Source organism: Micropterus salmoides, unplaced genomic scaffold (assembly GCF_014851395.1).
Source record: "Micropterus salmoides isolate LMB-PRFRI ecotype aquatic unplaced genomic scaffold, ASM1485139v1 Ms_hic_scaffold_12, whole genome shotgun sequence".
NCBI classification, from domain to species: domain Eukaryota; kingdom Metazoa; phylum Chordata; class Actinopteri; order Centrarchiformes; family Centrarchidae; genus Micropterus; species Micropterus salmoides.
Genome location: NW_024040263.1, coordinates 34,692,780 through 34,811,886, shown reverse-complemented (window position 1 = coordinate 34,811,886; position 119,107 = coordinate 34,692,780). Strand labels below are relative to the sequence as shown.

The 119,107-nt window shown below is 42.5% G+C and overlaps 4 protein-coding genes across 6 annotated transcripts; 3 read left to right on the top strand and 1 right to left on the bottom strand.

The window, feature by feature from the left end:
* The first annotated feature begins 18,736 nt into the window (after positions 1 to 18,736).
* LOC119899974 lies at positions 18,737 to 28,161 on the top strand. Its single transcript, XM_038714806.1, has 6 exons — positions 18,737 to 18,922; positions 24,479 to 24,761; positions 25,542 to 25,602; positions 25,696 to 25,857; positions 27,024 to 27,064; positions 27,218 to 28,161. Exons 2-6 carry the CDS (start codon positions 24,488 to 24,490, stop codon positions 27,361 to 27,363), a joined length of 684 nt encoding a protein of 227 aa, XP_038570734.1. The 5' UTR covers positions 18,737 to 18,922; positions 24,479 to 24,487; the 3' UTR covers positions 27,364 to 28,161.
* A 13,558-nt stretch (positions 28,162 to 41,719) lies between these two features.
* On the top strand, positions 41,720 to 43,784 carry LOC119899971 (transmembrane protein 121-like). The gene has a single exon (XM_038714803.1). The coding sequence runs from the start codon at positions 41,939 to 41,941 to the stop codon at positions 42,956 to 42,958; it is 1,020 nt and encodes a 339-aa protein (XP_038570731.1). The 5' UTR covers positions 41,720 to 41,938; the 3' UTR covers positions 42,959 to 43,784.
* A 1,447-nt stretch (positions 43,785 to 45,231) lies between these two features.
* On the top strand, positions 45,232 to 79,602 carry LOC119899950 (phosphofurin acidic cluster sorting protein 1-like). The gene is made up of 24 exons (XM_038714776.1): positions 45,232 to 45,646; positions 53,217 to 53,304; positions 55,420 to 55,509; positions 56,073 to 56,198; positions 58,034 to 58,196; positions 58,717 to 58,808; positions 60,348 to 60,434; positions 60,701 to 60,760; positions 62,853 to 63,004; positions 65,485 to 65,578; positions 66,247 to 66,333; positions 66,416 to 66,501; positions 66,590 to 66,722; positions 68,357 to 68,461; positions 68,551 to 68,651; positions 68,779 to 68,933; positions 69,034 to 69,144; positions 70,297 to 70,399; positions 72,985 to 73,027; positions 74,031 to 74,076; positions 74,326 to 74,419; positions 74,525 to 74,712; positions 76,090 to 76,200; positions 76,398 to 79,602. Exons 1-24 carry the CDS (start codon positions 45,477 to 45,479, stop codon positions 76,508 to 76,510), a joined length of 2,598 nt encoding a protein of 865 aa, XP_038570704.1. The 5' UTR covers positions 45,232 to 45,476; the 3' UTR covers positions 76,511 to 79,602.
* An 859-nt stretch (positions 79,603 to 80,461) lies between these two features.
* Positions 80,462 to 105,939, bottom strand: slc8a1a (solute carrier family 8 member 1a). Of its 3 annotated transcripts, XM_038714772.1 has the most exons (10): positions 101,848 to 102,045; positions 98,099 to 99,903; positions 90,248 to 90,354; positions 88,527 to 88,547; positions 88,386 to 88,403; positions 86,769 to 86,837; positions 83,489 to 83,616; positions 83,212 to 83,311; positions 82,602 to 82,874; positions 80,462 to 82,316 (listed from the first exon to the last, which is right to left on the bottom strand). In XM_038714772.1, the coding sequence occupies exons 2-10, from the start codon at positions 99,880 to 99,882 to the stop codon at positions 81,940 to 81,942; spliced, it is 2,877 nt and encodes a 958-aa protein (XP_038570700.1). In that variant the 5' UTR covers positions 99,883 to 99,903; positions 101,848 to 102,045; the 3' UTR covers positions 80,462 to 81,939. The 3 variants fall into 3 exon arrangements, with proteins under 3 accessions (XP_038570700.1, XP_038570699.1, XP_038570697.1); XM_038714771.1 differs by lacking the exons at positions 88,527 to 88,547; positions 90,248 to 90,354; positions 101,848 to 102,045 and adding exons at positions 89,733 to 89,836; positions 105,777 to 105,939; XM_038714769.1 differs by lacking the exons at positions 88,527 to 88,547; positions 90,248 to 90,354 and adding an exon at positions 89,733 to 89,836 and having other exon boundaries at positions 101,848 to 102,044.
* Positions 105,940 to 119,107: the final 13,168 nt, after the last annotated feature.

Sequence of the window (119,107 nt, the reverse complement as noted above, 5' to 3'; positions counted from 1 at the left end):
TCTCAACTAAGGTGATAAAAGAGGTTGGATACAGGGAACATAAACATTTGCTGAACAATGAGCCTGGAGGTTCGATTGTGGGAAGCATTTGACTCATACGGCATAGAAGAGCTAATGAAAGTAAACTAATGCTATAGTTTAGGAGTTAAAATGGACATCTGATCACAGACGTGTGTTAAGTCTTACTGCTTGTCGACAGCTGTTTGGCTGTTGCACGGGTCCACGCTAGCTGCCGATCCTGGCTTTTTGCTAGGGATTCTTCGGGGTTCTCCGTGTCTGATTGAAAACGCCTCCTCCGTCTGGCAATTCGGCTGTTTGCAGGTTTCCTTGGTTGTAGCTGGCGAGACCACGTGGCTTGGTCTGACCTCGGTGAAGTTGGCTCGACGAAAAAGGCTTAAAATGGAACTTGGTCGTTCCTGAATTAGTCCAGTGTAACTTAACGGACTCATAACTTTAACAAACAAAAGAAATAAAGAAAATAAAACAAACTGAAGGCAGATCGATGTCTCGGCACTTCAGGTGTGTAGCTTCAGGCGAACAAAGGCCTGTTTGTTTCGCTGGCCGAGTCTGGGCGTGTTGCCTGGCGAGGCACGCGCCGTGCCGAAGCATCCAGAGGGCAGAAGGGAAGAGCGAGAGAGGAAGAGTAAGAGCGAGCAGGTCGCGTGTCGCTCTTTTGTTGCCTGGGGCGTGGTTCCCCAGGGGGCGTCTCAGGTTTCCCAGGACTGCCTTTCTAAACTTAATGCCTAAAGAAAAGAAATCTATTTGCATGTATTATAATCAAACATTTTCCGCAATCGAACCTCAATGGTTGAACGGTTGTACCATTCTAGGCATTTGGTAACAGAAAACAATTGTCACATTATTGGTCAGGATATACATTTAACGGCATTTCCGACGAGGGCATGTAATACTTATTTCGTCCACTTGGGGGAGCTCAGGTTACATGAGGAAAGCTTGGATTAAATCAAAGATCGTCTCTCCTTAGGAACCGGGGAATATTGTTGATTCATCCTTAAATTCAAGCTGGCGATTAAGAGTATAGTAAAACATTTCTTTGTCATCATTTCTAAAGGGATTTTGTAAGAAAGTATTATGAACAAGCATTGATTACATAGATGAAGGAGTGTCTTGCTGAAAATAAAAACATTGCACAAGTAACTTCTTTTCAGCACTAATACAACAGATAGCAACAACAGTTAACATAACTACTCAAATAGAGGCAAACATATTCAGGTAACTAAAGATTTAATTAAATTTAATTAGATGCTTTGAGTCTTTTGGAGAATGCAGTCCTTTGTCATCCAAAGTTCAGTGTCTGGAACATGTCACACTTAGGTGAGACAAGGAGTATCCTTTTGATGTGGTAATAAACAAAGAATAAGGTCAGTTTCCACGGAAACGTGTGTGGTGGGGTAAGTTTTGATAGGCTGTTCAGGGAGATGCCAATGGCTGGCTCGTGTCCCTTTGTCAGTTTAACAGTCAGGCCCCGCGTTATCAGCTTCGGAATCAAAATGGTGCCAGTTTTATGGTCGGGCTAGCACTTAGAGAAAGCAACTTTGACCCCTCCCCATCTTCTCTGGGGAGGAGAAAGGAATTTAGGGTAGCTCCACATTATTCATATAAAATGCACAAATCCACACGTTGTTCACTACAGTCCCCCCTTCGGCCAAAATGTTCCCTCCGATAGGTAACGTTTTGGACGCAATGAGAAACAACATGTGTGGTTTGTCAGGTGCAGGTCGACTTTGTGATGTGTGGGAGCTGCTGGTCAGGTATGATGATGTGGTCAGCTGCTGGTCAGGTACTGATGATGCTGGTGAGGTGGAAGGAGTCAAGCAGAGCAGAGCAGGTGGCAAAACACAACATCTGTGATCAGGTTGATGTCCTTCTAAGGCTACTAATTCTGCTAGTCACTTAGGGTAACCCCAATTAGCTAGTCTGAAAGTAGCAGGTGCCTGCTGTGTTACTTAATCACCTGAAACAAAGTAAAGCGGAAAATTAATTTGGGAAGCAAAACAAATATCTTAACAAATGACAAGTCGTGTGTGAGCATGACCAACATTATTTTTCTCAGAAATTCTTGATATTCAGAACCATAACCTGCAGTGAGCTTGAGGGTTGTTTAGCTGGTTTAGGCTAACAGTCTAGTCTGAGGGTCTTAGCCCTTTCAAAACAAATTTTATAAAAGAAGCGGCTTTTAGTCCTGAGAGGAACTGTCTGAGTGGTTTCTATTTCTGCAGTTGCTGCAAGATGTCTGCTCTGGAGCAGGTATTCTTAATTGGTTAAGGAGCAATAAATTTAGACAGTAACCCCACTTGTGACTAAGTGGTCAGGTTGAGAGCGGCTCCACCTGGTGGGTGGAAATTTTTGGAAATTCTAATTTAATTGGTTAAAGACCTCCACTGGTAATTTAGTGGTAGGTTTAAATTGCAACAGGGAGACACAGAATAGTGGCTAGAGCTGTGGGTGGCGGACCGAAGTAAAAGATACCTGGCTTCCAAGTTCTGTTTTACAAGGCACGCACGCGAACTCTAATGACCTTTTAACCACTAGCAGCTATCGTCCCTAATTGAGGATTTCTGTTAATTATTAATTTATTAGGACGTTATCGTTCCCGACAAGTCCCATGGGATTTTTGTGAAGCTTAGTTCGGTCCAGACAGGTGAATGTTTGTCTGTGACCACAGAAGGATCGGTCCAGTGGGGAGAGAACTTGTGTGCAAGTCTTCCTGTTCTCTGGCCGTCCTGTTTCCTTAGTGGAGCAGAGATGTGATGACAAACTCTGTCCCCCTTCGGAGCTTGTTGTGAGACGCATTTTGGTCGTTATAGACTTTGCATCTTTGTGTGCTGTCTAAATTATTTTGGCCTGCGAGGAAATGTTTATTTCCTCTGGCTGGTTCAGTTAGGGGTTCCCTCCTGTCAAATTGTGTCTTTGACAAGGGAAAAGAAATGCCTCTCCGTTGTAAGGAGGCTCTGTGTGATGGTTTTGCTGGTTGAGACTGGCAGCAAACCTTACAGGTTTTGATGTAGTCTGCTACATCTTTTTGCATGTTGGCCAATATGCTACTTGTTTTAGTGCATTGTGTGTTGCACTGAACCCTTTGTGGCTTTTGTAAGGTGAGTCATGGGCGTGCATGAGCATCACCCCCCTGTGGCTCTGAGGCACCACGAACGCAGGTGAAGTGCGGGCGTCTGAGACATACGAGAGAATGCCCGTGACGACACGCAAAGAAGAGCGCACCAGGTAAAGGTGTTTCAAGCCAGGGATGGAATCAAGCTCAGTGTTGGAGACAGGCTCTGCGTCAGAAAGGCAGAGGAGCATTTTGCTAATGGCGGGATCAAGAGTTTGAAGCCGAATTAGGTCAGAGTCACCAAGAGAGTCAGGGACTGAGATTTGTGGCGCAGGGGCGGCTGTCACAGACAAGCCTGCTGCCTGGGCTCTGGTGGCGTCGCAAGTCATAAGGGCGGGATGGGTGGGGAGCAAATCCGCTTGGGAGTGCTGGGGTGTGTCTTTAACAGCACCCTGTTTGCCTAGTGCTGTAAACTTGGTGTCAAGTTCAGCTGTAGGATGAATATATGTGGTGTCTGACCCCCCTCTCATGCCTTTATGTAAAGTCATGGAGGATGGCTCTGGTGAAGTGTTGACAGGGAAGGCGGTGACAGTTTGTGCACCCATCTGTCTGTCATTGGTCATGTTGCCTGTGGGAACCGAGTCGCTGGTAAGCGGCAAAGAAGAAAGGCTGACAGTAGCCTTTGAAGGCTCAGTGTGAATCACTTCTTAGAGAGGTCAGGAGGCAAGGAAGAAGGCATGTGCCCCATCTCTGGAGTCTGAGCTCACAGTCATGAGTGTCGGTGCTGATCGGCCAATCCAGTGGAGTGGTTTTGGGGATCAGTGCGTCATTTGAGTGGTAACTAAAGCACAGAGGCGGGTTTCTCGTTCTGTGATGTATTCAGACAGTGAGATAGGCAGGTCGTTTCACCTGTGCCCAGATCGTCAAGTTCTGAAAGTCAAGCAGTGGCTCAAAGCGGTTAAGGAAGTCTTTGCCAATGAGTAGAGGAATGGCGTCAAATGGTGAGACATACACCGGGTGGATGAGGTCCATGGGACCGATAGACATGTGGACTAATGTCATGGCTGTCAGATTGAGGTTTTCAGGGCCGAGTGGCTGGACCTCAAGGTCACAAGTCTGTAGTTCAGGTCTGTGTGGGAGCGGGTCATAGCCTGTAGCTGCCTGAAGAGGGCTGATGACATTACAGTGATGTCTGCAGCTGAATCAAGAAGTGCTTCCTGCACCAGAGTGTTTTCAAGTGTTACAGGCAGGTAGAATTTCCGTGAAACTCCCCTTTCAGTAAGGTGACACAAGAAGTGTTGGGAGGGCGGACTGCCCTGAGTGGCTTTGGACTCTGTGAGAGGATTCTCTCTTGAGTCGGACTGTACCACCAGGAGTGTCCTGGAGGGAGCGGTTCTCTCAGTCCATCTGTGTGAGCGTGTCAGTCGTTTTGACAAAGTGTCAGGAGAAGGGGACTTTGGCTTTGCAGCAGCTGCGGCCAAGTGCTCTGCCTTCTTGTCTTCCTGTTTGGACAGGGTTTGGAGCAGGCGCTTAAGCGCTGTAATTTCCTCCTTACTAAAAGTGGGTGTGTCAGACTCACTTTCAGTGTTATCGTATTTGTGTCTCTATAGTGGGATCTCTGGAGTGTAGCTCTCTGAGATCGCCTGTCCCAATTGTTTTGGGATTTGTGCTGCTTGTGTCCCCCTTCCGTGAAAAGAGGTGGGTTTCACAGCGGTTGGGCGTGTACCTGGGCCGATGGGTTTCAGGCCTCAGATTTTGGCTCTTCTCAGACCAAGATGGCTCTGAGTGACGTCGACCATGCTCATTTTGCTGAGGCAGGCTGCACCTCTGCTTCTGGCTTGGTCTATAATTCTGGGAGGTGATGCAGGTTGACGCAGGTGTTTCAAGACCAGGAGCTCGTTTTGGCTCCACCTGTAGGGAATTGATGCTGAGAGTGAGGACACCATGGGGCTCAGGATGCTCGTCATGGTGAGTCTCTGCTTTTCAAACCTTTTGTAGCTAACTCGCGTAGCTGTCGACTGGTTTGGGTGCGTGGGCAGGCTGCCACACCCAGATGATGACTGGTAGTGGGGTGGAGGTTTTGGATAAAAAGATATTTGAAGTTTAACTCTTCCTCCATATCGGGCTCATTTTTGGTACCAAAGTACGCTTGTCTGAGTCGGTTGTAGTACTGCTGAGGAGGTTCTGGCCTCCCTTGCTTAACAGCAAGTGCAGCTGTTAGACCTGATTGTGCTGTCAAGTCAGAATATTCCTCCACCAGTGCCTGGCAGAGCGAGTCATAATCTTGTCTGACATACCTGGGCTGGCGTTCAATAAAGCTGCTGACCTCTCGACTAGATGTCACCTTGATCAGGTAAATCTTGTCGTCAGTGGTGGCAGCAGGGAATTTCCGCAAGTAGTATTCAATATCTTTTAGATAGATACTGGTCTCATTTGAGCCTGTAGACTCAGGCTCGAAGCGTGTTATGTGGCGAGCGATTTTGTCTAAGTCCCTGTCAGAGGGGCTTAAGTCATGGTCAGCAGTTGGCGGCGGATGCAGCCGAGGGGAGTAAGCCGTCTTCACCTGAGTAGGTGGAGGGCTATTTCTCTGGCGCTCTGTCATATGATCCTGTGGGATCAGTTGTGGGAGTGGTCGTGGAGACCATCCTCCTGAGGCTGGCAAAGGGGAGCAAGCCTTGTCTCTCTCTGGTGGGAGTGTTTTGTAGGAGGGAGTATGTTTGGCTGTCTCACATGAGAGCTGGAACTCTCTTCTGGTATCAGCCAACTCCTCCTTGTTTTCCTGCTGTAGCGGGGATTGGGTTACTCTGTCCCTGTCCTCTAGCTGTCTTCGCATTTCTTGCATGCGTTTTTGGTCAGCTTCTCTAAGTTTGCTATAAACCTTGACTCGTAATTTTAGCTCTTTAATTTCCCCCACTGCTTGTCTAAGGAGGGTTTCTGATTGGTCAAGAGATTCAGTTGTGTCTTTAAGTTTACTTTTGGTCCACTCTAACTCCTGTTCTTGCTGAAAGAGTGAGTGTTCAAGCTGATTGGTCTTTTCCTGCAGCTCAATTTTCTCCTCATCGACTCCACCCTCCTGTGGGAGGTGGCAAGGAGCCTGTAGGTCAGTGATGCGTTCTTCCGCTTCACTTAGTGACTGCCTGGTGTTCCAGCTGCTGTTCAAGCTGGTGCGTGTGCTTAGACTGGGCAGACATTACAATAGCTAGTTTTCCTAGCATCTGGGACAAGGCTTTGTCCTTTGAGGAAGTGGCTAGAGCAGTTGTTACCAGCTCTGCAAAAATTGTTTCAAGGTTCACCGCATCGGTGCCTTGTAGTTGGCTTGAGTAGCCAGGTACCATGGTCTCGGTCATGTGGGCCAAGATGGGGTCAAAGTGTTCCAGTGGGTCGCCCCCACTGGCTGCCACTAAGCGTGGGTCTGCCATGTTCACAGGCAGGTGCTCAAGTGGTTTGGTTATGGACTTTGGTGTGAGTCCAAATCAGACAACAAACAAGTGTGTCAACTCAGAGGATATGCATAAAAATACAAAAATGGGTGTTGCTTCTATAGCTTCCTGGAGCTGTTGACGTTCCTTTAAGTTAATTTGGAAGGCTGGAATCTGAAGAAAAGAAGGATCAAAATCAAATCTATGGACTCAGTTATACATTTTGCTTTAACAAAATCAGAAGTGGACTACAGATGTTAGCTGGTACAGCAGACCTGAGCCAGTAAGTTAAACAGTTTCAGCTAGTGTGTTTACTAGTTGAGAAAAAAAAGGAATGTCAGGTTGGAGAAAGCTGACTTTCAAGTCAGACTTAAATGACCAAACTGAAAATTCAAATTTAGGGTGAAGGCAAAAATAGGAAAATGAAATTAAATCACACTTGGGATTAAAGTTAAATGCTATAGATCAAATCAAAGTTCGTGTTACAACTAGCTTGACAATCAAAGCTCAAAGTCCTTAATGATCAAAGTCAAAGTTGAAAAATTGTTTGAGAAAAATTAAATTTTAGAATCAAGTTCAAAATTGGAAAAATTAAAATTTGAGATTAAAATAATTAAATTTCAAAATCAAAGTTCAAAGGCAATGAGAATAAACTCAAAGTTCAAAGTTACATTAACAAAAATCCCAGGCTGATTAAAGTGGATTAAATAAAAAAAAAATCAAAGCTGATTAAACTGAAGGTTTTAATTACCCTTTGGTAATTATCAAGTTATCAAAATTCCAATTGCTATAAAAGTCAGAGTCCAAATTACATTTATAATGAACAAGGATTAAAGAAAGCCTAGTTGGAAAGCTATCAATTCAACTTATCAAGCTCAATGTAGGTTTCAGAATTCCAATCAGTCCAAATAACAAAAGGTTAACAAAATTCAAATCAAGATGTTATTCTGTATTTATCTTATTTCCTGCAAGGATCAAAAAAGCACTACAGAAAAGGCTTCAAAATGACAAAGTCAAAATCAGGGATATTGCAGCAGTAATGAGAATAAAGCTTTTATTCAAATACAGCTGGATCAAAATTAGAAAAGCGAATCTTTGAATAAAAGATTGCATCAAAATTAACAGAACTACTCAGTGTAATCCTAGGTTAGGGTACGAAATTGGCTCAGTACCTTGTTACAAGCAAACACCCAATAGATCTTTAAAAGCAGTTATTCAAGGAAAAAGGAGAGCCTGTGCTCTATCCTACACTTAAGGAGTAACACTCCTTATTAATTTAATCTGAGAGTCACACAATGGTTTATGTGTCTCAAGTTAACAAGATCTATCACCAAAGTCTGGTTTAATTCACTCGATTCAAACGCTCATCTCTGTCACTGATGACGCTGAAGTCGATTTAATGCAGAGCATGCAATTTATTCCGCCAGCCAGTAGGGGAGCTGTGGCTCCGCCTCGGGCGCGGCCTATTTCTCAATGTAGAAGAAGAAGCGGCTTCCTCTCTGGTCCTCGGACCCAACAGCTGTTAGCTTCAGGCTAACGCAGTTAGCAAACCGTCGTTGCAGCAACGGCAGTAAATCAGAACACTGACGGACACCAGTCCCGCTCAAAATGGGGGAAGGACTCGCTCCTTTGTTTCAATGACTCAGCTTGCTTTCAAGCTTCGATTTAGCGTTAACTTAGCTCGGTAGGTACAACGCTACAGGCTGAACTCGGCGTCTTCACGCCTGTGACTCCACTGCCGGGCAGCTGTATTTGTTGAAGTAGCTAATTTCAACAGGATACCGGAGTTTTGCATATAACATAACAATCCACGGCTCAGCGCGTCAGACTGTTATTTATAGCCGCAAACAAATCACATTGGCACAGCGCAACTGTAATCTGTCTGCCTCTTATTAGGCCTTAAAATGATCAATATCGGTTAAGTTTCTCTCAACCAAAAGGGCATTTCATCCACTCGTCAGCGGAGATTGTGTGTAGCTTTAGCTCAGATTTCTCAATGGTAACGTTACAGGAATGCATTCAGTTTAACATTAGCTCGGTCCTCATAGCTCAGCTCACTACAGCTCTGTACTGAACAACAAAGAATGATGGCGCGGCGGCCAAACAAGTTGCACAAAGCATTTCATTTCACAACAAAGAACATGGTCAAAACTCACACACTTTCATCACTAACGTTAAGTTAAGAGGGAAGACAGGAGAGTTTCTAGGGAGCAATTTACTGGGCGATAATTATTTCAGTGGCAAAATTTTGGAGGGAAAAATTTTCCTCAACTTTTCTCAATAACTTCTCTGCATCAGGACTGTGTGTATAGTCTATTATAGTATGTCACAAGGCCTCACACGGAAGGCTCCATTATGTAGTGGACCTAAATTTATTAGTTATGCATTTTAATAAATTTATGAGAATTGATACCCAATTATGAATTATTATTCATAAAATCATTTCCTCGTAAGGGCACCACCGGAGTTGTTACAATCCTAGAGTCTCCGGACCTCTAGGTAGTTTTGAATAATTATACAATTATTACTAGTGATCAGTTAGTTAATAATCGCTCAATTATCTTAAATCAGTCAGTCAGTCTCATATCTAAAGGGTCAATTCTCTTGGCAGGAACTATAAATAGGCAACACACACAGCTCTTGATTATATTACAGTGAATTTATTCTCTAACTAAGGTGATAAAAAGATGGTTGGATACAGGGAACATAAACATTTGCTGAACAATGAGCCTGGAGGTTCGATTGTGGGAAGCATTCGACTCATACGGCATAGAAGAGCTACTGAAAGTAAACTAATGCTATAATTTAGGAGTTAAAATGGACATCTGATCACAGGACGTGTGTTAAGTCTTACTGCTTGTCGACAGCCTGCTTTTGGCCTGTTGCTGGTCCCACGCTAGCTGCCGATCCTGGCTTTTTGCTAGGGATTGTCCGGGGTTCTCCGTGTCTGATTGAAAATGCCTCCTCCGTCTGGCAATTCGGCTGTTTGCAGGTTTCCTTGGTTGTAGCTGGCGAGACCACGTGGCTTGGTCTGACCTCGGTGAAGTTGGCTCGACGAAAAAGGCTTAAAATGGAACTTGGTCGTTCCTGAATTAGTCCAGTGTAACTTAACGGACTCATAACTTTAACAAACAAAAGAAATAAAGAAAATAAAACAAACTGAAGGCAGATCGATGTCGCGGCACTTCAGGTGTGTAGCTTCAGGCGAACAAAGGCCTGTTTGTTTCGCTGGCCGAGTCTGGGCGTGTTGCCTGGCGAGGCACGCTGCTCGTGCCGAAGCATCCAGAGGGCAGAAGGGAAGAGCGAGAAGAGGGAAGAGTGAAGAGCGAGCAGGTCGCGTGTCGCTCTTTTGTTGCCTGGGGCGTGGTTCCCCAGGGGGCGTCTCAGGTTTCCCCAGGAACTGCCTTTCTAAACTTAATGTCTAAAGAAAAGAAATCTATTTGCACGTATTATAATCAAATATTTTCCACAATCGAACCTCAATGGTTGAACGGTTGTACTGTTCTAGGCATTTGGTAACAGGAAACAATTGTCACATTAGTCAGGATTTTTATACATTTAACAGCATTTCCGACGAGGGCATGTAATACTTATTTCGCCCACTTGGGGGAGCTCAGGTTACATGAGGAAAGCTTGGATTAAATCAAAGATCGTCTCTCCTTAGGAACCGGGGAATTTGTTGATTCATCCTTAAATTCAAGCTGGCGATTAAGAGTATAGTAAAACATTTCTTTGTCATCATTTCTAAAGGGATTTTGTAAGAAAGTATTATGAACAAGCATTGATTACATTAGATGAAGGAGTGTCTTGCTGAAAATAAAAACATTGCACAAGTAACTTCTTTTCAGCACTAATAACAACAGATAGCAACAACAGTTAACATAACTACTCAAATAGAGGCCAACATATTCAGGTAACTAAAGATTTAATTAAATTTAATTAGATGCTTTGAGTCTTTTGGAGCTTGCAGTCCTTTGTCATCCAAAGTTCAGTGTCTGGAACATGTCACACTTAGGTGAGACAAGGAGTATCCTTTTGATGTGGTAATAAACAAAGAATAAGGTCAGTTTCCACGGAAACGTGTGTGGTGGGGTAAGTTTTGATAGGCTGTTCAGGGAGATGCCAATGGCTGGCTCGTGTCCCTTTGTCAGTAGTTAACAGTCAGGCCCCGCGTTATCAGCTTCGGAATCAAAATGGTGCCAGTTTTATGGTCGGGATAGCACTTAGAGAAAGCAACTTTGACCCCTCCCCTTCTTCTCTGGGGAGGAGAAAGGAATTTAGGGTAGCTCCACATTTATTCCATGAAAAATGCACAAATCCACACTGTTGTTCACTACACCGTGTACATGTATGCTGGAATGAGTGAGGAGAGCTGAGTGAGCCTGTTATTTATCCAGCTTTAGGCTCAATCTTATCATCCCACAGAGACACATTGTCCCTGAAGTCTGGATACCACAGAGAACAGAGATATTTTGACTGTTACGTTTACACAGATTCAGAGCCACAGCACAGATGAGTCTCCCTCAGTCCAGGGTTACATGCAATATGTTTGGAATTCCCTTTACACGTGTTTTTCTGTCTTTCTTTCCTTTGGCAACTTTAGCTCTGCTCTGAACACTTTCTGTGCTCTTTCTCTTCTGTGCGATTTTCATTAGATCCTCATCCTCACTAAAGTCAGAACACACTGAAATGTTGCTGGTCTGAGAACATTCATTCAACTGACTGTTATACACCTGTTCACTGTAGTTCTCATTTTCTCCCTGGTCAATGTTCAGTTCTTCATCCACCGGGACCCTTCAACGCCGCATCAGCCGCAGCTACGCCGGGCACCGCGTCAGGTGCCGCAGTCCCATCGGCACCGGGGACCTTGCCACCGGTACCGGGAGAAAGAGCCACGGCAGGGACCGCGGTAGCCGCGCTGGGCACCGCGGCAGCGGCCGCCGCCGCAACATCTCACTGCTCTCTTAAAATGTTTTTCTGGCATGAGCGAATTAGATGGCCCTCTGCACCACAGCTAAAACATTTCATGGTTTCCGAAGTTGCAAAAACCATGTAATTAAATCCGTCCACATTGAAATTAAAAGATAAATTAATTTCTGCCGAGTTGTTCTTTAGCACCATGAAAACCTGTCTTCTGTGACAAACAACGTGTTTTAACAATGGAGACTTACAGCCCAGGGACACCATCTTGATGGGGGACATCACCTGTCCATACCTGGACAGCTCTTTTAACAATAAGTCATTTTTTAAGAACGGGGGAGCGTTGGAGATGGTAACTTTCCTGGCAGGGTTAACCAGAGGGAGAACCGGGGTAGAAGTATCTTTAATAATTACCCCTTTTTCTACCACATCGTTTACTTTGTCAGTGTGATCTAAAAACACCACAATGGCTCCGTTCATGCGGGAGGCAGACTTAATGCTGCCATAACCCACCACCTCTCCCACTTTAAACTCGCCTCCTCCACCGAGCAGCTGACAGCCGCCACCAACTTCACTGCATGTCGGCGTGTCAGCTTCACAAAATCCACTTCCACATCTACAACGGGCCTCCTGCCCAGCCAGGCTGGAAGCACCGCCACCAACAACACAACCACAAGAGACAAAACTCTCAACTAACACGATATAAAGAGACAAAAGACACAAACAAGAAAAAAAGTTTGAAAACTAACTCACGCACCTTCCACTCAGAGAGAGAGAGAGAAAATATGTCTCCTCATGCCATGAAGTGAGGACAACCAGTGGAACCTGACAAATAATTGAATAGTTAAGACTAACAAATAATTGTACAGATTTTCAAATTATTATTATTTGATCATTTGATATTTTAGGTTTGTTTTTACATTTTATACTGATTTCTTTTTTCTTTTTATTATTTTTTTATCAATTCTGTAAAAATTGTTTTTTTTGTCTATTAATATATACACACGTTACTGTTTCATTTATTTTTTATTTATTTTTTATATATATTTTTTAACAAACACACACACACACACACACACACGCTTACTGTTTTATTTATTTATTTTATTTTTTATATATTATTTTTTAACAAACACACAAACACACACACGCTTACTGTTTTATTTATTTTATTTTTAATATATTTTTATTTTTTAACAAACACACACAAGCACACACACGCTTACTGTTTTGTTTATTTATTTTATTTTAATTTCTTTTTTTCCCCTTTTTTTTCTCTTTTTTTTAAAACACAAACACACATACACTTTGATTACTTTATGCTTTAATTGTTTAATGAAATGTATGGGGCTGATTGTTCTTATGTTGTGTTTATGTGATGCTTTGGCAATGTTGTTATTACATTCATGCCAATAAAGCTAATTTAAATTTGAATTTGAGAGAGAGAGATCATTTACACTCCTGGCTCCGTACCTTTCATCCAGCGCAGCCAGCCGCCATATTGGCGTAATAACCGCAGATAATAAAGCAGCATGAAGCGGCTACATGACAACAACAATCCATAGCCTGGTATCAACCGTTAGCACAACAGTTTGTCCCATACACGGAGCAGCAGCACACAGTCAGGATGATTAACGATGCTTCACTCACCAAAGCAGGCTCACTTCAGCAGAAAGGCGCAGCGGCGGCTTTTCCTCTGGTCAAACTTCTGGAGGACTGAAGTTTTTCAGAGAGGCCGCAGACTCGTTGCGGCCCCGCAGTGCTGTTTAACATTTTCCACAGAGTTTAATAAACATTACGATCCGACCGTCACTGAGCTCGTAGCTGTTTCCTCCGCCTGTTTGTTGGGCAGCCATGTTTAACCCTTTAAAGTAAGCTCAGTTTCACAGCATCGTCCAGATAACTCCCGCTGGTGTCATGTTTTGCAATCCTCTCAGAAAGACGAAGATGAAGACAGGTACAGGATGGTCTCCCTCAAAGCCAGAGGTGCTTATCAGCTCACGCGTGGCGCTGTCAGTGAGACAGTGTCCGTTTACGTTAGCTTGCTGTTAGCGATGTTGCTAACCTGTTGCTATCTGCAGACTAGCACGGCTCTCACACAAAACTGTGTAGCAGAGTGACAAACTTATTATAAACCAGCCAGGCTACTGACTGTCTGTATGATTATTAAATTACAGCTTTCTGTCTGCTGCAGCTTGTGGCTAAGTTACCTCCAGAGAAAAAAACAGTCTGGAAGCAGCAGGCTGACTCGTAACTCTGCTCTGGCTGTTAGGCCCGCCCCTTAACCAATCACAAGTTTAGAAAGGTGACAGGCATCTACATGAACGAATCGGAGGCCTCTCTTAAAAAAACAACAACCATAGTCGGTCACAGTTCAGGGTCAGAGGTTACCCTCTTAAAGTGAAGGAGCCTAATATGACAACACCTACATGCTGCTAAGACATTTAAACTTTTTAACACAGAAGTTACATAATATCAGAGCTTTATTTGCCAGGTATGTGTGCACATACAAGGAATTTGACTCTTGATTGTACATTGCTACAGTGTAGAGAACACATATTTACACACTATAAACAACAACAATAAAGAAAGACTGAGACAATAGTGCAATGAGCAGAGTGCAAAGGATGCAGGAGTAAATTATTATTACCATTATTATGTACATGCTGGAGGTGGATGTGATATACAGGTACACATACATGAATACATGTACACAGTGCGATGGAGCATAGGGCAAAGGATGCAGGATTGAATAAGTATTATGTGCAGGTGTTATGTACTTGAGGTAGGTGGGTTTGGTAAACAGTATATACAATATGACAATATAGCAGTATGAACAGCGTGACCAGCACTGAGATAGAGAATGATGAATAAATAATAATTGGTAACCAGTAAACAGGTGGCTATTAGAGGCAGAGGAGACAGAGTGCGGGGGGCTCCTCCTGAAGGCTTCGATCATCTCCACAGTTTTGAGCTTCAGGAGTTTGACAGATGGGTCTCCTGAGGTGCAGTCGTTGGTGTAGAGGGAGAAGAGCAGTGGGGAGAGCGCACACCCCTGGGGAGCGCCACTGCTGATAGTCCGGGTGCTGGATGTGAGCTGCACAGTGAGCTGGGTGAGTTTGGTGCTGAGGATTTCTGAGATGATGGTGTTGAACGCCGAGCTCAAGTCTACGAACAGAATCATGTGTCCCTGGAGAGTCGAGGTGTTGCAGGATGTAATGCAGACCCAGGTTGACAGCATCATCCACTGACCTGCAGAGGGTCAAGCAAGGGGCCTGTAATGTCCTTCAGGTGGGCCAACACCAGTCTTTCAATGGACATCATGACTACAGATGTCATGTCGACAGGCCTGTAGTCATTTTATCCAGAGATGGAGGGTTTTTTGGGGACCGGGATGATTGTGGAGCGTTTAAAGCAGGAGGGAACTTCACACAGCTCCAGTGAACTGTTGAAAGAGATTTTCAAGATGGAGACACACCGTCTGGCCCATATGTACAGTATTTTATGCATATACTCCTCACCGGGGGGGGGTCCACTGGGGTAGCCACCAATTTTATTAGGGTGGCCGTGGCCCTCCCTGGTAGCACCACTGGATGGGACAAACATTTTATGATCAATAGCTTCCTTTTGTGCATTTGTAGCGCCTCCTAGAGGTCAATTTGAATGAGACTTGCAGTGTATGTGTGAGGTCCTTATCTAGACATATCCTGCAAGTTTTGTGTTGATTGGACAAACAATTTGTATTTTGTAGCCTGATTTGTGTTTTACCCCCTGCAGTTTGTTTGCATTTATAGCGCCCCCGGGTGTTCGATTTGAATGAAACTTTCAGAGAGATTTGTGATGATTGGAGAATGACTATGGGATTTATAGTGTAATTTGTGTAATGCTAAGCACCTTTCTTGCGCTTGTAGCGCCCCTAGGCACGTATGTACATCAAACTGTTCAGGTATATCTATGTCCAGAGCCACGCCCCTTACAAAGTTCATTGGTCCATATCTTGAAAAGTAATTGAGATATCGACATGCTTTATACAACTTTTAATAGGCTTGATCCAATGATGATTCACTGAAAATTTGGTGGCAATTGGAGCTACGGTCTAGGAGGAGATGTCAAAAATGTGATTTTCAAAAAATTCAAAATGGCGGAAAAGTTTTATAGGCGGACCTTAATGGTCCTTGAGGCTTTTTTGTAGAGCACATTGAGCTGCACCTGTGTGAGAAATTTCAATCAAAAGTCAATCGGACTTACTGTGTAAGGGGCGTGGCCTTTCAAAGTTTCCATTTTTAAGCCTTAATTACAGCGCCACCATGTGGCCGATTGGGTTCATATTTCTATGGAAGCTGATGCACACCATTTCCAGTTATTTGCCCAAGTTTCATGTTTCTAGCTCATTCCAGCTCACGGGAATTTGAGCCGGCGCGGCAGACAACAAATAATAATAATAATAATAATAACTAAAACACTCAAACATAGAAGGGTTCTACTGCTACGTGGTATGAACTCTAATTATAGGACAATACAAGTGAGATTAATTTTAAAAATAATTCATATTAAGTAACGAGAAAATGATGTTTGGATGTTGAAGGTGTAAATGAGAATGAATCTGCTACTTATCAACAAATATATGCACGATTACTAACAAGGTGAATTTGCTTTCCATTCAGCAAGAATGGACTAACAAAGCTGAGTAACCAAGAGTGTGAACTGGGTAGCTTCTGAGTACGTGTGACGGCCCCGAGAGGTCTTGGTGTTGGGCCTCTGTACTGTATACTGTCTGTGTGTTTCTCCCTGCAGGCAATTAAGGAGATTGGGAGCACCTGGCCGGTGAGCCCAACCTATTTAGGCCCGCCCGCCCAGACGCCAGTGTTGGTGCTTGTGCCTCCACATTGCTCTGCCTCTGTTCTCTTCTTTCGGATTAGTTTAAATAAATTTATGTTAATTTTGTTAAACCTGAGTTGCATCCTCCTTCTTTGTTGCGGCCTGAGAGCCGGGCTCGTACCCATGGCGGAAAAATGCTATAATATATGCATATAACAAAATAGACAACAGGTGGAAATTATAGGCAATTAGCAAGACCCCCCCCAATATAGGAGTGATTCTGCAGGTGGTGACCACAGACCACTTCTCAGTTCCTGTGCTTCCTGGCTGATGTTTTGGTCACTTTTGAATGCTGGCGGTGCTTCCACTCTAGTGGTAGCATGAGACGGAGTCTACAACCCACACAAGTGGCTCAGGTAGTGCAGCTCATCCAGGATGGCACATCAATACGAGCTGTGGCGAGAAGGTTTGCTGTGTCTGTCAGCGTAGTGTCCAGAGCACAGAGGCGCTACCAGGAGACGTGGAGGAGGCCGTAGGAGGGCAACGACCCAGCAGCAGGACCGCTACCTCCGCCTTTGTGCAAGGAGGAGCAGGAGGAGCAGCTGCCAGAGCCCTGCAAAATGACCTCCGGCAGGCCACAAATGTGCATGTGTCTGCTCAAACGGTCAGAAACAGACTCCATGAGGGTGGTACGAGGGCCCGACGTCCACAGGTGGGGGTCGTGCTTACAGCCCAACACCGTGCAGGACGTTCGCCAGAGAACACCAAGATTGGCAAATTCGCCACTGGCGCCCTGTGCTCTTCACAGATGAAAGCAGGTTCACACTGAGCACATGTGACAGACGTGACAGAGTCTGGAGACGCCGTGGAGAACGTTCTGCTGCCTGCAACTTCCTCCAGCATGACCGGTTTGGTGGTGGGTCAGTATTGGTGTGGGGTGTGAGGAAGGCATTGATGCTATGGACCGGCCCGCCCGTTCCCCAGACCTGAATCCAACTGAGCACATCTGGGACATCATGTCTCGCTCCATCCACCAACGCCACGTTGCACCACAGACTGTTCAGGAGTTGGCGGATGCTTTAGTCCAGGTCTGGGAGGAGATCCCTCAGGAGACCATCCGCCACCTCATCAGGAGCCCAGGCGTAGGGAGGTCACGTGGAGGCCACACACACCACTGAGCCTCATTGTGACTTGTTTTAAGGACATTACATCAAAGTTGGATCGGCCTGTAGTGTTTTCCACTTTGATTTTGAGTGTGACTCCAAATCCAGACCTCCATGGGTTGATAAATTTGATTTGCATTGATAATTTTTGTGTGATTTTGTTATCAGCACATTCAGCTATGTAAAGAAAGGAGTATTTAATGAGATTATTTCATTCATTCAGATCTAGGATGTGTTATTTTAGTGTTCCCTTTATTTTTTGGAGCAGTGTATGTTCGAAATGTTTAGGAAGTTAAGATGTGAGCTGGCATGTGGATTTTTCCCCTCAACAAGTATTAAAGGGTTTTTGAAACACTGCCAGTTTAGTAAGGGAAGTCGTGGTCCCCTGAGTTTCAGTGAATACATGTGCATTTTGTTGAATGCTGCAAATGTTTCAAGTGTTCTGAAAGTGAATCAGTGATGTATTTGTGGGGGCCTTATGCAACATGTTTGACAACTAAATTATGAATAGTTAAGCTTAATTCTAAGATTAGTAATTAGACTGCTTATTAGATAATTCATTTAGTCATGTAGTGGAGCAAAGAATAAAAATAACCATTCTTGAAATTTACCTTTTGGTTTAAGAGTTAAAAAGCAAATGTTTACAGTAAAGATTGAAGTAAGCTATTAATTTAATTGTGGGAGGATCCTGAAAAAAGTTGGGATTTCTGTAACACTCCACTTTTGGTCAGACAAAAAGTATGTACATTCATGCCTAGACACTGAAATTAACTTTTAGTTGTTTATATAACAAAAATTCAAGTCTAATTTTTGGACAAAGGCTGGACAAAAGAGAATTCCAGGAAATTGGTTGGGAATGTCCAGGCTTGTAGCCAGTACAAAAGCACCATTATATAAAGACTTGATTTTATCACTGTTTAGACAATTGTTGGGAAAATTGAATTTGAGCCATAAGAGTGACGCTGGTAAACCGGAGCTGTGTGCTTTGTTTGGGGTATAAAAAATAAAGGAAGGAGAGAAAGCAGGATCTTCTCTTGAGCTGTCAGAGAGAGATCCTGTAGGTCCGCCATGAACTAAAGTAATATAGGAAATAGGTTACATTATAATCCACCTTGCACCAGAAGCAAAATCTTAAAGGAAATATTAAATTGATATCTGTTGGAGTTTGGTTTCAGTTATATTTTCCATACCAAACTTGTTATGTTGAACATTTTACTGATTATTAAGCTTGTAATCCATACTTATTTTGTATCGTCCTGTAAATAAATTATTGTAAAACTTTTATTCAATCTCGATGGCAATTTTCTGATTTTATATTTCCATGAGGGAAAATCCACCACATAAATACACGACACTGCATCCTTGGATGAAGAAGTGTGATGTTGAGACTGCAGCCTGCAGACGCGGTAAATTATGGGTGGAGTCTTTACTGAAGTCCCTTTAAAATATAAATGAGCCTCCTGTTTTTTTCCACACATACCTGGACAAGACACTGCCTGCTGATCTCACAGACATTCACAGGAGCAAGCTAAGTAAGTCCGATATGGTGCAGATGAATGTTTGATTTGAATGATAGAGAATAGAAAACTCCTGTGGCTCTTCGATCTATAGATATAGTTTATATGAAACTATGTTCCAAATCTCTCTTGCAGATTGCTCATTGCATTTTCAATCTGTCGGGTTTCAGGTCCTATAGATGTTACTAATCCTGCGGAGGGTTCGAGTTAATCTGAGCTTCGTGGGGGTCTGTAATATACTAACTAACGTTGCCGGCGGGGATGAATAAATAAATAATAACGAGAGAGAGAGAAAGAGAGAAATCATTGCTTATTACGTGATTCAACATTTCCCTCTCTCACGCACACAAAAACGCACACATCATTCTACTATTAGCCCCTAGGGTATTGTTAAATAAGTTTTCTGTTCTCTCCCTGTGAACATGACAAAAGAGGAGGGAAGACTAAATCATGCCTACATGTGCTTCCTCAACAGGGATGATTTTACATGAGAAAAGTTGATCTACAGGGGAAACAGAACTGAAAGCCTGAAACTGCACTGACTTAGATTCTATTAAGTTTATATTTTGTTTATATTTTGTATATATTTTGAAATGACAGGTGCTACCTGAATTTTGTGTTTCTTTTTACATAAAGATTTCCACCATTAATTGGTGCAGAAACTTTCACCAAAATGTAGGAAATGACCTGTTAGGTCTAAACCGTGTGCACCATAGTGGCTGATGGTGGAGCCTGACTGTGCAGCCATCAGCACGTCAGTCAAGCGCTGCACAGTAGTAATAATGGTTGTGGATAAATGAATTAGTGACCCCCACAGATGCATGATTTTACTGCTTCCAAGGGAGCTCAGACCCTCCTTAAGGAGCAGAGCTCCCACTGGGTCCCACGTAACTGGACCCTGATGCTGCGTCGTGTTTATGTCCTTCCTGTCAGTAACTGTCTCTGCAGTCTGTCTGTTTTTATCTCCTCACCTCCGCAGCTTGATGGTGAGTCTGTTTCTGCTCTGTGAGGTTCATTTTCAACTAAATAAGAAAACTCTGGATTTGCAGAAAAAAAACAGCATAAATTCCAAATGAATAGGCCACAGCTGTGGCTGTCTTCCATAAAGCCTATTTTGTAGTTGGTTGTGGACTTTTTTAACAGAAGACATAAGGATTGTATGTTATTTTCTGCTCCATTAACATTTTAGTTGAGGTGACGTCACACCACTCACGGTAACACGACACCAAATCAACTCTGATTTCTGTGGAACTGACTGGATCTGTGCCATCAAACCAGTCAAACTAACTGAAGTTATGAGGAAACATTCATGACTCACCTTACATAAGACAGCAAAGAACTATTTTTTTTGTCTTAGTTATGTAACAATGGGATATCAATTCTTACAAATCTTAACCTAAATCTAATCCAACTTTTTTCTCCTCACGGTCTGCTTGTTGTACTCGCCCTGGCTCTGGAAATGACAAACTAACAAAGACACCGTTTCAGCCATGTTGTGTGTCAGTAACGTTTAATTACTTGCCCACAGACATTCAGCTTCCTTTCTAGTTCACCAAGACACGCTGTTGTTGTGGTGTTAGCTGTGATTGTTGCTGTTTGGAGCTGCTGTGCTCCTCTGGAAAGTCTCGTGTTGCTAGACATAAAGCCCCTACTGGGGCACAGGCCCCCATATATTTTTGAAACTGTAATGTGAAATGTGTTAGTATTTGCTTTACCAGCTTCCTTTGCGTATCCCATTATTATTGGCACTGCCATGTCAGAAAGGGCTTTGAACCTGTCATAAGCACACATACCTACGTCAGCTCCAGAGCCGGTCCTGACCTCCCTGGGACCCAAGAAAAATTCTGCTATTGCAAATTTTGCCATTGCTGCACAGTGACACCTGACACAGCAGTACTCTCACTGCAATCCTCCCACCTTTAAAACACTGTGTGTTTCTGAAATATGTCTGAATAGAAAGCTCTTCTAGAAAAATCCAGTGCTGGTTTGAACGGACCTCTGCGCACTAACGCTGTCCTCATAAAGTCTTTTAAGACTGGGGCCAATCTACTGCTCCATTAGGGTCTGAGCTGCTTGTACCTGATGCTGGCTGTACATCTGTGGTTGTGCTATAGGCTACTGGCTGAGGCTACCTGTATTTCACCTGGGTCTGTAGGACCTGCTAAAGAGGTCTGGCTGATGATCCAGCATCTACTGACAAACTTCAGCATGGCACCTGTAATTTATAAATAACAGTACTTGCTAGATATTGATATTATCAGCTCCATCTGGGCCACTCCTTTAATATATTTTCAAATTTAAAAGACTATATGAATTGACTGGATATGTGATGTTTATTATTTACTGAGAGATGTGCATCTGTTGTCTGACCTGCTAATCAACATTTTAATAATCAATAGTCAATGTGAATCCACAGCTTTCCATCTTGCATTAGTACAGAGTTGTATCTGATTAGAGCAAAGTGTGGAAAATAAATACATTATTTTGTGTTGTAGACATTTACATTCACATTTACTCATCTGGCAGACGCTTTTATCCAAAGTGACTTACATTTGAGGAACAACATACAAGCATCAACAGAGCATCAACTACAGATCTACAACTGACAAAACATACTAGTAAGAGCTCAAAGTTCACATCATATCAATGGGGTAGATACCGAGGGAAGGAAGTAAGAGTTAACAGAAAGTGCAATCAATACAAGATAATTGTAGGGGATAGAAGAAGAAGAGCACAGGAAGTGCATGTTAGAGGAGTTAGAGGTGTTATAAGAGGAAGTGTTCTCTGGAAGAGATGAGTTTGCAAGGGCTTCTTGAAGTCAGAGAGGGACGCCCCTGCTCTGATGGCGTGTGGTAGCTCGTTCCACCATCGTGGCGTCACAGATGAGAACAGCCGGGACTGGGATCGCTTTGTGTGAAGGGATGGCAGAGCCAGGCGGCGTTCGTTGGAGGAGCGTAGCGGCCGAGAAGGAACGTAAGTTTGTATTATGGAGTTTAGGTAGATGGTGCAGACCCAGTAGTCACTCTGAATGCAGCATTAGTGACTTGAATTTGATTCTGGAGGCCACGGGGAGCCAGTGGAGGTCACTGAGTAATGGAGTGACATGAATCTTTTTGGGCTGATCAAAAACATTCTGAAACATTTGTAAGGGTTTCACCGCACAAGCTGGGAGACCTGCTAGGAGGACATTGCAATAGTCGAGGCGAGAGATAACCATGGCCTGTACCAGAAGCTGGGTGGCGTACTGAGTGAGGTAGGGCCTGATTTTCCTGATGTTGTATAGAGCAAAGCAGCATGACTGAGAGACAGCAGCAACATGGTCTGAAAAGGACAGCTGGTCATCAATCATGACACCTAAACTTGTCTGAGAGTCAGATGATCACTGTCTTGTTTTAAAATGATGGGTTGCTATGAGGAGTGCGATCACACCTGTGTCTTGTCTGAACTGGTCCCACTTTTGTTGCTGCTGGAATGCACGGGTTTAATTTCATGCATGTTAACGCAAGTTCACGTGCGCCACAGTTATATTTTCTGAGGTGCAGTTAATAAACTCTGTGGCCAGTCAGCGGGTATCAAACGTAATAAAAAGTTGTTTTTCACTCTAACATTGTTCAGACACAAATTTTGGCAAGCAACCACAGACAGAGCAAGATGCACTTCCCAGCTGGGTTAACAGGACAGACAGACAGATTCAGTGCAGCGAACACATTAACTTACTGTTATCTGCTGACATCCGACTCTGAGAGGAGAGAACACAAGTTTACCTGACTGCTGTTTCCAAAAATTCTTTTGCCCAGAAGAATAGTCCTTCGTCACCCTCTCATCAACGTTATAGACACTCGCTTTCACCTTTACACCTCGTTTTTTTCATTTTATTTTGGAAGCGTAACCAGACGTTACATTTTATTATTATTATTATTTTCTTTTCTTTGCAAAACACTTTTTACTCACCCCTGCTACCTGCATGTGCTAATCCATTCTTTCACCCATATTCTTTGTCTTTATAATTGCTGTCTTTATAATAACAAACAACAGCTGTTTCGTGTGTAGGTTCGCGTCATTTCACGTGTGTTTTCTTGACAAAACGTGGTTTGGAGACCAGAGACTTTGCTAGTATTTCTTTGCTGCCCTCTGGCCAGACTGAAGCCCCTTTAGTGATTAGTTGATGCTTCATAGTCCTCAAACCAAGAGCCTTTGCTGTTAGAGCAGCAATGTCAACCTAAAATAAAAACAAATGAAAGCTAGAATAGATAGATAGAATGATAGAATATAAGAATGTTATACTGCTCGTGTTATTTTGTTTGTTGTTCTGTTTACTATCTGTAGTAAATGGGCGTGTAAATAGATCTGAGTTACCTGGAACTGACTTGGTTTCTGTCAGATACCTCTGGAGAGAAGTTATGAGGAAACAACAATCAATTATCATTCCTGGAAGAAGGGATGGGGGGGCGAAAGAAGAACATTTTAAAGAGAAAAACACGATGGGGGAGTCCTTCCTGTTGTCTGGGACAGGCACATTTCAGTACTAGTAACTATAACTAGTACTATAATTTGTGCTACTACTAGACAGTCAGATAGTATACATACAATCATCAGTGAGCTATTTAATTGAAGTCAGAGAGAATATTACTCATTGTAAGTAAACAAACCTCAAAACACTAACACCTGCATGCTGATTTTACTATAGATATACAGAACAGCTGCATTCCAGCTGTTGGGATGATTCATGTGATAACCTGACTGACTGGATTCTCTAGAACTGACTTTTCACACCTTCAGACCGGTCAGACTGCATCCTCAGATAGATAGATAGATAGAACACAATGATTAGATATAGTTTATATGAACCCTTATCTTTCTCATATGTATTTTTAATGCCACGACACTGCGACTCCACACTGGTCAAACTATAAAAAAGAAAGCAGAGTGTAAATGTAAAAAAAACCCTTCTGTGAGGAGAAGCTTGATCTAAAATCCATCCATCCATCGTCAACCGCTTATCCTGCGTACAGGGTCGTGGGGGGCTGGAGCCAATCCCATCGCCATCGGGCGAAAGGCGGGGTACAACCTGGACAGGTCACCAGTCCATCACAGGGCTACACATAGACAAACAACCACTCACACTGACACTCACACCTAAGGACAGTTTAGGTTCACTAATTAACCTAGTCCGCATGTCTTTGGACGGTGGGAGGAAGCCGGAGCACCTGGAGAGAACCCACGCAGACATGGGGAGAACATGCAAACTCCAAACAAAAAGGCTGGGGCAACCAGGGTTGCTAAAACCCCAGAACTCAGAAATGCGAGACAACCTTTTTTCCCGCAGACAATAATATTATTCTTTAAAATTGTTGTTAAAAGCAACAATAATGTCATTTGGACAGCGGCTGTGCAACTCCCAGCCTTGGATCCATTCTCTAACAGAACTGAAATCCTGTTCTACCATCTGATGACAGTTATCCACCTGTTCTTGGTTGACTATTTATGTATTTGCCTTTTATGTTTGTCCACGAAAGTCTTTTGTTTCTCAGTCTTAATAGATTTATGCTAATACAAATCCGATTTTACCAGGGAGTCAGGATGACTGAAGCGGAACTTTTGAACACGCTGAAAGATTTGGAAAGCGAGGAGTTCAAGGACTTCAAGTGGTATCTGCAGAAGGATGACAGCCTCGAAGGCCGAACAGCCATCTCAAAGGGCAAGCTGGAGAAGGCAGAGCAACGGGACACCGTGGATCTGATGGTGCAGACCTACACTCTTACTGAAGCTGTGGAGGTGACCAAAATCCTTTTAATGAAGATCAAAAGGAATGATCTGGTCCAGCGTTTGTCGCCCAGCAGCTCGGCACCAAAAGGTCAGTCAAAGGAAGAGAAGCACAAACATAAAAAACATGATGTCACACATCTAGGAAATGCAATTGAATAGAACAGTGTAGAGGTGGAGAGGAGTAAACATCAGGACATCTGTCTGATTTTAAAGTTCCCATTAAATGGAAAGCAGAGCGCTATTTGCTTCCGCATATTTATGTGTTTCCTTTAAATTTACAAAGCTGGGGATGGACTTGTTTACAGTAGCTGAAAACTTACCTACACCTACACCAACACTCCCCCAGTGTCTAATATGACCACTAGCTGCAACTGAGCTAACTAGATAATGGCAGCTACTTAGCAGCAGTTAGCACTTTAGCACTAAGTAAAGTTATCTGTCCATCAGAAAACATAAATCACTCAGAGTTAAGTCAGAGCAGCCGGTGGACATTAAAAGGATACAAGAAAATATTTTCCAGTTCAGTCATGTTTTTGCACAGGCAGATATCACTAAGGTCCGGCCAGCGCACAGAAACACTCCGCAGATTTATTTTAGCAGCTTCGGCAGCGTCGTTTCATTGTACGCAACATTTATACACTCCCCCAGGTGCAGGATCATCATCAAGATATTTTTATTGTTTTCCAGGAAATGAAAAACAAACAAATTGTTGTGCCAGATATATATAGTGCAGACATATCATATAAAATAAACTTAAAACACTTGGGGACTTTAAGAAAGTACAACACATTATATGTGAGGGACAAAGAGGTCAGACAAATGTGATGGTCTGAGAAAATCTAATGATTTGTGTTTTTCTGGCCTCCAGCAAAGTCAAGAAAGAAGGTGAACAAATCACAGGGTCCAAAAAGGGGACTGGACACTGACAGGTCAGAATTCTGACGTACAACAGATGAACATTTACACACTGAATGGAAAACTCAGTCGTGTGTGTGTGTGTGTGTCTCTATGCTGTCATGCAGTCCAGTCACAGTGGAGGGCGGCACTTCTCTGGCTTTGGAGCCGACATCAAGCCCCTCAGATGTGAGAGAGCGAGACCTCAGCAACAGTAACCTTGGTGACCCAGGAGTGAAGATGCTGCCTGCAGCACTTGTGGATCCACGCTGTGGACCGGACCCTCTCAGGTATGACCAGACAATGAGAGCTCAAACACTGTTGCTTTGTTACACTGACACACTGAGGACAACCCGTTCTCACTCTCCGACTCATAACATAAGGACGCATGGTCAAGACCCATCGGTGTAAGTTTGTAAGCATAGGTTCAACGCAGTGGGGGAAGCCCTGTAGCGTTAGTTTTTGACAGTAAAGGTAGGTATATGATATTTAACAGGAAAGACTGAGTAAGGAGGTGGTTGGGGTGGAAGGAGGGCCAGAACCCGGACTTTGAACCAGGAGACTGGGGTTCGTGCCATGTGTGAAACAAAAAACATGATTTTTTCATTGTATGTATGTTGTATGTTGTATTTCTGTTAACTCATTATCGATTTTGCTGATTTGTTTGTGTGGATAAAGCACTCGATCTAAGGGTGTAATCAATCAATCCCAGCTTGAAGGCCTGGTCCGATAAAAAAAAAAAAAGTTTTTGAAGTCTAAAGTCTGTAGCAGTGATGTTCTCATTCGTGTGATACCATTAGTGAGTTAGCAAGTTTGACGTGTTGCCAGAAACAAACCAGATCACAACTGAGAAATGTCGGTCCACTGCTTTCGTTTTACCAACTTGTCTTTGTCCATTGTTGTTTCACTAGGAAACTGAAGTGTTCTCTCTTTGTAACAGAAGACGTTAATAATAAGGGAGGGTCTTCAAGTTCTGGCTTCTCTCCACTGGCCATGAAGCTGAAGTCGCTAGCTAGCGAGAGGCTAAAGTGTGCTGTTTGTGTAGCGCTGAAAGTTCAAGGCGGAAATTTGGTCCGCCGCTTAATATGTCTGCGTGGAAACTCGTTCCCAAAGTCCTGAACCGAAACGGTCCGGTACAAATACATGTAGTTACACCCCTAGCTCGATTGGTGACTCAGGGACTGAACAGGGTTTTTAGATTTTTTTTACACACATTAAACTATGCATAGGAAGTCTCAGTGTGTAGCTCACCAGGTACAGTGTTCTTTGTTTTCATTGCATTTTGCTTGTGAAGTGGAATATCAGCTTCTCATCAGTCTCACAGTTCAGAAGAAAGATGTCTCATTTCTGTAATAATGTGTTCTTGCATTCATTCTCCTCACCTGTTCAGTGGGAGAAATTCAGATTCAATGAACATGGTTTTATTTAACTGAGATGTCGCTGTTTCTTCCTTCAGAGTGGAACGTGGTGAAGGGATGAGATCTGGTCTGAGCAAGTGTAAGTGTGTCTTCACTGTTATTCATGAAAGTTGTCTAAATTAAAAACGTGTGCGTCTGCATTCAGTTCTCAGTTTGTTTAATTAACTAATTAACAGTCAGTCTGTTAATAAAGCAACAAATAAACCCATCTGTGTCTTGTTCTCTCCTTCAGTTTCCTCAGATGAAGTCAGTCTGGAATCAAGCTCAGTAAACATGTCTTCCAATTCGTCCGTCAGGAAGAGGAAGATGGCATCAATGAATCAGTCATATGGTGAAACAGGCACATTTGGCTTCTTCTCTAAGCTGTGGCGTAGATAGTGAAAGGCTGAGTCAGTATGAGTTGTTTGTATAGACAGGTTTCCTGTTTAGTGAAAAACCTTTTTATTATATTCACAACACTGGCATAATGATAAATCCTGTAAAAAAATCCTATTGTTTCCTCAGATTATACCAGACACTCCCCCACATTGTTAAGCTCCAGAGCAGAATTCTGGCGCTAACAGCTAATTCTATCAATCATTACCTGTTGACTTTTGGACTGTATAAAGATTTCAAGCGCCTGTTAGCTTAGCCATGCACCTCTGTGAGGAATCAACTTCCCTCCTTCTCCGTGTTACACTTAAGGATGGCAGCACACGAGATGATACTGACATCAAATGTGATGAAAATGCTGTTTTTCTTTAATGTGCAATATGATGTTTGTGAATGTTGTGTGAATATGCTTTTACAGGTATAATGCATTGTAGGCTATACTGTCTGGAGAAATCAATGAATATGAATATAAATATTAACTAGGCTTCATCTCGCGCTCTTTTTTCAGAGTTTGCTGCTGTTGCTAAAGTTAGCTCAATCTAGACAAGCTAATATCAAGTAACAGCATCGAGTAGCAGAGGGGAAGGGGGAAGTGCTGACTGCTCCTTGGCTTTTCACTTGTCTGATACAGCCCATCATGTATTATGAAAAGGTTTTTTGTCAATGAGTTATTTGTTTAGAAATGTATTTGGTTACTGTGTTAATGAAAATGTTTTTTAAGAGTTTTTTTTATCTGTTGAGATGATTAGACATTTGCCTCTACGGTTTTGATCAAACCTTTCGATAAATGAGTTTTAACATGAATTTCTACTCCGAGTTTTGGTTTACTGTTACATTGTGATGTTGTATTCTTATACTTCACTGTTTATTTGTCACATATTTTGCAAGACTGTTAAAGCTTTATATACAAATGCAAACACACATATTGTCAGTATTGAAGATGTTTTGTTGTTGGGTTGAGGGGATTTAATGTAGCAGCTGCTAAGAGACCACACATAAGTGAAAGTGCAGGATGTGTACATGGAAAACAATATCTGGCAACAAACTTATTTTTTTCAGAAAGACTGATGAAAGAAATGCTGAAAGAGAGTTACGGAAGCTTGTGGATCAGAGACAGGAAATCACAGTTGAGGCTGAAAATCACTGTGTGTCGACTACAAACCTTATTTTCATGTAAGATGTATTCACATGATTCATATCTGAATAGTGATGAAGGAAAGATGTTCCCTGTTTCTTCATCCAGGGTCGAAGATGATGGAGAGTAGAGGAAGTGTAAGTGTTTGTTCACTGTGATTCATGAAAACAGGCAGCACATGTTAAAGTAGTTTAACTCAAAAGCTAGTGTATCTGCATTCAAGTCTCAGTTTGAAACAAGTTCCAAAAAGATGAGTAACCCTGAAAGTTTGGTCAGTGTGCGAACCACACCATGGCTTTTGGCGGAGCTCACTTTTTAAAGGATGTTGGGCCGAAATGTGCCAAAGGGGGTTCTTTAAGAGCCACAAAAAATGAGCGAAGAGATCAGTTTTCCCGCCACCTATAGCGGGCCATTAACGGCAGAAACTCTCTCTCACTCACGTGAGGTGACTGAGCAGACTGAGTGGGTCCAAGAGAGTTTGTTGAAGTGAGTGAAGTTTATGATATTACACCAGGCTTCCACAGTGACAAGATTAGCATGCATGCTGATATCTTTATTAAAATGAATTGGGGATGAATCACCCTCATGTATTAATGATATATCAATAGCTTAATTTTACAGCTTATCCATGATGATGAAGATACAGAAAAATAGAAATCCATGGCAAAAATAACATATTCTCAATAGAGAGTAAAACATTTTAAAAAACATGGTTTCAGGGGAGCTCATACACTATATTGCCAAAAGGTTTGGGATGCCTGCCTTTACATGAAGCTTAAGCACATCCCATTCTTAATCCATAGGGTTTAATATGAAGTTGGCCCACAATTTACAGCTATATGAGGTTCACCTCTTCTGGGAAGAGTTCATGGGAAGTTTTGACCTTTCTACTAGAAGCACATTTGTGAGGTCAGGCCAGGGCTGGACTGGTAATCAGAATCAGAATAAGAATCGGCTTTATTGCCAGGTATGTGTACACATAGGAGGAATTTGACTCAGGATTGTACATTGCTCACGATGTGCTTACTCATACAAAAATACAATAACACAATAATAAAATAAAATCAGACACAGGCTACAGTGTAGATAACACTAATATACACACTATGAACAAAGACAATGTAGACATATTGACAAATAGTGCAGTGATCAGAGTGCAAAGGATGCAGGAGTAATTATTATTATCATTGTTATGTACATGTCACAGGTGGATGTGTGTACAGGTAGACATACACATATACATGTACACCGTGCAATGGAGCATAGTAGTAAGTAAGTAAAAGTATTTTGTACAGGAGTTTTGACTTGAGGTAGGTGGATTGGTATATAGTATATACAACATGACAATATAACAGTATGAACAGCTCTGAAATAGAGAATGGTGAATAAATAATGAGTGTTACCCAGTAAACAGGTGCTGATTAGAAACAGAGTTACTGGGTTATTGCACAGGAATTGTTCCTGACACTGTGAGTCAGAAATCAGCTGTTCATCAGAGTGATGGCTTGTGGGAAGAAACTGCTCCTGTGTCTGTTGGTTTTGGCGCACAGTGCTCTGTAGCGCCTACCAGAGGAGAGGAGCTGGTGTATCCGGGGTGAGATGGATCTGCAGTGATGTTTCCTGCCCGTTTCCTGACTCTGGAAATGTAAAAGTCCTGAATGGAGGGCAGGTTGGCACTGATAATTTTTTCTGACGTGCAGAGGACAGACTGGATGATGGCTGTGTAGAAGTGGATCAGCAGCTCCTTAGGCAGGTTGAGCTTCCTGAGCTGACACAGGAAGTACGTCCTCTGCTGGGCCTTCTTGATGATGGTGTCAGTGTTGGGCTCCCACTTCAGGTCCTGGGATTTAGTGGAACCCAGAAACCTGAAGGATTCCACAGCAGACACAGGGCTGAGTATGGTGATGGGGGGCAGAGTGGGGGGACTCCTCCTGAAGTCCACAATCATCTCCACAGTGTTGAGCTCCTGGTTGTCCTGACCGCACCAGAGAGCCAGCTGATCAACCTCCCGTCTGTAGGCCGACTCGTCACCGTCCCGGATGAGGCCGATGACCGTTGAGTTGTCAGCGAACTTCAGGAGTTTGACAGACGGGTCTCCTGAGGTGCAGTTGTTGGTGTAGAGGGAGAAGAGCAGTGGGAGAGCACACACTTTTGCCTCTGGAGGAGGTGGCTCACGTCCTCTTCACAGATCTTGAATGCAGATGAGGGGTCAGAGAGGGAATGGCAGCGTGTCATGGGGGGAAGGTGGTTGTTTGAAGATGGTGTTGGAGTGGGGAAGAGGTGTGACAATGGGCCTATCAAACCTACAATAACAGCTCGTCTGCCAGTTGTTGAGTATTCTGTTTTTTGGCTTTTCCCTCTCCTTTATTGAGTTATATATCTTTTTGTGGATGTAACAGGTTTGCAAAGTGAAAAAGCCCAAAGGGAGTTCCCATCTCCCACAGAAAGCTCCGCTCTGAACCACTTGAAAACAGCTCGTTTGTAGTGCAGCACTTCACCTCCTTTACTTGTGACGTCACAATGCAACATCACCTTAACTGTCTGTACCTCTGTGTGTGTATTGTTTAGGCTGCGTCCCTCTCTCTCTCTCTCTCTCTCTCTCTCTCTCTCTCCCTCTCTCTCCTTCACCCCCAACCGGTCGAGGCAGATGGCCGCCCACCCTGAGCCATGGTTCTGCTCGAGGTTTCTGCCTCTTAAAGGAAGTGAAGTAAAGGAACTGTTGGGCTTCTGTAAATAACATCACAGAGTACGGTCTAGACCTGCTCTTTATGAAAAGCGCTCTGAGATAACTGTTGTGATTTGGTGCTATATAAATAAAATTGAATTGAATTGAATAGCAAGGGTAAAATTTGCAACATGTTAACTTACACATAGAAGATTGATCCCGATGAGTTTTGCGGTATTAGTTTTACACATTTTAAATATGGGGAAGAGAGACAGCATTGGCATTTGATCACTACATGCATCACCACCAGTACCGTGAGTTGGGATATCAGACCACTACAGAACCAGGAGACAAAAAGTTGAATCGGTTCATCCCTACATACTATATAACAAATGTAATGAAAATTAAGAATTAACCCTAGAGTTTGGATTATCAATGGCAATCCGTTTTCCTCTTTGTATCGTCTCTGAAAAATGCTATGGAAGGGGACACTAGAAAAAAAAATAGAAACAGCATGGTCTCAAAAAAGAGGTCGCAGCAGTGATGAGACTTTTTACTAAAACCTTATTGTCAAGGGCAAACTAGCCACTATGGTTGAATGCAAGAACTTCAATGAAACAGTGTAAGACTGCTGAACATCCTGTTCTGGCTAGTCAAGAACCCCGTGGTAAATCTGGGCATTACTTTAAAAAAAATAAAAAGTCATGTAATAGATATTGTTACAGACTTTTGTTGTTGAAGCTGCTGGTTCCTGTTGAGCTTTGGAACGTGCAATGAATGTTATTTGCACAGATCACGGTTGAACCAAAATAAAGACACTGATTTTTTTTATTCTTTTACCTATAGGAGATTTAGTATGACCTTCTGTTTTATTTTCATCAAGAGAAAACTACTGTCCTGTTATCTCAACAAAGTAGCTAACTAGCATTTTAATACTTCATCTTATTCACAGGGATAATGCAGGTTGCACACTAATTAGCAAAAGGCAGCTGGTTCTCAGTAGAAGGATCAAACTTTAGCTCTTGAAGTTTACAGTTAATAAAGTTGTAAACTATAATCTTTTATAATTCTAGCTTTTTTTTACTAAGGGGAAAGAGTAGGCCTGTTAGTGGTCAATTTCATTTCACAATATTTGGGAACAGAATTATTTCAAAGGTTTAGTAAAAGTTGATAAACATATTTTAGTGATTACTTACAAAAATAATAATAAAAAAAGGATCTTGCTGCTGAGCATTTTAGTCCTAATGTATAATTATGAAGAGCAAATACAAAATAGATAGATGTAATAGATAGAAAAGATGAAGGCCCTTTAAAAAGGCCTACTTCACCATTCCACAAAGGTCATAAAAATGACCAACCACAACAGACAAACCTGAATTCCCCTAAGAGAAAGTTTAAATGAGTGCACTAGTGTAATAAGACATTTTATATAATTGAACCCTGGATAAAGTACCTTTTGCTGCTAATACTGCAATCTTTGATATTTGTGCATGCATCCAAGTTATTTCTGAATAACAGGTAAAACTGTAAATTCTCAATAAAGTGGCCCTGAATATTTTTGTAATATTCGTATCACAGAGAAATATTTAAATATTACTGACGATGTTAAAAATTTCCATTTTGAAAGAAACAAAAAGTCTTTAAGAGATACAAACACTCATTAGCTGAAATAAATTCAGGGAAAGACAGTTCCACCGCATGGAGGTCCCCTCTTTGGTAGGTAGATACTGCTCAAGGATCCAAGTGCCCTCTTGGCAATTTCTTGACGAAAATGTTCTGGTTTTATTTTCACAGACTCCCATCATTGGCCTATGGTAACCCCTCGCACATTCCTCAATTCACCCTGGACAGCCTATGCTACACCAGAAAGAGAGAGGACAGAGAAGAAGAGACACACACTCTAAAAGGTTTAAAGTTTTAAGACTCACAAGTTTAAGACTAGGCTACAGCTTTTCACAAGAGTGATAATGCTATATATATACATATACTATACAATGCTGTTTAATTTTAACTCACCGTTATACTATTTTACTGCTTTACTATAATTATTTCAATTTATTCTTTACTTGTTTAATAATAAAGACTGCCTTGATTCCAAATCAATGAAGAAACCTCCTACTGATCCTTTGCTGTTCCCGGAGATTCCTCCTTTACTTATAACTCACTGCTATTTATTTGTTTACTGCTAAATTTATTGCCATAAACACCTACTAGTTAATTCATTCAGTTTCATGTTTTATTACTTAATAAAGTCTTTAAATCAATGAAAAACCTCCTCCAATTATCAGTCAAAAAACACACAATGGAAGGATGTACGCACCCCTCTTATCAGTTACACACAGACATATCCGGTTTCGGGACGGGACTGGAAGTAGCTGTCAAAATTAGTTTGATGTATACCTTCTCTCTGCTATGGTAGCATTTTTCCACAAGGCAGCATAGATCGTCAGAACACCAGCAACAGTTCAATGTTTAGTCCTAAAAGACGATGCAACACCGACTCTGTTTGGGCCTGGAAATTCACAATCACAACCTGTAAGTATGCTTTATTGGTTGTGAATTATATTTAAAATAAACACGGCAATGTAACTTCAAGGGTGGAGTTGTTGTAAACGTTGGCTTAAACAGCTAAAGTTATAGCTATAATGCTAACGTTACACCTGATGTGAAAGCTACTGAGGAAACGTTGAAATTGTTTGGCCAATTTTTATGTCAAATTGAGTTGAAATATGGTGATTTTTGTAGGGGTTTATGGTAAGATGTGGATGTTTGTGGAATTGTGAGTAACTTATACCATCTGCTAGGTTAGGGTCGCAGTCTGAAGCGGCTTTGATTTGGATCACACTACCGTGTTTTTTACGACCCGCCCTTCTCTGTTTCTGATTTATATGTTGTATGTACCATGTAAACCTGTTCTGGTACAACCCCTAAATAAGATTTTGAACCTGAAAAGGATCATAATACCACCTCTATAAAATATATTCTTGTCTTGTAGTCATGGACATCAATCTTGTGCGAAGTCACGTCTCATTGTTTCATCAATCTGACCCTCTAAATGGATCGATGGTGTATTTGTGTGCGGTGTCCAACCAATTTTGGTCAACAATTTTTTGTCCCACTCCAGCCCTGGGCCAGGCACAGATGTTGGACGAGAAGGCCGGGCTCGCAGTCTCCAAATGAGTGCTGATGAAATCTAGCTAATTCATCCCAAAGGTGTTCTATCGGGTTGGGGTCAGGACTCTGTGCAGGCCAGTCAGGCTCTCTACACCAAAGGCGTGGATGCAGCTGCTCTTCAACGGAAACCCATTCCATGAAGCTCTCTGTTCTTGAGCTCCCGATCTGTGATTTTATGTGGCCTACCACTTCAGGGCTGAGTTTCTGTTGCTCCCTACCACTTTGTTATAATACCACTAACACTTGACTGTGGAATATTTAGTAGTAAGAGAATTTCAAATATGGATTTACTGCACGTGTGGCAACCTATCACGGTACCACATTTGAATTCACTGAGCTCCATTCTTTCACAAACGTTTGTAGAAGCAGTCTGCATGCGCTTGATTTTATACCCCTCTGGCCATGGAAGTGATTGGAACACCTGAATTCAATGATTCGGAGGGGTGTCTTAAAACTTTTGGCAATATAGTGTATCTTATTAACAGGAGGTGAGATCCCCTGGCTCCCCTGTAGCTCGCACCCTTGATTTAATGTAATTAACAGTCTGTATATAAAGCAACAAATAAACTCATCAGGTGTGTGAGATGATAAACTGCTGCTGGATTGTGTCTCGTTCTCTCCATCAGATACCTGTGAACTCACACTGGACACAAACACAGTACACAGAAAGCTCAAACTGTCTGTTTGTGATATCCTGATCATCCAGAGAGATTTGATGATTGCTGTAGGGCTGGAACGATTTATCGATTAAATGGATAAAATCGATTAATAAAATGCCTCAACACAAATTCTTTGCATCGATGCTTCGTTTAATCCATGTAACTATACAGCACAGTGTTTCGCACGGACATTTATTACTGTCGCACATCGCGTTTATGCTGTGAACATGACAGGATTATAATGTAGCCATTTGCAAAGCGGAGGAAGAGAGACAAAATGGCGAGGGACAAAGAAGAAAGTGCCCAAAGTATGTTATTATTTCATGCTAAAGAAAACAACAACTCTGGCTGTGTCACAGTCCGTCCACCGTAAAATGAAACTTATATCGCCTTGGCAACAGCACGACAGCAGCTGAACAAAAAGGTGTTCTGCCAGCGGACCACAGACAAGGTAACAGTGACAGCAACTTTAGTAGTTAACTGAAATCTTGATTGATTGTTGAGTTGAAGCCAAAGTAAGCCGCAGTCCTCAGCTGAAAATGTGAAGAAGTGCATTTGTTGTTCTCCTTTTTGGGCCGTGAATTGTAACCTCACAGTCAGGAGTTAACTGCATGTCGGGAGCTGCACCTTTTAACTCCCCTCCCTCTCTCTATAGCTCAGACAATCCCTGCTACCTGCATCTGCTAATCCATCCTTCACCCATATTTTTGTCTTTATAACTGTTATCTTTATTATAACAAACAACAGCTGTTTTGTGTGCAAGATCGCTCATTTCCCGTTTCACATTTCACGTGTGTTTTCTTGACAAAACGTGGTTTGGAGACCAGCGTCGGGTGACAGCTGCTGTCAGCTCCTGTAGTGTGTGTGTGTCCCTGTCATCGGTCAGTCAGATAGTGTGAACACCACACAACTTCAAGACTGCCGTGAAGAAAGTGAAGAGCTCTAAACTCTGGAACTCATTACCAACTGACATTAAGACTGTACCTGACTCTAAAATGTTTACTTCCAGGCTTAAAAACTGGTTAAAGACAAACCAAAAGTGTACTCATTTTTAATTATTGTAAGTAGGTAAGAGTTGTATATGATATGCATGTTTATATATCATGTTTATATTATTTTTTTAAATTGAAGTAGTGAAGTATGTAAATTCTATTGTGTATAAAAGCCCAACCAGGGACAGGAGTTGAAAATTAGCATTAGCTACAAACTTTATATGCAGCACTTCAGTGACAAGCTTTGTTTTGACACTATCTTTGTTTGCATTGTCCCTATCAAATAAATAAATAAATAAATAAAATAAAATGATGGCAGGTTGTGTGAACTGCATGGCCATCGGCCGACGCTTAAAGTCGTGTAGGCTGCACAAGCCTTTAGTATAACTTGTATAGCACTGGGGTGATGTGTGTGTTTGTAAAGCGGCTGTCTAGTAGTTGGTCTGATGTTTGCTGTATGACACAGTATGAATTTACGAAAGGACTAATAAATATCTATCACCTATAAACGTGCAGAGCTGAGCCCGATATGGGGGGGTGCCGCTACCAAGTAAAAGTACTTCTTAAACGACACATCGATGAATCATTGAAATCATCTATCAAAGCTTCGAATACTAAAATCATCGTTAGCTGCAGCCCTAGTTTGCTGGCAGCTGCTGTGAAGAAATGGTCTGACTCTGCTGTTACTGGGAGATCGAGAGGACAGGAAGGGTTTATATATCAGTGACTTACAGAGGAATCAGAAAGAGAGGAGACAGTGATTAGTGATAATAATAATCAGCCCTCTGTATTTCCTCAGCTCTTCAATGAGACACAGCAATACAGGAAATGTGCCAAAACCAAAATTACAACCTAAAAGAGGCTAAGATTAATTTTGAATGTTTATTATTATTATTGTTTAAAAGAAACGGCAGCAGCAGAGATATAAATGTTAAATATACTTGCAACACTAGTTAATAATTAAAAAAGTAGGCATGCTTCATGAGGGATCTGATGGAAAAGCCTTCTCCTGAGACACCTCCCATCACAGTGTGGAGTGTTTAAACAAACAGCTGCTGGAAAGTGGAGTGCATTGGTAGGTATATGCTAATCTATGCTAATAGCCATCCCATTGCCTCTTGCTGGCTTTGAAGTTATGTGTAGGAATGCAGACTTCTTGCATCAGGAAAAATGTGCTTGAGGCAGCTGTGAGACTCTCGCCCTGCAGCCTTAATGAGCCACATTTTCTCCCAACAGCTGCTAATCTTTACCCATATAAATAGCATGCTAATGGTTAATTCACCAGGTCAGTCAGGGAATAATTGTTTTGCTGCTTGAATATTTATTTTGACATTTTGAATGCAATAATGACTTAATTCTCTAAATCACTTTATGGTAAACTATGCATCTAAACAATTTTTCTCTACTTTAATGATGCTTTTATTGTTTACTGCAACAAGCAAGAGGCAAACCAGTTTAACACAGATTCAAGCCCAAACACCAGCTATAAAGTGAAAACCAGGAAAATCCTCAGGAGACAAATATGATCACATAAAGGAAAAAGGCTGAGGGTCAGTGAAACACCTAAAACAGACTGAAGATGCAGTGTTTATAAAGCAAATGCATCTGGATGTTTGTTTTGTGTGAGAGTATTTTAGTTGGTGGACTGACTGACTGCAGAACAAGCAGGAACCACCAGGTCTGGAAAGTGAATTGTATTGTATAGATGTCTATAACAAAATGAGGCTACTTCCCAGCTTATTTATTACCCCGGTAAACACTTTCCTAAGAGTTTATGGTCTCAGTCGCTTGTTTCTGTAAAGTAAATTATGGTCCCATTTAGAGGACAATAAGGTATGTTTTAGGGCGGAGGCTACCTTGTGATTGACAATTAGCTATCACGGCAACCTATCCGTCCCCCAGCTCCACCCTCTCGTCCAGTCACTTCTGGTTCCATAAAAACCAAGGTGGCGACAGCGAAAATGCCAAACTCAAGGCTTTAAAACAGTAGTCCGCAAACCCATGGGTGATGTCACAGTGGCTGCTTCTACTTCTTTCATAGTCTGCAGAATGATCAGAATTAAATTTGTGCATTTTTTAGACCAAAACTCCAACAGACATTGTCCTCCGTGATGATTTGGAGATTTCATCACACATTTATCTATAAGACAGCAGCGTAACATAATTGTGATTCGCCTCGGTGCAAATATTTTTCTCGTGCACCCCACCACCACCCCAACAAGAATGCTGATGTCCACACGGGCATACAGACACACAACAACGCCATGCAATTGCAAACCTGCAGCCTTGATCAGCACCACAGACAGCAGCCAAAGTGCCAAGTCTATCAAAGCAAATCTGACAGCCTTGCACTCAAACCACCACAGCTGCCATCTCGGACTATCAAACAGCCAAACTAGCTTTAGCCAGCCTATAGTAACATATCAACACAAAGCAGCTTACACAGTGTAACTCCACAGCAACTCGTCATAGGCCTACACAGTATGAATGAATGGATGACAGTATTTGATCACGGCATTTGTTGCTGTCTCTCGTGGACCCGTGGTAATCAGTTCATCAGAACGCACTCCACTAAGCATCACAGTCTAATCTTTTTCACATTGTCTCCCCCAACTAGTCGATCCAACTGTTAACTAAGAAAGTTCATTAAAGTGAGTGAAGTTTATGACACTGCCACACTTCCATAATGACAAGAATAGCATGTATGCTGGTATCATTATTAAAGTGATCTAGTGATGAATCACCCTCATGTATGTATGACATATCCATAAGAGCCTAAGTTTAGGCGTGGTCCATGATGATGAAGATACTGAAAAATAGAAATCCAGCGACAGCAGTGACAGAGGAGCAGCCATATCCTGATCATCCAGAGAGGTTTGATGTCTGCTGGCAGCCTCTCTGTAGAAATGGTCTGACTGGTCGCTGTTACTGGGAGTTCAAGAGGAGAGGTAGGGTTAAGTGACTTACAGAGGAATCTCTGCTAACCAGAGTTCCCTGAAATGTACTGATCACATTCCTGCTCCCTAGAAGATTAACCTTTTTTTTTTATTTTAGTCAACCTATGTTTCCTGTAGCGCCACTGTCAGGACTAGTAAAGCTAAAGCAATGATGAACTACCAACACCTTCTGCAAAACAGTGTGCATACAGCTTGTGTTAGCCACCAGTTGGTTTTATAGAGCTCAGTCTTGACCAATTAAAGCACAAATCTGTAGCTCAGATCTGGAGCCAGGATCCCCCTCATGTCACAGCTGGCCCTCCCCAAGCATCAGCAGCAGCCAAGTAGGACAGGAGAGCAGCGAACAAGCAGCAAAATCTCACAAATGGCTGCAGCTTGAAAGAACATCTGATGTCTCCTTGAACACACAAAGAGGAAGTCAGCAGCACCCAGTAATTGGGCTAATTTGATTCATCATGCATGCATTTCCAGAGCACCCTCTCATAACTATTTAATGTGCTCATCCCATAAAAAGCTTAGCCTAGATAAAAGTTGGGTCATTAAGATCAGAGTGTGCACTTCACTGCTGTTACTACTACCACGGCTGCTCTAAAAAAGACATACCACAGTCCGTACCGACCAGTGATCACAGGATCAGATCAGACTGCTGCAGCTCCTTTCAGTCCCTTTGCTGTAACACAGATAAAGTATTAAATGAGTCTAAACTGGACGTTGACAGTTTCTGTCTGCTTCTGTGTCTCAGAGGATTTGCCTATTTCTCTTCTTGCAATAAACAGTGTCTGTTTTGCAAAAGAAAAGAAAAGTATATAAAACAGAGAGTCCATGTTTGCATGTTTTTAGATAAATTGGAAGATTATTCTCTTTAATGGCTGGACAGGATGCTCAACATTTTGTATCTCAAATAACCATTATCACATATTTGTATTCTTTATTCAAGGTGCTGGAGCTTACTGGAGAATGCTGAGGTAACCTACAGCTCTTATAGACCTATTATTCTGGTGCAAAGCTAGTGGTACTGTAAACAAAGTCACTATGCGAATCTCATCTGGTAATAGTTGTGCTTAAGTAAGACAGTAACAGTAGTGAGTACTATTAACAGTAGCTATAATACTAGTAGCACTAACAGCAGCAGTTATAGTAACACTGACAGTAGGTGTTATACTTCCAACCTTCTCGTCATGTGCTTAGTATTTGGTGTTGTGACTCTTATAACATCTAATCTTTAGTGGTGTTTCAAGGGGAAACATTACTAAATCATAAGTCTTGTTCCTAATCCTTTGAACCATCTCAAAGGATAAAGTATTTTCCACCAAAGGTAACTGTACAACAATTTGCTGTAGATGGTCTGAATGAGTAGAACCAGTGGCAGAAACATGATTAGTGACAGTAGAACAAATAGTAATGAGGTTTTCTGATCACATACCTCTCTGTAGGGCAACTCGCCCATTCATTCTTTGTGATAGCTTAGCATCACAGTGTCTGCTTCACTTGTTTTTACATATTGGATTTTTTTTTTTTACTAAGGAACTGGTGGCTCGTCTTTATAATAAATCCATGAGAATAAATCTTGCTTGAGCTTCTGACGCAAGTTTCTGATCAAACCTCAAGTAGATGTAGACGTGGCTTTAATTGTAGCAGGAAGAGTAATATGCACAGTAGTAACTCTGATAGTAAAAATAATGGTACCAAAATTACATTAACAGTAATAGTAATGACAGTAGTGTTTGTACTAGTGAAGAAACCAGTATCAAAGCTTTATTAGGAACATGGTACGCACATATGAAGGAGTGTGTGTTTGTGTGTATGTACAGGAACATAGTCATGCTGCTAAGGCTGAGAAAAACACTTTTTCTTCCACTGTATCTCTCTCCTGCACAGAGGGGAGGAGAGAGAGTGAGAGAGAGAGCGAGAGAGTTGGATGTAAAATTCTTGCAGATGTAGTTTCTGAAATTGCAGCCTGAAGCTGTAAAGCGAGAGCACAACTATGCAGTCTCTGAGTTGGTTCAGATGAGATGAGTTTGGGATTGATGCTGCAGTTCACTGCTGTGGAGGGAACGACACCATGAAGAGGCGATGACACTTCTCTTGAACCACAGACAGACTCATTTCTCGGCAGTGGAGTCGATAATCAGCTCACTCACTGTCCTTCTTTCCTCTGTGAGCCCGTTGTTTCATCATCAGGATCGTCTGGATTTCTCAACACAGTTTTGTTGATGCTTATTCTAAAAAAAAACTTTACAAGACAAACTTTTCTTGCACACCAGCTGAGAGGAAGAGCAGGGGTTTTGTCTCATAGTTAGGTTCCTTCAGCAACAGCAGAAGAAAGGCTGAAGTCTTCAGAAGTCAAAAACACAAAGCTCGACCAGCTTCAGCCCAGAGGTGGATCTGCTGAACTAGGAATGAGAAAATAAGGACATGTTGTGTAATAATCTCTATTCAGTTTGCTGTTTGGACAATTTCGACAATTACAAACCTCAGGAAACAATACAACGACAAATCCAAGTCACCCAATCCACAGTTAGATCTTCATTCAAGTTCAAAACCTGCGATGGAGGGCAAGTTTAAGGACCATTCGATGTGGAAACTGACCATGGAAGTAGTCAGTAGAGTCTGATGTGGCCCATAGAAGTTTAGAAGAGTGGGATTTGGCTTCCCCTGCTTTCTGCCATCTTTGTCTGTCACTGAAATCAGGGGCTCAACAAGCACGCTGCAACCACCACAGCTAGTCAGTCAAGCGAATACTCTTCAAAACTCTGAAACACTGATTCCAGACCAGGAATAAAAAGACTCAAGTAAAAAAACTGAAGTTGCAATCTATATAACATCCAGTTTAAAATTAATTCAAATGAACACATTTGAAACATGGTGGGTGGTGTTCATGAAGGATTAGTTGAGTTCTAAAATTATTTTTTGGAGCAGCATCATTAGAGGAACTGCAACTGAACCAACTTGTAGAGTTTCTTCTTCCCCGGTCACCTCTGCTGTTTCATCGACCAGCGATGGTTCCCCCGCGACCTGCTGCTAACAAGCCCCACGTCTGCCTAACGGCGGTCCTCATCATGACCAGCCTGGCACTGATAGATGCCTACCTGGTGGAGCAGAATCCGGGTCCTAGGAGGATCGGCGTGTGCGTCACCGTGCTGGCGGGAGACGCGTGTTTCCTCATTGTGCTGCGATATGTTGGCGTCTGGGCTGGGTCAGAGGTGCACACGGCCAGGCGAGGCTACGCCATGATCCTCTGGTTCTTCTACATCTTCATCCTGGAGATCAAGGTCTACTTTGTATATCAGAACTACAAGTCTCAGGACGTGAATGTAGATGCGGAGATGACAGATGCGGCTGTGTCCCGGAGGGCTCTTACGTTGCTGTTGTCTGTCTGCATGCCCATCGTGTTCATAACACTGGCAGCGATAGATCATTTGGATTACTTACGGTCGCATAAGAAAAGAGAGGAGATAAGAAGTCGTCTCTTCTGGGTGGTGGTGGACCTGCTGGACGTTGTGGACGTTCAGGCCAACCTGTGGGAGCTTCAGAGGGAAGGGCTCCCCCTGTGGGTGGAGGGACTGATGTTCTTCTACTGCTACATCCTCCTGCTGGTGCTGCCCTGCGTCTCCCTAAGTGAGATCAGCATGCAGGGTGTGAACATCGTCCCGCACAAAATGATGCTCTACCCCATCCTCAGTCTCGCCACCATCAACGTCATCACTCTGCTGATTCGAGGGGGAAACCTGCTGATTTACGGGGACATCCGAGTGTCTGGGATCATGATGGGCAAGAATGTGGTCGCTATCGTCGTGAAGAGCTGCAGCCTGGTGCAGTACAGAAAACATCAGCCAGCTTCTCCTCCTGCAGATCGAGGAGCCGAGATGCAGAAGAACTCTCTGGGCGATGTTCAGATTTCCAACACGCAGCCAGTGGTGCTGCCTAGAGTCGTGATCGAGGACTTCACCACCATACCAGAGGAGGAGGAGGAGCAGGAGGAGGAGGAGAGTGATGACAGTGTGAGCAACCATGAGTGAGGACAAGACAAAGGCAGGAGGAACAACCCTCCATAATGACCCTGTGAGCAGCAACGGGTCAGGACCATTTACAGGATCACAATTACAAAATGCACAACCGAAAACATCTTTTGTTGCAGTTTCACCGTTACTGACTCACTTTAGTTGAATAAACCTAAATAAAGATCAGCAAAAACAAATTAAAAGTACCCCCCGCTCTGCCGTTGGTTCTCTCTAATGGACCTTTTTTATTGTTTTTTGTTACAGCAGTGGCTGATCGTGGAGCTCTCCCATGGGTTGCTCTCCACCTTCAGCTCCAGTCACTGCTGCTTGGCATAAAACACATCACTACCTCTTCACCAGCTTGCGAACGTCACCACAGACACCAGATAAAAACTCCGATAAACTGCCAGTACAGAGAGGTTTACCTGGCGGTGGGAGGGTTGATCAGCATTGTGGGAACTTGTTTGGTGAGGGCTTTAATGCAATGGATGTTGTCTGACTTTATCTTCTGTCAGTAATGTTTTATAACATGACTGAACAGGTGTTTCTTTATTGCTGCTTTCACATGTTGTTTTTGTGTAATAATTATTTGTGGATTTGGTGTCAGATCGGAGGTTCTGCTGTGTTCGTGCGGTGTTGGTTACTGGACTTTACCTCCTGACTGAACCTTCAGTTCAGCAGCTTCTTTCATTGCCTCTGCATTAAAGCTGAGTCTCAGCTCTGTCTGTCAGCAGGTGAACACTTTACTGCCTGATCGATACCTTCGTGAAGCAGGTTTCAGCCACAAAAACATTAGTTCTCACAGAAAAGAAATGATGTTGTTAACAAATATAATGAGCGGACTGAGGAGAAACTGCATCAGGTCTAGTGAACCAGGACCAGATGTGGTTTTGAACATCTCAGAGTATATTTGGGTGCTGACTGTACATCAGTACAGTACATCAGTGTGACCACTAGATGAAGCCAGAGGGTCGGCTGTAAAACATGAGGCATTAAAATCTCGTGTGTTCTGAAGGAAAAACAGATAGTTTTAAGATTATCATGATATTCTAAGAAGCATACAAGAAAAGTAAAAAAAAAGTATTTATCTAACCCTAACCCATTTAATCGGTTGAACCCGGAGACCCGGCTGAAAGGAAATCAGTTACAATACAAACAACATAAAGAGAACATCAACAAATTATTCCCCTTTATAATAATAATAATAATCTTTATTTGTAGAGCACTTTTCAAAAACAAGTTACAAAGTGCTTTAACAAGTGTGCTTTTCCATTCATGACAGAGAGGACAGATAATTCAAAAAAATATTATTCATCTGAAGTGTTATGAATTGGCACAATATCACTATATATAATCTTTTTTCTTTCTTGGTATATAAGTAGCAGAGTTCTTAACCCAGCTTCTTCGTATCTGTAAAAAATCACGTAAAATAATGAATCATGGTCCATATCCTGCCTAATATGTCATGAATGATTTACTTGTCAATTACAAGTAAGAATTTTTTGTGTATTTAAATGAGACAGTTCATAAAAAAATAATGTTAATAATAAACTTTATTTTAAATTCTCTGGAGTTTACAGAAACTAGTTTTTACTGGAGTACAGTCAGTAAGTGACAGACAGTATATACCTGTAACTAGACATAGATTATGGGCCTGTTTATATAAAGATAGATAGATAAATATGTCGGTGTGGAAAAATACTTTCAAAAATAGACACTTTTTTTTTTTTTGAGTTCTTAGTTAAAAGCCCGAATTCTGAGGTTAAAGTCGGAATTCTGAGAAAAAAGTCTTAAGTATGGGTACCTGTGATTTTACCATGTGAGAGAGTCACTTTGCATTGTTTCTCAGAATTCTGACTTTTTTCCCAGAATTCCGACTTTAATCTCAGAACTCTGACTTTAAACTAAGAATTCTGACTAATGTGTTCTCAGAACTCCAAAAAAATTCATGTGGCCCCAATCCTCTCCCATATAATAGATTATAAATATCAATTAACAAAATCCAAGGTGAGTGAACAGAAACTGCCTCAGTTCTTCTAGGTACCGTCGCACATAGCTGAAGGCATGTAGCTTGGCCCAAACATCTTATTCATGTAGCTTATATATTTAATGTTAGTGTAATTAATTGGAATAGTATTTCTTAAATGCAATTTCACTTTATAGTTTTTTGGATCATCTTAAAGAGATAAGTTTTTTGATAGGCTAATCTCTTTTAGTCCGAGTGCTAAATGAGTCTAAAAAATCAATTCTCTTCGAAACTTTACATGAGCATGTTAAGAAAAAGAGGAGAGATTATTCCTCTGGGGAACAATAGACTACTGTGTCCGTCAGTAAGATGAGTGCATCCTCCACTTTGTCCAACAGCAGACACGTTTTCCCTCCTTGCTCCGCCGTCCGGTCTGTTCCGGTCTGTAGGACTACTGACTGATTTTGGATCAGTGATTCTCTCCGGTGTTCCTTCTCACCTCAGCCCTCAGCCCCGCCCCGCTCACTCCCAGCGGGCATCACAGCGACCTGTCGCCGCGGAAAGGAGACGATGGCGGCGGCTGCGGACCGAGGAGGAGTCCGGGGGAGCGCTCTTCCACCGGACCCGGACCCCAACGCCGGGTCCGGTGCGGGCGCAGACCCCGACGGCCGCGCTCCGGTGCCGATGAATCTGTTTGCGACCTGGGAGATCGACCGGTCCTCTCCGAGCTGCATCCCCAGGTAAGAGGATTAGTGTTCGGCCGGAGAGGAGCTCCTGATCGCGGTGAGAGAGGCAGGTGCTGCCGCCTCGTGCAGGAGCTCCGTCAAACAACAAAGCTTTTATTCCCATTAGGAATAAAGGCTTTGTTTGGAGAGGAAACAGCGTGTGCGCCTGCCTGTGTGCATAAGAGAGATCTGTTTCTTTGTTGAATCTAACAATCTGAACTCGTATAGAATTACAGAGCATACAACATTATCCTACAGGTTATTTGGATCTACTGTTCGTTGCTTTATATCTGATGTTGATGTCCATTCAACAACAACATTTAACAACCAGCCAGTCAACAGGCTGCTGGTTAGAGCTTCACACGTTGTTCTGGAGGGAAACTCCTCATAATGCAGAATACAAACTGAGGAGAGATCAGTTTATTACACAGACCCCAGTGTTTGTCAGCTGATCAGTAAATGAGTCTCTTCCACCAAAGACACTGTAAAATGTGCTCAGTAAATGCTTTCTCATGTTGCACCTCTGTGAAGCATCACTAACTGGATACACAGTAAAGGAAGGATTAATATTTATTGATGTAAGGAAACTTATGAGGTCATGTTGAGGTTAAAGGTTCATTCTTAACCTTTGACAGAAATATATTATTTTTTGATTTCCTCTGGAGCTTTCAGCTGCATCACATGGCCTTCGAGTTTGCAGAAGCTGTAATAAATCAGTAACAACAATAAAATACAGCCTGTTATAAAAACCTCAAACCTCGGTCTCTTGAGAGAAAGTCCTGAGTTTACTTGACTCATCCATCCACCCCAACCAACAACGTCCGGCTGCGGACTGTAGCACCGCTCACGCCACGCCCCCTCGCAGTAGAGTAGCCGCTCCATCTGCATGTGTGAACACTGTAGTCGATAGAAGCTGTGATTTAAAAAATAAAACTTATTAACAACACAATATTATACAACTAAACTATAGCAGGGAATCATAGCATTGGCATAAAGTCTCTTGCTCAATTTGTTCTAATTTTCACAAGCTAAGTTGTGAAGTGGGTAAGTATAATAAGCAATTCCAACATAACCTACTATTGACATGAAAACATATTAATATTGCAAATTAATGCTACATAAATGTCAAACTGTCACAAAGGCCTGGAAACAGTTTTAAATTTAAACTCCGATCTTGGTATGTAAAAAATCACCACGGTCCAGGACAGATAAAAAGGTGGCAGCCAGAAGTTGTTTTTTTACATTAATAGAAAAACAACTAATTTCGATAATAAAAACCCAGTTTTGGCCTCAGGTTTTTCACCAGGTACAGCTCATGTGGCTTAAAGGTCACGGAGTCAGGTAATTAAAGATTTAACCTCTATTTCACTTCACCCCCAGAGTGACCACCAAAGGGATATTTTGTGGCCTATTCCTAGACTTAGTAAACAACATACGTTTGGTCTTATCTGCATTAAGAACTCATTTCAGCTGAATAAGGGTATTATGGACTTCAATAAAGGCATTTCACAAGTATTCGATGGCTTGTAAAAGATTTGATGCAAAGCACTATTTAACTGAGGAGGGATTATTGGGTCAGAATTAAAACTAAAAGTCTAAATCAAAAATGCATTTGGTATTTAGGATTGTGCATTTAGTATTTAGAACTGGGCATTTGGCCATTTGGGTTGGGGATTTGAGCATTTAGGATTTTTTTGTTTTTTGAAACATCGTTTTCTGAAACATCAAGTTGAAGTTATCACATTATAAAGTATAGTCCTCCCTCCAGCCCCGCTCACTCGCTCTATTTGGTTTCATTGCAGTGTGCTCTTTAGCACTCAGAGCTCCCCCTGCTGATCATAATGTGCCACTGCACACCAGCCGTTTCAAACCCAGCCTCCGTTATTTTGACCACGCCCTGTTATTTGCATACACTGCTCAATCCTAAATCCCAAATGCCCAAACTTAAATACCCAGATGCCCGATCCTAGATACCAAATGCATTTTTGATTTAGAATTTAAGTTTTAGACTTTTTGTTTTAATTCTGACCCAATAATCCCTCCATATACAGTGTCATCATCTTAAAAATAGAAATTAGCATTTGACACATTTTGACCAATATTATTTATATAAATAGTGAATAATAGTGGGCCTGGTGATGGGGCAGTGGATAAGACACGTGCCTTTGGTGTGAGAGACCCGGGTTCAACTGTGGCACATCCACCAGTGTGTCCCTGAGCAAGACAGTTAACCCCTAGTTGCTCCAGAGACGTGCCACCTTTGACATAGATAGCAATTGTAAGTCGCTTTGGATAAAAGCATCAGCTAAATGAATAAACATAATACAGAGCCATGAGGCACACCCTTCTTGACTAATACAATATTGGAACATATGACAATCATATCTAATACAGGGAGACCTGTTGCTTAGGTGGACATAGTAATTAAGACTAATGCAGAATGTTGCTTCTTGTGAAGTGCAACCAAAAGGTAATTTATTTTATGTCTTTTTCTAAAGCCTGATTATTGTGTCGATAAAACGGCATAGAAGAATGAACACCTTAAGCTGATCACCACTCACAAGAGCACCCATATATGCTGAAGCTTTCACACTCACATAACTTTAAGTAGTTTTACTTCAGGATGTGATGCATGGCTTGAACTGTAAAGCAGCTTGTTATCATTTATCGCAGGGCCTTGCTGGAGTTTGTATAAACATAGAGAAACTACATCTCCCAGAATGCTTAGGAGAGCTGGAAGACTCTGACCTGATCTGCATTGACCCTGGATCATCAGCATCGTAATGGACTTTAGATCAGACACAGATCACACGGGAGAGACAGAGACAACTTTGGACTCATGACATCACTGGTTACATCACATTACAGCAGCCAATCAAAGCCAGATGAAAGAAGGGAAACATGATACAGCTGATTAGTTTTCTCCCCCTCTCTGATCCCTTCACCTGTCTGTTTGCGAGTGGATTAGCAGCAGTGTGACTAAGCGGGGGTTAACGAACTCGTCCAATCAGAGATAATCCTCTTAGACAGTGGCGTTGACTCAGGACACAGCAAAGATTGCAGCAGAGGGAAACATTCAAGTTATTGATTGCTGAAAGAGATTCGTTCTTTAATAGTTACCCCACTAACGCACATAACCAATACTTCACTGGCTCAAGGAAGGTTTCCTGATTCATGGAAGCCTGCTGTTGTGGCCCCTATATTCAAAGGTGGTGAGCCCTCTACTGACTTCCAACTACAGGCCCATCAGTGTTGTACCTGTAGTATCTAAGGTATATGAAAAACTGGTTAACAAACAAATCACTGACCATCTCAACAATAGCTCCTTTCCACTGCACCCAATGCAATTTGAATTCAGGGCTAATTACTCGACAGAAACTGCTACATGTTATGTCATAGAAAAAGTTAAGGCATCACTGGATAAAGGCGGGGTTGTAGGGGCCGTGTTCCTTGATTTAAAGAAAGCATTGGACACGGTTATTCATTACATCCTATTGTATAAACTACTGAATTTCAAATTTTCTTTAGAGTTGGTCAGTTTTATCAAATCCTATCTTTCATTCCGCTCTCAACACGTCAAAATTGGTAACTATAAATCTAACCCCCTATGTCTTTCAGCCGGGGTCCCGCAAGGCTCCATACTTGGTCTATTCCTTTTTAGCATATACATTAATGATTTACCTTCTGTTTGTGGAAATTGTGATATTTTAATGTATGCTGATGATTATACAGTTACAGAAGAGGTTGCAATCAAGCTAACAGATGTGTTAGTGAAGGTCACATCCTGGCTTAATCACTGTTGCTTGCAACTGAATGTTTGTATGTATGTTTCTTTCCAAAGGTTCCTGCATAGACGCAGAGCAAGACATTTTCATTTCAGGACACAGACTAAAAGTTGTCTCAGAATACTAGTACTTAGGACTACACTTAGACTCAAACCTTGCCTTCAAAACACACATAAAGAAGGTCTGTAATAAAGTAAAGTTCAGTTTGGCTAATTTCAGGTATATCAGAAACCTCCTATCAACTGAGGCAACTAAGTCATATTTCCACTCATTGGTTCTCTCCCACATCACCTACTGTCTGATAAGTTGGTCCAACGCACACTCGACAGCCTTAAAACCACTGAAATCATTATACAAACAAGCACTTAAAACTACACAAAAGGCCATTTCGTTACCATCATTGCCATATTCTAGAGGAGTATAAACTGCTTACATTTACATTTACTCATCTGGCAGACGCTTTTATCCAAAGCGACTTACATTTGAGGAACAACATACAAGCATCAACAGAGCATCAACTAAAGATCTACAACTGACAATACATACTAGTAAGAGCTCAAAGTTCACATCACATCAATGGGGTAGATACCGAGGGAAGGAAGCAAGAGTTAACAGAAAGTGCAATCAATACAAGATAATTGTAGGGGATAGAAGAAGAAGAGCACAGGAAGTGCATGTTAGAGGTTAGGAGTTAGAGGTGTTATAAGAGGAAGTGTTCTCGGAAGATGAGTTTTCAAGAGCTTCATGAAGTTAGAGAGGGACGGCCCCTGCTCTGATGGCGTGTGGTAGCTCGTTCCACCATCATGGTGTCACAGATGAGAACAGGGACTGGGATCGCTTTGTGTGAAGGGATGGCAGAGCCAGGCGGCGTTCGTTGGAGGAGCGTAGTGGCCGAGAAGGAACGTAAGTTTGTATTATGGAGTTTAGGTAGATGGTGCAGACCCAGTAGTCACTCTGTATGCAGCATTAGTGACTTGAATTTGATTCTGGAGGCCACGGGGAGCCAGTGGAGGTCACTGAGTAATGGAGTGACATGAATCTTTTTGGGCTGATCAAAAACCAGACACGCTGCTGCGTTCTGAAACATTTGTAAAGGTTTCACCGCACAAGCTGGGAGACCTGCTAGGAGAGCATTGCAATAGTCGAGACGAGAGATAACCATGGCCTGTACCAGAAGCTGGGTGGCGTACTGAGTGAGGTAGGGCTTGATTTTCCTTATGTTGTATAGAGCAAAGCGGCACGACCGAGAGACAGCAGCAACATGGTCTGAAAAGGACAGCTGGTCATCAATCATGACACCCAAGTTTCTCACCACCCTGGTTGGAGTGATGGTTGTGGAGTCAATTTGCAGTTTGATGTTATGGTGGATAGATTGCTTGGCTGGAACGACCAAGAGTTCAGTCTTCAGAGGTTTAGTTGAAGGTGGCGAGCCTTCATCCATGCAGCCATGTCCGAGAGACAGTCCGTGATCCGCGCCGAGACGGTGGGATCGCCTGGCGGGAAGGATAGGTAGAGTTCCGTATCGTCTGCGTTGCAGTGGTAAGAAAAGCCGTGCGAATGATCGGACCCAGTGAGGTGGTGTAATTGCTTTATTGGGAAGTTGGGAAAACCTCATAAAAAACACAAACGTCTGCTTAGTTTATAAGATCTTGTACAGTTTAGCTCCTCCTCCTTTGTCTGGCCTCATCAACTTTAAATCAACTGCAAAAGTTACTAGAGGTGCAGCTAGGAGGGACTGCACAATCCCACTTAAAAAAACTGTATTCAGCCGTCTTTTCCATTTCAGTGTCACATCAGTGGAACTCAGTACCACCATCAATTAGAGAGTCTCCATCCTATTACTCATTTAAGAGTAATGTTAAGAAATGGCTTATTGATCCCATCCACCAGCAATAACTGTATCATCTATTTTCAGATTTGATCTGCTTGATCTTGTTTACTCAATTATTTGTGATTTTTAACACAGTGTAATTTTTTTTACCTTTTGTCAATTGTATAATGTATTTTTTTGTATTATAACAGCTTACTATTTTAGGATGCCTAATAATATCTGGCAAGGGAACTGCCGATGAAAACTAGCCTGTGGCTAACTCGGGTACGCTTACATTTGCTTGAATGTTGATCAGTGTACATTGTCCCTTTTCAAATAAACAAATAAACAAAAATCATTAGGTGAAAATGAAAGATCGTTTTATTCTTATGTACAACAGAGGGTATTCAGTTTTAAGTGTAAGTTCTGGTGGTTTGTTGTGTCTCGTGGCGCTCCTCATGGATCCATTTTAGGATGAGCTGAATGAAGATAACAACAGGCTCTGCTCGTTAGTTTGAAGAATAAATCAGGTGTTATTCTACATTTTTCTTAGTGTCAAAAGATCCTAGCATTTCAGTCCGTCTCCAAATACTGTCTGACTTCCTGTCTGTGTCAAACACCTCACAAATACAGTATTTAGTTTCAAATGTTACTCAGACTTCAGCAGACGTTACCCAACTTGTAAAAGTTCCTGACACTGCAGTGAGCGGCTCTTCTTAATCAACGCATAGTGATTCAAAAGTAACAACAATGTTGTCTGCTAAGCTGCATCAGACAAATCCTGATGCATTTTGCCGATGCACGAAACAGTTGGCTCACTTTATATATATTATATGTGGCATCTGTTCACTTTCCCTGAAGCTTAATATGTTTCAGAAGAGTATAAAACTTTCCTCTGAAAATAAAGAATACACAACAGAGTATTGATGAGATTGAACCCTGGGTATTTTTAGGAAAATAATGTATATTTAAATCACATTGTCATAATGTTACAGTCAATTTACCAAGAAAAAGCTAAATATTTCCAGAATAAAATGTAAACACTGGAGACTTTTAGACATTTTCACCACACACAGTTTACACTGTGGGTACCTCCTCCTTCTCTCCCTGCTGCAGGTGAGCAGGTGAGCAGGTATTAGCCGGTATTAGCTCCTCTTGGCTGGTGTTGACAGGAAGCTGTGGAGGATGAGTCCCAACTTGACCCTTCAGTAATGAGATCCCAGGAGTAACAGGTCTGACATTTACAGCTTCACCTCTCTGTCTAATGGGATTCTGGAGATGAAGGGGGCCATTGTAAGGAAAATATGGTGACGACACAGTGACTCATCAGTTCCCTGGTTTCCCTTTCAGGCCATCAGGAAATCATTTCTTCAGATCTCAACATATGAACATCTGGCTTTGAAGCTTCACTTATCAGTGCTGTAGTCACGCTTGGCTCTGAGGATGCCACTGAGGGTCAACTTTGGTCCAGACTGGTTCATCTGTTAGACTGGTTGGGAATTTGGTCCCGACATTTGTTGTCTCCAGAGGATGAAACCTCACAACCTTTCATCCAGCAGGTCAAAGGTTTCACTTATCCAGTGAAATATCTCGGCATCTACTGGAGGGATTGGCACAAACTTTCATGGTCCCCAGAGGATGAATCGCATAGATGGATGACAAGACAATGATCCCCTGGACACAGACACGCAGACGGAAAGACGCATAAAAAGGACTGCAAATGATGACAGGCCGAGTCAAAGAGAGCCCGAGATGCAGGTTCTGTTTTCTGAAAGCAGAGCTGTTCAACTGATTTAAATCTACGTGATGTTCCTGTGTGCAGCTGAAATATGAAATCATAAACAATTACTGCATTTCATTTGGTTGGCTGACACTTTATATTAAAAGATCCTGATCCAAATTAGGACCAAAAAAACACACGTAGGTGTATGAATACGTTGACCATGGATTCTAACCCGATTCTGTTTCGTGTCTGCTTTGTCGTCCCCAGGTTGTGTAGTCTGACTCTGAAGAGGTTGATGGTTCTGAAGGAGCTGGACAGAGAGCTAAGCTCCGTCGTCATCGCCGTTAAGATCCAGGTAAGATCCAGGTGAGGCACCAATGCTTCCAGGAAACTGAAGGTTTTATCACCTGTGAAGCTGCAAAACCTGCTGCATAACACATGAATCCACATGTGTCATTTACACTGGGGACACCAGGGTCATGTCCCCACCACTTTTTGAAAGCATTTGTTCTTAAAAAGCATGCAACAAGAAACATTACGCAAAAAATGAAATGCTTTGAGATAGGGTTATTTGCACTATAACCATTTCTACCATAAATTGGTGCAGAAATGCAAGAAATTAAGTGTTCAAAATTTCCCCCAGAACCCCCACTCATATATTTCAGGATTGACTACTTCTTCAAAATAATAAGCCCTTATGTCCCCTCCACTTTTCAACACAAAGTGACGCTCCTGCATTAATCAGAAGACAACATGAAGTCAGTAAAGATTCTTAGTCATCCAGGTCAGAGCAAGTTCAGTTTTGAACTCCTCCTAACAAAGAGGCTGTGAATGAAACAACATTAATACAGAGACTGAGGCAAAGATGCTGTGTGAGGTGAGAGGGACAGGTGCATGCAGGTGTGTAAAAACAACAGGAAGTCAGTTATTGTAGTTTGGCTGTTGATTCATCTACTCACCAACACAGTGGACGATTAAAATGTTTAATCTCATAGTTACGTGCAAAATTGAATAATGAATTCTAAAGTAGTGTATTGCACATTTTTTATTTAAATATACTGCTATATACACAAAAGTGCAATAACATGTGGTTTGCAAACACTTTAAACAAATAAGCTGAGCTTTTTCCCAGCAGTATTCCCTTTACACAGCAGCAATAAAACCTTTCTTATAAATCTCAACTTAAACATTAATGTAATCAAATCAAATATTAATCCAAAGCTGTTTGCTGCTGCCAGGACGTTACCTTTATCTAGCTTGGTAAAACAAGTTAGAGTCCAGAGCCACGATCAGAACATCAGAACAGGCTCCTCCTGAGCAGTTAACAGATATAAATCTGTTTTCTTTTATCAGGGAGCAGCAGAAACAGTCTGTGTTCAGCAGCAAGTGTCGCTGTCAGAGTGAACTAAAGTGCTCCCCTCACGTACACGCCCGCTGGCCGCTGAAGTTGAATTGTCTTGAACTTTCTGTACGCGACCTGCAGCACGAATCATTTGAAGATCCTCGCTGTTTGTGAGTTTCCAGAATCTATTGCTGTTTTACTAAACAGGACATCAACAGGAGGGAATTCACAGGGCAGAGCATTCCCGCAAAACAAGATGAAGGCCTGTCAGGTGAAGTTATGTAGCCTGTAATTTTCACTTACGTTAAATAGGCTACAGCTGTGTAGCGCACAGAAGCCGTTGCCATGGTTACTCTCCATAGAGCGCCTGCTGATTACTCGCGGAGTACTTTCCTCCCTGTCTGATCACCCCGCGGGGCCAAGAGACTACGCTGTGATTTTAAGGACGTTCCTCAGACCGACATCTTCCCCAACACTAACCAGCATGCAGTGTGTAGCTCGCCACCTCTCTCTGGCGTTTGATCGTGTGTCTTGCTTTTGTTTATCTGCTTCTTCACACGCTGCATCCAGCGCGGTCTGCCGAAGCCTCCCTACGCTGCTGGTTTGGGAGGCTGATTTGCAGGCTGATCACCATCCCGCCCCTCCTGTGACCCAGGGTTTGACAGGATGTGTGTTCAGAGCCAGTGAGCAACAGACTTTCAAAATAATAATAATAACAATATAAATAATAATTGTCTGCGTTAATTAAACAATGTGTTAACGCGATAATAACGCGTTAACGTGCCCAGCCCTACTGAAAACAAAATATATCTTACACTGAAAATAGCTCTTGCTTTTTGACAACAGTTGCATATTCTTCTGCCAAGTAACAATTATTAAGATAACAAACAATAATAATAATGTAAAACATTGTGATAATTTGACAGTAATTTTATACTAACAACAAGTTTCCAGTGGTTTGTGCATGAGGAGATAAACCTTGTTGTTTCCATTCATTATGTCTGCTGTAGTTCCAAAACTTAGATCATGTGACAAAATCCTTTTTCCACAGTGCTGGCACATAGTATCTTGATAAAAGTCTGATAAAAATGGTCTGATCCTGTATCTGTCTTCATGTCCGTCTCTCAGGGTTCGAAGCGGACTTTGAGATCCAACGAGTACCTTCTTCCTCCGGATGGACTGATGGAAACAGACCTGGAGCTCACCTTCTCACTGCAGGTCACACATTTAATTACTTATTTAACGCACATTAATGACGTTATAAAAAACTCTTCTTCCTTCGGTTCGTCCTGCTCCCCAGAGGACAAGTCGTAGTGGTTTCAATGGAACTTCGTCATAAGAGAGGATTATATTTACATTTACTCATTTAGCTGACGCTTTTATCCAAAGCGACTTACAATTACTATGTATCTGCTTCTCAGCAAGATGGGGGGGGCAAGAGACTAATTAGCCTACCTATATTGATAGCTTCTTCCCGTGGGCAGATTTATTGGTTCAATTTTTTTTATTTGTGGGCCCGTTTGTCTCTTGCTTGGTATCCATAACAAGAACTCAGTATTTTCAAGCTTCACAATAAAATATTTGAAACACAATTGCTATACATGTCGCACGCCTCTGGAGCCACTAGGTGTCTTTCTCAGGGACACATTGGTGTGTCACAGTGGACTCTCACACCAAAGGTGTGTGTCTTATCCACTGCGCCATCACCACCACTGTACACACACTTCCTACCTGTTCCTTCTGCCCTCATGGAAAGCTGCACGTGTCCCTCTGTCTTTCAGTATCCTCACTTCCTGAAGCGAGATGTGAACCGTCTGCATGTGATGCTGCAGAGGAGGAAGAGGTACAAGAACCGAACCATCCTGGGCTACAAGACCCTCGCAGTGGGAGTCATCAACATGGCCGAGGTACGACAGGTGTGGCTGCCTCAGTCTGTCCACCTGTTTGGTTCAGACTGAAACGTTCCTGTCCCCCTCAGGATGAACTGTAAGAACTTTACATCCAGCGCCATCATCAGGTCAACATGTTCATGCTGCCAACACTTTGGTTTCAGAACACATACCTGCAGAACTGATGACTCCCATCAGCCTCAGCTGTACGCTGTGTTTACTGCTAATGTTAGCATGCTAACAGCTAAGCTAAGATGGTGAACATTGTACCTACTAAACATCAGCATGTTAGCATTGCCATTGTGATTATTTAAACCAGCTGATTTTAAATCTGATTTATCAACATGAATTAAAACCTTTCACTCAAACATAGATAAACAGGTATATATTTTATCAAGCATATCCTTTCAATAATCATCTTGTTACACAATAATACTGGAAAAACTAGACTGTGAGTAACCAGGTGAACCTCCCCTGTGACTGTGAAATACTGTAGTAACACACATTTTGGACAGAGACCTCAGAACTACTGCTTCAAGGTTCCCAGTTCCTTTAGAGCCAGAGCACCTCTTTGTTGATCTAAAACAATTGCGATGAAAGTTGTGATGTTCTTGGGCGTTTTTGCCGATGAAATTGTGGGAATAAGTGAAAACTGCAGAGGTAAATGTGATATTTTAACTTTAGTCAACTGTCCCTCCAGGACTTGGCGGGCCTGACCCCAACCCTGCATATTTAAACCAGCTGACCGGGATGCAGCAGCCTGTGTCTCGGTGTCTCGTCTGACGTCCTCCATGTGTGTCTGACATTCTCTCTCAAAGTGTTGATTTCCTTTATGTTCGACCACGACACTGCACGTTCTGCAGAACAGCTTCCTCCTTTGGTGAAGAACATCTGGATCCTGGTCTTCACGGCGCTTTGCTGTTATTGTTGTAGGTAAATGTGAGACGTTGGAGTCGCACATGTCTGCAGCGTCTTCTAAACAAGGAAGCGAGTTTGCTGATGTCGTAGAAATTGCTGGTGAGGGATTGAGCAAATAATTGAGTTACAGCAAACTGTTGTCTTTAAAGAATGTCTAAATAAAAGAGAATGACAGAGAAGTACTGCAGTAGAAACTCAGCTGGTCCAGAGACCTGTTGCCTGGGGCAGCTTCGAGCATCTGGCCCCCAGAAAAGGGATGCATAATCATTTAGACAGTCCAGGTTTCTATGTTTTGGGGAACAGAGATCCTCTCCAGGCCTTGAATGAAGATTCAAGGTGAGAAGAGGAACGACAAGAGAGGAAAACAATCTCACAGCTCTGACCTGAACCCTGCAATAAGGTTAAGGATAAAAAACAATGTGTATATATATCTATGACATAACAAGGATAGTAATAATAATAGTAGTAAAAATAGACGTACGTGCATAAAAGATTAGATGTAAGGAGAAACAATTTTCTGCCATTACAGCTGACATATGACAACGATTTGTGGGATGATAGGTCACATTTGCAGGAAAGTTGTTGAATTCTCTGGGATTTCATGAATTTGTGTCAATAGTTGCGATCATGGCTGGAGGGCCTGTTAAGGCCAGATAACTAAAAATGAGATGGTCCAAACAGTCAAAGTCTGTATCAGTTCCACATCCATCAGAAGTGAACAACAACCTGCTGCAAAACACACAAACCACAGTAATCTGTGAAAACAGCTGCAAACTGTCTGAAGTGTGTCTTGTGAAGATCGGGCTGCAGATCTGACCGTCCTCAGCTCTCTGCAGCACGTCCCTGATCTTTTCTTTAGACGGTGACAGCATCACTTCTGTGTGTTGGTGTGTGTGGGCGGGTGTGTGTGTGTGTGTGTGTGCGTCCTGTCTCAGGTGATGCAGTATCCGACAGACCGAGCCCACGTCCTCGGTCTCCATAGCAACCTGAAGGATGCTTCGATGCGTGCGGCGGAGCTGAGCGTCCATTCCCTCTCCAGCCAGCCAATCGAACAGGAGGACGCAGGCGGTCACCACGGCAACAAGACCAAGTCCTCAGGTAGGAGAACAATGAAGCCGACCTTCTCTCTGTCTGACAGCATCTGGCGCTCATTACAGACTGGCTCCTGATTGGTCGGTACCAAAGTACACATGAGCTCCTTGACAGTAGTAGCCTCTGTGGCCGCCTTCCCTCACCCCTCCCCTCACCCCTGCCTTCCCCCCACAGACCTCCGAGCCTCTCTGATCCATTTGTTTCTTCGTGTTACAGCTGCACAGCACGCCGAGGCTGCAGGAACATTTCAGTCCTCCAGTCAGTTTGACTGCAAAACACCTCTGCTTTAAAATAACAGCAGCTGCATGTTTGATGGTTTCTCAGCATATTTAGTCTGATATCAGTGCAGAGGAGAGTCGCTGTGAAGCCTCTCTTCATCTCCAGTGTCTAAATACTGACGTTCAGCAGCATGTATGCTGCTTCACCTGCCGTGTGAACTGAAAGAGACGAGAAGATGTTACAAATCCTTTATCAGAGCATTTCAGTGTTTCAGGTTCTTTCAGTGAGAGCTGTTGGTGATTTACAGATCGCTCTCCCGACATGGAGAACTACTGGGAGGACGATGACGACAGCTTCTCCTCTGAACAGGAAGGAAGTGATGACGCAGTCCCACCTCAGGTGACTGACAGCTCAGCATAGCTGACACCACGCACCCGTCTCACCTGTAAATGGAATGCAGCCGTTGTTACTGTTTTTCACAATTTAAACAAAAAGCCTTTAGTGTATTAATCAGTAAGTCAACTCATTACAGATAGATTGATGACTCCTTTGATGATCAATTAATTTTAACTGTGAAACCCTGCAGCCGCTCCGGCGCCCCTCTCAGGCTGTGATGTTCAGAAATCCAAACAGTTGGATGAGACATGGAGACGTCTCTATTCTTAGATCTTTATCACTTAGCAATTTAAAGTTTGTCCGGAGGATGGTGCCAGATGACAGCTCGTGTTGTTTCCCAAATCCTCTGTTCATCTTCTGTATGGTGGCCTTTTTGGGACCCTCAGACTAAGACTGTAAGGCTCAGCTCTATACGGTCACACAGGATCCTCTTTTATTCTGTCAGCCTCAACTGTAATTTAAGTAAACGCTAACATCAGCATGACGACATTTTGATATACACTCACTGGCCACTTTATTAGGTACCTTGCTAGTACCGAGTTGGACCCCCTTTGCCTTCAGAATTAATTCTTCGTGGCGTACTTTCAGCAAGCTTTTGGAAACATTCCTCAGAGACTTTGGTCCATATTGACATGATAGCATCACGCAGTTGCTGCAGGTCCACATCCATGATGCGAATATCCCGTGAGATCTGGTGACTGTGGAGGCCATTGGAGTCCAGTGAACTCATTGTCATGTTCAAGAAACTGTTCAGTTTGAGGTGATTTGAGCTTTGTGACATGGTGCATTATCCTGCTGGCATTTTCGTCCACACAACTGCTCACTGGATATTTTCTCTTTTTCGGACCATTCTCTGTAAACCCTAGAGATGGTTGTGCGTGTGAATCCCAGCAGATCAGCAGTTTCTGAAATACTCAGACCAGCCCGTCTGGCCACAACAACCATGCCACAATTAGCTCACTTAAATAAGTCACCTTTCTTCCCCATTCTGATGCTCCGTTTGAACTTCAGCAAGTTGACTTGATCGCATCTACATGCCTGAATGCACTGTGTTGCTGCCATGTGATTGGCTGATTAGCTAGCAATTGAACACGTGTACCTAATAAAGTGGCCAGTGAGTGTATATATTCATATTTTACATGTTGATATGTTATGCCAACATTTGGTCACTAATATTTGGAGTTTCAGTATGTTACTATGCAGCAGTAAAGCATTTAACACACAATGTTAACACATTTAACATTTAGCAAACATATTAGCAAGCTCTGTTAGCATTCATCTGAGCAGAGGCTGTTTTAGAGCCCTGACTGTAATGACCTGAAGTGATGGACCTGTTGGTGTCAGAGGTTCACCAAGTCTTTAGGATTCATCCTCTCTAGAGTATGAATCTCTAAACCAGGATCATCCAGCACTTACCAAGATATTTTACTCTAAAGCGAAGTGATGGACCAATAGCGGCTCTGCTAATGTGGCTAAGCTAGCAAACGTTTCTGAATCGTATCGAGATTCACATTCATAACATCTCATCTATTTGTTTCAAAGGACTTGGATGATGATGATGATGATGACGTCAAGGGAAAGACGAAGAAGTCTCGCAGGAAAATGATCCGAACAGCTTCCCTGACGCAGGTGAGGACTAATCATACGCTGTTTTCTAGGAACACACCTGTCAGACTGCGTGCAGCACGTCCTGCCACAGAACATCAGTTACATTGTACGTTAGTCTGCTCAGCAGATACAGCAGCATTTATTGTAGTGTGTCAATGAAAAAGAATTATTGTAACATTGCATTGTTTAGGATATGAAAATGCTTGCAGTTTGACCAAATGAAACGGTACAAACTTCTTTAACTCTGTCTCACTTTGCTTCTGTTTCTCTGTGTTTCTGTTGTTCAGCAACCGAACTTCAAACAGAAGTTTGTGGCTCTGCTGAAAAGATTCAAAGTTACTGATGAGGTTTGTATAAAAAAATCTGTCTGCATGCATTTCAAGGATCATCCTAATTATTAAAGGGCGTAATGTCCGCTGCGGACGGGGGCGGCACCAAACACTAAATTGATAAAAATGTTAATAAGCTCATCAAATATGTATTTATTTATATGAATTACAATTTAATTTAATTTAATATCATGTTTTTGTCACTGTGTCATGTGTACAAAGAAGGCAAGTTCATTCACTATTAAATAAGTAGTTCTTTAATGAAATATATTTTCTCTCTTGAATAGAGTTAGTTGCATTTACTCATTTGGCAGCAGTAAGAGCTATTAGGTCGTACGCCATCAATGGGGTAAATACCTGGGGGAAGAAGTTAGAGTTAACGAATAGCGCAATCAATACAAGAGAATTGTAAGGAGAGAAGCAGAAGAAGAGCACAGGAAGTGCATGTTAGAGGTTAGAGGTTAAAGGTGTTATAAGAGGAAGTGTTCTCTGAAGAGATGAGTTTTCAGGAGCTTGTATCATGGAGTTAGGTAGATGGGTGCAGACCCAGTAGTCGCTCTTTATTGCGCATTAATAACTTGAATTTGATCCTTGGTCCTTTTGGTTTCATCACAGCTGGTCATCAATCATGACGCCCAAGTTTCTCACCACCTTGGTTGGAGTGATGGTTGAGGAGGCAATTTGTAGTTTGAAGTTATGGTGGATAGATTGTTTGGCTGGAATGACCAAGAGTTCAGTCTTAGAGAGGTTTAGTTGAAGGTGGCGAGCCTTCATCCATGCAGGTATGTTAGAGAGACAGTCTGTGATCCGCGCCGAGACAGTGGGGTCGTCTGGCGGGAAGGATAGGTAGACTTGTGTATCGTCTGCGTAGCAGTGGTAAGAGAAGCCATGGCATCGAATGATCGACCCCAGTGAGATGGTGTAAATTTAGAAGAGAATGGGCACCTAGCCTTGCGGCCCCTGTGTGGAGAGGCAGTGAGAGGACCTTGTCCTTGCCACAAAACATTGTAGGAACGCCTTGAGAGGTAGGATTCGAACCACAGGAGTGCTCTGCGCGAGATGCCCATTGCTGAGAGTGCAGATAGCAGGATCCTGTGATTGACTCTGTCAAAGGCAGCTGAGGTCAAGCAGGAGAAGAACCGAGGATTGGGCTGCAGCTTTAGCTGACCTTAGGGCTTCTGTTGCAGACAGAAGAGCCGTTTCTGTAGAGGGGCCACTCATAATACCAGACCTGCTCTTTTATGAAAAGCGCTGTGAGATAACTGTTGTTGTGATTTGGCGCTATATAAATAAAATTGAATTGAACTGAATTGAAATGGATCTAGGATAGAAATGGTAGAAGTGAATGTTCAGATCGATGCCACTCTCCTGTCTGTACAGCAGCTGGTTAGCCAAGCTTAACGTCAAGACTTGAAACGGGGGGAAAAAACTAGCCTGTCGTTGTCCAAAGGATCCAAAACCCACCTCCCAGCAGCTCTAAAGCTTCCTGACTAACACGTTCTCTCTGGTTTGTTTCACCTTCTCATCTAACTTTCCTCAACAAATGTTGCCTCCAAGGCTAAATCGGATCAGTCGTGGCCGTTTTCAGCCCAAAAACTGATGGTAATTTGGTGATGTGTGTTCAGCTGATTCGGTCCTAATGGTTTGTGTGCCAAAAGTACTAATAACCTTTAAATTAAATACAGATGCATCTCAGAAAATATGAATATCCCGGAAAAATTTCTTCCCGTAATTTAATTAAAAAGTAAATATATTAGTGAATACTTTTGAGATATGGATTTTTGATTTACATAAGCTGTAAGCCGTAATAATCAAGGTTAAAACAAAAAAAGGCCTTTATATTTAACAAATTTAGAATGTATGAAAGTTTAACTTTTTGAAACATGAACCTTTTCACAGTATTCTAATTTTCTGAGATGCGCCTGTAGGGATAAATATATTTAATATATTTGTGATGGGGCTATACCGGCTGAAGCAGTGAAACCCTGAAGAAAACCTAATCCGGCTATGTTAACTAACATCCTGTAAATCTGTGTGTCACCTCAAACAACCTGAGATTACTGAGAAGACTCATCTCTGTCATCCCGGCTGATCAGCTTGTGTCGTGCAGGTTCTGGACTCAGATCCAGTGGGTCAGAGTCAGGAGGCTGAGGAGGACCTGGACCTCCTGTATGACAGTCTGGAGGTTTACAACCCGAGTGACAGCGGCCCGGAGCTGGACGACAACGACAGCATCATCAGCACACCAAAACCCAAACTCAAGTCAGGCAATAGAAACACGTTTTCATTGTGTTACACTACAGAGAATACCTGACTACTGAATCCTGACTCTTGTCTGCTGACTCGTGACTCGTGACTCCTGAATCTTGAATCCTGACTCCTGACCCGCGAATCCCAACTCCCGACCCATCAACTGACTCCTGACTGTTGACTCCCAAATCTCGAATCATTACTCATGACTGCTGACTCCCGAATCCTGACTCCTGAATCCCGAATCCCGACTCTCAACTCCTGACTCTTGACTGCTGACTGCTGACTCCTGACTCCCGAATCCCGAATCCCGACTCCCGACTCCCGCCTCCCGACTGCTGACTCCTGACTGCTGACTGCTGACTGCTGACTGCTGACTGTTGACTCACAAATCTCGAATCATTACTCCCGACTGCTGACTCCTGACTGTTGACTCCCAAAACTCGAATCATTACTCCCGACTGCTGACTCCTGACTGTTGACTCCCAAATCTCGAATCATTACTCCTGACTGCTGACTCCCAAATCCTGACTCCTGAATCCCGAATCCCGACTCCCAACTGCTGAATCCTGACTCCTGATTCCTGAATCCTGACTCCTGACTCTTGACTCTTGACTGCTGACTCCTGACTCCTGACTCCTGACTCCCGAATCCCGAATCCCGAATCCCGACTCCCGACTGCTGACTCCTGACTCCTGATTCCTGACTCCCGAATCCTGACTCCTGACTCTTGACTGCTGACTCCCGAATCCCGAATCCCGACTGCTGACTCCCGACTGCTGACTCCTGACTGCTGACTCCTGACTGCTGACTCCTGACTGCTGACTCCCGACTCCCGAATCCCGACTCCCAACTGCTGACTCCTGACTCCCGAATCCTGACTCCTGACTCCCGAATCCCGAATCCCGACTGCTGACTCCTGACTCCTGAATCCCGAATCCCGAATCCCGACTCCCGACTGCTGACTCCTGACTCCTGACTGTTGACTCCCAAATCTCGAATCATTACTCCTGACTGCTGACTCCTGACTCCTGACTCCTGACTCCCGAATCCCGAATCCCGAATCCCGACTCCCGACTCCTGACTCCTGACTCCCGACTGCTGACTCCTGACTGTTGACTCCCAAATCTCGAATCATTACTCCTGACTGCTGACTCCCAAATCCTGACTCCTGACTCTTGACTGCTGACTCCTGACTCCCGAATCCCGACTCCTGACTGCTGACTCCTGACTGCTGACTCCTGAATCCTGACTCCCGAATCCTGACTGCTGACTCCTGATTCCTGACTCCTGACTTCTGATTCCTGACTCCCGAATCCTGACTGCTGACTCCTGACTTCTGATTCCTGACTCCTGAATCCCGACTCCTGACTGCTGACTCCTGACTCGTGGATGTTCAGATAATGAATCACTGCTGGCTTCAGATTTACTGGTTGGACCAGTAAATATTCCGAGGTTATCAGAGACAGTTTAAAAACTCTTGTGTGACGCCTGAGAGCAGGCCGGGCTGCATCTGTTGTGGAGCAGTTGGTTCTCGACCAGAGAGGGTTTGAGAAAACACATAGCTAACATGATAGCTTCCTCCATTTTGGACTCCCGGATCTCCCACTTAATCCCATCAAAGTTAAACTCTGAGCTAAAGCCTCATGCTAATGTACTTTGCCTCTGTGGATCAGTCATCTGATCCAGCAGTTCCACTGAGGTAAACTGATTTCAGTCCAGACTTTTACAATCAGCTGTCACCGAGCTGAACAGTTAGACCCTGGTCTGATTCTCAGCAGCAACACAAAACAGTTTGTGAAGTGTTCGTGTATTTTGTAAATGCAGATGAAAGATGTTCACATGCACAGGATCCTGGTTAGGAAGTGGTCTTTGGAGGATCCCAGTTATTTTTCACCTGGGTTTGGATCAGGGGTACTTAAATACACCTACCCGACTTCCACTGTGTCACAGTCTGTACAGAAAGAACTGTGGATGTAAAACACATTCCCATCATGTATCATGTATCAGCAGTGTTAAATACACTGTCAGCCAATCACATCACTGGTCACAGAGAAGCATGACGACAACATGTGAAGTTGTCTGGGTGTTGCAGAGCGACAGGATGTGAACACACAGCGCAGCTGGCGTTCAGCAAAGTTAATTAGTTCAATGATGATGGAAACATTGATATGATCGCATTAATCCAACGCCATGCCAGGGATAATTCTACTGTATTCAGGATGTAACACTCACCTGATGTCTTAAAATGTGACACAGCAACATTTTCCGTAATGTATCTCCAGAATCAAACATGAACCGCTGATTTTTATTTATTTATTTATTTAAACATTTGAAGTTGACACTTTGTCACATTGATATATTAAAATGGACAATTTCAGTGTGATTTTAGTAAGATCAGGTGCAGGACCAGCCACAGGTGTTACGTGTTTGCTTGTATTTGATGCTGTCGCTGTAAAGGTGCCTCTCTGTGTGTGACGTCTGACCCACAGGCCTTTCTTCGAGGGGATTTCTCAGTCGAGCTCTCAGACTGAGATCGGGAGTACGAACAGTCAGAGGGGCCAACAGAAAGAACAGACTGCAGCAGTGAGTACAACGGATACTCTGATCAAACACGCTCACAGTGTTTTCAAAATGCCACTGACCTGGAGAGAAAGAGTTAAAGGGAATCAGCATCATCAGTCCTGTGGATTTCTGTTTCTGCAACATGAGCTCTGAACATTATACATCTGTTAACGAAATCAAGAAGTCTGAATGTGGCTTTGGTCTGATATGTCCTGAATAGGCCACCGTACATAAACTGAACCCTTTGATTTAGGTTTAGCTTTCCTCTGGCTCCACCCTCGTAAACTTTACATTCATCCATCAGTCGTTCCTGATGTTTCACTAACATTAAAGCCTCATCAGGCCACAAAATGGCCGCAGACACTCTGTACTGTTGTTGTGATTTTGCTTGTAGGCAGGATGTGATGTAACAACCTCTCTCTTTTCAGATCTGACAAAGTGGCAAATTTCTGTCCCGTTCCTGTTTACAGCATTTTCAGCCCTTGCAGCCTCTTTCTTGACGTCAGTAAAGCCTGTGAGGGTTCAGGGCTCAGGGTTTAGGGGGGACAACCCTTACAGGCTTTACTGCTTATCTGAAAAGAGATGAATGTGAATGTGTGAATGTTTTTGGTGCAGAAGAAGAGTCAGCCACAGACTCTGCTGCTCCCTGCAGGCCAGAGGCTGTAACCACTCTCTGTTGTCATTAACAGGCAGCAGAGCGGCAGTCTCCAGAGCGTCCTGCAGCTCAGGGGCCTCGAGGCCCCGAGGAGTCCAGAGGAGAGGAGGCCGTCCCCGGGGTGAGTGTGGACCAGGGACCTACTGTCTATCAGTGCCAACACACTCACACACAAGCATTCACACTTCTTCTTCTTTTCACAGGAAGTCGAGGACGTTGCTGTGGGAACAGATGCAGGCCCGGCCGCCAAACTCTGTAAAACTGAGTCCCAAACACACATGTCACCGAGGTACACATACACACACACACATACACACACACACACACACACCTACACACAAGACAGGACGTCAGCTGTCTGTCTGCTCTCTCTGCAGTAAGACAGGAAGTCAGCTGTCTCGCCATCCTTGGAGCGTCTCCATGAAGGACAGGCAGAACTCTAGAGGGACAGACAGAACCAGCAGCGTGGACAGTGAGACGTCGGTGGACTGCAGGATGCCTCCTCCCCAGGTGAGACAGGTGAAACGTCTGAGTAGACCTTTCAGAATAAAAGCAGAAACTCTGTGATTATCTGTTTAAAATCTGTCTGAATTCTTGTATCTCGACACGTGAACAGACCTCAGGGAAGAAGCTGCTGAGTAAATGTTTAAATTAAAAGAGAAATGAGCAGAATGATGAATCTGGAAGCAGCGATAGAACAGCAGGAAATATCCAGAACAAAACTGCAAACTGGAACTTTTTCAGGTTTTCTGCACTGTGAGAAACTAAAGACTGGTTCACGTGTCACAAACACCAAAAGTCCATTTAGAAAAAAAAAAACAGTTCCAAAGCATGTTGCGTTCTCATCACACAATCATCAGAAATTTCTGCAACACACTCCAGAGTCAGGACAGTAGCATAGAAAGCCAATGCAAAAGTAACTTTAACCTGCGTCCTCTCTAGCGGCCAGCAGGGGGCGACTTAAACCTGCGTCCTCTCTAGCGGCCAGCAGGGGGCGACTTAAACCTGCGTCCTCTCTAGCAGCCAGCAGGGGGCAACTTAAACCTGCGTCCTCTCTAACGGCCAGCAGGGGGCGACTTAAACCTGCGTCCTCTCTAGCAGCCAGCAGGGGGCGACTTAAACCTGCGTCCTCTCTAGCGGCCAGCAGGGGGCGACTTAAACCTGCGTCCTCTCTAACGGCCAGCAGGGGGCGACTTAAACCTGCGTTCTCTCCAGCAGCCAGCAGGGGGCGACTTAAACCTGCGTCCTCTCCAGCAGCCAGCAGGGGGCGACTTAAACCTGCGTCCTCTCCAGCGGCCAGCAGGGGGCGCCTTAAACCTGCGTCCTCTCCAGCAGCCAACAGGGGGCGACTTAAACCTGCGTCCTCTCCAGCGGCCAGCAGGGGGCGCCTTAAACCTGCGTCCTCTCTACCAGCCAACAGGGGGCGACTTAAACCTGCGTTCTCTCCAGCAGCCAGCAGGGGGCGACTTAAACCTGCGTCCTCTCCAGCGGCCAGCAGGGGGCGCCTTAAACCTGCGTCCTCTCCAGCAGCCAGCAGGGGGCGACTCCAGCGGCTGCAGAAAGAAAATGTTTCTACTTGTCAGCTGATTTATTCCCTCAGTAAACACTTTCCTGATGAGTTTCTGGTCTCAGTCTCTAGTTTCTAGTCTTCTTCAACACAGCATGATGTTCATTTAGTAAATTATGGTCCCATTTAGAGGAACAGAGACCAGGAAGCAGGGGAGGCTTTAGGGCGGGGCTACAAGCTGATTGACTAGTCACTACCATGGCGACCTGTCAATCAGGACTCTTACCCGCTGCTCTGTGTACATTTAACCAGCGCCGCTGAAAAAGCTCATCAGGAGTCGGCTGCTTTTAAGACTGTTTGTCGCTAGCTAAAATTAGCATCCCAGCTAACATCACAAGATATTAAGATGAATAACGGATGCACCCTGCTAACCAAGCTAGCTAGCGTCTCCTTCAAATGTGGTCACGCCTGGTGCCTGGTTGCAAAAAATCAAGATGGTGGCTGCCAAAATGCCAAACTTGAGGATTCAAAATGGCGTTCCACAAACCAACGGGAGCTATCCGGCGGCTACACCCACGTCGTTTATACAGACTGTGGTCCACACACAGATGTACTGATGTGTGTTGTGTGTCTTCAGGTTGCTAGGAAGTCGGTCCTGGATCAGCTGAACCACATCCTGTTCTCTGATGACCAGATTCCCGATTCCATCATCCTGATCAACACAACAGACTGGCAGGGACAGGTCTGTCCATCTGTCCGTCTGTATGCTATCGTTACACTGTGATGAAAGGAAAGCAAATGTCTCTCGCCCCCCTCTCTCTCTCTCTTCAGTATCTGTCGGAGCTCCTCTTCGATCAGCCAATCGTCTGCACCGTCTCAGCAGCTGACGTTCAGGCCGCCTTCAGCGCCATCATCAGCCGCATCCAGAGATTGTAAGAATCATCTGATCCACACTTTCACTCATCAGTAGGATGATGAACTTCTGATCAGCTGCTGCTACAGTCTCATCAGTTTATGATCAATACACTCATAACAGTAACACACTAATGGTTTTTCCAGCTGTAACTGTAACTCCCAGACGCCGCCCCCCATGAAAGTGGCGGTGGGTGGAGATCAGAGCTACCTCAGCACTGCCCTCTGCTGCTTTGTAGAGCAGCTGGCCAGCAAGACGCCTGATTGGCTGAACTATGTCCGCTTCCTCATCCTGCCCGTTGGTACGCAGGGACTCGGCTCACAATACTGTATCTTCTGAAAATATAAACCAGCCCCCCATTAACCTTCCCATGACGCTCCTTTTGTTTATTACCTCACCAGGAGCCCACCCGCTGGCCAAGTACCTGGCTGCTCTGGACAGTAAATTCAACAGCCTGTTCATGGACGCCGGCTGGAGGGAGCTGTTTGGACGTCTGGAGCCTCCTCCTCTCGGTACCTTTATGTTCCCTGAAGGAGTGGGACGGGGGGGCTCTCAGGGTCACAGTGACCCCTGACCTTTTATTCCACTGAAACTTATGACCTTATCTCATGAGGCCTCCATCAGGACACATTTTCTCGGAACAGAACAAAGAGAATCAAATGAACCTAAATACCTGCAGGACCTTCTCTCAGACTCCTGTCTGCTGTGGTGCTCAGGGTCCCCTAAAGGTTGGGCTCCTGCTGCTTTGCAGAATGTTCTAAGGGTGGAAATATTTGGGAATCTCAAAGTTTGATAAAAGTCATTTATTCACTGTTATTAATCCACTGAACCGCAATATAAACCGTAACTGGCAGTTAACCTTCAGTCTTCTGCCTGTATGAGAACAACTAAATGAGAGTATGATTATGGACCCCTCACTGTCGCTGCTCTTATTAACATCACTAACACCTGTAGCAGTAAAGGATACACTTTGTGCTGCAGCGCCGCCACCAGGTGAACATGCTGTGTCCTAAACGCTGTACGGCCGTCAGGAAATGGACCAGACTATGGGTCAGTTTATGTCCATCGCTCGACCAGAGTTGGCTGAAGTTTTGTAAAGTGCATTTTTGAGATATTAAGTCCAAAATGCGGCCAAACGCTTGCCGTCTTTGAAGAAGATAATTCCTTTTTATCTAAGTTCTGATTTTTGTGGGAGAGGACAGCGTGGACAGTCTGTCTGATTTGTACTTCTGCGTGAAACCTATGCGTAGCCACAAGAAGTGTGATTGGTCGGCTCGGTCGCATCAGAATCACCTTTTCACCCCTGACGAGTTTGCATTGACGGCGTTTAGCCCACATGTTATATTAATATGGGTCGCTTTAGCTGGTGAAGTAATGTGGAAAGCCAAACAACAATAGTATTTTGCACTGGATAACGTTAGCAACAGTTCGGCCTTAGCTGGTGAGCTAACGTTATCTAACTTGAGCCAACTGAAGCGCAACATCACAATATGTTTCACATGCTTTGCAGTAATGTTAGTTTGTCTGTCCAGTAGGACGCAGAATAGTGGCAGTTCCACAGAGAAAGCAGGAGTGGTGTTCATTTTCTTCATTGTCTTAGTGTTTGACAGGTTAAGCTCAGTGATGGAAACGTCCCTATCTGAAGCTCTCCTTCTGTTTGACAGATCCTGTCGGTGTAGCAGGTCGAGTGTCTCAGTACCTGAGCGGAGCTGCTGTTTCTCACCTGTGTCCCATCTCAGAGGCCATGCTGACCTGCAAACACAAGAGGTACATGTCTTCACTCAGGATCCCACCTTCAGCCTTCCCCTTCACCTCTATCAACATTTTACAGAATTACAGAGAGGACCGCTTTTCATGGGACTGTCTGCCAAGCGCCGTGACATCAGCACAACCTCCCTGTAGCTGTAGAGAAAATAATCAAATAACACAAATTTGCTTCAGGCTCCGTAACATCAGACTACTTTGAGATCCTTCACCAGCATTTTCATAAGTCTACAATAACAATGAGATAATGTTGTTGTTTCATTCCAACTCACACTGTACGAGTAAATCATCTGCGATGTAAAGCCAAAGCTCACGATGGAGGTGCTCACACTGTATAAAACTGCTGCCCTGATCAGCTGTGTGCTGAAACGTCTAAAAAAAGAGGCGCTGGTGTTTATCGACCAGGGAGCTGGGAAGATGTGGACAGCATGGCATGTTAATTTTGCACTTTTGAGAGAATTGGAGGTAAACTAGCTACGTTTTACTGTACAGACTGTTAACTTGATAGCGAGCGTTGTGCTGCCATGGCACTTTGAGATGCCGTTCACCACTTTACGCAGGCGCTGTGAGAAAAGAAGGAACTGATCGTGGGAAATCCACTCGTGGTTCTGCTTCAACTGTGCGATAGCCCGGCGACGGCCGACCAAAATTTCAGAAATTCATCCGACCGTCCGACAGCCATTCTGGAGCAGCCTGTTGGTGAACTTCCTCTCACCTTCTCCAGAGGGCAGAGTATAAAAATCACTAAAATGTTTTCTCTATTGCATTTTGATTTGTACCTCCCACTTCATCTGCTGCCTTCTCCTCCTTTGACGTTTTATGGCCAATTTATACTCCTATACTATATACTCTTGGTTCTCAAACCAACATGAGGATTTGGGTCCGGTGCTGCTGCCTGTTTCCTGGCTGGGAGCTCTAACCTGTGTAAATAAGAGCTTCTCTGTAGCGTCTCTGTGTCCCACGTGTGTCTGAAGAGACATTTTGGGTCTTTTGGGTTTAGCTGTACCACTTGCTGCAATAATAATTATTTGTCCTGATTTGGACAAAGAAGCTGTCAGCAACATGTTAAGTCTAAGTGGGGTTTCCTGATGAACAAATGTGGTTCTGTTTGAAAGTGTTAAAATATTGTAAAACCTCTGTTGTTATATCCATGTTTTCCTGCAACGTCGATCAGTGCTAAAATTACAGATTTGTGTTACCACCATCTGCCGTCTCCTGGACTGTATTGCATTATGAACACTAGGGCTGGGTATTGAGTTCAATACTTTTTAGGCACCGACCAAATTGCCTCAGTACCATCGAGTATCAAAAAATGTCTTGTCTTTTGGTACCAAATTTTGATAACTAAAGGTTCTTGTTAGCGTCAATTATCCAATAAGCATGCAGCATGCTTGATGTGCCCAAATCTAAAAGTGATTGTTATTGGCTGTGGTGATGTAAACACTAGTTCACGCCGGTTACGCAAGAGACTCGTGGATGTAAAAGACGTGGAGAAAATCAAAAGTGTGGCTACATTGCACCAGGCTTGATGCAACAGCGCGCGATGCAGTATTTGTGACGTAAGATAAGAGAGCGGCGACATGACAAAGCTGGTGAAGCACTTGACTGTGCATGGAATAAACTTAAGAGCAGAAAGTTGCCCCGTCTTTGACTGCAAGAAGACAAAGCCGGTGCAGTCATCGTCTCAGAGCCCTACTGCCGCCGAACCTGCTCCAACATGCCCACCATACGAGCAGTGCCGGGCAGTAATGTCGCTACAAGTTTAACTAGATTTCTCAGTAGCTTGGTGGCAGCGTCGCTGTTTTCTGAATCAAAGCTCTTTTATTGACCGAGCTACGTTTTCCCAAGCATTTCTGAAGGATCAGTAAGTGACAAAGTTGTTTAGGTTGTAATGTTGCCAGAGCACAAATTCACATATAAACAATAAAATATATAGAATTAATAAACAATGAAATGACATTATAAAAACTAAAGAAAGAGGAATAAAAACAACAGATACACAATATAGGCCTACTTTACATTGAAAATATGTCTTGCTTTTTGACAAGCAGAAGAATTTTTCAAAGGAACCATTATAAAAATAAACAATATTAATGATAATAATGTGATTATTAAGTTACTTTATACAAAGAACAACGGTTCTCAGTTTGTTGAGAATAAAATTGGTATTGAAAAAAGTATTGTTCAGGAACCGGTATCGAAGTCGAGGTATCGTATCGATATCAAAAATCTTTGAATGATACCCAGCCGTAATGCACACCTATGCTTGTGCAACTGTGTGTGCGCGTGCTGATAACAAAACAGGGGCACACTTATTAAATCAGTGCACTAACCACTGAAGGTCTGAAGGCCCGCTCGCACCAGAAAGAGTTGAAATTCATCTGCATGTTGTCACAAAATAGTTGGTTTGGGCTTTTTTCACATTCACTTCTATACAGTCACTTCAGTGCAAACCTGGTTACAGCAGCATCTAGTGGACATTAAAGGAATTGCTGTGGAACGCGTGTTTACAGAGAAAAACTACGTTTCATTATTTTCCTGACTGAAGGTCTGTTTTGCTGTTTGATTCTGATCTTCTTCTCCTGCAGCCCCGACGACGACTCCTGTCAGAAGTTCGTTCCTTTTATCGGGGTAAGAAATACTGTCAGCTACTACTACTACCATGACTGCTACAGTTACTACAGTCGACTGTCTCACTCTGATTGGCGGGAACTAACCACAGACACTTGACTCGCTCATGGACTCTTCTCTAGAGTTGTGACCTTTAACCCGCAATTTTCTAAGGGAAATGGTGTTCGTTAAAGGCCACAGACAACAGAAGTCTTCGACATCCTATCGGTGTAGTAGTACTGTAGTTCTGGTTCTGCATCGTGCACCGTGTTGTTGTAGTAGTACTGCAGTACTGGTTCTGCATCGTGCACCCTGTTGTTGTAGGTTGTTGTAGTAGTACTGCAGTACTGGTTCTGCATCGTGCACCCTGTTGTTGTAGGTTGTTGTAGTAGTACTGCAGTACTGGTTCTGTATTGTGCACCCTGTTGTTGTAGTAGTACTGCAGTACTGGTTCTGCATCGTGCACCCTGTTGTTGTAGGTTGTTGTAGTAGTACTGCAGTACTGGTTCTGTATTGTGCACCCTGTTGTTGTAGTAGTACTGCAGTACTGGTTCTGCATCGTGGACCCTGTTGTTGTAGGTTGTTGTAGTAGTACTGCAGTACTGGTTCTGTATCGTGCATCCTGTCGGTGTAGTAGTACTGCTGTACTGGTTCTGTATCGTGCATCCTGTCAGTGTAGTAGTAATGCAGTACTGGTTCTGTATCGTGCATCCTGTCGGTGTAGTAGTACTGCAGTACTGGTTCTGTATCGTGCATCCTGTCGGTGTAGTAGTACTGCAGTACTGGTTCTGTATCATGCATCCTGTAGGTGTAGTAGTACTGCAGTACTGGTTCTGTATCGTGCATCCTGTCGGTGTAGTAGTACTGCAGTACTGGTTCTGTATCGTGCATCCTGACGGTGTAGTAGTACTGCAGTACTGGTTCTGTATCGTGCATCCTGACGGTGTAGTAGTACTGCAGTGCTGTGTTGAGGCGTCAGGTGTTCCAGATCAAACTGAGGTTCTGTATTTGTGTGTGTTCTCAGCTGGTGAAGGTCGGCATCGTGGAGCAGAACTTCCGGTCCACCTCAGGTAGACCAGACTCACCTGTCACCTCCTCCCTCCAGCTCCTCCCCCTTCACCTCCCTCTGCCCTCTGGATTTGGTTATAATTATTAAGATTTCCTTAATCTATTATTGAATTGTTGATTGATTATAAAGTTTTTGTATTTCCTTAATTTAATCCTTGTAAAAAACAATAAACTTGACAGAACACAGCAAATACAGGAAACATGTAACCATTTCCTTTGAAGAGGAGATCGAACTGCTTCTCTCTCCACAGTTGACTCTGATGACATCATACTGGGATCTCCTCCCTCTCAGCCAGGAGCACCAATCAGCATCACCTCCACCCCTCCCCCCTCCCCCTCCACCAGGTACTTCTTGTTTACAGCAAGACACATTTTTTCCAAAATGGAGTCTGTTACTGTTACTACGACCTAACCGCTGTCCTGTGTCTCCGCCTCCTCCTGTCCGTCCAGCTGTCCGGGGGAAGTGATGGGTCTGCAGGTGGACTACTGGAGCAGTCAGGGAGGAGGAGGAGAGCGGAGGAAGGAGGTGGGGGTGAAGAACACACTGAAGAGCAACTTCCGCTGTCTGCAGGTGTCGAGGATCAGTGGAGGAGAGCTGATGAGCATGACGGTGGTGACCAAAGAGAAGAACAAGAAAGGTGAGGAAGAGGAGGTATGATGATGGTGGTGATGATGGTGATGATGGTGAGGATGGTGGTGATGATGATGAGGATGGTGGTGATGATGATGAGGATGGTGATGGTGGTGATGATGATGAGGATGGTGGTGATGATGATGAGGATGGTGATGGTGGTGATGATGATGAGGATGGTGGTGATGATGATGAGGATGGTGATGGTGGTGATGATGAGGATGGTGATGGTGGTGATGATGATGAGGATGGTGATGGTGATGGTGATGATGATGAGGATGGTGATGGTGATGATGATGAGGATGGTGGTGATGATGATGAGGATGGTGATGGTGGTGATGATGATGAGGATGGTGATGGTGATGATGATGAGGATGGTGGTGATGATGATGAGGATGGTGATGGTGGTGATGATGGTGAGGATGGTGAAGGTGGTGATGATGGTGCGGATGGTGAAGGTGGTGATGATGGTGAGGATGGTGATGGTGATGATGATGGCGAGGATGGTGATGGTGATGATGATGGTGAGGATGGTGAAGGTGGTGATGATGGTGAGGATAGTGATGGTGAGGATGATGATGGTGATGAGGATGGTGATGGTGGTGATGATGGTGAGGATGGTGATGATGATGGTGATGATGAGGATGGTGGGGGTGGTGGTGATGATGGTGAGGATGGTGAGGGTGGTGATGATGATGATGGTGATGATGATGATGGTGATGATGGTGATGATGATGGTGAGGATGATGATGGTGATGAGGATGGTGAGGATGGTGATGGTGGTGATGATGGTGAGGATGGTGATGATGATGGTGATGATGAGGATGGTGGGGGTGGTGGTGATGATGGTGAGGATGGTGATGGTGGTGATGATGGTGAGGATGGTGAAGGTGGTGAAGGTGGTGAGGATGGTGATGGTGATGATGGTGGTGATGATGGTGAGGATGGTGATGATGATGGTGAAGATGGTGAGGACGGTGATGATGGTGATGGTGGTGATGATGGTGAGGATGGTGATGATGGTGAGGATGGTGATGGTGGTGATGATGGTGAGGATGGTGATGGTGATGATGGTGGTGATGATGGTGAGGATGGTGATGATGATGGTGAAGATGGTGAGGATGGTGATGATGGTGATGGTGGTGATGATGGTGAGGATGGTGATGATGGTGAGGATGGTGATGGTGGTGATGATGGTGAGGATGGTGATGGTGATGATGATGGTGAGGATGGTGATGATGATGGTGATGATGAGGATGGTGGGGGTGGTGGTGATGATGGTGAGGATGGTGAGGGTGGTGATGATGATGATGGTGATGATGATGATGGTGAGGGTGGTGATGGTGGTGATGATGATGGTGATGATGGTTTGTGTGTCTGTCAGTCATGTTCCTCAGTAAGAAAACGAAGGAGAAGGAGGCGGAGTCGAGGAGTCAGCTGATCGAAGGAATCAGCAGACTGATCTGTACCTCCAAACACCAACACACACTGAGAGGTACACACACACACACACACACACACACACACACACACATGTTTGTTCCTCTATCCCAGTGGGGACTTCTCTATTACAATCCCTCCAACAGCTGCTGAGACCTCCAACATGACATTTGCTGTTGATCAGACCACACACACACTGATGACATCATGCTGATAGATTTAAAGCAACAGCGTCCCCTTCATCTCTCTCAGTCTCTATAGATGGAGTGGAGTGGAACGATGTCAAGTTTTTCCAGCTAGCTGCTCAGTGGCCGACCCATGTTAAATACTTTCCCGTGGGAATCTTCGGCTACAACAAACCCTGAACCTTCTCCTCCTCCTCACCTGTCTCACATGACCTCCTGTGGGCATGTCCTTGTGAGCAGATGGTGAAGTGATAGGCTGAACAGTTTTGTACCAGGAGCAGAAACCTTGTTTGCCTTTTATTCACTCATGTCATGTTGGAATAGAAATATTTGAACCATATAAGTTACTTTTTAATTATTTATTTTAATTCTGATGTGGATATTTATTACTTCCTGTAAATGCTGTACACAGCCTAAAGTGTATTTATCTGATGATAATTATCATCATCATAATAATAACACATAATATTAATGCAGTGTGTAAGTGGATTAACTGTTAATTATTTTTTAGTTCTTCAAAGCTGGACAAAACAAACAGGTCCTCAAGCCCAAATCTACAAAAGTTCAGCTTATTCACAGTTAGTGGCCCTGGGGCCCTAGAGGTAAGAGCCTCTTTTTGACTGTTATAATATATATCAAATATCTTGTTAGTCAACCAAATGACCCCAAAGTGACGGTCAGTCTTACAGCCTGGGTGGTTGGCTTGTACATTTACTTACACCCTGACCTCCACCACGTATTCACTCCATTCCACTCACTGTTTAAAGAAGCGGTTCAAGGGTTAGGGATGTCAGGGTAATTGATACTTCGGTACCAAGTCGACCAAAATTCAGATAACATGTCAATGCTCGATTTTGCTACGTACCGAAAATCTGGAGGGATTATTGGGTCAGAATTAAAACAAAAACTAAAAGTCTAAATCAAAAATGCATTTATTTAGATTTGGGCATTTAGGATTGAGGAGTGTATGCAGATAAGGGGGCGTGGCCCAAAGACTGGAGGCTGGGTTTGAAATGGCTGGTCTGCAGAGGCACCTTATGGTCAGCAGGGGGAGTTCTGAGTGCTAAAGAGCACACTGCAATGAAACCAAACAGAGAGAGTGAGCGGGGCTGGAGGGAGGACTATACTTTATAATGTGATAACTTCAACTTGATGAAAGCGTTGTAACATTTCTATGGCCTCACACACAAAGTCACCAATGTTAATTTTGTCAGCCATTTTTAAATTTAGTCCTGTGTTAAATGTCCTTGTTAGTTTTTTTCATATTTAGTCTAATGTATATTATTTTTTTAATCAAGTTTTAGTTGACTAAAAGTCTGGCTATTTTAATCTGATTGTTATTTTCTTACTCATTCTTATAATTTTAATTAGAATTTTGGTCAATCGGCTCTAACGAAAACCGAGATATTTATAATTTGAGTCTTTATTTCACTCATCTCACATATTGATAAATTATTTTATAAAATTTGAATGCTAGCTTTGTTCAAATTTTTATTGCAAAGGAGACGTTAACTTGCCTCAATTCCCGGGTGGTTAGCCTTGATTCCTGCTTCAAGTTCGTAGTTTTTTCTCCCAGAAACCTTATAACCACATTGCACGCTGTCCGATATAATTAAGCACTCGCATCCTCCACAGTAACATTTTGCTCGCGCACCAGCCATCGCCCCGGGCGCCCACCATTCAAAGCACAGGAAGAAAAAAAGCTGAATGAACACTGTTCAAGTGAAAATTTAGAGGGAGAAAATATGGCCTGGTAATATTTTGTCTCCTCATACTGACAAAAAGAGTGATTTTATTAACTAATTTTTACTAACTAATTTATTTATTTATTATTTAATGAATTACATTTAAATGTCATAATTTTTCACTTTACTTAATTATGAAACCTGGTGAGCATTATTGTGAGTCAAAAAGCATCTAGCATCTGTCCTGCACTGTTAGTACTTATGTAAAGTAAAATACAAGTGCAATTGAGTCACTCAGAAAAACATCCCAGGACCTCCCAGATTTTCCTCAAGACCATTCTGAGCCTGTGCAGGGTTTGAGGACTGATTATAGTAAATGCACAAATTGAAAATGCACATTGCAAGGTTGTAATTTAAACCGTTTTCTCCTTTATGAATATATTGACATCAAACCACCACTCATCTGTCCTGGACATCCTCTCACAGCTTTCACAGATGTTAGTCGTTCTTTGTAATGTTCAGATGTTTTAATTAACCCATTGATGCCTGAATTTATTTACAAAAAAAAAATAAATTAGGTATGATGCAAATTAACGACAACAGGCATAAACGAGAAACCAGTGCATGCAAAAGGTTCCCAGGTACCTATTGAATATGCACAAACAGGCATTTGGGGAATACATATGCTATCTCAGCTGCAGTCTGAAAGGCAGAGGTGTGATGCAAATTTGCAACAATCACTGTTGAGGGGTTAAAGGAGTGTATGATGAAGTACATGATGGGATTTATTTTTTTGTTTCTGTTTTTTTACCGTGGTATCAAATTGCTATAAAGTATTGTGGAATTTCATTGGTATTGATTACTAAATTTCAGGCATCGTGACATGAAGGACCCATAAGGCCACGGACCCCCACCATCATACATTCTGTCATTGTGTTACTTATGGATCGTAGTATTGGGAAAGTAACTGACTATTTCTTTTGCTGAGGACCCCCTGGAGCCCCCTCAAGGAACCCCGGGGGTCTGACTTTGCGAACCAGTGGTTTAAATTGTAGCTGTTCCTCATTCATACCAATTTGCTGCTAATTTATTTTCCTTTTCCATATTCATTTTGGGTCATTGTCCAGCGCTCCTCTGGGTTCATTAGAGGATCATTCAGATCACCTGTTGACTTTTCAACAATGATTACGATCAGCAGTGTTTCCCCTCTTGGCCAATCAGGGTGTGACAACGCCCATTCCTGAAGGCATAAGAGAGGGTGGGAAACGGCGCCTCCTGTTTCCCACCCTCTCATGCCTTCAGGAATGGGCTTTTTGAAGAGGCATTTCTTCATTATTAAAGTATTGCCACAAAATTGCTGGAGCGACCTCACCTGGATTGATTTAAAAAAAACTCAAAGCTTAGCCTCTAATTGGCCCTTAGAATTTCACTATTTTGTGTTTCATGAAGTTTTCTTGTTTGTGTTTAATAACCCATCATCACTGCTGCACACTGCAGAGCTTCAACCCTTTAAACAGGCAGTGAGCAGTTTTGTAAAAGATGTAAAACCTGTAGGATGTTTGAAACAATAAACAAAACTGGACGTCTCTTTGTTCACTTATTTCTACAAGAGGATCCTCACGTTCAATACTTCCAGTTAGAGGCAGACTGTATGTCCACCTCTTGGTCAGATTGTCTTTAAATGATCTGATCGCTTCCTGCCCTCCAGTGGATTAACCCTTTATTTTTTAATGACCCCATAACCTTTCCTCCAGTAGAGAGGTTTTAAAAGTCAAATCTGCCCCCCCCCCCCCCCCCCCAGTGTTGACCGAGAATCTGAGCTTTAGTAAGGTCCAAAGAATATAGTGCAACATGAAAAGGTTGATTTTAAAGTTAACATTTAAAGGGTCTTTGTTTAATACTGAAGAGGACTTTCTTCTGCAGTAATAAGGAGTATCTTTATTCCTCTACGCTAGTGACCAGCATTATGTTTTCGAGTTGTCTGTCCTGTGAACGCAATATTTCAGGAACTCCTTCAGAGAATTTTATTATATCTGGCACACATGTCCACTTGGACGAGCTGATTAGAAGTTGGTGGTGAAAGGTCACTGTGACCTCACAAACGCCTTTTTTGTGTAAAATATTTTACACAAATAATACTGCATAAAGACTTTATATCCAAAATGTCAGTCAAAGTCAGTCTTCTGTACTCCTGTAAAATAGTCTAAATGAAGACAACATCTCTAACTGAAAATGAATCAAGTCAATATGACTCCCAACAAAACACAAATCTCTTTTTATTAATGCTGTAGGTGAATGTTTGTTTTATTGTGGCTGTAACTAACACTGCAGCCTCCAAGGGGCGATAGCAACTCTTAAGACTTTAAGTTTGTTAACTAAGTCAACTTTTTCTGTGGACCAATCAGAGAGGAGAAATACTGAAAAGCATTCAAGAAGAAAGACAACCTGTCACTCACTGTACTTTAATATTTAAAGGAAAGACACTGCATTCTGTTCTCAGATAATACGCAACAGCACTTGTGTTTACGTCATCCAACAGGCACCCAGTTGGCTGATTTTTCTAAACCAATCATATCACAGAACATCATGACTGACGTCTCTTTTCAGTGTTCTTTGAGGTTATGTATGTGCTCACACTCAAACACACATACACGATGTTATTTTTGCAAAAATTAAGAATCCACTGCTGCAGCAGCTCAGGTTCAGCTCAGTAGAGTCTCTGGTCTCGGTGCAGCAAAGACCTTTAATTGCTTCAACAACCAACTCTGGATCCTCCTACGCGCAACATTAACTATTTCAAACTTAGTGCAGATATTCATTTAGGTGCAACACTACTCCTCCAGTCGCCTTCAACATCACAAGTCCTGCAGGTTTTCTTCTCCAACAAGAGCTGCCTCCTTTATCACCATGGCTCGTCACTACTGTGGCTGTGGTTCAAAGTCGCTGCACAACAAAATTTAAAATTGTTTATATTACACATTGATTAAAAGTACAGGTGAAGAAGTTATGATACAGGTCTTTAAATGTCCAGGAGGTATGTAAGGATGAACATAGTCCAGTCTTGGAGGTCACCAGCACTCAGCAGCCAGAAAACAGTCCAATATGGACACCAGATTAAGTCAAAAAGAAGCTTCAGGTGAGGGTTCCACACTAACAAAAATCCACCAGGACTGTCAAGAACATGCAGAATCTGCCAGGAACCTTTGGGAGCTTTAAAAACCCATCAAAAATGTTTTAAACCTGTTAGACCTTAACAAGCCTAAAATTACTTTACAGTTTCAAATTCTTAAACTGTCAGATCATCAGAAAAGCCTTCAGAAATGTCAGAAACCTACCAGAATACTCACAACTATTAGAACTATTATATATCCAGAACCCTGGGAATCCACCAACAATCAGGAACCTGATCCAATTTTTGGACTACATTTTATTGCTCTATCTAAACCTTTAGACCATAAATTATAGGAACCTGTCAGAACCCAGCAGAGCCCTTTAGTTTGTCCAAACCCTTAGAAAAATGACAGGAACCTGTCACATTCTGCAAGACCTATAGGATTCTTCGCAATGCATCAGGACTGTCAAGAAGCTGTCCAATACTTCAAGAACCTTTAGAAACCTTTTAAAGTTGTTTTGAACTTGCTAGACCGCTTAAGCACAGAAAAGAACTATACAAAGTCCAGCACAATAGTTGTGTATCTGTGTTTAGAAACCAGATCATCAAAAAGTCTTTTAGAACAATAAGGATTTCAGAACTCTTTCAGAACCTCTAGGAATCATCAACTGTCAGTTACAACACGTAGACATGTACCAAACCTTTAGACAAATAACAGAAATGTGAGAACCTGTCAGAATATGCAGGAACCTTTAGAAATCCATCAGAACTGTTCAACAGAGACTGTTGGGGACCTGTTGGAAGCAGAACTTTCAGAAGCCCTTTACATGGCAGTAGGCCTCCAGTGAGGAAAAGACAATGTACATTAACCACAGGCTGAAGAACAGGCAGGTGGTGAGGATCTTGGGGACTCGGGGTCCACCAAGCTCCCCTCCGATCTCGGGCCGGCGGCGATAGATGAGGACGGCAATGCAGATGAAGGCAAAGATGGTGAAGAGTGTGACAGAGAAGGCCAGCGTGCCGGGGTCAACCCTGAACTCCTGGCCCTTGGAGTAGTGGTAGATGGCAGCGATGGACCAGGCCACGCCAATACCCAGAAAGACATTCACAGCATTACTTCCTGTCACGTTGCCGATGGAGGCATCAGCGTATTGGTCCTGGGTGGCTGCCACCTTACTGGCAAAGGTGTCTGAGGGAAAGAGAAAGTGGAGACGAGATGCTTTGTTTGAGATCCATCAAGTTGCTACAAACTGTAACAACACTGAACTGTTGTGCAGTGTTACATCATAGTTGGGTATTTTCATAAATTTTGAGTTAAAACTTTACCATACAGACTTTGGGTGATGGGGTTAAGGAAAGAAATTCTGATTCTCATTTATTGTACATTTGCTTTGGACAAAAGCATCTACCAAATGAATATGATACATTGTCCTATAATTGAAAGTGAGGACAGTGGGGCAGATTTGTCTCTGACCTGGTACAGATGTGCCCAAAGCCACGAACACCACAGCTGTGACAGAGTCTTTCAGGCCGACTGTGCAGCCGAAATGTGACGCCAGGTCCCCGATCACAGCCGTCAACATGCCGATGACTGAGATGGAGACGACGAAGCAGGCCCAGCCGTTCCAGTAATCAGTGGGAGGAACGAAGGCAAAAAGAAGCTTCCAGAAGACGGTGAGGAAGTGCATGACGTAGTCGAAACAGGAGGGTACCTTCTCCTCGCCATCATCGTCGTCATCATCATCACCTTGGCAGGAGATGAAGGCCAGAGCCAGGAGTCAATACTGATTCAAATTTAAAGCTTGGGCGAGTTAATCTCTGTTTTTATGTAATCTTCTATTTTTATGAATGCCAATAATGCAGCCAGTTTTCTTTGCTACACTTTCACCTGTTCTAATTTTACATATTGTGTGTTTGTTTTCGTTAAATTGGCTTATTGACATCAGGTCAAGGGACAACAGTTGCTAACACCGGCACATTAACAGTAATGTCGATCAATGTGCATTGTCCCAGTAAATAAAACAAACTACAAGCTGAAACTGGACAGTCAAACCTCCCGAGTTTGGTTAATGTCAAGTTCTTACCAGAGCTGACTGTGATGGCTTCCACAAACTGCTCTCTCCAGCTGTTAGTCCCGATCACCAGGGCCAGGTTGGTCTTTTTAAGCAGTTTATCCACGGTGCTCTGGAAACGACACAGTGAGTCACTAAACAATAACATGTTTAAAAGCCCGGAGTCCTGCTGATTCTGCTACAAATGATCCCATTAGTTTGGTCACCCATCTGATTTTCAGTTTGAGAACTGATAGCATGTGCTTATTTTGATGTTTTAATAAATTATATCTAACAAAAATGATCCCACCTTGAACTCGTATGACTCTTCTATGACAACCTCCAGTTTGACGTGCTCGCCCAGCATCGGTCTGCCCATCTCTGCGATCCGCCTCTCTTCCTCCTCCTTCTTGCTCAAAAGCTCCTCACCCCCCTCCTCTGAGAGAGAGAGAGAGAGAGAGAGAGAGAGAGTTTGATGGGAAGACACAAATGGTGAACAAGGATTGCAAACAACATGGAGGATGGGATGGATGGATGGTCGATGTACAGAAACTTAGGAATAGATAGGTGAGTGAACACATGAATAGATGGAAGGACTGGGGTGGTGATGGCGCAGTTGATAAAGCACATCCCTTTGTGGGAGACCTGGATTCGATTCCTACTGCAACACATCCACCAATGTGTCCCTAAGCAAGACACTTAACCCCTAGTTGCTCCAGAGGCGTGCGACCTCTGACATTAATGGCAATTTTAAGTCTCTTTGGATAAAAGCATCAGCTAAATGAGTAAATGTATGGACTAATGGGTGGGTATAATGAGTGAGTGGATGGGTGGATGGAAGAATGGACAAGGGCAACTAGCTAGACGGATGGATGGTTGGACGAATAACCTTAGACTAAATAGATGGGGGGGTAGACAAATGGATGGATGGACCTCTGTCTATTCGTTCCTAAGCCTCCTTCATTCATTTACTATTCCCTACACAGTAGTCCATCTTTCTGTTGGATGGCAGGATGGATGGGTGATAAGATGGATAGATGGATGGACATAGAAACTTAAGCATTGAGACAAACAATTTGGATGAATGGAAGATAATAATAATAATAATAATCCTTATTTGTAGAGCACTTTTCTAAAACAAGTTACAAAGTGCTTTAACAAGTGTAAAGAATAATACAAAAAAAACAAGATAAGAGCATGAAAACATTGAAAAGACTAAAATACAGATTAATATAAAATTAGTAAAATACAATAAAATAAAAGGGATAAAATAAAGTCAAATAAGATCGGGAAAGGATCTCCTATAAAAGCATGTTTTAAGAAGGCACTTAAAAGAGTTCACTGACTCAGCCGACCTGATTTCCTCGGGCAGGCTGTTCCAGAGCCTCGGGGCCCTGACAGCAAACGCTCTGTCCCCTTTAGTTTTCAGTCGAGACTCTGGAACAGACAGCAGACCTCTGCCCGAGGATCTCAAGGTACGTGCTGGTGCGTATGGGACTAAAAGGTCAGAAATATAACAAGGCGAGAGGCCATGAAGAGCTTTAAAAGTGATCAATAGAATTTTAAAGTCAATTCTAAAACATACTGGGAGCCAGTGTAATGAAGCTAAAATAGGAGTAATGTGGTCATATTTCTTTGTTCTGGTTAAAAGCCTGGCAGCTGAGTTCTGGACAGTCTGGAGTCGATCAATAGATTTTTGGTTAAACAGGTGAAAAGGCTGTTGCAATAATCCAGGCGTGATGAGATGAAGGAGTGTAAAATGGTCTCGGTGTCCTTAAAAGTTAACATAGATCGAATTTTTGCTATATTTCTAAGTTGATAAAAACATGATTGAACAAGCTTTGTGGTGTGCTGCTCGAAATTTAAATTACGATCAAACCAGACACCAAGGTTCTTTGCCACAGGCTTAATATGATTTACTAGGGAACCAGTAAACCATCTGCTGAGACCCGATGACCAGGATTTCTGTTTTGTCTGAGTTCAGCTGGAGGAAATTATTTGACATCCATTTTTTAACTTCACAAAGGCAGTTGTTAAGTGAACTCAGCATTCCAGGGTCTGTGGATCTGACGGGCAAGTATATTTGTGTGTCATCAGCATAAATATGAAAAGAAATGCCATGTTTATGGATAATATGTCCAAGGGGAAGCAGATACAAGGAAAACAAAATGGGTCCTAAGACCGACCCCTGAGGCACACCATATTTACCAGGACAGAATGAGGAGACATAGTTGTTTACAGACACGCAAAACTTCCTATTTGACAGGTAGGATGAAAACCATTCTAGAGCAGTACCAGAGATCCCCACCCAGTGCCTCAGTCTGTCTAACATGATGTTGTGATCAATGGTGTCAAAAGCAGCGCTAAGGTCCAGGAGTACCAGGACTGAGCACATACCATCATCAGCAGACATTAAAAGGTCATTGGTGATTTTAAGCAGGGCAGTCTCAGTTCTGTGGTACTTCCTAAAACCAGACTGAAACTTTTCAAATATTTTGTTATTTTCCAGTACAGTGAGCAGCTGTTTGGACACAATTCTTTCTAAAATCTTTGCAATAAAAGGCAGTTTTGAAATTGGTCTAAAATTATGTGGGAGGGAGGGATCTAAACCAGGTTTCTTTAAAAGTGGGTTCACGCAAGCCGTTTTAAAATAATCAGGGACACAACCAGTAGATAGGGAAACTCAGCTATTTAACCTCAGTGGGGTCGTTTGCCAGGGTCATCGATACCGCTGGTTCGTTCCTTGTTGCTGTAACGACAGTCGTTACAGTCATGCGTTTGTGTCGTGGTTGTTTAGTCTCCCCAATATACAGGTCTGTGCATTCCTCACTGCAGTGGACCGCATACACTAGATTGCTTTTCTTGTGTTTGGGTGTGCGGTCTTTGGGGTGTACCAGCATCTGTCTTAGTGTGTTCTTGGGTTTAAAAAACACAGGGATGTTATGTTTGTTGAAAATCCTCCTGAGTTTCTCTGATACTCCAGACACGTATGGAATCACAATGTTGTTGCGTTTGACCTTCTTTTCCTCCCCTGTAGTTTAGTTCTTCTTGGATCTTGTGGCTGTTTTCACAAAGGTCCATTTAGGGCAAACGACCCCACTGAGGTTAAATAGCTGAGTTTCCCTGCCAGTCAGTCAGAACTGAAGAGGGACGAAACGTCTTCCAGTATCTTCAACCAAGTCCAGTTGCCCTTGATTTTAACCTTCATTGGATAACTATGACCTGGGTGACTGAGAATCTTCATGGACATGTAAATGGACGCATGGATAGCAAGATAAACAAATGGATGCATAGATGAATGGAAAAATGATGACTGGACACAGTGGTGGAAAGACAAATGAACAGATGAACTGATGGCTGATCTGAGGACAGATGGATGTACAGATGAACTGATGGATGGATGGATGGACAGATGGTTGAATAGAATGGATGAATGCAATGGAGACTTGGATAAATGGATGGATCACAGAACAGATGGATAGTTGGATACATACATTTAAGGAAGGATAGATGAAAAAAACAGATTTGGTGGTGGAAATAAAGACTGATGGAAGGTGGCAGATGGACGGACAGACGTGCAGATGAAGTACCTGTGATGTTGATGATGGTAGAGGGGGCGGGGTGCTCTCGTCCCTGGACCTTCCTGTAGATGTCTTTGCCTGAACAAGTGAAAAGAAACTTGATTCTACTGAAATCGGACACCTGGTCGCAGCACCTGAACCAGAGAAAGTCATGACACATCACAGCCTCCACCCAACAACTAGATGAACATCTTGAAATGATTTGAACCAACAGATAAAGTCATAAAATCTGAAAGGAAAATGTTTTACTGGAATTTAAATTTCACCATTAGGTGTTTTTAAGATTCAAATCTTTGTGGCATTTATTCACTTCCATACTTCTGGAATCCAGGAAAAAAAGTAATGAAAAAGCACTGCTCCTAATAAGGATGGTTTAAATGCAGGACAATTTCCACATGCAATGTACTGTGTGTAAAACTGACCAAATGAAGATGATTATGTTAAATTACAAGTCTAAACCATTTTAATTCTGGAGGTTGAGGTCCATATAGGAAGTACATAAATCAGTATAGAAGTAACGTCTGTTCTCATTATGACTCGCAGGAAAAGGACAGTGTTCTGGACTCACAGTGCTCAGGGCTTTGTGGTATTTAAGAACACGTCACATGCAGTTTTGTTTGGCGTAAACTCCCACACTCTGTGACAAAACCTTCAGAAGTTCTCCGTAGAGCAGTGGAAACACTGAAGGTTCCTCGGAAGCTTTCACAAAGACTTCAGAGACCCTGACGGCTCTTCCAGATCTTTCTACCACACACAGGTTCTCTGATTGTAAGCAAGGAACACTAATGTTCTTAGTATGAACTCCTGCTTTCACACAAAGATCTACTGAATGTTAACGTGTGCTCTCAGATGTTCTCATCAGTTGACATCTGTATAATGTCTCAAATGGGACATCATATCAAAGACAGGCTCTCATTCAACACACAGGTAGAGTCTTTTTCTATTTAAAAAAATATATATTTCTGTTTTTATTGGACAGATGATTGTGGAGAGGCAGACAGGAAATGAAGGGAAAGAGAAGGCTTTGACACCACAAAGTTCTACTTGTCCCCACCAAATGTTTGGTTCTAGAGTCTTGGTGAAATGTGTCGCAGGGCTGGATAGTTTAACCACAGTTCTACTATTGCATTTATTTTTAGATTAAACTGATTGTGTTTCATTCATGTGGAATTTCAAATCAATATCAGACACATTTTAAAAACTAAAAACACGCATTTGTCACCAATATTGAGACTAATTAGTCTCCATAAACTAGTCGCCTGCTACCAGTTCTGATCCAGCCAGGGATTTTATGGTGGACATTTTGTATTTTATGGAGATGTAAAAATTACATTTTCCCCAAGGGGGTTAATAAAGTAATACTATTTCTTTATTTGTGCTTCCACCGAGGGATAAATGAGAGCCAGCTGAGAGGTTTCACTGTGACATTAACACGTTGCTTTAAGTGTCAAAACACTTTAAAGAAAACGTTTACACCACAGAGAGGTCTTACCATACAGCTGTTTGTCTAGTAAGAAATCATACAAAGAAGATAAATGAACTCAGATCAACAGTTAATATTGTTGCCACATTAAATCATTAATAAATGAGACAGAATGTAAAGGACCAGTGTTTGGTTTCACCTACCTGTTTTGATGAATCCACCTAGAAGTTTAGAAAATATGAAACAAGAATTCAAAATTTGCTCTTGATTTAAAGTGAATCTTTAAAACATGAATATGTTTTAAGGCAGAAAAGACAGAAAATGGATAAATCTGACCAGCTTACCGACTTCATGAAGCAACATAGCTGAAGAGAAGAAACAGACGAGAAGGAAATGAGAGAAATGAAGCAGATAAACAAACAAGCAAGAAGACAAAGAGGAGCTCAGAACAGCTGGAAACTGTTAGCTGAGTTTAAGAAAATGACTTTATATATGAGAACTCTCCAGCTCACTGAGAATGAACCTGTGTGTTAACAGTTACACCAGATTTCAAATGTCAAATCATCATCAATCAAATCAGGTCTGTAAAACCACACATGAACAGGAGCCTGAACATAATGAACATCAAACGAAGCAGGAAACATCTAAAATCCATCCCTGTTAAAGTCTGTAAATACTGCATACTGTCAAAGCTGGGGCTTCTGGAGGATGTTTAGTCAAACCAAAACTCTGTGAGATGAAAACACACACAGGCAGGTTTAATACAACGGGGATAAACAGAGGATATGTGTTAACACAAGCAGACATGTCCCAACCTGTCCAAAATATGTCCCGCCATGTTCCAACCAGTCGTAACTGTTCCTCTCCTGTCCCAAAATGTCTAAACCTGTCTGAACATAAAAGTTTCCCATTCTATCAAAACCCATCTATACCTGGATAACCTTTCCTAACATGTTCCAACCAGTTGTAACCAGTCACAACATGTCAAACTGTCCGACCATTTCCAAACCTCCACGCAGTCCCAATCTGTCCAAACTTGTGCAGACCTGTCCCACGTTGTCCTAATCTGTCATAACGTGTCACACAATGTGCCATCCGGTTCTTACTATTCCCATCCATCCTGTAAAAACAGGTCCAGACCTGTCTTTCCCTCCATGCCCCAGTTAAAAGTATCCCATCCTGTCCTAACCAGTTCTAACTTGTCCCCACCTTAACCAACTACTCCAAACCAGTTCTTGCATTCCCAATCAGTTCCAAGTCCCAACCAGTCCAAACTAGTCCAAATCGAACCTGTCCTTACCGGTCTTAACATCTCTTGACTGGTTAGTTTTTCTTAACCAGTGCTGACCAGCCTTAACCAATCCTAACTGATTCTAAAACCCTCCAAAAATAGCTCTGACCAATAGGAGGTCAGCTGAAGGTGTTGTGAAGGAGAAGGCAGCGGAGCGACAGCAACAGGAGCAAACTGAACAAAAGCAGGAAAAGAGCGCCTCAAGGTAGATGAAGGAAAGGTCAAAGGTCACCAGGGAGGTCAAGGTGCCTTTTCGCACCTGTCCATCTCCGCCTGTTCCAATATGGCTCCTGCAGCTCTATGTAGAAGCTGGCCTGCTTATCGTACTCCTCATGGTCAATTATTCTAACGGCTATGGTCTTCCTGCGGACGAAAGAGTACAGACAGTGGGAGGGGAGGTCAGGGGTCATGCATTAGTTCACCAACACACATTCAAACACACACATGGAGGCCGACAGACGCAATCTGACAGGACTCCGTCATCACAGCGTCTAAATCACAGTGGAAACACCATAACAGGGATGAGGAGGAGATGACATCACCTCACCTGGCCTGCAGGGAGGAGGGATCGAACCCTCGGAGGTTAAAGTCACAATGAAGGAAATATTATATTTGAAATGTCCGAGGAAAAAATATCTAAAACAGATTGATCGGTGATGGTTTTCCCTGTGAGGCCTTGAGGTGAGTTTGGACTGACAGAGTTTAAAGGTCATTAGTGATGTGGGTGGGGTTAGAAGGGGGCGGGGTTACGGCACAGGAAGGCGACACCCCCACCTTTCCTCCCACTCATCTCCAGCATGCGAGGCTCTCCGATCTCTAGGAAGAAGTTCTTGTTTTTCTCATATTCTTCATCATCAATTATATTGATCTGAATAGCTTTGCTGAAACAGAAGAAAACAACAAAGGTTGCAGAAGGAGAAGTGTGCCGAGGTCACAGAGAAGCAGGTGAATAAGAGGAGGATGGTGTCAGAGACCATGTTGGAGGTGGTGATGCACTGACTGCCTTAGTGCGTCAGGACAGAAGAATGGTTGTTGCAGTCAGTGATGTTTCACTCTAACTTGCCTGCAGTGTGTTTCAGTTACACATAGCGGGTACCAGAAGCCAAGATGGCGCCCTTTCTTTAGCTTAAAGGTTGTTCACACAGCGCGTGCTAGAGGTCCTTATGGCTCAGAAATGTTTGACCGTTGACGCTGAGTAAACCTGCAGTGCATAAATGGGCCCGATCTGAAAGGCCAGATCCAGAATGTGCTGGACTTGAACTGAACCAGTCTCTTCACAGTTTTGGTCTCAGAGACTCTATTTGGACTCGGGTATCAGGCGTCTGGACACACAGACCTGAGACCTTGTTTACAGTTGGAGGTGGTCATTAGAGATTAGCGATGAGTTTCCTGTTCAGCCCAAAGCTTGTTTAGGTCACTGCTGATTCAATGATCCAACATGAAGAAAGCTGGTGACACAGTTTGTTCTGCCTTCGAGTGTTGGAGGCTTCACTGGGCTGCAGGCTACAGCAGCCCTCATTGGCCAGATCCACAGAGTGTGTGTGTGTGTGTGTGTGTGTGTGTGCGTGCGCACCAGCAGCGTGGAAACAGAAAATCGCCTTGATCCATTTCCATGTTTATTTAATACCAGCAGATTGATGGTTGGGGGTTTTGTCTCTGTGACTCCAGGACACATGATGTATCCTAGTTTTAGAAAAGCTTTCACAGAACGTTAGTGCTTCATGTTTTATCCGTCAAACCCAAATTAAGAGACGTGGAACATGGACGTTATTTGGTTCCTTCAGAATAGGAATCTCTATCCCAATGAACGTCCTGCATTTTAAGGTTTAAACATCCCTTCACTGATTTTGTTGGAACCAGTTACATTTGTGATTTTAATCTTAGTTTACATCTGTACTGATCAACAACTTCAGCAGAAAAACTGTGACAAAGAATATTTAGACATGTGTCCTGTTTACAAAATAATAAACTGGAAGAATTCACATGACATTATTTTAGAAATGACTGTCTCATTTTCATTTGAAAAATAATATTTAAGAAGTTATAATCATGTGGATCAAACAGTAAACTGAGTTCACTTCTTTGAAGTGTAGGCGACACAAAGCTGATGAAATCAAGAGGCGACTACTTCGCTATTTTTCAAAGTAAACAAACAAATCTACCAACTCAGGAGTTTCTTGTATCCTGACGGTGGCAGACATGAGAAATGAAATGGAGATGATAAAAGTATTTAAATTAAACACAACAACACTAACAGGCACTGAAAGTCGCCCAACTCTCAAGAAAAACTCCAGAGGTAGCACACTCTAAAAACTAATTCAGGGGACCTTTAGTCATAATATATATATTGTTGTGAAATAAAAAATCTACTTCTGAGATACTGTTAGACTTTTTACTTGCAATTGTTGTTTTACTGAGCTTGGATCACACACATTATGCCTTTTGATTCAATATACTATCATGACTTGTCAGAGTTTAACATTTTCAGTTAATCAAAAATTAAATTTTAAGTTCTGTTAATGTAAAATACAATTTGACGACGTGTAAACGGCCCACACTTTCCCTCTCCTTCATGTGCGGGCATGTTCAAGGCCAGACGAGTGACTGCAGGGCCACAGCTGAAACTCATTAAAGGCAGGACAGAGCAATCTGGCAGGGGGCCTAAAATTATTGCTGGGGGGTCAGTTCTGGCCCGAGGGCCACCTATTGCCGACCACTACATTAGGTCTACAGTGGGTAAAGAAATCTGCCGACCCCGAAGACTCCAAGAGGTCTCTTTTTTCTGGTTTTAGCTCGGCGTGTACGGTAAGTGTCAAGGGCAGCGAGTCTGTACAAAAGCTACATTTTTAATAAACAGTGGCATTTCTTCCTCACACCATCATTGACCGATGGTCAATGCAAAGTTGCTGGGTAAGAGCCAACAACATCATTCTTTGGTTCAAATAATTCACAACACAAATGCTGATCAAGCTGATAAAATCAAAGCCTGAAGCAGCAGATTTGATCCTGTTCATGATTTTTTAGGTGGCAGTTTGGTACATTGTATGTATAAAATTGTCAAAGTCTAAGTAAACGTGCCAGAAAAACAAAACCAGGAGCTAAAAGGCTCTGCAGAGCTACCAGATGATTTAATGTTAACATAAAAAAATACTGATGAATGCAGCTTCATGTGCAGCGTGACAGTCTAAACTCCACAGAAAGTCTGCTTATCATCTCTGTAGTTTTACAAGAGTCCAGTCAGTTTTCTGTGGAGGGAAACAGACAGAAGTTGAAATAAAAAGTTTGGTCGTGTTGGAGTGGCTGCCGGCCAGCAGCGACCTCCCCTGTGGTCGGCTGAGAGGAATCGGCTGCAGTCATCTGTCTGCTTTATGGGCCGAGGCCTGGACGATGAGCAGGATGCTGCTGCTGCTGAACACAGGCTGCCCTAATAAGGAAGGGAGCTGCGTGATGTTTATCCGCCCAACACACCAGGAGCCGAGCCGGTTTGGACTAACAGCACGACAAAAGACATCTGAGACACCGAGCTGGAAATCACCTCGCACTCACAGAAGAATGGTTTGACAAAGGATGCAATAAAGAGTCAGAGCGGAGCTGTGGAGGAAACAGACACTGAACTCTGCAGCCAGTCAACAAACATCCAACAACCACTTCATCCCAAAGACGTGGAAAAAATAAGAAGAACCACACTTAAAAGAAATTAAAGGAGTGCTCCACTCATTTAGTCTGTGGCTGATATAAAGTTCAGACTCACGAGAGACTAACACACTGCAGCCATGCTAGCAGCTCTGTGAGGACGGGCTCAGACACGGCAGTACATTGAGCTGAATGCTAACATCAGCCTAATGAGCAGTAAACGCAGTGTGCAGCTGAGGCTGATGGGAATGTTACCTGTCCCTGGATTTATTATTGGATTGGATTTCGGGTCTGCTCCACCTAAAGAGTTCTGTGTTTGGGTCCAGATCCCATTACAATAACACTCTATTAGCTTTTTATTTCCTTTGCCACCAAACTTATTTTAATTTCAAAAATTTCATTTATTTTAATGTTCTATTTATCTATTTATGTTACAGATACATTTGTTAAATATTAAATAAACAGGAAAATGAAGTTGTAAAATTAAATAAGCTGAAAAAATTGGAATAAAGTTTTAATTTAAAGAAGTTGACTAATTAACAAATTATATCTTGTTTAAGAGTAAAATCAACACGTTGTGGTGTTACGGGTAGTGGGTTGGATTATTTCGTCGCTGCAGTTTGAAATAATTTGAAGCAAATCTGAAAAGGTTCTGCACTGAACTGCTTTTCATGAAGGTAACTAGGAACACCTTCGTCTGTTGGCTCCTGACCAATCAGACGTGACGGATATCAGTTCCCTGCCGGAGCTCTGATGGAGCTGATCAGCAGCAGCTCCGTGTCAACCTGCTGTAACCTGATCGGTCCTCATCAACAGCAGCTCCTGTCACACAGAGCAGCTCTGTTCAGACCCAAAGATCCTTTCTGAGAGTTTTGGAAGAAATAGGAAATAGGAATGTGAATAAAAATGTGACTTTTGAAAACTGGCTCAGAGTTAACTCTGTGCCACCTGCTTGAGATAACACAGAACACTGCAGAACCAGAAAGGAAGTTTTTCCTTGCCTCTGTCGCCTAGTGCTGCTCTTGGTGGGAACTGTTGGGCTTCTGTAAATATCATCACAGAGTACGGTCTAGACCTGCTCTTTTATGAAAAGCGCTGTGAGATAACTGTTGTTGTGATTTGGCGCTATATAAATAAAATTGAATTGAACCTTGATGTAAATCTAAAGTTTCATAAATTTCAGCTTAATTCAGTGTACTTTTCCAGAGCTTATAATCATGAGTTGTTCTGACTCAAAGTTGAAATTAGTTCAATGAATGAAACTGCAGTGAGTTCACATAAATCGGGAAATCGGGTAAACCTCCCAACATGCATTGTTTCAGAGTCAAAGACCCTTCCTGTAGTTTGAAGAAAACACAAATGATATCCACCTGCTTTTAATTAATGAGGGTTGGCTAACTAACAGAAAGGCCTCTCTGTATGATACAACACACTTCAACCGCAACTGATCACACAGCTGAATCAACCCAAACTAAACAGCAGACTGCATTAGTTTTAGTAACGTGTTCCTAATAAACGGACACTGAGTGTAAATTTCATACTTCTGCATCTATTTTACAGCAGTGTGAACACCTGCTCTGCTACTGCAACACAGGCAAATATGAAACAGGAGAAATTAGAAATTAAGTTTTGATATTAATACTCTATACTTACACTAATATTGATAAGTGAACATCTGTGTATAAAATGGTCCAGCTGGTGAAGCAGTCTGTATCAGACGGTCCTAACTGGCAGACTCAAGCTGATAGCTTGATCAGTCTATATAAGGCTCACTCTGTGTAAATGTAGGACAACGTCCTCATTAATAAACGGAAACGAAGAAGGAGCGTGGCACCTTTTCCATTTCAAGAAGCTGTCCGCTTCCTTCACAGCCAGCGGCCGTGCTTATGCTCTGGAAATAAACGTGTTGTCATTACATTCCTGCTGCCCGCAGACATGGAAATAGTTTGCCTGCTGCTATGTGAGGCATGTAAACCTGGAGCTAGCAGTCACATGACCGCGTGGAGGTGGAGCTCCGGGAATAGGAAGAGCTTTCATTAAATAAATCCTTGTTCAATATGTTTTATCACACAGCCTGCTGCAGATTCAGTCCAAAATGACTGCTGGGTATTGATCCTCAGTGGTTTTACTGTAGAAATCAGTTGGCACCAAACGTCTGATCAGATTCTGTGCTTTTACAATTTCTGTGACTAGATAGTTTCTTAAAGTGCAAAAATGTACAGTTTGGGTGTTGGTGCCAAAACTCAGGTCTTGTGTTTGGTATGAAAAAACATTTATTTACATTAAAATAAGGATAAATCACTACATACGCTGTCCCCGTTCATCATGAGCTGAACTCAAAGATCTGAGACTTTCTCTATGTACACAAAAGGTCTATTTCTCTCAAATGTTGTTCACAAATCTGTCAAAATCTGTGTTAGTGAGCACTTCTCCTTGCCGAGATAATCCAACCACCTCACTGGTGTGGCATATCAAGAATGTGTACATAGAGAAAGTCTTAGATTTTTGAGTTCAGCTCATGATGAATGGGGGCAAAAACGAAAGTGTTACGTTTATAATTTTTGTTCAGTGTAAAAAACTGAATTAAGAGTCTGAGAATCAGCTAAATCGACACACAACCACAGATCACGACTACATTCTGCGCAAAATCTGGGAAAAAAGTGAAACTGTATCTCTGCACTCCTGCTGTGACATGTGTTTGACCAACCTCCTGTTAGCTCATTACATTAACCAATCACACACTTCAATTAGGGCTGGGCGATAAGGCCAAGAATGTAATCACAATAAAAACAATCCAAAACATATCAAATCATTATTTCTTTCAAGATTAAAGGCTGATTTCTGCTCCTGTGAAAGTTAATGTGGTTTTAAACTTTTCTTTCTGGTCAGAACGAACACTTGACGCCAAACAGTGGATTGCTTCACAGATCTGAGGCAGAACATTCAGAATTAAAGCTGCAATCAGCGTTGGCCGGCCCTCGCACGTGTAGCGCAAAGAGGTGTGAAGTGGCCGCGTTGCAGATTCTGGAGCTCTGCCAGTGCGGCTGTGAATTTGCCACGGGCTTCGGACGGTGTACAAACGTGTTAATCATCACTTTCTGTGTCCCTTTGTGGCTTTATATAGCACTTCGCACTATAACTTAACATGCAGATGTGTTCGGGGTGGGACTGTTATGAAGCACGTAAAGTTTGGTGCAGATGTGAGCATGTACACTGAAGTTACAACAACTTCCTCTTTCATGGCAAATCCTGAATTTGGACGCCACGCCATGGGCACGCCGTTTCACAAAAACTCACTGTTTGTACAACTTTGTAAAAGAAAGAAAATCTGAAGTTGGTCGGATAAATTCTCTAGGAGTTAAAGTATGGAGGATGTGTAAAAAAAATCCCAAAATAACCATAAAATTTCAAATGGCCGACTTCCTGTTGTGTTTAGGGCATCGCTCCAAGAGGCTTTTTGTACATCTGGACATGATACATATGCCACAGAAATTTTGTATATGTAGGTAAAACGTGCTGCTTTGTTGAAGGTCACTTCCTGTTGCCAGTAGGTGGCGCTGTGACTATTGGTGAATGTTGTCTTGTACATGTGTTCAGGGCGGGACTCTTATCAAACATGTAAACTCTGGTACAGATGTGAGCATGTACAGTCAAGTTACAAGAACTTCCTGCGTCATGGCGAAGAGTTTAACTTTGCCACACCGTTAACTCCGAAGTCACGAGTTTTACAACATGGCTTCATCAATGCGTTAAGGGTTTTCTGGGACAGTTTTGAATTTGATATGGCCAACCTGCTAGGAGTAGTCCATCATAGCATAAAACTTGTCATTTCCTGTTACCAGCAGGTGGCGCTATGACTTTGAGTGAATATTGGCATATGGATGTGTTCAGTGCGGGGCTGTTATCATATATGTCAAATTTAACTTACTGCATGCTCAGGTCACAAATGGCGCTAAATCACCCAGGGAGTTATGTTAATTTTGGACGATTCTGCAGTACATTAATTACGTCCAGTGCCAACACTGAGTATCTATGCAGGAAGAAGTGTCCTTTTATGTACTAATGTTTTAAACCGGTTGAGGCAGATTGCTGCCTACCCTGAGTCCAGGTTCTGCTCAAGGTTTCTACCTGTTAAAGTTTTTCCTTGCCACTTTGGCTAAGTTCTTGCTCATGGTGGGAACTGTTGGGTCTCGGTCTTGAACTGCTCGATATGAAAAGTGCAATGACATATTTTCTGTTATGAACAAGCGGTGTATGAATCAAATTGAATTAAAGTGGAGGTTGCGTACTGTTAGTTGAACAGTTGATGTTACCGTTTTTAAACTGTAATCATGATATCTCCACAGCCGTAGAGCCATAATTAGCATTCATGTCACTGCACGTTGTTGTGCCCATTCAAAACATGTAATTTAATATAATCGGAGGTGTGGCAGAATATTCCATTCAACTCCATTTCTGTGTCAAAAACTGTCATCAGCACGTCCACATGGGACATTTAAAAAGCAACTTACAAATGGAAACCCATCAGGACGATAGAACCATGTATGATGAATCATCACTGTTGACTAGACATGTTACTTAAACATCTTTATTTTCTCTCCCAACCCCATGTTGATTCAGGGAATGACTTCTTACATATGAACCCCATGCTCCTGTGTTTGGACTGATCAGGCCATTCTTAACCTACACTCACACACTGAGACAGATAATCTACTTAATTTATTAATTTGACCATTTTTTCTAAATTTCACCTAACAAAGAACAATGAGGGAACTAATCATCAATTTGTAATCAATCTTGTCAGAAATCATCCTCTTGAAATCCTACATTTTTTATATACAGTATATACACAATGACATTAACAAAGACTCTAATACCCAAAATACCTTGCAGAGAAATTAAGGAAGTGTGCAGCCCCTTCAGTGATTTGATTTTCATTATTTCTGATACTTCATTATTCAGGACAGGAGATTTGTGATAATTTGTACTTACAAGATTTCATCGTTCTCAAACTCCAGGACTCCATGTGTGTCCTCAAAGTCCTCCCCGCCTCCTTTAGCCGTCCCCTCTGTGGTTTTGTACGGCACTACCACAACACCGCGAGCTCCCGAGGACCGGATCACCTTCACCTCCATCACCCCAATGCTTTCACTCACGGTTACCACTGGCTCCTCAAATGTAAAGATCCCTGCGTGGTCGTCATCAAAGATGGTGACTGTGGCTGTGCACGGCAGACCTAAACCCGCAAGGGCGTCCATGTGGTTTGCCTCGCACGTGTCTGAGCAAGCGCCCTCTGATATGACCTTCACATTGGTAAGGTGAACCAGGAAGTGCTCGTCTTCCTCAAAGATATCATCATCAATAATGTCAATGCGGATTTCCTTTTCAGTCTCGCCTGGTTGGAACACAATAGTTCCTTCAGTGAACTGGTAGTCTGAGCCGGCGTTTGCTGTGCCGTCTTCAGTCCGGTAGTCCACTGAGACCATGTTTGTTAGGTCTCCACCTCGGCGCACCACGTTCAGAGCTACACTGCCACAGTTCTCCAGACACTGGTAGGCACCAGGGTCGAAGAACACCTTGGAGGAAAAATTGTTCACTGAAACCTCGGAGCAGATATCGTGCTGGGTGGCTCTCTTGGCTTGGTCAGCAGCATGCTTCTTCAGGACGTTGCCTGCTCCTGTCATTATCCTGGTCGCCTGACAGCGGTAGAAAGCCCGACTCTTCTGTTGCTGGGTTAAAACTTGGTAATTGGCCAACTCCATCAACTGCTCCATCTCCTTGTCAGGATGTTTCTGTTTCAGCTCCTTCAGGATCCTGGCCACCTCTCTTCGGGCCTCTTCGTCATCCAGCTCCTTCATATCAAACCCTGTCTCCTCTCCATGGGAGTTGAGAATTCTCCCGTCCATTTCAATGTCAACCTTAGAGGGAGGTTCTGGTTCTCCCTCTGTTTCAATGATCATTCCTTTCCGCTTCCCTGCTCTATATCGTTTGTACATGTACTTGTAGAATAGAAGTCTGCGGTCGGCCACATAAGCGAATCCAACACAAATGGGGAAGAAGAAGAGTGTGAGAAGCCCCTCCCATATCTCAACAACACCTGGAGAGAAGACGGCCAGAATCAGGTAAAGCCAGGTGTATGCAAAGACACTCCAGGTGGCGGTGACGAAGAACACCCTGAGGTGCTTCACCTTTCTTGTTTCTCCATCAGGAATGACTGACACACAGAGGCCAATGATGACAAACATGTTGAAGGCGGCACTTCCTACAATGGTGTTGGGACCCAGCTCACCGGCGTTAAAGTTGTGACCGCAGACCTCCACGACTGACAGCAGGATCTCTGGGGCGGAGGAACCCAGCGCCATCAGGGTCAGGTTGGACACAGTCTCGTTCCAGATGCGCACCGTCGTGGTGATCTTCTCACCATTCGGTTTCTTGATGGTGATCTGTCTCTCCTGGGAAGTGATGACCTCGATGGAGGCCATGAAACGGTCAGCGATAATAGAGACACCCAAGAACATGTATGCCAACCCCACAAAGTAAATGGCGGCTCTGGCGAGGCGGTCAGTAAAGGCTGGGTTTACTGGCTTCCATACTGGCAGGATAACGCCTTCAATGCAGTCGGTAGTTCCTCCACATTTGGTGTGGTTGCTGAGTGTGCTGTTGGACTTGAGGGTCAGAGCAGAACCTCCTGCTGCAAAATATGGAAGTTCAATTGAGATGATGAACGTAAAGAAAAGCAGCTGAAACCAGGGTGACGAGGTCCTGGCTGGGCTCATGGTGACACTTGACCCTTAAACCTGTAAGACACAGAAGGACTTTAGTACTTTTTAGGTTTCTGGGTTGAGTTGAACAATATTTGAGGGAAATAGGCTTTTTGTGTACATAGAGAAAGTCTTACATCTTTGAGTTCAGCTCATGATGAATGGGGGCAAATACAAAAGTGTTGAATTTCTAATTTTGTTAAATTTTGTTATATTTGGAATTGAATGGGCTTGAATGGGCAACATAAACCAGCAAACTTCACTCCACTTCTCTTAATCACAAAGCAAATTCTGTAAATTCTTTCCTTCTTTAGGATCCAAAGCTGCTTGCATACTGCCCCGACAAACGGCGACCGACTCAAACTAACACCAACTGTTTGATCAATGTGCGCCAAGAGTTTGACCTGTTTACCCGGATTGGTTAGAGTTGTAGAAAGTTGGACCAATGTGGCCCTTGTCCAGCAAATCACAACATTCTGAGAGGGTTTCCTTGACAACTATGCCTATATTTGCATGCAGAACGTCAGCGCGCACGACTTTCTTTGATGTCAATGTAGGTTAGCAAGGTGTCCATTACGCGCTCCTCACTCTCTAATTGCAAACGGACCCGTTTGTGAACAGCCCCTCCACTTCGTGCACAATCCGAATCAGAACATGTGCTGAAGGAATCGAGAAAGTGATTGCCCTCTGCGGGAGTTCGCGCAGCATGTTAAAGCTGTAACGCCTAGTATCTTGCCCATACGTCTACAGCCGTTAATGTTTTACACCGGAATAATCACAGTTGAAGTGTTTGCAGTTTATTAGGCCTGACAAAACGTTATTATAAGCAATAAACCTTGTTTATATTTGGAAAAAAGACTGTATTCAAAGTTTGTAGTACTTGCCAAAAAGACAGGGTATTGCTCAATCAGTCCTTATTACCAGTTGCAAAACATTCAAGCCAATACAGCCCATATAGCCAATGCAGTTTAGCACTTTTTTTGCACACACAAAACTGATTCCACTTCCTAAAGGTTCTCAAAATGAACTGATTTTAGCCATGAACTTTATATTTGAGTTGGTTATGGCTCACCCAGTCCTTTCAACCTGTTGAAATACCTTTTAAAGGGCCAATACAACCAGTAACAAGTAGCTGTCCACTTGCCAAAAAGTGATTGAAGCCTTGACCTTGTGACTTAAATAAGAAAAAATAGACAACAAATGTCTGTCTGGGCAGTGTTGAACTGACGCCTGGTTTTCTGAACTTTTTAAAGACTGAAACCAACTACTGCAAACTTTAGGATGTTGCTGTTAGCTGGGCACTGAGCAGTGTGCAAGCAGCTTATCTGTAAATGGTACTGTTGTGAATGCTCAAAAACAAAATGTTAATAGTGGTTTTAACTCATTTTAACAACAAACTTAATATAATTAGAAACTGAATCCAGTGTTCAGAGACCACACAGTTTTAAAAAAAATAATGTGGCACTCTGAGTGTGAACTGATCTGATTAATTGAATAATTGAAATATAATCAATAAGGTTAATTAATAATGCAAATAATCAGTAGCTGAAGCCACCAATTATATTTAATTTCTTACCTTACAAACAAAATCTATGGATTTTTCCTTTCATAATTAACATTAATTTTAATTAAAATGTTTTATATGATACGTTTTATTTTCTGTGATCCTTTGCTGTGAATGTGTCTTTTGTTGACATTTGTCAAAAATCATATTTTTCCTTAAATGATAATTTAAAACAACTGTTTCTTAAACTCACATTTTAAGGATACAATAAAAATAATTTTGTCCTTAAATATATAACATCAATATACCATATAATATATCATGTACTGTATTGTTATATAATGCCCTATTATACCTTACAGTAACACACATCAGACTATTTAAAGCACTGTGTTGCTTTTACTGTCCTGCAGTATTTCACCAGATGTGTCCTCAGTGTGGTGAAATGAAGCCTCAGTAGTAAATCAGAAACCTACCTACTCAAACTGTTTCAGTGTCTGACAGAAGAAAAAATCCCTGAAGGACGTTTTTTATCAGAATCTCCACTGAAGAGTTTTCATGGTGGAGGCAGAAACACTGAACAAACTGCCACTGCTCCTCCAGTAAAACAATAAAAGCCTGTCGGATGATGTGGAGACGAGAAACAGAAACAGTCTGATAATAACACTGTCACCACTAAACCACCACACTGCCGTCTGTTCAACTGTATAACTGTGGTGATCCAACTCTGCTTTCATCTCCTCCTCCTCCTCCTCCTCCTCCTTCTTCTTCATGGCTCTCTCTCACCACTCTCAGCTATCATTTGAATCCTATTTGGAGTTCATTATCCTCAACTCCAAACTGCATAAGAAGTCATCTTGCGCAGCTTTAGCTTTACTTACATAAGTTAAGTGACGTAAGTGACCTTTTCCTAAGTACTTTTGGCGCAACAATTCACAACATTTCAGAGTTAACAACGTGCGTTTCACAAGGTTAACCACTCATTTTATTTTAAGTCTAACCAGACGTTAGTTCTTGCTAACTTGACCACAGAGCCCTACATGTGCCACCCGCCTGTCTCAGCCTGTCAGCTGTTGCAAGCAAACATGAAACACACACACATAAAATGAAAATTAAATGCCATCTAGTAGCAAATAATACACTGCTCAAAAAATGAAGGGAACTTAAGTCACGCATCAGATCTCGATGGACAAGTTAAAAATCTTTACTGTAGAAAAATTATGACTGAGGGCCAGATTCAAAATCACACCAAAGATCAAAGTAAAATAAATTTACTTACAGGCTGAGCCAACCAAAGTCCAACTGCTGTCACTTCATGTGCACCAAAACAGGTGACATTATCCACTTGAGTAAAAGTGTGTTGCACTAGAAGTCAGTTAGAGGTAGAACCTCTCCGCACATGTGGCCGTTGCTCACTTTGCTTAGTTAAGTTAATGTTGCCCGACAATTTAGGTAGTAACGTGGTTACTACCACTAACCAGTGGCTAACCTGTGGTTTTAAATGTTGTATCAAGCCTTTTTAGAATAATTGTAATAAAGCGCTATTTTTATTCACACTCTTTCACACTTTCTTTCCCAGCAGCTCCAGTCCTTGATTATTTCAATAAAACATTTGGTTCACTGTAAAAAGCATCTCTGTCTTGCCTCAGAAATGAGCATGAGTGCCTTTGTTTATTATCCAAATAATATTTACAGGTTAAAGGATTTCCTTGGGTGAAGTCGTTTCCCATTCTCCAGATTTTGCGCTCGCTACACTTAGCATTAAAGAAGGTAACATTGGCATTAAAAAACTTGAGTGGAAAAGATGTTTGTGGATAAACAGCCTTGATGAATAAACGCTGCTGGACATGAAGCAGTGGCTGAAAATAAAGCGCTGAAAGCATCAGGTGGATGAGGAGGCTGTGACCCTTCTCACATTAATGAAAGGTCTTTCATCGTGTTCTCCACATGGTTTCCCATCTTTCAGCTTCCTCAGCGCGCTGTTTCCACCTTTTGGTTTAAAGCAGACTCCGCCCTTATCGTTTGCTAATAGTAGCTTGGCTGAGGAGAAGGAGTGAGGAAATGTTTTTAATTACAGAACACATACACTGTTAAATAAAATTAAGTTTGTTCTGCAGTTAAACGTGACCTTAATTTACATGAAACATTTGAACTCGGGTCTGCTTTCTAAGGAAATCTTTTGTTTCTGTGTGTAGGAGTGATGAACAGACTTTATAGACGGCAGGTTTGCATCCTTCTGAATCACGGAGGTCTGTATGAGCGGTCAAATTATGTGTGCTGTGCATGTTGATTAACTTGGCAGCAGATGTGGTTCAGGGCTGATCCTGGTTCAGACTGTCGTGTTAACACATAATTGACTTAAACCTGCCCCGATGCTTGAGACGATTGTCTCTGCACTCTCAGGTGCTCTATACCGAGCTGCGTTTAGTGTTTGAAAGGTATGAATAAAGTTGTAATTGCCTTACCACTGCAGTCCAGACTGAAACATCACCGTCAGAGACAATTAAGTGTCAAAAGCCAATTCATGCTTTCCTTCTTCCCTTTCAGCCTTAGTGACAGTCAGCCTTCTCAGTGCCACTTCAGACTTTACTTTAGGAGCTTCATACTACCAAGTGTGCAACCGATCTGCTACACTGAAGACGAATAATGGGGATTACCTTATACCAACATGGTGGAGTAGAGGCCGAGTGTGTACAAGTGTGCGTGTGCCATCTGCAAACTTAACCCTCTCATGCATGAATTATTAAACACTATCTAGATTTTTTTTAAAGATTGTTTTATTAGTCAAAATTGGGCCCAAATACAAATCCATTTCCATTCCCCCCCACAAATTCTGCTCTATTTTTAAATGATTTAACTGTCCCTGTATGTGGACACGTCACACTGGACAATATGGAATATTATTAGTTTTTAATAATTTATTAGTTTTTTGTCATGTTATCCTCTTTAAGCTTAATAGTTGAAAATTAACAATAAAACACATTTCAGGAACAAGTAGAGTAAAAACACTCATGGTGGTATTTATAACACATGTATGCAGAAACTCAGTAGCATGTTGTTATCCTCATCTCATCAGTTTTAACATATCAACATCCAACATGAAACAGATTACATAGTTCTACTTAAAACTGATTTCTTTACAGTATGTGGGACCAATACTTATTCTTATTTCTTGCAAAGAATATTCCAGATTAATTTATTTATTATTTTATCTATTTCTGCAGTATAAAATATTATTTGTACAGTTTTCTCCAAAGAGCCAGGTCGGACTTATTAAGCTGCTGGCTGAGCTGAGCCGATGTGATGATCAAGACCTCGTCTAAATCTCCACTAAACCAGAACTGTCCTGTAAGAATCGGCCAGCCTCATGAAGCCACCTTGAAACTCTGTAGGTTTCTCCGGACAAGAAGCTCCACATGAGACCAGTCAGATGACGTTAAACTGAACTCATCCTGTCTGATGCAGGAGAGACTAAATCATAACAACACAACAAAAACCTTCAGTGCCTCCGAACGCGTCCTTGTGCTAAAAGAAACTATGATCTGTCAACAACATCATCAGCATCAGAAGACGGTCAGCGCTCAGCTGCAGTCTGAGCTTCAGAACACAGTCGCCTCTAAAACAGCTGCTGTGGACGCCACTGGAGGCGGCTCTGAGTTTAAGGTGAACCTGCTGCAGACCGTCCAAGGTTTCATTTATACATTAAAATGATTTTAATACACTTTAAAAATGTAAAATACGTCTTCATGTTTGATCTTATGAAGACTGCGATCACAGTCAAACTGTGATAGTACAGACGAACTGACAACGTATGAACTCCAATAAACAGCAATATAATGACTATAAACATTATTACTAATTACTAATACTCCTACTTTTGTCCTGCAGCATTCCTCCATCACTGCAAAACATCAGGAGTATCATAACTTTTGTGCATCAAGATAACTTCCCTGCAACGTTATTAGATTTTCTACAGGAATTCACAAACATTATCTTTATTACCACATGACATAAACTGCATCACAAAATTCTTATGACTTTACTACAACTTAACTACTACTGCAACGCACCTGCATAAATGCCAGACTCCTGTCACATTATTACCTCTACATCAGTACATAAACTCTATGACCACATCACTGCGTGACATTAGATCTGCACTCAACCGCACTGTTGCAACATCCCTACAGCATCAGCATCAGTCAGCCATATCACATCACTGACTTCATTACAGCTGCTGCAACACTACAGTATTACTGCAGTATTACTGCAATACTACCACAGGACTACACCAGCTCACTACATTACATCACTTCATCACAGATAGCTCCTCTCCACAGCTGGACAGATGACTTAACTCGGTGAAATCTGCTCCTTTTTGTCCCTTCTGTGAGCCCGTACTCACCTCAGGTCCTGTCGCAGCAGCAGCAGGAGAAGAGAGTGGTTTCAGGAGGGAGAGCCGCGTCCGATAACCGCTCTAAATTTAACAGAAACAGACATTGTTCTAAACATGGCCGCATAGCTGCTGCGGGCTGCTTATCGTCCCTCTCCCAGCGGGCCATGGCCATACAAGGCTCTGCGGGGCCCGGGGCCATCCAGCAGCTCCTCGTCCTCGCAGACACGTAGGGGAGATAACAGCTAACAGCCACAACAGGCAGGAATGCTGGATAAGTGTACCCCCCCACCTGCCCCCACACATGACTTCTGTGCAACCTTCAGCAGGGATTTTCCACCCAGTCCACACGGAGAAGGTGACATCCAGAGACCTGCAGACACCACAAGGTCCTGCAGAGGTGCAACAGGGACTCTGTAATGAACCGTGTGACAGTAAAGTGACAGGAGGAGCGGGCTCAACCAGGGGGACTCGGTGCAGCGAGGTCCCCAATCTCAAGGACAGAATTAAGTCAGCTCAGAAAAACCTAATCAAAAGCAGATGTGTGAAAACCTGCATGCACCAGTTCCCACATAAAGGGGTATTAGAGTGGTCACGTTGCTCAGACCTCAGACCAGCGGACACACATTTTACTGCAGCTATCTGCAGGTGAGATGATGAGGAGGAGATGAAATATAATCTTTGTTCCATTTAATCTTTGAGTGTGCGTTTATTCCTGCAGTCGACACGGCGTCCGTTTCTGTCTAAAACTTAACCCCTCCAATAGTTGCTGAGATATTTCTGATCCAAAGTGGTGGACAGACAGACGTTAGCGTTCACAGAGCTCCTGGGGACGGCTGAAAACAAAGAAAGTAAGAAAACAGGAAGTCTGTTTTGTTTACTTTTGTCTGTTAAATAGCATTCATAGGTGTCATTTACACACCCACCACTCTTTAAAGAATAATTTGTTTAAAAAACGTTATGAAATACAGCTTGCAGTTAAATAACAAATGAAAAGGCCTTCAGGTTCATTTGCACATTAAGAAAACCTGCAAAGAAAGTTAAATATAGAAGAAACAAATGTGCATTGTCCAAAAAACAGTAACTAAAAAAACAAGCTGCTGATTCTAAAATGACCCAAAAACGTGCAGCAGCAGTCAGTAACTTTAACAACTTTTACTTCTTGTCAGTTTCTTTTTGGCCAAGTTTTCTGTTCTCTCCCTGTGAACATGACCAAAGAGGAGGGAAGACTAAATCATGGCTGCAGGCGTGTTGCCTCAGCAGGGACGATGTTACAGGAGAAAAGTTCTGAAACAGATCTGAAAGCAGCACAGAATGACTGAGAGCTGCACTCACTTACATTCTGTTAGATTTACAGATTTTGAAATGTCACCTCAATTCTGTTTTTCCTTTTACATAAATAAAAACATTTCCACCGTAAATTGGTGCAGAAACTTTCACCAGGATGCAGGAAATGAAGTTGGAAATGGGGGGCCCCCCAGAGCCCCTGATCATGTATCATGCCATTGAGGATATATTTAAAACACTGTTTTGTCTTGTTCTTGTGAACCTAACATGGCGTATCTTCATGTCTCACGAGCTTAGTGTCTCTTCCCACCCCTAATCTGAGCCCCTACGTCCCCACCACTTCTCAACACAAAGTGACGCCCTTGATAGTGTTACTGACTCCCGTCACGTGACTTACATGATATTACTTACTTAAACTTAACAACAATCTTCTCCTAAACCTAACCAAGTGGTTTTGTTGCCTTAACCAAACTAAACTACAACCCTTTTTACAACACTTTCCACGCATTAAATGTCATGTGACTTAGTGACATCAGTAAGCTTGTAGCACAAACAATCTGGGGTGCGTTTCCCAAAAGCATGGTTGCTAACTACGGTAGCAACTTCCTTGGTTGGAACTATGTAGATGCCACGCAAATGTTTCCCGAAACCCTAGTTCGAACTAAGGAAGTAACTAAGTTGGTAACATACATGGTACGAACCATCGTTAAGCGACGCAGGTGTTCCCCAAAACCATAGTTCCGATGAATGTTCGCACCAACTGTAGTTGCATAGTTCGAACTACAGCTCCTGACCTGAAGTTCACAATGGCTGCGTCACAGAGAGCAGAAAATGCAGTGTTAGGAGGTGGATGTTAGATAATCCTGCTGTACAAACATATTTAAGGTGAAGTTATTTTTTAAATGTAATTGTTATAAAAGTACTTTTAAATGTATTTGTCAGGTCATGGGTAGGGTTGCATTGACTCAGTACTAAGTATCTTAGTGTAGACCATCTACTCTCATCTTTTCTAACAGATTACCCATCTGTTCACAATAACTTGATTTAATATTAGTCACCAGTACAAAGATTAAAGGACAAAATGGAGAATGTAAAGACAAGACTTTTAATATTACCTTCATGTTTACATTTCCAGGCCTCTGAGGACCATGGGTGTTCTCTAGTCTTCTTTACAAACATAAATATAAAAAGGGGCAGCATAAAATTCATGACAGTACTGTAATGAATAAATCCCTGAGAGCTTTTGTTGCCATTATAACAAAGATAAATAGAAAACTCACGGGATTTGAACCCACGTCTGTCTCATTAGAGCACATTCACATACTCAGCCACATATTGCACTGAGCTATTAAGACCTTGAAACTGTTGTTGGCCAAGGAAATATGTGTTAAATTGTTATACTGAAGATACTTGCAGATTAAACCTATTTCAGTAAATGTCTTGTAATTGCTAATAGTTCTTAATTTTTTCTTCTAAGTTCTAGCCTATATTTTATGCTAAATAAAACGAACGGTTATATATTATTGTTGATTTCATTAATGCTAATGTTGATTTTCTTGTTATTGCTGGTACGACTATAATATAAAAAGCCTAAATAATAAGTTAGCACAATTATGTCACTTAATTTCGGTCACAAGTGACATATTTAGGCAGAATATGACAGCGTTTTGTTAGTTTCCTGCTGTAAAAATCAAACACACCTGGAAACATGTTAGTTCGAACTAAGTTAGTTCAAACCACGGTGGTACCAACAACGTTTCCCAAAACGCTCGTATTTCAGATGTTTGTTAGTTTAACGATGCATCGTACCAACATAGTTCAATGCTACCTTCCGTGGCTGTTTGGGAAACGCACCCCTGATTGGTGGAGACCGTGCACAGTCTGAAAGGAGGCTCTGCAGCCTGCAGACAGTGATCAGGGAAAAACAAGGTTATAAGTTTATAACCACTCTGGAGGACGCCTGAGGATTTAATGAAGAGAAGCAACATTACCATATTTACCACTGGTGGAGAAAAAGGCCCAGTTTGTCTGAGGAGTGCGCTGTGACATTTACACAACTGACAGAGAGAGGAAACACTCATCCATCAGCACAGACCGGATTCTTCATCTGTCTCTTTTCTCATGAGCAGAAACATCCTCTAGAAACCAAAACAAGTCTAAACGTTTATTTACATTTAAAAATCCCATTTTTTGTAAACCTAATAAAACATTGTCCTGACTAATGATTAAGACCCACTGCTTCTGTGTCAATGTGAAATAGTGCAAAGTAGCAGCTTGTTGTTGACTGCTTGTCTGCCGGACTGAACCAGTGTGGCAGGAAACAGTTGAAATTGTCCTAACTGATAGGTTTGTCCTACGAGGCTACCACACTGCGACTAGATATGAACCTTGACTTGTATTAGTTGCAGGCGCTGGTGTTGAATTACAGCTGGACGGCGTCATTAGACGCACAATACAAAAAAAAGAGTACTGAAAATATGTCAAAATGCTCAAAGTCAGAACTAATTAAATTGCTTATTTCAAATCTTGGATAATATTTATTGATATTCTGAATCAAGCTCTGTGGCTATTGGCTGGCTGCCACCGGTTGGGTTTTTCGTCTGCACGGTGAACAATAAATCATGATGGAGAACTCCCCATGAACCGGGTTTTCTGCTTCGTCTCTAATCTGTCCATTCGGAGGATGGACAGATAAAACCAGGACTGACTGTACTGCACGTGTGTGTGTGTGTGTGTGAAGGACCTCATGCTGCTGTATGCTGATAGTGTTTCTTATAGACTCGTGTTCAGGACTCTGTGTGTCGGACTGTTTGTTCTGTGGACGATAAGTCTCCTGACATTTACATGTATTTATTTCAAGGTTCTTTGAGATTTGATGATTCAGTCTCAGTGTGAACTTTAACGTAACATGCATCTCTAACAAAGGAAGTCCAACAACACTTCAGTGGTGCGTGTTGCCCTGAGAGGTGACCTCTACAAGCAGATGTTCTGTTTCAAGGATTCACAGCTGTTGTTACAAAAAAAGGTTGTCATTATGTAGAGCTGCATGTTCTCCCTTTAAATCAACGGTGGCCTCATTAAACTTAAAACTCAAAATAACCATATTTTCTTGGTTTACATGGGACTCCTGTGGAAAGTCCTGTTTCACCCACCAACCCCCTGGCTCTCTGCCTGAACTCTAATCCAGCGCCACCATGAGTTTGATATTGTCGGTTGTTTGTTGTTACTCGTTGCAGTTTACGTTGAGGGAAATGTCTCATTGGATCGTTTGCCTATGCAGATCGGCGCAGATGTTCATGTTCTTTCTGAACTTTGGTTATCTAGCTCCATCATGAGGTCAAAATGTTTAATATTTTCTTACACCAGACAGGAACAGGACACTGTAACATCTGATTTCTACAGATTCAGATTCAGAGGTGGCAAACCCTGAGAAAGCCTCCCCGCCCCCCGTGGAGTCTCCCCCAGTTGGAAAGTTGATGAGCTTCCAGCAGTGAGGTGACAGAGTTTATCTCGGCTGACTGATTATCAACACACACATTCCTCCAGCCTTTTTATTTTTACCCACTCTGTGTGTGTGTGTGTGTGTGTGTGTGTGTGTGTGGTTTGTTTCAATTTTAACATTGTAATTGCACGATTCTGATATCATACTGCTAAGTTAGCGTAAGCCTTTGCTCAATCATGTGACAAGAAAAACAAACTTAGCTCATTAAGTAAATGAAACAGTTTTGTGATTAATGTGTGTTCTGTGAAACGTACAGCTTTTCTCACTTTCCTTTTGTCTAAATCAATTTTCTATTTAACAGACTTTCTTCCCAATTTTCCTTCCATTCTCTTTGTTGAAGCCTTGACAACAGAAACAACATCAGTGTAGTGTTGTAGTACTCAAGACCGGTCTTAAGGCCACTTTTTGATGGTCTCGTCTTACATTTGTACTCGCTCTTGTCTCGGTCTCAGACACTGAGGATTTTATTTCGAGACCAGTCAAGACGTCATAAATATGAGTACATTGCTTATCTATTTGTTAACATCCTAACTTTGATTGGATGTAAAACTTATTGCTTCAAATGTGTTGTTACTGTTAACGACTGTTCCCCTCCCCGCAATGGTCAGCATGGAAAAGCCGTGTTGAATAAAGATGCTGATGTTGATTTCAGCTCTTAGTGTTTCTATGTGGGTGTTTTTATGGGAATGTGGATCTTTCAGATCAATTTGAGACGTACCTCTGATCTTGTCATGCAATGTGGGGAACTGGTCTTGGTCTCGACTCAGTCTCAGCCCCTAAAAGTCTTGTCTCTATAAACTCTGGTGTTGGTCTTGACTACAACACTACGTCAGTTGTTTGGCCTTCAAATGTTTCCTCCAAGTTTGGTGGAAAACACAGAGAAACAGGTTTAATTAAAAGCTTATTATTCAGTGTGGACAGGTTACGATGGACTCACCAGCTTGTGTTTGAATGTGTTGTTTTAGGTGTGAGAGTTTCCAGCTGCAGTGACTCAGCTCTGGATTCCTCTCTGCTGCTGATTGGCTCTTTAGAACAGAACCGTGATGCTGAGCGGTTTGTTTCCTCCGCAGGCTGAACACCAGCTGATCCCAGGGCTGCAGGATGACTGACAGACGTGGACTCCATGCAGAGAGTCTGCATCAAGTGGAGCTGCGGTACTTTTAGTGGAAAAAAACACCTAACACAAGAAAACTTCACTGTTTATTTAAAACTTTTTGTGTGCAATTGTAAAGTTTTCATTAGGTGGGCCTTTTCAGCTTTTATTTTTACATTTTGATTATTTTTAAATTGAGTCATTTCCACCTTCTACATGTGTAGGTCTTTTCTTTTTATGACATTGTGCTGCGAAACATCTCTGTAGCTGAACGTTCTGCACAATATTTGTATTATTGGAAGTGATATTACTGAATAAAAGAATCTGAATGGAGGCAGAGGCCAGTGTGTGTGGTTAAACAGTGTCCATGACACCGGCTCACTGTGACCTTCACAAACAGCCCGCAGAAACTAAACTCGTCAAACCCGCTCTCTCTCTGGGTTGTTATTGAAGTCGAGCTGCTGGAAGCGACTCAGTGTGTCCTCAGTGTTCTCGCCTGTTTTCCTTTTGAATTTGTCGTATTCAGGTTCTGAACACAACCAAGACAAAATGTTTAAAGTTTTTATGATCATATCACCTTTCAAATTACTTTGACAACAAATAATTTTGTTTGCAGTAAAATCAAACATTCCCAGTTTTAAAAAAAGATGAAGAATCCACAAATACATTATTATGTTCAGCTGAAGAGAAAATGAGGCTCCTGCAGTTTAAATTAGAGAAATCAAATTGGTCACAATCAATTGTTCTTATATAACTGGAGTACCTGCCTTCAATCCATTCATATAAAATGGCTCAAATAGAAATATTCAACCTTTCTATGATAAAAGACAAATCAACGAAATCTAGCAATTTCTTTCTTTCTTTCGATTTTTTATGTGTGTGTGTGTGTGGGTACCTGATTTTATTGTATGCTTATTTATACGAGCAAAAAAACAAATCTGATTGCAATCTAAAGAAAACCTAAAACTAAAATCTTAACATTCACGATGAACCCGGAATAAATATTATAAAATGTACAGATTTTTCACACACCGTGGATGTGCAGTGCATTAAAAAATTACATATAAAGTGAGTATAAAGTACAACTTACAAAAAGTGTTTGTGTTTGTCAGCAGTGTGAGAGTTTCTCTAACAGGTGGAAACTGTCTGTCCTACAGAGAATAATAATAATCTTTATTTGTAGAGCACTTTTCAAAAACAAGTTACAAAGTGCTTTAACAAGTGTAAAGACAATAATACCCAAAAAACAATAATACAGAAACAATACAAGATAAAAGCAAGAAAACATTGAAAAGACTAAAATACACGTTTAAGATAAATATAAAATTAGTAAAATACAATAAAATAAAAGGGATAAAATAAAGTCAAATAAGATCGGGAAAGGCTCTCCTATAAAAGTATGTTTTAAGAAGGGACTTAAAAGAGTTCACTGACTCAGCCGACCTGATTTCCTCGGGCAGGCTGTTCCAGAGCCTCGGGGCCCTGACAGCAAACGCTCTGTCCCCTTTAGTTTTCAGTCGAGACTCTGGAACAGACAACAGACCTCTGCCCGAGGATCTCAAGGTACGTGCTGGTGCGTATGGGACTAAAAGGTCAGAAATATAACAAGGCGAGAGGCCATGAAGAGCTTTAAAAGTGATCAATAGAATTTTAAAGTCAATTCTAAAACATACTGGGAGCCAGTGTAATGAAGCTAAAATAGGAGTAATGTGGTCATATTTCTTTGTTCTGGTTAAAAGCCTGGCAGCTGAGTTCTGGACAGTCTGGAGTCGATCAATAGATTTTTGGGTTAAACAGGTGAAAAGGCTGTTGCAATAATCCAGGCGTGATGAGATGAAGGCGTGTAAAATGGTCTCGGTGTCCTTAAAAGTTAACATAGATCGAATTTTAGTTTTATTTCTAAGTTGATAAAAACATGATTGAACAAGCTTTGTGGTGTGCTGCTCGAAACAAACACAAAGGTTCTTTGCCACAGGCTTAATGTGATTTACTAGGGAACCAGCAGATGGCAAATCAAATACTGCCATCTGCAAACCAGGTTTCTTTAAAAGTGGGTTCACGCAAGTCGTTTTAAAATAATCAGGGACACAACCAGTAGATAGGGAGCTGTTGAAAACAGAGATCATATGGGGCCCAACAGAATTCATTACTTTCAGTGAAAACTTTGTAGGACTGGAGGACACTCTCATTTGTGATACTGTTTTTAAAAGCTCAGAACACTACTGAGAGATACTGAGGAACCAGACCATAACCCAAAGCCAGGATACAGAAGTTCAGTGGATGCAGTGCTGAAGGTGTGAAGGTAGATCAGTGTGTCCACAAGGTAATAAACCTGATCTTATTGGCATAGTGAAGTATGTGATCTGATGGTGAAAACACAATGGTGATTTGCTTACATAACACTAGCATACTTAAATTCTCTAAATGGGCATATTTAATTTGACATCAACTCCTTATCACAGCAGCAGCCTGTTGTTTGGAAGTACTGACAGAGACGAGATGCTCATGCTGGCTTTCCAGTGTTGTGTGCAGGGTCGAGTACACCGTGCAGTGGAAGTTTCTGTTGCGCTCCCATGGAACTCCTTGAGACCTGGCCAGTCTGGCAGTCTGTTTCAGGGCCGATGGCAAAGGTCCACGCCAAGACGTTTCAGGCATAGTACAAAAACAAAGTAAAATGAAACTCTTCATTTTAGATCTCAGGAATTCAAAAGCTTGATAAGAAAATTAATTAAATTATGTGCTGACTTAAAGTGAGACACAAAACTTAATGGTTAAGTGTGTAAGTTTTAGTGACATTTAGTGGTCAGGTTTGCGAATTGCACCCCCTATCCAAGCGAGCAGTATAGCTACGGTGCCTGAGACAGGACAAAGATGTCATCTATGAGATAGCAGAGAGTTGCCAGTCAAGAAATTAGGTTTATTTAGATAGATATATTTAAAAAAATATGGTTTTCTAATTAAGTAAATATGTTTTTTTAAATATTGTTATTATTTGTTCATTAATAAACACCCACATGAAGAAATGAAGTGCTACATGATGTCTCATACTCCTGTAATACAGTATTTTACAACTTGGTAGGGTTGGTTCATCATGACTAACATACTAAAGCAAAAAACATCTCAAAAACTATCACATCTAGTGCATCAAGTATGACCACTAACAGATAACAGGACAATGTAAGCCTCACTGTTTCTGCACCACAGTCCATTATAAACCACATAAATCATGAGGTTTACAAAGGTATTGTCAGGTGAGGATCAAGGCTCCTCTCACTTTGCTTAATTAAATGAACAATCTGCAAATCTTACCAAAATGTCTTTTTAAATTTTTTAAAATACAACAGAAACACAAAGTAGTACTGACAGCCATAATTTCAGCTTGTGGTGAAACGGTGCAACATTTTTAATGGGTATTTAGCATGTGAAAGTACAAATTACACATTTGTGTGCACAGTGGGAAGCAATATCCAATAATGTTTTTTTAATGCAAATTCTGAAAGGATTCATTATTGGTCACTTGATAGACACACGGTCTTGTTATATATCACCATTAGCAGTAAAAAGAAATGTTTTTCACCATAGCAGTAAAATGTGAAGTTTAGCTGCTGATCTGAGCTTCCCTGCTGTTACCGTTTTATTGCCAATAATATTCATCAGCTGTTTGTCTCAGGAAGGTAACGGCACATTTCTGTCCACGTAACAAAGCTATAACAGAGGTTGGAGAAGAACTACACAAAGTTACAATCCAACTACATATTTTTTCTACCAGCGCAGTAAAAGTTTAGCTCGCTGATCTGAGCTTCATGCTGGAAGCTGCCGTTTTATTGCCAATTAGTGATCAACCGATTGTCTCATGAAGGTAACAAAACCAAAAAATAGAGCGCTGTAGAGAGAGTAACTGCATGAAATCAATCCAACTACATATTTTACACCACAAACCAAAGGCAGTGCTTGAGAATAAACCAATCCAACTAATCTTATATGATTTTTCTACCAGGGCAGTAAACGTTTAGCTGGCTGATGCTTCCATGCTCTAAGCTAACATTACGTTTTTATTGCCAATTAACGTTACTGATCAGCTGATTGTCTCAGGGGAAACACCTCATGTCTCTCGGTGAATATGGGCAGCTTCAAGCTAAAGCTATCAAACAACAGCTTTAATTTGCATCGCTAAAGTCCGACAAACTTAAGTTAATTACCTGTCCAGCAGAAAACAGGCAACTTCAGCTCTGAAAACATCTGTCCCACATTATAGCCTTCCATCTGGGAAAATCCACAACATCTGTGACTTCTGTATTTCCTTTTCCTCATTGTACGTGTCTACAATGCTGGAATTATGCAGAAGAAGAAGGCTGTGATGACTAAACGCGCTCTGTAGCGCTGTGCCCGCGGTTATGTAGATACAAATGGCTCATTCTAAGGTAATAAAAACATAATGGTTCATTATGTAAGGTCTTTATACACCACTGAAAAAAGGTTAGTGAGAAGTTATGGATATTATATTACATTTCAGTCAATAAATCCTCAGAAATATTACACACTGAATCTTTAAAGACCTCTAAGAAAACTAGAACCACACTGAAATTCCAATGCCTTTATTTCCATCACCAAGCACGTTCCTTCTGCACAAATGTCTGGTGAATAAGAGGTTCTATATAAATCAGCATGATATTCAAGATTAAAGATAGCCATAAATAGTACAAGGAAATATAAACAGTACATTTTAAAAACGCAACTAAAACTACATGCAGATTACACTGCAATGTAGTGCAAATTGGACAGCAGTGAAATATGACTTGACATGTACAGGAAACATAAAAATAGACTATGTGGAGGTTAAATTTACCAATGGCTGTCAAAGCTGCTGAGTTACATAAGCTGTGCATGCCATGTTATGTAATGAGCGAACCTACGATGCAGCTGTTCGATGCATTAAAGGTTCAGTGTGTAATATTTCTGAGGATCTATCTACAGAAATGCAATATAAGATCCATAACTATGTTTTCAGTGGTGTGTAAAGACCTTACATAATAAACCATTATGTTTTTATTACCTTAGAATGACTACATAAACACGGGCACCCCCTTCCATGGACGTTGCCACGTTGCATCGTCATGTTTCTACAGTAGCTGAAAACGGACAAACAGCGCTACAGAGCGCATTTCGTCACTACGTTCTTCTTCTACTTCTGGTAGAATTCAGACAGTGCAGAGCGCATCACAACATTGAATTTGTACGTTCAAAGAAGAAGAAATATACAGCAAGGGTTGGCAAATAAGCTTTACATCAGAGCAAATTTTGCGCTGCACTGTTTGTGTTTCGGTGTTTGATCCACATCCATCGACCTACAGACGCTTTTTCATTTCCCCAGTATCTCCAGGCAGAGAACATTTAGGGGAATCTTGCTCTCTGACGGCTCTTTCAGAGCTGTGTCAAGCAGCTACAGACTCTTTTTAAAGTAAAAGCTCAGTTCAACTCCAAATTCCAGCATTACAGTAAACAAGCTTCTCGCGCTTTTTTGTTGGCAGAACCACTAAAGAGGAGTTGATTGTGTGAGTAACTGTCGCTGTCATGACTGAGATCTATTTCAGCAGCTATCAAAGTATTTATTTATTTATATTTTTTGCCCCTATCAAAGCACCGTAATCTGGCAGCGGGCCAGATATTGTTGTTGGCGGGCAGTTTTGGCGAGGGTCCATAATCGAAGAGAGAATGAATATGTTTCCCTTGTCAGTGTTTGTATAAACTTTATCTAATGTGTGGTTTATTAAAGACTGTAGTGCAGACTGGTTTTACTGAATAATTAAGTAAATATAATTTCTTACTAAATATACCTAAAGAAACCTCATTTCTTGACTGGCCTCTGAAGAGACACCTTTTGTGCTGTGTCAGCCACTGTAGCTGTCCTACGCTCTTTGAAAGGTTAGAGGGCAGTGGTAGACTGGACAGTTGGTTGCAATTCACAACACTCACCACTAGATGCCATTAAATCTCACACACTGAACCTTTACAATGAAAACTCACCCAAAGTTAATGTAATTATATGCCATGGTGTCATACATACTTTTTTTTGTAGAAATTGATATTCTACGTAATTTTGCAGAGCATATACATTTGTTTACCGTGTGTGCTGTGGATAGATTGTGTGTAAATATGCCTAGACGTATTTAGAAGTCTAGATTTCTGCCCAGACATTACAAACTCTATGGACTGTACAGAATCCTTTGTGTTCCAAGGAACCAAATCCAAATACTGGATTCTTACTGGCTGAGCCCCTCACAAGAGTGCAGGAGCTGCTTGGACTGCACTTGTGTTGTTCCTTACATTGAGTATAGTGCCTCACTGAGCTTTATCAAGACTAAAGTCCAACAGCACAGCTCATGAATGTAAGTTTTTTGCTGGTTCCTGTAAGCTAAAGTGGCAGACAGTTACGGTAATTATGATTTAGTGTATTTTTGCTTGTCTTAGTTTCTGCCACTGCATGCTGAGTCAATAATTGTAATTTATCGGGCCCAAAGTCCAGGACCACGGCCACTGAATGTAAGTTAACTGCTGGGTATTGTGTGATTAATGCGTTTGCATTTGATGCCCTGAGAAGAGAACAGTCTGGTATTCTATGCTGCTTCAGCTGGCCCACTGGATCGTATGTAGTTGCATCATATGTAGCTGCAGCAACCTTAGATACCTTGCTCTCCTTTTTCTCTTTCTCTCTTCATGTACATGTAGACAGACACTGTACAGCAATTGCGGACCAACTGTGTCCAACAACTGTCTGGAGAACCAACCTCGCGCTTGATTGGGGAAACCGGAGCACCCGGAGGAAACCCACCCATGTAAACCCCACACAGAAAGGCCAGGATTCAAACCCGGGACCTTCTTGCTGTGAGGCCACAGTGCTATCTTCTGGCTTCTTTATGTGCATATGTCACCGGGATGACGTGTGTGTGTGTGAGAGAGAGATTGGAGCTGCATATGGTCACGCCCCCTCGTTAGTGGTGAATGGCTACCGGTGTGGGAAGTCTTGGGGGAAGGTTCTTCTTTATAAGAAGACGGGAGAAACCCGGAAGGGGGAACACGGCAGCAGGGAAGAGTGGAGCCGACGGCAGGACGGCAGCTGCACCCAAGGCGGCAAGCTAGAGAGACGCGGTGGTCACCACGCATGATGTGAGGCGGAGAGTCGACGGAGACGAGACAGGGACCGAGGTGGACGTCGGAAGCGAGTCCACCACACTGCCGAGCAACCCTTTGGGTAGACGCAGCGGCCCGGAGTCAAGACAAGACGCCTCGGAGTAACTGGAGTGAGGAGTGGCCTTTGTGGAAGTGCGTGGGGGAGGACGCCATCAGAGACACGAGGAGGGGTCGGAATTCGTTCCCCCCTCCTTCCCTGTAAGTAACTCTCCCACGCCTCTCTGGTTGCGATTATCTACTGTCCCCAGTGAATAAGCTGCCACTTTTTAGTTG

What these genes read in the sequence shown, in the direction of transcription:
- LOC119899974 (XM_038714806.1), top strand. Translation starts at nt 24,488, where the DNA reads ATGACTGAAGCGGAACTTTTGAACACGCTGAAAGATTTGGAAAGCGAG. An exon ending in AGGGGACTGGACACTGACAG is followed by an intron (nt 25,603 to 25,695) that starts GTCAGAATTCTG and finishes GCTGTCATGCAG; the next exon opens with TCCAGTCACAGTGGAGGGCG. An exon ending in TGTGGACCGGACCCTCTCAG is followed by an intron (nt 25,858 to 27,023) that starts GTATGACCAGAC and finishes TTCTTCCTTCAG; the next exon opens with AGTGGAACGTGGTGAAGGGA.
- LOC119899971 (XM_038714803.1), top strand. Translation starts at nt 41,939, where the DNA reads ATGGTTCCCCCGCGACCTGCTGCTAACAAGCCCCACGTCTGCCTAACG.
- LOC119899950 (XM_038714776.1), top strand. Translation starts at nt 45,477, where the DNA reads ATGGCGGCGGCTGCGGACCGAGGAGGAGTCCGGGGGAGCGCTCTTCCA. An exon ending in CAACAAGACCAAGTCCTCAG is followed by an intron (nt 58,197 to 58,716) that starts GTAGGAGAACAA and finishes GGTGATTTACAG; the next exon opens with ATCGCTCTCCCGACATGGAG. An exon ending in ATCAGCCGCATCCAGAGATT is followed by an intron (nt 68,652 to 68,778) that starts GTAAGAATCATC and finishes TGGTTTTTCCAG; the next exon opens with CTGTAACTGTAACTCCCAGA.
- slc8a1a (XM_038714772.1), bottom strand. Translation starts at nt 99,882, where the DNA reads ATGAGCCCAGCCAGGACCTCGTCACCCTGGTTTCAGCTGCTTTTCTTT. An exon ending in TACCATCATCAACATCACAG is followed by an intron (nt 83,617 to 86,768) that starts GTACTTCATCTG and finishes TCTCTCTCTCAG; the next exon opens with AGGAGGGGGGTGAGGAGCTT. An exon ending in AAGAGTCATACGAGTTCAAG is followed by an intron (nt 83,312 to 83,488) that starts GTGGGATCATTT and finishes TGTCGTTTCCAG; the next exon opens with AGCACCGTGGATAAACTGCT.